At 34.6% G+C, this 116,585-nt stretch overlaps 1 protein-coding gene across 1 annotated transcript; it reads right to left on the reverse strand.

Moving 5' to 3' along the window:
- Positions 1-9,227: 9,227 nt before the first annotated feature.
- Positions 9,228-112,178, reverse strand: cpb (F-actin-capping protein subunit beta). Its single transcript, XM_090399478.1, has 7 exons — positions 111,918-112,178; positions 95,544-95,633; positions 80,356-80,477; positions 67,196-67,451; positions 52,426-52,539; positions 35,527-35,592; positions 9,228-13,896 (listed from the first exon to the last, which is right to left on the reverse strand). Exons 1-7 carry the CDS (start codon positions 111,918-111,920, stop codon positions 13,723-13,725), a joined length of 825 nt encoding a protein of 274 aa, XP_090255604.1. The 5' UTR covers positions 111,921-112,178; the 3' UTR covers positions 9,228-13,722.
- Positions 112,179-116,585: the final 4,407 nt, after the last annotated feature.

A 116,585-nucleotide genomic window follows, 5' to 3' on the forward strand; every position in this document is an offset into this window, starting at 1 on the left:
AACAACCAGTCAGACAATTTTGATTCAAACTTCAGATGCCAACTATACATCCTCCTCATTTATCCCTATCGAACACCCTCTCATGTGAAACACATTCGAAAGTGCATATGGTGTGGATACTCTGTAAAAGTCAAGTGTCTTTGAGTGTCAAAAGAAATCAGAATGCATCTGTTAAATTACCATCGTCATAGCACAGTCAGAATATTTGCCCATTAGTTAGAAAGATTTTTGTTTACATTCTGTCTAGATGTGAAGAACTCGGACTTTCCAGGAGAATTAGTTAGATGAGCGTTTCTCAACCTTTCTAAGCCCAAGAACCAGTAAAATGCCTAAAACAATTCTAAGGACCACTAAGTTATGTAACTGGAAGTAAACGATTAAAAGTGTCTTCTCATTGAACTCTCGGCACTTGCGGAGTTTCTGGGTACCTGGCTCAATATTGATCAACTTCAGTCGAAGATGGGCACACACTAAGACAATTTCTGTATTTGGTTTTTATTTGAAGGAGCGATGAAAATCCTTTCTCACAAAGATAGGTTGTAGAAAAACTGCAGAACAATTTTTCAATGCATTTTCAGATAATTCGGAGAATTCACTTCTCACTGAAGGCGAGATCCAGAATCGAGCCAAACTAAGATCACGAGATTGCATTTTAAACCCGCTGTCACTTGAAAACTCAATTAATTGTTCTTTTTCCGATAACGAAAGGTCGTTCTCGTGACTGTAAACCTGAAATGGATTGCGAACCCACAGAAATTTCTTATAAAAGTTATTCGGAAAATATGTTTCAAAATTCTGTTTCAGAGTTTTGAGATGGTCACAAACCTTTTCCAGAAACTCAGAATCAACAAAAATATCATTTTCCACTAAAAAGGATTCCAATGTGAATTGGTGCAAGTGTGCAAATTTTCTGTCTTTTACATAACTAATCCATAACACCCAGTTTTTTCTCGAATGCCTTTATTTTGTCGTAGGCATGAAGAAGAGTTAAAGAATTTCCCTGAAGGGAGAGATTTAGTTCATTTAATTTCGAAAAAAAATGTCTGAAAGATGGGACAGTGTTGATAACCATGCATCGTCAAAAAAGGAGCGATGCAAAATCAGAATTACGTTCATTTACTAACATAAAACTTCGTGCCTTAATTGAAATAAACTTGCTAGTACTTTGCCCCTGAAAAGCCAGCGAATTTCAGAATGAAGCAAAATTATTTAGCGGTCGAACCTTAATAAAATTAACTACCTTTACGCTGTTGTGTAGCACAGTTTTAAAGTCTGGTGGCATTCCTTGATCATAGAAACAACCCCACTATGTCTGCCTGTAAGGGCACGAGCTCCATCCGAATAAAAGCCCATACATTTCCCCCACTGGATCCTGTATTATTATTATTATTATTATTATTATTATTCGTGACACCTCCAAGGAGTCCGAACGACATCGCGGGACGACACTTACTACAACTCTCCGTCTCCACTACTACACAGAACCTCTCTACTGCCCACAACCACATCTAGTATTTTTTGTCTGTAAATTGCGTGTGTTCTGAGGGGCCGATTTGTCTGTATGCGGGATGAAAAACCCGAGTTTCCGGGAGAAAAACCCTGCTACCTCCGTATGAGATCGGTTAACCCACCTTCAATTGAAAAAGGTCCATATAAAGATTCCTCCCGTCATGACGAGAATCAGCTTAGGCCTTTTCTAATCGAAGGGCGCAACGTCCCGTCATTCTTCCAATTGCGCTACGGAGGCGCTTATGTAATTATTGAGAGTGTGAAAAAATTTCTGCTTCAGTTGTTCGGAATAACGAAGTTCTACAAAACAGAATATCGTCATGAATGTTGTTATCATGCGCATATCTTAAGTAGCATGTTAACTGCGCATCATTTGTAACATCAGTAGTCTCGTCTATGTGTAACGCATAATAAGGGCTCTTCTTAACTCTTTCGATTGACTGAGATTCTACATCACCTGCCATTTCATTAATTCTGCGACCAACAGTGTCATTTGAAAGAGGAATCAAATCAAATCAACATATTTTAGTAAGTTGTTGCCAAACAGTTTTTATCACACCTATTATAGCCGAAAGTAGTAAATTTTCCCCGATAGAATGAGGTTTCCTTGTTTTCGCTATGCGCAAACTTAAGAGATAGGATGCTTCCAGTGCCTTGCTATTAATCGAACCCATGGCCGAAACTACATCTTCCCAAGATTTAATGTCCCTAAGCGTCGCTGAAAAAATTCAATTGGCTTATTTTCCACATCACAATGTTTAGTTCCTAATGTCTTCGGAGTTTCGCAGGTTTCATGCACTCGTTCGACAATACTTCATAACATAAAAACACATTAAGGTTTCAGTTCACTTTCATCTCTACACCAAGAACCCGAATTCCAAATATGAACTGTTATATTTCCTACTGTATTTTTTCTTTGAACTGCTTGTTTCTTCTACTTTAAATATTTTCTCCCTGTTACAACACGTAACATATCACAATTAGGGTTAGCATCACCTGTTTCATTTTCTTTTCTTTTCAAAGTCCTAGTTCTACGTCACTTTTTTATTATTAAAAAATGTTTCCGAAAAATATATAAATACTAGGATAAACTCACGACTCACTTTGTCCAAGTATCACTTAGCACTTCTAAAGATATACTGAGTCTTGGTTGAAAGAGGAAAAGCTTCAATAATAAAAATCAACAAACAACAAGCAATTGGTTGAAATATGGATAACACATGTTCACTTGAAATCTGACAAAACCGCAAAGGAAGGCGGAAGTAATAGAACTATATTGTTGTTCACTCACCCCTCTTTTATTATTCGTCATTCTGCCGCTATATATTTTTTTAAGTATCCATTTTATATCAATAAGTTTTACTTACTTATTCAATTTTAATTTGTTTTGTTTAGATAATTAAAAAATATATATTTAGTAATTTAAGTCTGCCTGCGCACCACCTGTCCCATCGTCGCGGACCACAGTTTGAGAAACACTGGTCTAACCATTCCCAGATTTCACGTGCGCGTTCTGTGATATGGTACACATACTCTTGGTCAACATGGGTGTACTTGGTCGGGAACGACGTTAGAAAGGTCACACTGTTTGTTCCATTTGTAAAAGGTTCTAAAACGTATTAGGAAAACATTTTTCAAGTGGTTAATTTTCACTTACTTCCATCGTCGTGACGAAAAATGACAAGTCCATACCTACGTGTTCTTGTTTCCGTATCCTCGTGCTTATGTGTACCCGAATAACAAAAACCAGTATTTATCACTCTATGCAACCTTTCTTTAGTCGTTTGATGTTCAATACCGATGTTTCTTAGTCGACCTTTAGTGTTAACTACTATAGTTTATTGAACAAATAATCATCTGCTGTTATACTCTATTCTGAACAGTCCATTCTTAAAGTGTTTCTATTCATATAACGATGTTACTTGAGAGTTTGTTTTTAAGGTTACTCTTCAAATATCAGAGCAGTGTGGATGTGGAGGATGCCGAGAAAGTACCCAGTGCATCATCCTAAAGATGAAGTTGGGAGGGTACACTCTGGCATCAAATGGTAGAAATGTAATATTCTGGAACTATTTCTCCTGGTGTGGTTTCTCACCTTCGGTTGGCTTTAGCTACCCATCCGCTAAAGGCTATTAGCCTATTGTACATAAGTATGAGTACTGTGTGTGTTTGTGGCCAAATGGTTAGATAATTCAGAAATCCAAATTCACTTCTTCAAAACAGGATGATGATGATGATGATGATCTCCCATATAAATAAATGCACGAAATATCCATAGCCACGGTGGGATTCTAACCCACAGCTTTGACTAAAGAGCAGATACACCAACTACTCTGGCAACTTTGGTTATAAAACGGACTAATGATTTCCATTTGCTATTAATGATGAACTGAGTCCACGATGTTATGTATCATCTAGTGAAGGTAGGTTTTGTTATACTGCAGTTGTCAGCATGCCAGATGGAGATCATGTTGTCCATGAAAACTAATTTCCATCCTTTTCTTTTACAACCTTGGATTATCTAAACCAACCGCAAGGATCTTGAAAACATAACTTGGTACCTTTCTTTTGGGTCAGTAAACCCTCCAGCATGTTATCTTCCACTAAGGGTAAAGAGTCGCCTCTCTCTCTCTCTCTCCCTTCTCAGGATCCTTGTGATTGTCTTCTATTTTCTTTTCACTGTTAAAATTTATGGAAACAAAACACTCGTGTTGGAGTAATTACTTTACTTACAATTAAGAAAATAACACTCAACGTTTTGACCTCTATATTGAGGTCATCATCAGGAAAATATGCACAGGACACAAGTTACATGACACTAACATAAGCTAAATCCAAACGCTTTAATTGTTTACACTAGCCTGACCTCTGGTGAAAGAAATTAAATATATATATATATATATATATATATATATATAATAAAGAATTGATTAAAATGTTTTATATACATCATAAATACTTGGGTTCGATAAGTCCGTGCCAAAACGAAGAAAACATAATTTTTTGGGACAAACATTTTTTATTTTTCAACATAGTCTCCATTGAGGTCTATACACTTAGTCCAACGATGCTCGAGGTTTTTGATCCCATCCATATAGTATGATTTGTCCAACTCCTCAAAATAGGCAGTTATTTCGGCAATCACCTCATCTTTGATCAAAAACTCTTTCCTGTCAGCCATTTTTTCATGTTTGGAAACAGATAGTAGCCCGAGGGAGCCAAATCTGGAGAGTAAAGGGGGGGGGGGGATTGCGAAAGGACTTCGTAGCGTAAATCAAACAATTTTGCAGTCACAATTGCAGAAGAGTGAGCAGGTGCGAAAAAGAATCTTCTTTTTCGCCAAGTGTGATCGTTTTTCCTTTATTTTATTATTTAAAAGATCCAGCAAAGACGCATTATACATTCCGGTAATTGTTTTGCCCTTTTCCAAGAAGTCAATGAAAATTATGCCACGAGCATCCCAGAAGAAGGTGGCCATAACCTTTCCTGCTGAAGGAACGGTTTTCTCTTTCTTTGGTGCAGATTATCCGCTTGCAACCCATTGTTATGACTGTTCCTTGGTCTCAGGCTGGTAGTGATGAATCCATGTTTCATTTACTGTTATGAAACGGCGCAGAAATTCCTCTGGATTCCGTTGAAACAGCTTCAAGCTATTCTTGCAACAGTTCACACGTCGACGCTTTTGATCCAGTGTGAGCAAACGCGGCACTCATCTTGGGATAGTTTTTCTCACATGTAAAATATTATGTACGCTAATATTATGTACGGTCATTTTAGATGCCTTAGCAATTATTAGGCAATTAGAAATTGCCTTAGGAATTTCACGCACCTTCACTCTTCTATCATCCATCACCATATCATGGATTTTTTTCAATAATTCCTGGAGTAGTGACCTCAACAGGACATCCAGAACGTTCAGCGTCACTTGTACTCATATGCAGGGCCGGCGCTACCATTTAGGCAACCAAAGCACTGCCTTGGGCGAAAGCCATGAAGGGGCGTAAAACTTCACGCTACACTTAATTCATATTTTACTAAAATATAAAAATTAAATAATGATATGTGATTTAGGTATCGATTCTTTTTCCTTATCCCTCACATATCACACTATTTTACTATTTAACTCTTGGTTCTTTTTTGTTCCTTACTTAAATGATTTGAACTTACCGCTATTTAAAATTCAGTTAAGATAAATATTTTAAAAGGTTAACATTTTAGAAACATTTTAGTTTTTGAAATAAGGGGTGCACTTGTAAACTTTGCCTAGGGCGCAAAATAATGGCACCGACAGTGCTCATATGGCCACTTCAAAAGTTACTAAACCACTTAGAAACCGTTCTAATCGAAAGTGCATAATCATCATAATGTATATCAATCTTAGCTTTGGTTTCCTGAGCCGTTTTGCCTTCCAAAAAGTAATGTTTAATCAGTACACGAAATTCTTTCTCATCCTTTTTTCACAAATTACGGTATTTGATTTCAAATAAACGCAGAACCCAGAGTAATAGATCTATTTGACTGAAACTTAGTGTGTGATCCTCCAACAGTTGACAGCAACTAAAAATAACCTCGATACATAGTGGCGCCATCTCTTAGACTTTGTACAGACTTATCGAACAACGCTAGTATAATATATATATACTAGGGGTTCCTACCCCCCTGACGCCTACGAGGCCCCCCCCCCAACGAGTTCCAGACGGGTAGGCCGGTTCTCCTTGAATTCTGATGACTCGAATTTTGAAGACCCAAAAGGGGGTTCCCTCCTGGCGCCTACGGCACCCAACACCCCGAGTTCTGTACTGGTAGGCCGGTTCTCCTTGAATTCTGATGACTCGAATTTTGAAGACTCGAAAGGGGAGTTACGCCCCCCCCCCCCCATTGAGCATACGGCGCCCAACCCCCTGAGTTCCGGACTGGTAGGCCTGTTCTCCTTGAATTCTGATGACTCAAATTTTGAAACTCAGGGTAGCCCCTGAGTTTCAAAACGTTTCAAATAACTTGACAAAAAAAGCTTATCATTTTATATTATAGGGTAGATATTATATATATATATATATATATATACAGTAGATGCTTAAAAAATTAGTGGAACTGCATCAAACAGGTCTCTAATGTTATCTTAAGGTTTTCTCATGTTGGAGTTCTGCCATCATATTCTGATGCTATATCGGTTGTGGATGGATTCTTGGAATTACTAATCCATCATTCTTGTTGAGATTAGGAAGTACCTCACGAGCTTCCTTGAATGTTCTTTCAAACCAGGTTTTAGTGTGATGTAGGGACTTGGTGCCTTTTCAAACTGACTCTGTGGTATGTTTGAAGTGCATGGTCTGACAGGCCTGTTTTAACTAGTGAAGGAATTTAATGTGGCATTTGTGTTCGTCTTTTCTTATTGGAATGGTGTGTCTTGTTTCTTCTATGTATGGTAGGTTGCAGGTGTACTGAATTTTGTACACCCCTGGGTGGCAAAATAGGGAAGAGAATCTTTGGACGAGCTGATCATACTTTTTAATTTTGCAGGTGATTTGAAAGCTGCCTTAATGTTGTGTTCAATTTTTTTTTCTTCTGATATTCCACTAATGAATGGCACGGCATTCTTTAATCTTATTTGTTTTTGATGGTCTTGTGAACTGTTTTTTAGCCATTTTTTTATGAACGTTTGGCTAATAATTTCAAATTCCTTCTTCAGCACCTGCTCATTGGAGCAAACTGTTAGGGCTCTATGTTTGAGAGTGCTGATGACCTCTAATTTTTGTGATGTGTGGTAGTGTAAAATCTCTCATGATATGAATGTAATTTATGTTTGCTTTTACATGTTTTTCTACGGAAATTGTACTTAGAGAAATGTTAATTTTTTCTGTATTAATCTTTTATTTGTAATAACTTAACCATGAGTCTTTATTAAAATGTGGCGCATAACGTCATTATGTAACGCTGTCGACCCATATATATATATGGCAATTTCAAAAGACGCGAGAAGTATGACGCCATGTCCGAATGTCAACATATGGAAGTTTCAAGAGACGCGCGCATGAGTACTGTGACAACGAAAGACTGGGCCAACCCTTCGACACTTCTGCGCATGTCAGCCCTTTTAATAACATTCACTATCTCACCTGCAGGATTCTAATGTCCCAATAACTTGGTTACTGGATACACCAAATGCACAATAAGGTGTATGATTACATGTAAAAACTAAAAACAAAAACTGGGAAAAGCAATGTCACTGAGCCACATTAACTGCCTAAACAAGTTTTGAAACAAGCATATTTGAACGGTTGTTTTCTAACATTACGTACAACACATTACATATGAAATAAATTTAGCATTAGAAAATGGTAAGGAAATCTATTATAACTGAATACCTATTATAATCAAGGTAGCTTGTTGTAATAGGTAGTCATTATAAAGCTGTAATGGTACAGAAAAACAATCAGAGAATGAGTAACAAAAAAAAAAAAACAGTTTTTGCTGATTCCATTCTTTCATATGTGAGGTGTGACAATTCCTGGAAAGCACCTGTAAAAAAACCTATGTTCGGAACTATACATAAGTGACTACTGTTGCCTTCGAAGTAGTCCCCTTGTGCATTTAGATGGTGCTCCCATTTTTGGAAACAGGCCTGGAACATTTTTTCCGGAATACTCTTGAGTTCCTTTATCACATTATGCTGGATATCAGCGATGTCAGAAAATCTTCGTCCATTTAGCATAATCTAATTTTGGAAACAGGAAGAAATCACAGGGAGCTAAGTCAGTAATCAATTTTATGGCCAGAAACTCTCACGATCAGCACACTGTGGCTTAGCACATTGTAGTGATGGATGATCCACTTGTCAGGCCACAATTGTCTTTTTCTCTGAACAGAATTTCAATCGTTTCAGTACCTTTAAATAGCATTGTTGGTTGATCGTTTGTCCCTGTTCAATGAATTCATAGTGGAATATCCCCTTGTGATCAAAAAAACACATCAACATGGTCTTAAATTGAAAACGTGACATGCGTGCTTTTTTTTTCGGATGTGGCGAACCCTGGTTTTCCACTGCATGCGGTGTTTTGTTTCAGGATTGTACATCAGGTTTTGTCACCCATAATTACTCTCGGAAATGATGTGCTTATTTGCAGAAAGATCAGTCACAACTTGAAGCCACCACTGCTTCTGTTCATCTGTCAAGATCTGAGGCACAAACTTTGCAGAAATTTTTGCATACCCAATTCTTCAGTTAAAATTACCCTGACTGTTTCGATTCATTTGCAATTCATCAGCCATTAATAGCACACTTAATTGTCTGTCAGATGGTACCAAATCTCTTACTCTGTTCGCATCTGTCATTTTTGTTTTTGGCTGCCCACTTCTGGGGTTGTCACTCACATCTTCTTGCCCAGCATCCATACCATATGCCACTTTCAACAGCCCCAAGAAACCACACCTTTTTACACCAAAGTTTACACTCTATTGGCTTGAGGTTTACGCACACACTTTAGTTAAAACATGTACAAACATGATTGCTCAAGTGACTCCAACCAAATCACCACATGGGTGACACTATAAGGCTGTTTTGGGAATTAAATTGTCACACCTCATACTGTCCCCCAAAGAGATATGTGTGTGTGTGTGTGTGTGTGCACTTTTTTTTTTTTTGCTATACCTTGTATTTTATTATAATTAACCTGCCTTTGATAATTTGTATTTCACTTTTTTTCTTCATATATATTGCATCATATATAAAACAGTAACTTTATTCTGGATATTTCATGCACAAACATGTAACATACAATGGTTGCTATATTTACAAATTTTTCAAAATTAGTCATTTTGATAATTAAGATTAAATTGGGAAACTTAGTGCAACAATAATAATGATTATTTTTTTCCAACTGTATTCAGTTCAGTGATGTTTTCATCCCTTATTTTTAGAAAGAAATCATGAAGTGAACCTACGAACATTTCAGAAACATTACTTTTCTTTCTAAGTCACTAACCTTCATATTGTCAAATGTTAATTAGCAATAAAAGGTGAAACATATGTATATAACTGTTTACATATGTTAAAATATGTACAAACTAAATTTAGTGTACAAAAAGTATCTAATTAATAAAATTTTCAGCTCTGCAATACTAAAATACCAGAAATCTCTTGAACAAGAACTCAGATTTAATAAGCATACAAAAGAAGTCTGATGTTAAAACAGATTTGAGTTGCAAAAGCAATATAAAAAATGTATCAATATTTTTAGTAAATAAAAAGTTTAAGTTAACTTTTAACAGATAGGAATATTAACTAACAACTCTTCTAATTACTGATTGCTCTTCAACATGATCATTCCTATATTTTTGTAATAAGGTATTAAGGTGAATGCTTTATCATTTTCTATAAATTCAATTTATAAACTTTAGTGTCATTAAAAAGCTATTTAAAAAAAAAAGCATGCAGAAGGTCCCAAGTATGAACATTTGTACATAATAAATTTCGAATAGGTATTAACATGTTACTAATTTGAACATATGTTCAATCTATACGTTATGGTTATTTAGAATTAATTCTGTGACAACTTTTAAAGCCATGATGAAGAATGTATTTTGTTTGTCAATTATATAATATTCATGAACTGGCATGTTCGTTTCAAAATAGGAAAATCCCAGATCTATGAGGGGGGGGGGGGAGAGAAGAAACACTATTTCCATTCAGTATTAATTTGGCAATACTTTCGGGAAAACTAATGTATTTGTTCACAATATGAAAAAAAGAGGTTAGCATTGAGAGGAATTGATATTATACATACCCTCAGTCGTGTATTTTTTTTTTTTTTTTTTTTTTTTTGTTAAATGAAAGAAAATTTATTTCTTGGTTTAAATCACCTACTGATTTAATCCAAGAAATAAAATGATTGTGCATTAATGAAGAAAAAAAAAAAATTTTTTTTTTTCTGTTTTGTTTCAACACTGGTATTGGGGATATATGATTTTTCAAGTATGTATTTACAATGGGTTCAGTTCAATTATAATTGAACTGAACCCATAATTAAAATATCAGCCTTTGGGAGGTGGCTTGGCTCTTGATGCTAACCAGCGCTGTGCCTAAGGTAAATTAAATTTATGGTTCTAAGCTGCATTATTGAATGTCATGGGAATGCAAGTTCATAACTTGGGAACTTATATTATTTTCTAGTAGTCTACAAAAACATTAACAATACAGGTAACATAACATATGAATGTTTTTATCCAAAAAAAAAAACTTTCAAAATACATAATTCAATATATAACACTTTTTTTATTTTTTATATTCATTTGGATCGATACTATTATTGCAGAACTGGAATGCTTCAATATTTTAGCACCTCTGTGGGTGGACATTTTTAATTCAACACAAAATATTATCTTACAGTCAAGATTGTTTTTCTACTAGTAATCTTTACAATGTTGATAATCATTTAATCTCTTGCATAAAATATTCAATGAGCATAGAAAACATTTTACATTTTTTCAGGATAAACTGATTTCTGTGTATAATTAAGCAAACTCACAAAACAAGGAGAAAAAACTATTTTACTTTACATATCGAAATTATGTAAAAGTATATATCGATCATCAACTTCAGTTTTAATATATGCAAAATTCTGATACCATTCTTCAACTATTTATAGGTGATATTCAATATATGAAATATATTAATAAAAATTCATTATATCACAATGAATGCTAAATTTAATAATTATATCTACCAGAATAGCACCTTGCAAATAAATTTAGCAGATGTAAGATAATTAAAAAAAGTGCCTCATTATGACATTTGTTCCTTCTTTCATTAATGATTGAAAATGAGATCAAATCTGCACTTTTAGGAAATAAAAAAATTATCATAGATTCAGAAATCAGATAACTTATCACTATATTTACTATGACATAGTAAATATAAGAAAATATAGAATATAAGAAAAGTGATATAGCAGTCATAACTAATGTATTTCAGTACTGATATTACTAGAACACATAATTTGTTGCATATCTCTCTCTCAATGCCAAGTTTTTTCTTTTTTTTGCTCAAAGTTAGACAGTTGTAATGATTTAAATCATATGGATTATATGATTGCATAATGATAAAAGAATCTTTATTTCCAATAAAACTCATGATGTAGACCACATTTTAGGGAATTATACCAAAGAATACCAATGTACATGTCTATTTCTTATGTTTCATCAAAATGTGCCATGCTTACAAAATTAGCTTGACCCTATCATCACTAAAACTTGTCAGCCAACAATAACAGCTGTAATATACACAATATTTTTTCTCAAATAAAAGTATTGATAAACTTGAATACAAATTATTTTAATCCTAAATAACATTGAATCATTGTGTGGATTAATTAATTTCTTAAGATCTCAATAGCTTCTTTGAAAAATCTCTTGGATTTATATTTAGAGATCACAGCAACCTTCTTCCATGTGTTCTGTGATTAATCCAATGTTCAACCGGAATTCTCAGTGTTCTCTTGTAAATGCCAGATTTATATTCGTCTGATATAATAGAAATAGTCCTCCAAGTTTGTTCAGAATATTACATCTACAAGAATGAAGTCTATATAGAAATAACAGAACTACTGATAAACTTATACGGTACTGTTGTGATATCAAATGTTCACAATATAGTCAACGCAGCTTTCAGACCATCAAAAATTGTTTATTTAATTCATTCATCCTATAAAAGATCAAAATGACTATCTTGCAAATAGCTACTGTTTTTTTGCAATACCAATTCCATATTTTGGATTAACTATATATATATATATATATATATTTTTTTTTTTTCCCCCTCCCATAAAAGGAGAAGACAGGATTGGCTTAGCATACCACAGAACTGAGTGGAAAAGAAGGCTGTAATCCATGATGTAAGTCTGAGCATTCAGAGAAGCTGCTGAGTCCTTAATGAATTAACATAATCTGCAAGCAAATAATTCTATTTGAGCATTTACATTTAGCCAACACTTATGTAATTAATATTAGTGACAACCATTCGATTTGTGCTGTACATACATTTCTGTTTTACACTTATACATTTGTTAATGTCCTTTTGGGGCAATAGTACAATTTCCTGAAAATGACCTTAGTTATACCGCAGGAGTAATACTGGAAAATAAGGTTCCTTCATTTTTCCATTAAGTATGCTTCAATCAGTATGTTTTAAATCCTTAAAAATAAAAAGAATACCAATTCTTCTGGTATAGGTACATTGCAATGAGCAATATGCTCCACTTTCTTTTATAATAACAACACTGCAATTTTACCCTAAAGTTTTATTAACTTTTCAATATCCTTAATTGCACACTGCCATTCAAAATTTTTCTTAATTTAATTTCAAGCATTCATCTTTAAAATCTAAGTTAATCTATATGAAGGATTTCTTTTGCAGTTTTTCTCCATCTCCTCATAGAATACAAAACAAGTAATAAAGAAAGTGTCTTAAAACAGGAGAAAGGATTGAAACTATTATATTAGAAATGAAATTAGAAACTATTATATCAGAAATATGGAGGGAAAATGTAATAACTATTTGGAATGTATGTGTTCAAAAGAGTAATCTAGCAGCTAGTTTGTGCCTGCTAGATACTATTTATCATTAAGCAATTTTAGGATAATAATTAATCAAACAATGCACAAATAACTGGGTATTAGCATTAAAACTTCCATGATTTAACAGAACTCATAGTTTAAGTACAAAAGAATTAAACTTTAATAGACATACTTCAAGCAAAAAATTAGAAACAGCAAAAATTGAACTTTGAATAATAAAAGGACAGTTAATATAAAATTACTCAAAATAGAGGTTTACAACACAAGTGATACCTAATAAATTATATATATATTTGATTTTTAGAAATTACAGATTATAGAGCAAAAAAGATAATTAAGATGATATAACTTGGGCATTCTGCTTTTTGAAAATGTATTCAATTAAAAAATACCAATCTGTATTATCAAGTATTAACAAAAACTCAGTAGCAAAACATGAAACAAACTGCTTAAATCTTGTCAGCAACGCAATGCAGTGCAAGTCAGCTCTGTTGAACTCCATAAATTTAAAGGAATACAATATAAAATATATAGAACAGAATATGTAGCAAACATCTTAACTACTTTACATAATTTTCTTATCTAAATTAAAAGTTCAGAAAGATAAAAGTATAAGAATATAGAAAGTGAAAGTTGACAGTATCAGTTTTCACTTTTTACTTGTCGTTTCTGTAATGCTTGAGCTAAATCATTCCTTAAAGCTCTTTGCTGTTTCTCATCTGAAAGAGACTGCACTGTCCTTAGACCATTAACAATGTCCTTAGTTTTTCCAAAATAGATTTCATTCAAAGTGTTGCGGATTTTATTTTCCATATCCTGTTAAAAACATGTTTTCACATAATTACATTTCATAATTCAGAATCCACTATAAAAACATATAGTAACTTAGAATCCACCAAAAAACATATAGTACAAAACTTACTGCAAAATCTGGAAATGTTTAATACTACTAGCACAAAATTTTTATATCACTACCAAGAGAAAAACAATAAGTAATTTTTATAATTTAATCTGACATGCATTATTTAACTAAGGTACTACTAAAATCAAACTGGCAATCACAAGAATGTCAGTTATTAATATGAAAGATGTTTTTAATACATAATCATTATACCATATACTTTAACAGTAAAATGCTGATAAATATGGCTGAACTGTTCCCAATGAAGCCAGTGTATGTTAAGAGAAAATAGATAACTGAAAATTAACATGATTACACTAACCTTAGTTGACACTGCTGCAAAAGTTACACCCACATCTGTTCTTCTGAAATTCTACTATATATTTATTGTATTTGTCTACATATTTTATTATTAAAAAACATAAAATGTAACAATTATATGAAGGTAGTATATGACATATTTTTTTTTTTAAATTATGGAACCAACTACTGAATTATAGTAAAACTTCAGTTTAATATAAACCAAAATAATCAGCCAATGTTTCAACCTTTATATCAAGGTCATCATCTGGGGTATACACATATATACAAATAAATTATGCACACTTCCACAGAATTTACGGTGTTCTCAAAGTTCACAAGTACAGCCATACCCCGAAGTTACGCAGTAGGTGGGACCTACAAAAAGAGCGCAAGTCGAATTTGCGTAACTCGGGGTTTATTTTTGCATGTAATTTATATATACAAACATACAAAATATTAGTTAATTGGGACTAAAGGTTTACAAACACACCTATTTTTTTTTAAGAAATATAATTCATAATTGTCATTAAAAGAAACACACATATAAACCACAGTGAAAATTATTTAATTGTAAATATTTCAATTAAAAAAAAAATTCATAATTGTAGTTTTTCATATATAAAAAAAGAAAGTTATTTCTATGTCGATCGTTTCATGAAATCTAAGACGGCACAATGTCTTTTTCTTGTCGTGCAAAATTTCTTCATAGCAAGCCAATGATTTTTTTATTCCTTGCCTTGTGGCTACAATTTGTTTCCTTTTAGAATCTATGTCCTCCAAAATCTGTAAACCTTTCTTTTATGATTGTTCTTAATGTGCTATTCATGTAGACCGAACTTTTTTTTTTGCTAGCTCACAAATTTTCATTCCGCCTTCAAAATCCTTAATAATTGAGTTTTGTTTCCAAAGTCTATGTTTTTCTTGCTAGCTATATCAGAATCGGACTTGCTTCTTTTGGACAACATTATTATTTTTTTATGTGATAAAATTTGTATCAAGAACATAACATTAAACAATTGCAAGGTTTGTAGACTATAAAAATCATGTATGAATGGAGAACGCTCAAAACACGTCAGTGCTTGTTCACAGCATGTGCGACACTGGCGAATGCGGCCGGCACCGGAAACATATGACTTGTGGTGAAGTGGAACGGGAATACGTACATATAGGAAACCGCGTAACTCCGGATTCGCGTAAGTCGGGATGGCGTAAGTTAAGTCGGGGTATATCTGCATAATGTTCTACTTTGGCCAATACTGGAAAGTAGAGATAGCCCTAATTATTACCTAGCCAAGAAATTAGAGCCAGCATCCAAGAAGTTGGCAGGTCATATCCCCTCCTACATAAAGAACACAAAACACTTCAAAATTAAAATTAAAAACATAACACTCAGCAAAGATGATTTATTAGTCAGTTTTGACGTTTCTGCCCTTTTACACAAATGTCCCAATCAGTGACAATTCTTCTCTTACAGAACAAATATTACAGCTCTCTTTGCACATGTACTATTTTCTGGTTACTTCATAAAATAATTTTTAACTACGAAAAGAAGGTACAGCCATGGGCTCACCACTATCTTCCCAATTGCTAACTTTTACATGGAAGTTTTGAAGCAATGTGCTCCAGATTCATTTATCTTAAAACCTACGGTTTGTCTTAGATATGTTGACAATGTTTTCATAATCTGGCTATACAGCTGCCAAACTTTAAAACAGCTTCAACCACCTGAACAAACAACATGAATGAATACAAATTACCAATGAAATTGAAAATCGAAACTCGGTTCCTTAACTGGATATATTGGTCACGTGTATTCCCTCAGGCAGTCTATCCTTCACTGTCCACTGCAAGCCTATACATACTGGCCAATATATAAATGTTAACTCTTATCACCATCTTTCACAAAAACTGAGTCATACCCTCAAAAACAGCTATAACAATTTATTTTTATAAGCAATGGCTATAGCAAAAATACCATCAATAAAATTCTTCATAAAACTACACCTAAAAATGCAAATAATATAGATTACAGTAAAAACATAGCTATCCCATACATTAAAGGTTATCAGACAAAATAAATAGAATTCCATGCCATTACAACCTTAATGCTACTTTTAAAACCACCTGATTTAAAAAAAAAAAAAAAAAAAAAAAAAATCCTCAACTCCTCCAATGATCCCTCCCCTCCTTGGCTCAAAGTGGGCCAAGGAGGGGAGGGATCACTGGAGGAGTAAGCACCTGTAACTTACCTTATATTGATGAAACTGGACACACACACATACTTCCAATCTATAAAAAATAAATGATACATTAAATTTAACAATTTTAGTAAAGCGGGCCTCTAGGATCATGCTCTTAACACCCTACACCAAACTGATTGGAAATATACTTGTTTCTTACATCATACAAAAAGATGGTATGAATGCAAATTTAAGGAAGCCTGCAAAATTTTGATCAACCATCCTAACTAAACAACAATGGTGGCATAAAAATCCCAGGAATGTGGATGGCACATATTCTGCCTACATAACTTCTTTCAAGGTCTCCAGCAAATCCTCACTTTAGGAGTAAGCAATGATTTCAACTCTTATTTCATGTATTGGCTGCCATTAATACTATTTTTGTTCTAATTTATCTGTGAATAATCTTTAGCTTAATTTATCTCTTAGCAATTTCTAACCAAACAGATAACAGGACTCTAGTTTTGACATAGTCAAGTTTTTTCCCACCAGAGGTCAGGCCAGTAGTGTTAACAGTTGACTAAATTAGTGAGAATTTAGCATAGGGTGACCAGATTTTCAAAACAAAAAAAGGGACAAAAACGGGACACTTCTGGTACCTCTACATAAAAATGGAATAACATATAATTATACAGTACACAGGACTGAAGTGTGCATTATAATTATGGAGTATCAGCATTATTACTATTATATTTATATGAAGACATTTTCTTCTAAAAGTGTTGGTTTTCTTTCAAGATGCTCATAAAAGTCAATAAACAAAATGTCAAAGTGTGTGTCTTGATCACAATTATTACTTTCACAGTCTTGGTGTTGAAGTGGTTCTTTTCATCAGATCTCAAAGAACTCATGAGAGAAAAAAATTCTCTCATCACCTGCATTTGTTCCTGGAAATGCCATAACAAACACAACAACTGGCAGTATGTTTTTGTAGTGGATGTTTTTTTTCTTGGAGCACTTTAAACACGTCACACCACTTTTTGTCTACTCCAGCGTTTGTGTCCTTCCATTCTTCCATCTTGGACTTCACAACATTATTTATATGACTGACTTCATTAATAATTCACCTTCATCAACAATATTGAATATTTTACTGTCAACATCACTCACTGCTTTTAGGCTGCTTGCAACTTCAGCCTAAGTTAGTGGAGTTTGCAACTTAATCCAGTGAAATGCCTTTCAATGGCTGAAACGATAAGTCCATTTGCTTAAATATTCAAGGAAAGTATCATAAAATAAATTTGTAATTTCTAAAAATTATTTTTCATCAAAAACGCCCTCATCTTTGAACTCTGAAATAATTGATATTTTAAATGTTTGAAAGTTCTCAGCTTTACTATTTGTAACTTTCTGTCTGAGCAATTCCAATTCTTCTACCACTTCAGTTGCCAAAATATTTTCCCTTTCTATTTTCGTTATTGTTGCTGAGAATATTTTTAGTTGGCTTTGCATGAAATGGAACCAAACTATTGATTGTTGGTTACTGAAAAATGATTTCAACAATGTAGGGCATTTATCTTGTGATAAAAAGTAAGATACATGTCAATAATCCTATTCACAGCTGGTAGTAATGATAACCATCTTGTTACTTCCTTGTGTAGAGGCTTAAGTGCTGTGAGGACATTATGTTGGAGGTTTAATGGATTTTTTACAACACTCAAAAAGAATTAAAATAGAATTTAATACTTCCTATATTTCGTCCTAGTCACTAGGACATCTACGGGGATTACAAAGATAATTAATGTAACATGCACACAAAAACTTACAATACTAAGCCCAACCACGTGGGTGACAATAAAGTCCTATCTAGGTGGAGCGCCCTCTAAGGGCAGTAGTAGGTGGCCTGGAATGTAAGGTGGGACCTCTGGTGATGACTGTTTCCCAAATCTTCGGAAGCTTAATGCAACCGTATTTGTTAAGATTTGGTTGGTTTCTGAGAGCTGCTGCTGCTTCTAAGAAAAGTCTCTCTTTCTTGAATTTGCTGTGGTGGAGCATGGTGGTTTTCTTCCATGATACTCTGTGGGTGGTGTCCAAAACAAGCCTGAATGGCCATAGTTGTGTTTAACGATGTACGACTTGTGTTCCTCCAGGCGGATGGATGCTGATCTGCCTGTCTGTCCAAAGTACGCAAGCTTACAGGAACAGGGTACTTTGTAAACTCCAGGCAGAGAGAGAGGAGGGAGCTGATCTTTTGTAGAACGGATAAGGGTAGCCAGTTTGCAGTAGGGCTTATATGCTGTGTGTAGGTTATACTTTTTTAGTATATTGGCTATTTTTTCCGAAGTGCCACGGATGTAGGGTATGGTGATGGCATTTTTAAATTCTTGTTGACGAGAGGGACAGGGAGGAATTGATTATTTTTTTAATGCTGTGTTCGCTGTAGCCATTGGAGAGGAAAGTTCTGTGTATATGGTTAAGCTCAGTAGTGAGGGCGGTTCCACTGGAACAAAGATTGTGGGCTCTCTTGGTAAGGGTTTTAATGATGCCATATTGTTGTGAGGGGTGGTGGTGGGAGAGTTTGTGAATGTATCTGCCTGTGTGTGTGGGTTTTCTGTATACAGTGAGGGCAAGTGTATCATTAGGCAGGCACGTGACTAAGGTGTCTAGGAAGGGTAAACAATTGTTCTTTTCCTTTTCCATAGTAAACTGGATTCTTGGATGTAGGCTATTGAGATGACCGAGGAAGGAGTCTAACGTGTCTGGGCCATGAGGCCAAATAGAGAACACATCATCTACATATCTTAGCCAGATAGAAGGTTTGAGTGGGGCTGAGTCTATGGCTCGTTTTTCGAAATCTTCCATATAGAAATTGGCAAGGTGGGGTGAGAGGGGGAAGCCCATGGCGGTTCCCTCTATCTGCTTGTAGATTTTGTTATTCCAAGTGAAATACCCAGAGTTGATGGCGAAGGAAAAGAGATCTAAGATGTCAGAGGGAAAAACGTTTTCTAAGAGAGATAAAGTGTCAGTTAAGGGAATAATGGTAAACAAAGAGGAGATATCAAAGCTTACTAATATGTCTGTATTATTCAAGGTTAAATTTTCTGTGTTTACCCTTCCTAGACACCTTAGTCACACGCCTGCCTAATGATACACTTGCCTTCACTGTATACAGAAAACCCACACACACAGGCAGATACATTCACAAACTCTCCCACCACCACCCCTCACAACAATATGGCATCATTAAAACCCTTACCAAGAGAGCCCACAATCTTTGTTCCAGTGGAACCGCCCTCACTACTGAGCTTAACCACATACACAGAACTTTCCTCTCCAATGGCTACAGCGAACACAGCATTAAAAAAATAATCAATTCCTCCCCGTCCCTCTCGTCAACAAGAATTTAAAAATGCCATCACCATACCCTACATCCGTGGCACTTCGGAAAAAATAGCCAATATACTAAAAAAAGTATAACCTACACACAGCATATAAGCCCTACCGCAAACTGGCTACCCTTATCCGTTCTACGAAAGATCAGCTCCCTCCTCTCTCTCTCTGCCTGGAGTTTACAAAGTACCCTGTTCCTGTAAGCTTGCGTACTTTGGACAGACAGGCAGATCAGCATCCATCCGCCTGGAGGAACACAAGTCGTACATCGTTAAACACAACTATGGCCATTCAGGCTTGTTTTGGACACCACCCACAGAGTATCATGGAAGAAAACCACCATGCTCCACCACAGCAAATTCAAGAAAGAGAGACTTTTCTTAGAAGCAGCAGCAGCTCTCAGAAACCAACCAAATCTTAACAAATACGGTTGCATTAAGCTTCCGAAGATTTGGGAAACAGTCATCACCAGAGGTCCCACCTTACATTCCAGGCCACCTACTACTGCCCTTAGAGGGCGCTCCACCTAGATAGGACTTTATTGTCACCCACGTGGTTGGGCTTAGTATTGTAAGTTTTTGTGTGCATGTTACATTAATTGTCTTTGTAATCCCCGTAGATGTCCTAGTGACTAGGACGAAATATAGGAAGTATTAAATTCTATTTTAATTCTTTTTGAGTGTTGTAAAAAATCCATTAAACCTCCAACATAATAAACCATCTTGTTAGTACACTACCTAGAACATGCTTGTATTCAATTTCTGTAAATGAGCAGAAATTCTTCAATCCCTCTACTTTCATGGTGTAAATACTGAAATATTTTTACAATTGTTTCAATATCAATAGGCAAAAGCACTTGTCTGTACACCATTATGAACAATATGAGCAGCACAGCAAATAGCATGAATGCTCATTTTTAACCCTTTCTTGAGTCTTGAAAATACATTGTTGGAACCACCTCATTTGTATCTACCGAAATTGGTGTTGCAGTGATCTGCAGAAAATGCAATAATTTTCTGTTAGCTGCTGTTTCTACAAAATATCCAATATATGATTTGCAAGCAATTCTGCTGTTTCTCCTGTTATGTTCTGAAAATCTACCACTTTAACCTGAATACCTTTCACCTTTATTCAGGATGAAGTACCTAACAAGGACAGACACCAACTTCAAATCTCTGTGGTTTGATATCTACCATAACTGACATACTTGGCTTGTTTCAATTCAATTGCTAATTCTCACATTGCATAAGGTGCCAGGACATTCACTAAAACTGATTGGTACTTTGTTCGCCCACATGTAAATTTCTTTTGAAATAAATTTTTCATTATTGCAGAGGTGCAGTCCATTGACCTCAAAGAAAGGTTATGTTTCGCTGCATGAAATGCAAACAAACCTTCTTGAGCTGCAAGACATTTACTTTCATCAGTTATTTCTCTTTTGAATTTTTCGTGAAAAATGATGTAATATCTTGGCTTGAAATGTGAGCAGCGGCTGCCAAATTATGTTTTTGCTTTGTCAAATGCTGTTTTATATCAGAACGGCCTCCATATTCAATTGAAAAAACAATGACACATAGTACATTGCAACTTGTTTGTTGTTTTGTCTTTCAAGAAGGATATTCTTCTTTTAAATCCCAAGGAACACTACACTTCCTTTTTGTCATGATAAAATATCACCACTCACAATATATACTCACTTTAACTTTCACAATTACTAACAGATCGGCATAAGAAGCACAAAACAATGGTATGGTAGACAAAATAACCGCCCAGATGTAGCAGTACTGTCACTGGTTGCAGCATTTTCATTCTATTGCAGAGAGAGAGAGAGAGAACATTCATAAAGGTTGATAATCATCATAGCAAGCATGTTTTCGATCTCAAGCTATCGCATGTCACCAGCAGAGACATTATCCTTTCCATATTTGAACATACATGAAGTCATGCCACAAATTCAAAAAAAAAAAAGAAAAAAAAAGGACAATTAGTATCCCCATTAAGGTTTTGTCAAGGCAAGGGGAACAGAGTCTAAAAAAAGGGCCATCTGATTACCCTACTTTAGCATACTATGTGAATTGTAATGTAGCTTGTTTCTTTGGATACAAGTGTATACTCCAGATGATCATAATATGAAGATCAAAATGTTGAGTGATTTTGGTTTATATTAAACTGAAGTTTTACTATAACATGGTAGTGGTCTCCATAATTTTTAAAAATGAATGCTAATCAACATGTAACTATGAAAGAAGATACATTACATCTGTTTATGTGTTTTCTCCAGTTTGTTTGTCAGTATTATAGGAATAAAAACACTATTTTAAGAGCTTACATGATTTTACAACCTTAACAGCACAAGAATTCTTTGTCTTAGTGGTGAAATACCAACTCATGCCAAAGGGTAATGAAATGTCATAAGATAGTGACTACTTTCATAACCTTTAAAGTGCATGCACTACTGCCTATTTGGTATAAAATTAGAATGGATGATATTTACTGAAGAAAATAAGGTTTCAATGTCAAGTTGAAACCTTTTGATGAAGGCTTCTTTTTTTTTTCTTCTTCATTAATTATGATTTATGACAATCAGCATAAAAACACTTTCAGACATGAGCTGCTCTACTGATCAAGTTAAAAACCCAGATCCTAGATGAAAAACTAAGTTCTGGGTTTTTCAAAACAGCTATTAGGTCAGTGAGACCATTATTAAAAGAAAATATACAGGGTATTATTTCCTATTTGACATAAAATAATAATGGCTGTTTATTATTCCTCCTTAAAATAGGATTATTCCAAGGATGAATGCTGTTCATTAATTGTTTTATCTGATTAGATAATTTAATTGCAAATTATTCAAATATTCAGTTAAATGTCCGCAAGGTTAACCTAGTGGCTGTGCGCTTCGCAACCATATGACTGGGGAAGGAGTGTCCTAGGTTCGATTTCTGTCGAAGACGTGAGGAATTTGAGGATTTTCCTCAGCCATAGCCAAGTTAGTCGGTCTTGGGCGCAGGCAGTAGGTTTTTTTCCACCAGTTTATCTGTGTTTTTCATCCCGCAAGCAGGCAAACCGACCCCATGAACACACACGGAACTACAGCCATAAATACTTAACCCCCCCATGAGGGGGCTCAACTCGCCCCAATAGGGATGGGGGAGAAAAAGGGAGGAAACTCCATACGAATAAATAAATTCAATTAAATGACTTAGTCACAAAACACGAAACACTAAATTAAAAAAAATATGAAAGGTATTCATATCTAAGATTACACAAATTCATTGGATTTTATATTTTATAAACAAGAGTTTATAAAATATAAAATAGGCAACAGCCAACAAATTGAACTGTCTCACAATGCAGGTGGCAACTGAGCATGTTCCATGCAATAAGAAAATACATATGCATCTAATCCTTTTCCTTAATCAAATGCTCTTAAGGTTCATCATAAATTACCTTTTGTTGAATTTGTATTCTGTGTAACATTTCAAAACAAAACAGTAAATTTCCTTTGTTGAGGAAGTATATTATGATTGTTTTTCTTGGTATAAATAGTATATTCCAAATTCTTAAAGGCAAAATGTTTGAAAAATTATAGGACAATAAGAACAGCTTATAGCAAGTCCTTAAATAAATGCTGACATGCAATAATAATAATTACTGCTGCAATGCAGGCTATGTCAGGAAAGCAGTAAGTGAATACATCACGTCCCAGAATGAGAAGAGAAGGAGGAGGGGGTATAAAATGGCGAGACAGAGAGAATAATATAAGACAGAAAAAAAAAAAAAAAAAATCCTTAACAAACCCATGGTACTATGTACTATAGGTTTAAAACCTTTTGTGAATGGAGTCACATAAAATTTAATTTAACAAAAATTAAGAACTTATAAAGTGCTACTTATTATAAACAACAAAGTTATATATGTTGCAGCATATATATTCATTACATTTTGTATTCTATGGAAGAGTAAAATTTCCAAATGGCAGTAAAATATACAGATTACTATAATAAACTCACAAGGATCAAAGAAACAGTTCATTATGTGGAGGGTTTACTATAGCCAATTTCTTTCAGCACAGCAACAAAGCAATGAGACTTCCTGATAGTTTTTGTTGGTAGTGAATAATTTCACTATAATGGCACGTGTGTGTGTGTGTGTGAAAGAATTGATTGCGTAATCAAACCATTCTAAACACTGAATTCACAATGTTTTTTTTATCTATAAATGCTAACATAAAAATGAAGTATAACATAATATTAATGTTTTTCAAACATATATGGAAAAGCAAAAGAAATTTGAAAAAAGTGCTCCTATGAATGTTTATGAATTAGCTTCTAAGACAAGAGACAAAAAACCATCCTCCCCCCAATAGGTGTGGTATGCATAATACAATATAGCTACTTCACAAATTTGTGAAAGTGCCAATTTCATTCCTAAGTCTTGCTGACACTTTTATCTTTGCATTATACAGGATGTTTGAAATAGGAAGTGCTAACCATTAAGTTTTGGGCAGCATAAAGATGATTCAAAAAAAGAAAATATATACAAAGTTTTAAAAAGAATGAAAGTTGAGCAGCTAACAGAAATGAACTGCCTACTAAAACATACAAGTATTTTTTAAGAAAAAACATTTAAGACTTTGAAAACAAGAACCAGATGTTGGAGACTTGGTGACAAATATTAATTCGGCTGCAGCAGTATATGATGAAGTTCTCTGTGTGGATAGAAAAATCCAGACTTCAAGGTGGATGAAAGAAATTAAAGAGGCAGGAAAAGAAAGCATATTCTAGCAAATAAATTAGCAGGTGTCGTAAGAAAATACACAGAAGTATGTAAGATAACCAAGCCATGTGTAAAGGTAGCTAAATGGAAATTATCAGAAAGACAGAAGATAAATATCACCAAGGTAGCAAAAATGTTCTGTAGGATAGAGAAAAAAAAAAAAAGCTTAGGAATGCAGGAAGAAGTACTACAAAAGGAATAACAGATGATAAATATTGACAAAAACTACTAACAAAAGTATTCTGGAGTAATTAATAAATTACTTTGTAAATGTGGAAATGCAGTTGGAGCAGATATTTGAAAAAAAATTCTCAAATATGGAGGTGTAAAAATTTTACAGTGGCTACATTGCACAATTCAGGTCTGTCTCAGAATGTTGAATTTCAAATGACTGGAGTGGAACAACCATAGTGTCCATTTACAACAATGAAAAGAAAACAATGTGAGAAATACAGAGGAATTTCCCTAGTGAATATTTCAGATAAGATTTATGTAAACATAAAACAAGAAGAAAAACATGGGGAAAAACAAACTTGGGTTCAAGCTTGTTCTTCCCAGTAGTTGTCAGTATCAGATTTTTAATTTAAGATATCATGCACATAACAAAAGCATATGATAAGCTTCCAAGATAACTGTTCCAACTCTACAATTATTTGAAGTAAACAGGATACTATACAGAGTAATATACAGTATACTTAAGTTGCATGTGAGCTGCCAGAATTAAAGATATACATGAAGATTGTTTGATGTTAAATCAGGTTTAAGACAAGGATGAATACTATCTCCACTGCTATGCATCATCTATATGGATCATTATGAAAGAAAGTGGCACTAAGCCATATATACTTGCTTCCACTAGAGCAAACTCATACACATTGCAAGAATAATTTGTTATAATGAATTTCCTATATTACTGAAAAGTCCCAACCAAATTCCTGTGGGAATATGGTTGACACTTTTCAGTAGTTTGATACAGTGCATTAGTTTGTTTTAATGGTTTTGAATATTTTGAATCAAAACTGGAAATATTCAACTCAACTCCTTACTCTATACCTATAATGTACTTAAATCTGGTCTTCAGGATTCTTGAACTAAATGGGATAACTGTTGTAACTAGTTTATGAAAATCAGCAATAAAAAGGTGAAATTTATGAAAGTAGCCAGGAACCAAAAAAAAAACAACAACAACAATCTCATTCTCAATGTAGAACAAGAAAATACTATTTAGATACATTTTTTTTAGTAAAGATAGAAAATTAAATTTGAGGAAAAAAAGACAAAGATAGCCAGTATGGTGGGGAGGCAGTGAAATGAAATGAAATATAAAATGAGAGAGAAATTAGAAAAAACACTAAACTAGTATACACCAAAACAACTTAATGAAACACTAGATACCACAGATAGTGAAATCACTATAAAACACTTGTAAGGACCACAGAAAGTTATTTATTGTAGTTTGATATAGTGAATTTATTTTATCACAACATCAATACCTATTTGGTTGAGACTTTTCAGTAGTTGTTAGAGTGGTGTTTGCTATAGCAAGAGACAACAGTATTTCAGAGTTCTGAGAAAAACTGAGAATGAAATAAAGGCATTAGTGGGCAGAATCATGAAAAGTGAAGATATTCAGAAGGAATTTGACATTAACATTCAGGAATGCGTGAGAACTATTCTAAGATGGTATGGTTACTTAAACAGATTTTTTTTTTTTTTTTTTTTTTTTTTTTTTTTTTTTTTTTACAGTGTTATAAATATTGAGTATAAATTTCATTTAAATTATTGGCAATTATTTGCAGGTTCTAAAATTAAGTAATTACATGATAAGGGCTGCTTAAGAGTCAAAGCTGGGTAACTGGGAGGAAACTTCCACATAGCCTTTCAAGGAATACAGAGAACCAACCAGGGTTTCTGACCTAATGTCCAATCCTCATCTTTTTTGTCGTATACCCTGTTAGTAGGTATCTACCTGGATACTGAATGAATGAGAATGGGCTGGAAGTGTGGGATTTAGCTGACCAAATTGTATTGTTACTGGTTTAAACCAAAATAAAATGCTGATACAATATGACAAAATTTCATATCAGCTGGGGTTTCCGTGTATAAGATGCCCCCATGTATAAAACGAACCCTACTTTTTCGAACCCAAAATTAAGAAATCAATATTTTAAGCATAAAACAGAACATATTTGGCATTTTTTTAAATATTCAAAGTATATTTAGTAATTAGGTAATATTTTTAAGATGCATTTTTAGATATGCATTTTCTGGGCTAACTTGGTTCGTGTTCTCTGTCAACTTATTAAATTAAACAATGTCCCTGTTGCTTTCATCAAGGAACCAAGGTGAAGAGCAAAAAGTCAGCTACTCATTCAAATCCCAACTCAATATTAGTAGAGCTCAAGATTGGCATGATCAACATAAGAAGCATGAATGGAAACAAAATGAAACAGCAGAAGAATTGTACAAGTATAGAATCAACATAATAGGTCTTACAGAAACAAATAAGACAAAAAATATGTGATAATTTTCTAAGTAACAAATACAAGATGTTATATTCAGGCAATATTGATCAGAGAAAAGGTGTAGCTATAGTAGTCAAAACTAAATATGAGGATAATCCTCTTGAATGATATCAAGCAGAGTGATGTGGGTAAATACAGGAATGGAGAATGGGACAATGAGACTTATTTGTGCCTATAATCTCACAGAATGTTCTAATAAGGAAGTGGAGAAATTTTGAAGCATTACAGATTTGTAGTAGATTTGTATTTGACCAGAAATGCTCAAATATGGAGGTGCAAAAGTTTTACAGTGACTATACTCAATTATTCAGAAGATCTGGTAGGAGGGTCGAATTCCAGATGATGAGTAGAGCTCTCATAGTACCCATCTATAAAAAGAAAAATAAAACTGAATGTGAGAATTACAGAGGAATTTCCCTATTGAGTGTTCCTGGTAAGATTTGCAAGTATACTTGAGAAAAAATCACAAAAAATTGTTGACGGTAGCTTGGAGAAGAACAAGCTGGGTTCCAGCCAAATAGAGGGTGCGAGGATCAGATTTTTACTATGACCAACAGGTGAGAAATCGGTGAAACAATGATTTATACAGGGTGGCCCATAAGTTGCAAAGAGGTTTAAACATTTAATAACTAACTTTTTTTAGTTATTAATTTATTTTTATTATAATGAAATAAAGAACCTGGAGATTTTTTTTAAATAGTTATGAGTTATTTAAATTTTAAATCCCTTAATAACTTATGGGCTACTGTGTATTTAATTTTTTTATTGTGTTTCTTTTATTGTGATCTAAGGAAAGAATAAAATAATATAGATTGAATAAATGAAAAAGTAGAAATTACAAAAAACGAGAATGGTGATTAAGATAAGTGCTAAGGAAAATAATTTTCTCATATAGTTAAATGAAAATGCAAAACTTTTATACTACTAGTATAGTAATTAATATCAACTCTCAGAAACAAATTTAATTGTGAGAAGATATTAATATAAGAGTGAAAAACAAATGTTTATTTATTTATTATTATTTTTATTTTTTGAGCCCATTTGTTAAATTCTTTGGATGATCATACAGTTATCTTCTTATTCAATAAGAATCTATATATATATATATATATATATATATATACCTGACAACCTGAGACTTATGGGCCAGATGGCCCATAAGTCTCAGGTTGTCCCCAAGCACTTTCTGAGCAGCTCATAAAAAGACATTCTGTTATTTTAATTTTTTTTTAGCCATAACAATTCGAATATAACAAATTTGTTATAACTGAAAGATAGCTTGATTGCTCCGTCTATGTTATTGCCTACCTATATAAATTAAAGTTAGTAGTTAAGACAACAACATAATTCTATATATTATATAAGTAAAGTGGATATTAAATCCAGCATTATTTCAAAGCCGAATGTAGAAACTATGAAAGTTTTGTAAAGTAAGTTGACCAGAGAGATTATGAGAATATGCTCCCCGGCATTCATGAGTTGCCTTAGCGCGGACTAATAGAAGACATAGGTGCCGCCCAGGTGTCTGTATATTCACTTTTCATTAGTCCATTTTGATAAGGTTCCACTGTCCTGACAGCTGTTTCAAACCAGTTGGTTCTTTTCAGAGACCAGGCAGAAAATTTAAAAGAACTCCCATTCAGTACTAAGGAAATTGAAATGTCTTGGAAATGAGAAATGCATTTTTTGTAAGTGAACTCTTGGTTAGTGCATAAAAGTTTTTACTAAAATAAAGAACCAAAAGGCTGCAATTCAGCGATGAAAAATTATATAAGTAGTGGATATTAAATCCAGCATTATTTCAAAGCTTAATGTAGAAACTATGAAAGTTTTGTCAAGTAAACAATCACTCAAACAATAATGCTGGATTTAATATCCACTTTACTTATATAATTTTGCACTGCTGAAGCCTTTTGGATCTTTATTTTAGTAAAGAATTCTATATATTTTTATTTTAGTAGGTTAGAACATTTCAGATTTGTATCCCTGATGGTACACTGACTTTAAAGATAAACATGTGTATTCTAATGAATGAAGCCCAATTATAAAAAAATAAAATATTTACTGTAAAAACAAATATATACAACAGATACAATTCTCTATGATAAGTAATTCTTTCTAAGGAGAGAAAAACTTAGAGAATTAATTTCTACTATATATATAACTTTAATGGCCATGCTAGAATTACTCTATATGAGCTAAAAGAAAATTCTTTCACTTTCTGACTCTCAGAGTTAAATACAATTCTAAAAGATAACATCAAATATGTTACTAAAACAAATTGAACACAGCATTTAGCTAAAAGTTCTGTAGTTTCACTTGGCAATATGATAACCTCCTTTGCAGTACTCATTTTATTGTTTTTGCTCATTCATTCTGCCTTATCACAAAGTCCTTAGAATACATTCAAAGTTAAAAGGCTTCATTTAACTAATGTACTCGCATAGGGGTGCTTAAGGGTCAAAGCTGTATAACTGAGAGGAGACCTCCACATAGCCTTTAAAGGAATGCAGAGAACCGACCAGGGCTTCTGACCTAATGTCCAATCCTCATCTTCTCGTGGTGCAACCTGTTGGGTATCTGCTTGGATACTGAACGAACGAGGATGGGCTGGCAATTTGGGATTTAGCCGACCAAATTGTATTCTTAATGGTTAAATCAAAATAAAAAATGATGGTACGACATGACAAAATTTCATGCCAGCTGGGACGTCGCCCGGTTAAACAAGGCCCCCGTTGTTTTCGCCAGGGAACCAAGGCGAACAGTGAAAAGTCAGCTACTGGAACAAATCTGAAAACAAACCCCAACTCAACATCACCAGAGTTAAAGATCGATACTATCAACGTAAGAAGCCTGAATGGCAAAGAAATGGAGCTAGCTGAGGAATTAGATAAGTACCAGATCGACATAATAGGGGTGACTGAAACAAAAAAGACAAAAACTGGTGAGATCTTTCTGAGCAATAAATACAAAATGTTATATTCAGGCAATGACAATCAAGGAAAAGAAGGAGTAGCCATAGTATTCAACACAAAATACGAGGCTAATCTTCTTGAATGGCAGTCAGTCTCAAGTAGAGTAATGTGGGCAAGTATGAGAATGGGGAACTGGACAATGAGACTTATTTGTGCCTATGGTCCCACAGAAGGTTCTACTAAGGTAGTAGTGGAGGAATTTTTTGAGGCTTTAGAAAAAGCAACTGACAAATGAAAAAGGAAAAGTTGGTCCTTGTTGGGGATCTAAATAGCAGGGTAGGAAATGATTGTGAGGCATACAAAAGTATTTTGGGAAAATTTGGAGAAAAGAGCAAAGCTAATAATAATGGCAAATATCTGTTGGATTTCTGCTCAGGACATGGACTGGTTATTACTAACACCATGTTCCAACATAAAAATGTGCACAAATTCACATGGAGAGAAGAGGCAAGGAATAAGAAAAGTCTCATTGACTATGTTATTGTTGACAGTGATGTTTTCTCCCTGGTGCAGGACACCAGAGTGTACAGAGGATTTGAAATTGTAAGTGATCACTATTTAGTCTTGAGCAGGATAAAATTGAATTTCATATTGAAAAGAATAACACGCAAGAAAGTTTCAAAGCAAATAAAAGTTGAGCAGCTCTCAGATGTGAACTGTAGACTAAAATACAGAAAGATTATTGAAAAGAAAATGAAAGAGTTTGAGAACAGGAATCAAACCTTGGAGATTCAGTGGCAAACTCTGAAGAAAACATTGATTCTGCCAGAGAAGCATGTGGTGAAGTTATCTGCAAGGATGAAAAAAAATCAGAACTCTTTGGTGGACACAGGAAGTTAAAGAGGCAGTGAAGGAAAAGAAGAAAGCATATCAAAAGTTCCTGGCAAATAAGTCAGCTTGTGCTCTTAGAGAATACAGAGATAAATGCAAGAATGCTAAATACTGTGTAAAACTAGCTAAACAAAACTCATGGGTGGACTTTGGCAAGAATATAGAAAATAAATATCAAGAAGGTGGCAAAATATTCTGGAGGTTGTTGAAGAAGCTTAGGAATGGAGGAAAGAGTGCTGTAAAAGGAGTTAGAGATGATAAAGGTGACATGAAAACGGGAGAAAAAGATATCCTTAAAGTATGGAGTAATTTCTTTGAAAAACTGCTAAATGAAACAAGCAGTGACGACAGCACAGTGGTAAAAAACACTGACCAGGCATACAGGCAGGAATACATATCCATACTTGAAGTAGAAAAAGCCATCAAAGGTTTGAAATGTGGAAAGGCAGCTGGAGTAGATGATATTCGACCAGAAATGTTGAAGTATGGTGGTATAAGAGTCTTACAGTGGCTGCACTGCATAGTTCAGAAAGCCTGGACAGAGGGACGAATTCCCGATGATTGGAGTAGAGCTCTCATAGTACCCATATATAAAAAGGGAAATAAAACTGAATGTGAGAATTACAGAGGTATTTCCCTACTGAGTGTTCCTGGCAAGATCTATGCAAGTATACTTGAGAAACGGTTGAGAAGAATTGTGGAAGAAAAGCTTGGTGAAAAACAAGCTGGATTCAGGCCAAACAGAGGCTGTCAGGATCAGATCTTTACTTTACGACAAATAGTCGAGAAAGCATGGGAATATAACAAAGATCTGTATTTAAGTTTTGTCGATTTGGAAAAGGCATATGATAAGGTGCCAAGAAAGAAGCTATTCAATACGCTGCAGTTATATGGTGTCAATGGGGCATTATATCAAGCAATACTTAGTCTTTATTTGAGTTGTAAGTCAGCAGTTAGAATTGAAGGAAGTATAAGAAGATGGTTTAATGTTAAATCTGGTGTGAGACAAGGATGTACATTATCCCCTCTGTTATTCATTATCTATATGGATCACATTATGAAGGAAAGTGGTATTAAACATGATATCAAAATGGGAGATGTTAATGTCAGCTCTTTGCTTTATGCAGATGATGTTATACTTCTAAATAAATCCACTACAAGTCTGCAAGATTCTCTGACTAAATTGAATAATTGTTGTAATAGATATGGTATGAAGGTCAGCAATAAAAAGACAAAGACAATGAAAATAGGCAGAATCATTGAAAATGTCAACTGTGTTATGAATGGAGAACCTATGGAACAAGTTAAACATTTCAGCTACTTAGGCACGATTTTTAGTGAAGATGGTAAATTAAATATAGAAATAGACAACAGAATCAGCAAAGCTGGTATGGTGGGAAGTCAACTGAATAAATTCATATGGAATAAGAGAGAAATTAGTCGGAACACTAAATTAGCTGTATACATGACAGTGTTCAAACCAGTTTTAACTTATGGATCCGAGAGCTGGGTCAGAAGTAAAACACTTGACCAAAGACTAGAGACCGCAGATATGAGAGTCCTGAGAAAGATTAGAGGCGTGAACAGATGGCATCAATGGCAATATCATATTAAAAACGGGGATATTAGGAAAAAACTTGACATTGTGAGCATCCAGGAATGTGTTAGCAGAGCTAATCTCAGGTGGTATGGTCACTTAAACAGAATGGGCGAGGAAAGATTAGCAAAACAAGTTTTCTCTGCCAGGTTGGCAGCAAAACGACCCAGAGGAAGACCAAGATATAGGTGGATTGATACGGTACAAAGTGCCTTAGACGATAGAAATTTAAGATTTGATAATATTGGAATCTTGACAAGTAACAGAGTGATTTGGAGGAAAATTGTAGATAGGCAGTTAGTAATGATGTAATTTTTTTCATGTAGTACTATCAAATCCTGTACACCCCCTTGAGGGTACATGGCAGGAATTTGATGATGATGTTTTCTTTCAGTAAGCAAGTTTCCTTAAACACATCTTTCTTTCATTTTTCTGAAGTAGGCATGAGGAAATCACTCAAACACAAATACATTAATTGAGCAGTTCCATATGCATTTCCAATAAAAGGAACTTTACTGCAGATCCCATATAGCTCCTTGGAACATATATCACTTGCTTCTCATATATGAAGGCTTGATACATTATACTGTTTTTTTTTTAATTATTAATTTCACAGTTCCATATTATTGGAGAGTAGTTAAAGATGCATATAAAAACTTTTCCAAGATTACAGAACTTAACTTGATAGTTTATTAAACCTTTTCATCTCCCCTTCCTTGCTAGCATTCCTGTTACCCAGTAAAAGTTAACGTGCATGTCTGTTATCGAGATTCAAAGTGAAACTCAAGTGACAACATGGCTACCGTCAATGCAGCAACTGCACCACGGTGTTTGACATAGAAACACTATGCTAAACAAGAAATTAATTTATAATATACAAACAACATTTATGTGTTATTCCCTAAGGATTACAACATGTAAGCAATTTTACTACTTATCACATTTAAGTTTTCTTTAATATCGCCACTGCTTAACCACATGGCAGCTCTGGTAATACTAAGCATATAACACATTACATATATATATATTTTTAGATTATCTTATCATATAACAAATGTATTCCTCATTAATAAATTTTTTACTCAATACATATAACACTGTAAAGAATGAACATAACAAGTAAGACAATTATGTGAGATTTTTACAAAGTGATAGAGTACATTGTACATGTCAGATAAATGGGCAACATGTAAAGGTAGGTCAGATATGGTGTTCAGTAAGGATGCACCACACTATCCTTACTCTACTCACACTAAAACATGCCTCAGACCATCTCTCCAAAAGTGTGATGCATTTTTCACTTGTGACCAAGCATGATGAGTCAGTATCTTTTATCAATACCCTTGTCTTTTCATCTGCATGGAATGATAGGAAGGAGGGGAGGGGGGGGTCATCACTCATCCAAGTGTCCTTTTCTTGTAACTGTTATGTCAAATGCTGATTAACGTTTTGCACCCTCTTTATTTTTTTGTTTCTACTAAACAAGAATGACATCCTTAATGGTCATCTGGTATTATTTTTCCATCTGGATTCCTCACCACAGTTTGTTATCACACAATTCTTGAAATATCCAAATTTTCTTAGCACATGGCTATCCTGTCAGAGCAATGATTTCCCAAGGAGATGCCCATACAATATTTTAATATTGTATGGGCATCTCCTTGGAGTCCAAAGACTCATTACAGAAGACCAAAACTATCCACACAATCTAACATACCTCTCATTGTACCCAATAACAAAGCACTTACAACTGACTCTGGCAACCCAATTCACTCATTCACAACTCTCCAAGCAAAAAATCTAGCCCCCCCCCCCTACTAACCACATCTTTATTCAATTTCCAGGGAAGACCTCTTGTTCTAGCCCCCTCTAACCAAGTGCTGAAACATTTCTCCTGCATCAATCCTATAAAATTCTTTAAGCAACTTAAATGTTTCTATCATATCCCCTCTTTTTCTCCTATCAATATCTCCTAGTAATCCAGATTGAAAGTATCAAGGCCTTATTCAAGGAATGAGATGCCAATATCATTCCTTATGCAAAATTCCTTTTCATTTATTATCACATAATTGAATGAAAATACTGACTCTAGGAGGCAATCTACCACTTATTTATAGACGACATACTATGTGATTAATGATAGTATTACTAGTGGATTTCATTTATAGTGGGAGATGTCTCTAATATTCTTGTCACAGAGTTCATAAAACAATTGCTTGTAACAAATGGCATAAGTGCAATGATTACAGGCAGCCATTATGTTTAGAGAATTAAGGTATATTTAGTCATATATATGATTATTCAGAAATCAGTGTTGGAAAATGGTTTGAATCTCAATACTAACTTGAATTTGAAATTTTGTGAATGCTTAATCATACAAAATTTTGAAAATAATTAAAAATATAATTAAAAATAACATAAGTTAAATAATCTTTAACAAAAAACTGGCACAATTATTTATTTTGTCTGCTAGAATACGGAGTTTACCTTAACCTTCAATTAGTCACATGGAGTCTATTTGACCCCAGCAATCATTCAAGTTTGATTTCCGACAAAATCAATGAAGGATTTTTGTTGCGATTTCAAGTAGCTGAGTTTCTTACTGCATGCCGAATTAGTGGTGTGCTGGCCATCGGTGCAATCAGTTGTGGAGTAAGTAAGGAGTGATTTCTGACCCACGAGACTAATTATGTAATGAAAAAGGTGTGACTAATTAAGAGTTAATATGCTAACTGGTTAACTTTTTCATTCTTTCAAGCCACAAACATGAGGAGGGATTTCCACAAAAATAAAAAAAAGTGGATATATGCAATTATCAATTTTTTGAATAACAAAAAAAAACTATACCTTCAACATCATTTTGTACTTCAATAATAAAGTTTACAACTAAAAATAGACTGGATTGTATTTCAGATCATTTTATCATGGATATAAGAATACTTTTTTTAATATGCATCATACTTACCTCAACCATCCTTCCAATGTTTGCAATATGTGGACTTCCTTCATTAGCTGTTGCATCAGTTTCCACCTAGAGATTAAAAACGTTACTCAAAACAGTCCAAATGTTAAAAAAACTTAATTATTCCTACAAATGCAATATTTAAATGAACTTAGCAGGATACAATTATAATCAATTGAATATCAAAATTATTCTTCAATAAAAATATAATTTTTTATTAATTCTAATACACCTGAAATACTATACTAACATTCCAGACCAAACTTTAGAAAAAGGAAAGCAGGTTGCTGCATTCCCCAGTGCAGCACAAATGAATTTCAAAATGCATAAAATGGTTTTACATTCAAATAAAGCTGTTTCCTTTTTCAGATCAGTTAGCAAAGGTGTTGGGGCAACATGAATTGAATCAACTATCAAGTTAATTTTGAACATCTGCTGAGTACATGCTATTCTCTGACTCTCAATGGACAGTTCTACTGAAATTCAATATTTGGAATTCTTACAAAAATTGTTAAGCTATCTCAATTTTTGTTTCAACTGGATAATCTGCAGGTGAAAAATTTGGCAATATGTTTCAAAATTACATAAAGAAATAACCCTGCTAAACTAGATGAAAATTAATGAAATATCTATGCTGTACCTACCCTAAAATTTGTCCACTCAACTCAATTTCGATTACAAGTGAACAAAATCATATATTCTTTCTTTCTTCCAGTCAAAGACATTCTTTGACTTTAAAAGGAAGTGAAAGAAATTTGGAATTTCAGATCTTGACTAAAATTTATTGACAAATTTTTTAACATAAATTTTGATTATACACTTGTTTGGACAACACATTATACAACATCAGTTAACCTTCCTAAAACTAGATCTTTTCCAGGAGCAGACACTGGCAGTGACCAAAGTATGGTTATTCCTACCTCGAATTTAAATTTAAGGTAAGAATGACCTTAAAGGATAACATTTGGAAAGATTTGGAAATTTTGGAAAATTGTCAATTTGGAAAGATAACCAAATTGACAATTTGGTTATCTTTCCAAACAATTTGAAAAATAATCAAAACCAAAGGAAAAGATATAGTGCAGAGAGGTTGAAACACCTAATATCAGAGAACAATATAAATCCCACATGCTAATTGCAGGAATATTTTCCTAGTAGAATTCCTGAAAATCAGTAAAAATTCTTTTCAAAGCAACTTTAGAAGCAGCGGACACTGTAATAGGAAAATCTCACAAGATAATCGAATCCTGATTACAAAAGACATGTAGGAATCCATATTAAATTCAAATATCCCACAAATTAAAAACAAAAATGAATTGAAATTAAGAAGAGAACCTTAAAATCCAGTATAAACAAAGATAACAATAGAAGGAAAAAATAAAGAACTAAACAAAATAATAGGAAATAAAATTAAAACAGCTAAAACCCAACTGGATTCTGAAGGAATGTGAGAAGATTGAAGAGGAATTACAAATAAACAACTCTTAAAAGTGCTTTCCAAATGAAGCAAATTAACAAAAACTTTCATTGACATTAACTGATCAACAGAGAATAAAAATTACACACTTTTGACTGCAAAGGATGAATTCTTAGCAAAGGCACAATTACATGGCTAACCTTTTCTCCAAAGAGAGTATCTTAATAATCAAAAGCTTAATACACGGGTGGCCAACCTATGGCGCATGTGCCAAAAGTGGCACATTGCATGATTAGAAGTGGTGCACTGAACCCAAAGAAAAATTAAAAAAAAAAAAAAAAATTGTATACGATTTATATATATAAACACAATTAACCTACCACTGAATTCTAGAGTGCGCACGTATTATACTTGTTTGATCTTGAAGCAACAGGAACCGGCAAATGCTGACATGCATCACCAGTTACTCAATCAGTTTACAGCTGACTCGCATGTCATAACGTTCAATGAACTTCTGATTCGATGTGAGTGAACAACTGTGTTTTCGAACTTATATGTTTTTATTAACAGTTCTTTAAATTTAAGATAAGATTTCTATTTTCATAAAGGCTTAATATAGTTCTGTAAATTTAAAAATAAATTTTTTCAATTTGAACACGTATGTCAAGTTCTTGCCCGCTCCCCTAATTTGCTGATTACTGAAATCTGCAATTATTCTTTGTATTTTTATGTGTGTGTTTTTATGTTTTTTTAATACAATATCTTTCTTTTTTATTTAGGTATAGTAGGTTTATTCCTAAAATTTAACTGATCATCAGCAAAGCTTTCGTAATGAGGATGTTTGGGTTGTGTGTGGGATTGCCAGCTGATCGACTTTATGGCAGGAAGCGATCTCGTATTTCATTGGACATAATATATTACGAGAGAGAGACAAAACTCTCCATGAAAAAAAAAAAATATGATTTTTAAACTTATAGAACTGTATTAGGCCTTCATGAAAACAGGAATCTTATCTTAAACTTGTAGAACTGTTTTTGAATGTTCATATGTTTAAAACGATAAAATAATTTAAATAAATCATTTAATAATAAGCTTTACTTTTTGAAATAATTTTTTTTTACAGTCCGTTACCCATTACTTTGCAAAAGAAAATGAGCAGAAGAAAAGCAGAAGGTGATAGCAAGCACCAGTTTAATGAACTGTGGGAAAATGAGTTCTTATTTATTGAGGGTCCTTCAGGAAAACCTTGTGCATTGTTTGTGAAAGCACTCTCTCAGATTATTAATAGAAGACGTGATCTTAACAGACACTATAGAAAACATCAAGCTGAATTAGAATAAAAACTGAAGAGACAAAATATATTTGTCTCTTCAGTTTGATTTAAAATAGAAAGTGTGGCAATGCTGGAGGCATCCTATGAAATTGCCTTTGTGTTGGCTAAAAAACACAGGCCTTTCTCTGATGGAGAGGAAGCCCTGTCTCGAAAAATTTGCAAAATGTCTTGGTGATAAGAATGTTGAAAGAAAAGTAAACCAAATTGTTCTGTCCATGCAAACAATTACAAGACGCATCGAAGAACTTTCCCCATGTGTTACTGAGCAATTGAAAGACCATGTTAATGCTTGTTCTTTCTTTTCTTTAGCCTTGGACAAATCCGCTGACATATGTGATGTAGCCCAATTAAGCATTTTTATAAGAGGAATTGATGGTAATTTTAACATCTTTGAAAAACCTATCAGTCTTGAGTCACTTCATGGAAAATCCAGAGGATCAGACATATTTGACAAAGTAAAGTCATGTCTAGAAAATCAACAACTAGATTCTAGTAAGCTCATCGGTGTTTGCACTGATGGAGCACCGTCAATGGTAGGTAGAGTTTCTGGGACTGTAACTTTACTTCAAAGGTTTTTAGGTCGTTCTCTACTAAAGTATCACTGTATTATACATGAAGAATCTCTGTGTGGAAAAACTCTAAATTTGAAGCATGGTATGATACCAGTTGTAAAGTGTGTGAATAAAATTAGAGAAAGAGGGTTAAACAGAAGAGAATTTAGAGACTATTGTGAACTGCTGGATATGGAATATGGCGATCTCATCCTTCATTGTGAGGTGTGCTGGTTTTCTAAAGGACAAGTTCTCAGTAGATTTTGGAAGCTGAAAGAAAGTGTTCATAATTTTCTGGAAGAGAAGGATGAGCTGCATGAGGAAAAAGCCCTGTGTGTGTGATGAGAAATGGCTATTTGATGTAGCATTTTTAGTTGATGTTACCAGCCACCTCAATGATCTAAATTTGAAAAAACTGTAGAGCAAGAACAAATTGTTTCCTAGATTAGTAAATGACATCAGTGCATTCAAAATAAAATTAAAACTGTTCCTCCCCCAGTTAGAAAATGGGGGTTTAAGTCAATTTCCACATTTAAAAGAACATAGTGAATCTGTTGAAGATAATGGCAGCTTTACAGAATATACTGAGAAACTCAGATTATTGCAAGAGTCCTTTAACAGTAGTTTTAGCAATTTTGCCGAAAAATACTGCATATTTCCATTTATAAATCCCTTTTAGCTTACTGAACAAAAAATCTTGACGATGCCTAGTAACATACAAATGGAATTTATTGATCTCAAAACCAATTCATTATTGAAAATGAAATATAATGAACTTCCATCACTCCCAGATGCTTCTGATATAATTAATTTCTGGCGATCGTTGCCCTGTGAACATTTTCCAGAACTGAGAAAATTTGCTCAGAGTTATATTTGTCGTTTTGGAACTACATACAGATGCGAACAAGCATTTTCATAAATGAAAATGATGAAGAACAAACTACGGTCGCGACTGACTGATTGAAATTTGAAAAACTGTTTGATGCTTTCTGTAACTGATTTAACTCCAAACATTACAAGCTTAGCAAAAGCAAAGCAATTTCAAAAGTCAGTAAAATAATTAATGTTTACCTTGTCTTTATATGAAATCCTTTTATTTAAAACTGCTAAAAGTCTATATTACCATATATATAATAAATCATTTTATGCATAACTGTTAAATATATCCATATACCATATTTTAAAAGGCCTGAAAAGTAATACAAGTTTGTATGGCGCATCTTAACTAAAAAATGAAAAAATTGACGCATGACCTATAAAAGGTTGGCCACCCCTGGCTTAATACATAATAAAAATGATATAAGTATAATAAAAACATAATAATTAAAAAAAAAAGACAATAAAAATGACACCGGATGAAGAATTTCCCATTTTAAGAAAATAATAGTAGCAGTTAATCTTCTATATGTGAAAAAATAAGTGAAAAAATTGCCAGGCATCGATGCAATAACTTCAGAACTACTGAAATCAGAGAAAGAGAGAGCCTATGATAGATACTCTTTTCAAAATTTTTCAAGATGTAAGGAACAATCATGGCCTAATGATTGGTGCATCTCTGATTCCTATTCCTAAAAAAAGAGAACAGTACAAAATGTAGCAATTATAGAACTATTGGTCTAATTAGTCACCCAAGCAAAATTTTCCTAAAAATTTTACTTCATATGATTGAAGGGGAAATAGAAAGTATACTTTCAGAGCACCAAGCAGGACTCCATAAAAACAAGAGTACAACAAATCATTTATTTACAATAAATTTCATTGGAGAAAAATATACTAAACATAATAAAACACTATGCCATAATTCTAAATAGAACAGCCCAATGAATACTCGTTACTGTTCCTCAGAAATGCCAACAGAAATAAGTGGCAACTATAGAAAGCCTTTCAAAATGGAAAGAGGTGTATGAAAAGGCTGCATACTTTTGCCAATGCCTTTTACCTATATGTAAAAACCTTGCCTCGAATATTTAAAAAACTTCGCCTTGGAAAACAGTTGTACTGGAATTACAGTTAGTGGCAAAAAAATTAATAACCTTACATTTTCCAATGACACTGACCTAGTAGCAGAGAATGAACATCAATTACAAGAATTAACAGACAATTTCTAAGGCATTCAGTGATTATGGATTAAAGATCAGCATTCACAAATTAAAAACTATGTCTTGGGCAAAAGAGCCTATGAAAATTTCAATTAATGATGAAAAACTGGAAGAAGTAGAACGATTCACTCACCTGGGAAGTGTAAAATAGAGATGGCTTGCCCAAAGGCTATAGCCACTTTGGAAGGAAAATACAGTTAACTACAAGACTACCTCATCGACAGCCTGTTAGCTTTGTCTTACTATATGGATGTGAAAGTTGGACACTGCTAAAAGATGAGAAAAGGATATTGGCCTTCAAGATGAAATGCTACAGAAAAAGAAGATACCATACACTGCACATGTGACAAATGAGATGAGGAAATTCTGCTACATTGCCACAATAAAATATGCCAAAAACAGCTCTGGTAGCTGGGTCACATGGCTAAATTTGATATTTTATCTAAAACAGCACTAGAGGGTTTAACTTCTGATTAAAAAAAAAACAGGATGATGTAGAATCACTCAGATAATATCAGAAAATGAACTAATTCTTCATTCTCCAATTTGTTAAGGAGATCCGAAACAAATGAAGAATCTATATCAAGGCTGTCACCTTTATAGTGCTCCAACATAGACTATGAAAAAAAAAAAAAAAAAAAAAAAATTATACCTTTAGAGTAGACTTAAAAAAAAAAAAGCAGCTGGTTCTTGTTGGAGACCTAAACAAAGCAGGAAAGAAATATGAACCATACAGAGATATTTTAGAAAAGTTTTGGAGAGGAGAAAAGAAAAAAAATTAATAATAATGGTAAGTATCTGCTGGATTTCTGTCCAAGATATGAACTGATCATTATGAAGACTATATTCCAACATAATGTGCATAAATTCTCATAGAAAGAACACACATACACAAAAATAAAATAAAGTCTTACTGACTATGTTACTGTTGATAATGACATATTCAGACTGTTCAAAATGCAAGTGTATTTAGATGTGAAATAGAAACCGACCATCATAAGTTTTGAGCAGGATAAAAATGAATATCATATTGGAAAATTTTAAAAAGAATCAATCAAATAGCTTATAAAAGTGAATGTAGACTCAAATATACAAATATTATTCAAGAAATAATGAAAGAGTTTGAAAATAAGAACCAAACCTTAGAGAGAGAGAGAGACTGTCAAAATCAGAAGAAAACATCAATTAATTCAGCATATGTTGAAGTTCTCTGTAAGGACAGAAAAAAGTAGAGCTTCATGGTGGAATCAAGAAGTTAGAGGCAGTTCATGAAGAAATCATACTGAAAGTTTCTGCCAAATCAGCAAGTTCCCTGAGAGAACAGAGAAAAAAATGTAAAAATAATCTTAGCAAAAGTCATAGGAAGACTTTGGTAAGAATACAGAAAATAAATATCATAAAGGTGGTAAAATGTTCTGAAAGTTACTGAAAAGCTTACAAATGAAGGCAAGAAAAGAGTACAAATAAATAAAGATAATCAAGTCAACATAAAAGCTGAATATAAAGATATAGTGGGTATCTTGAGTATTACTTTGAAAAAAAACTGTCATCAGATAAGCAGTAAAAGGAGTGATAAAAATATTCAAGGGAGGAATGCAAATCAGGAGTACACCTTAATATTTGAAGTAGAAAAATCAAAAATCTAATGTGGAAAGGCAGCTAGGATTAGATGATATTTTAAATAAATGTCCAAATAAAAGATACGAGTTCCATGCCTCTTTGAGAAATAAAACTAAATGGAGAAAACAGAAGAGTTTTCCTACTCAGTGTTCCAGTAAGGTTCATACAAGCATACTTGTGAAGAAAAAAAAAATTGCTTAAGAGAAACTCGGGAAAGAGCAAGTGAGATTCAGGCCAAATAAAGATTTGTCAGATCAGATTTTTACTTTAACACAAATAGTTGAGAAATCATGGGAATAAAACAAGGATTCATATTTAACTTTTGTTGTGCCAAGAGAAAAAACTATTCAAATCACCAATCACAATGTGTAAATGGGGAATTATCAGAGTAATATATGTATATATATATATATATTTTTTTTTTTTTTTTTTTTCGGAGGAGGGAAAAAAAAAAAAGGTGCCAATACTCATTCTTTGCTAGTAGGAAAAATTGAAGATTTAAAGGATATGAAAAAAAAAAAAAGCAAAAGAAAGTATATTCCTATACTGTTACTTCATAGTGTGATACGTTTCCTTACTTAAAAGACAGCAGCTGCTGCTGCTGTTTACTTTCGTCAAGGCAGGCAACTTCGTTCTTAGAAATTTTCATGCCCATCTTCTTTTCCATTTCATTCGTTTACATAATGTACATCCAAGTAGGACCATCGTAACCCACTAAGTAACTAAGGCAATACCTAGATGTGGGCTTGGAGGGTGGAAAAATCCAACAAAACTGAATTTCAAACTATTAAAAAAAAAAATTTTTTTAAAATACATATTCTTGAATTTAGGGCAGCATATACCTTAGCAACAGTCCTGCAACCAAGTCTCTTATTTTGATAATTTAGCCAGTTCTACTTTACCCAGAAGGTTTTTATTTATTTATTATTATTATTTTTTAAATCAACAGCCCAGCAACTTGACCAGACATTAATGTTAGTCATGGCGTGGAGACCATAATGAACAGTCTTTGACACATCATTTGTAGCTTTTCACTCATTTTCTCATTCGTTTTTAATTTCTTAACTGTGGAAGGGGAAAAAAACTAGTAATTTTCACTTTTTACTATACACTTCAAGACAACTTTTGTATTACTTTTTAGATAAACAGAACATCTGTGAAAGTCAAATAAAACTTAATTAAATGATTTACTTAACACATTCGAGAGGTGAAGAGACAAATCGACTTGTGCTGTACTTGGCTTTCAGGCAGGACAAGAATTCGCTGTGTGCTTTCAGTTTGCATATCCAGAGTATAAACTTGTTGTAGGATAAAACTAGGATAAAAATGATCCTACATAGTGAAACACACCTCCCCCTACAAATACAATATTGCATAGATGCAATCCAAACAAAGTAAATTTTGCACACAGACAATGTATAATGTGTTTAGTGAAAATAGAGTATTTAGTGTAATTAGAAATGGAATAGAATTATTATTGGAGAAAATATGAGATTCCATCAGACTGGTTAAAAGTTAAGGTTATATCTATATTTAATGTGGGCTTGGAGGGTGGAAAAATCCAACAAAACTGAATTTCAACTATTAAAAAAAAACTTTTTTAAAAACATTTTACATATTTTCTTGAATTTAGGGGCAAGATATACTCTAGTAATGGTCCTGCATCCAAGTCTCTTATTTTTAGCCAGTTACACTTTACCCAGAAGGTTTTTATTTATTTATTTATTTTATTTTTTAATCAACAATCCAGCAAAAACAGAAAGCAAATGGAGATAATTGTGGAAATTACAGAGGAATAAGTTTATTAAATACAGGTTACAAAATTTACAGTAAAATCTTGAATAAAAGACTTAAAAATATTGCAAACAATCTACTCTCAGAAGAATAAAATGGTTTCAGACATGGAAGATTATGTATAAACAATATTCATGTGCCAAAACAAATTATTGAAAAAGACAAGAATTTAATTTAGAGACTTATAAATCCTTTATAGATTCTGAGAAAACTTTTGATAAAATACACAGAGAAAAATTATGGACTATAATGTAAAAACAAGGATATCCATTACATTTGGGACAAGCTATACAAAGTTTATATAAAGATATAAAAATACAGTTAGGTAATAAATTAACAGAAGAGATTGAAATAAATCAGGGTGTCATACAGGGATGTAGCTTATCTCCAACTCTATTCAATGTGTATATTAATCAGATTATTAAAATATTGAAAACAACAATAAAACAAGGTATCCAGTTAACCAGAAGAACTGTTATCAATACAATGCTGTATGCAGATGATCAGATTATATTACAAGACAAGAAAGATGACCTTCAAAAATCAGTTTATAAATTAAACAAAATAAGCCAACAATACAATTTCAAAAATTCACAAAAGAAAACAAAAGTCATGGCATTTAAAGGTCAGGATCAAGTTAGTTCAAAATAGTTATATAAAATAAAATAATAGAAAACAGATGACATAGTTTAATTATTCAGACTGCATAATAACATATCTACAAGATAAAGATATAGATGAAAAAATAAAGAAATTTCAGAAAATATGTGGAACAATTAAAAGGACACTGAATAAAAAAACAAGATGAGAAACTCAGCTAAAATTTTATAAAGTAATGGCAACTCCCACTCTGTTATATGGTTCAGAAACATGGACAGTTAAAAAGAAAGATGAAAGTAAAATACAAGCTGCAGAGATGAGATTTTTAGGAACAATTAAAGGATGCACAAAATCAGACCATATAAGAAAAGAACATCAGAAAAGACCAAGGAATATAGAGAGAAATGGATAGATGCTCTATCCATTTCTCTACACAATATGCATAAGGCTCGTGTTGTTTATATTTTATTGTATTTACATTGTAGTTCCCTTTTTATTGACATATTAACATTTTATATATTTATTCTATGTCTTTATATTTCATATACTTATTAATGTTTGATTTAAGTGTTACGTGTTTAAGTATTGTCATCTGTGTTTAAGTGTTGTTGTTATTAGAATTCTATTTATTTCACGTATGTATAACATTTATGTTATCTACATTAATAAATCAAATTCAAATAAATATTTAATTTTTTTATTTTAAAATACATAATGTTAACGAATAAAATTTATTTCTCTTAACCCTTAATTCTACAAAATTTATCGTGTCCTGGTTTTTTGTTTTCAAAAAATGGAATCCCTACCATCATCACTCATTAAGTCATCCTTCCTTCCACATAATGAAAGAACTCTTTGGGATTTTCTTTGGCCTGCTTGGTTAGATTCTTCTCATAATCTGATTTTGCCTTGCTTGCCATGCTGGTCACCTTTCTCTTTATATATTCTCCATGGCATTTTCTTCTTCTGCAGCTTGTGCTTGATGATATCACTCATCTATCTAACTCCATCTAATACTGCTTCCTGTAGATGACTCTTAACTATATCCCATGCACTACATGTGCTGCAGTGTTTTATGCTATGGCACAGATTATAAAGCTTCTTCCTAAGCTTGTCACAATCACCTGGCAGAATAGTCCTGTTTTACAAGTCAAGACCACATGGTCACTTTCACCAACTGGAGATAATGTGGTCACTGTAGTTATGGATAGCCCTTCTGATCCTATGACCAGGTCCAATACTCTCCAATCCCTAGTCCCCTCCATCACATGCTGTCTTAAGTAATTATTTCTTAGTAGGTGTATAAATTCTATTTCCTTCCTGCCGTGTGATCTTTTTCTTTCTGGTCTATATCTCCATAGTTGAAGCCCCCCCCCATAACAATCACTCGACCTGTACTCACTGTACTAATTTGGTGATGCATGTCTTCCAGGTCATCTGTAGAACTCCCTGGCCTACAGCAACAACCAACTGAACTGTATATTCTGTCTTACTGCCCTTAATCTCACACAAGACTGCTTCAAATGAACAACCACCCCTCCCGCCTATCTCCTATTCTTTTTGGCTACAATTCATCTGCTATCATCAGCAGTACTTCTCCATCCTACCTTCCCTGAAAATACTAAATCCTTCACATTCAATCCCTGTAAATACATCATCTGCTGTTAGCCAAGTCTCACTAATGCTTATAAACTTTTGGCAAGGTTGCACTAACCAATGTCAAAAACTCCTCTCTTGTTCCTGATACTTCTGACATTAGTAAATAGAAACTGCAGCATCCTTTTAGGACCCCCACCCACCTTTACTTTCTGAATTGACGATTCAAAATTTTTGTTGAGAGACTAATTCCTCACTTGGTCATTCTCACACTCACTCACTTCATGGGTGCCTTCACACAAACTCACTTGCTTCCACTAATTTCTGAAGTTTCCCTGAATGTTCAGTTTCAACATGCTTGGTGAACAAAGCTCTCTAGACACCTAACACCAAAACCATTTGGTCAACGTGTGGTAGGAGACTTAAAATCTTCACCTTCTTGCTCTTCAGTTTTGCCTCTTCTAGCTTACAGAATACATCTTGCATCTCAAATCATTTGTACCAACTAAGACAATCATTTCTTTCAACTTACTTTTTTGCATCTGGATGGCATGGCTAATATCATGAATTTCTGCACCAGGAAAACACGATTTAGTCACTCTTTCATTAAGTACTCCCCTACTCCGTACTCTGTACATAATTTTTTCCTTAAGTTGTTTTTCTTATTTGTTCAATAAGTCTTTGTTATTCCTTTGGACAGCCTGCTTCTTTCTCTTTTCAGCCCCCACTAATCTTTTGCCACTTCTACAATTTTTCAATTCCATGCTTTGTCCTATGAAGAATAACATTCAAGAACAAAATTTCTTCATTAAGGTCCATTTTGTTCTCCCGTTTCTGCAGCTGCATGTTCAGCACTAATAGCATCATTTTCCATCTTCAGCCAGTACTGTCCACTTTACTAATATTTGCTGTGTTCTCATCACCTAACAGACACTCACTTTTGAATCACTTAATACACACACATTCTCTCCAGTTTCAATTTCCTTTAACATATCCTTTAATTTTCTAAATATTTATTAGGTTTAATAAATATTTATTAGTTAACACTTGATCTATTGTCCAAATAATTTCATCTAACTAGAGTAATTATTATATGTTATGATCAAGAAAATAAACATTCATTAAGTTAACCTAATATTCTTAAATAAAATATGAAAAAGTTATTTCCATGTGCATGTAGCAATAATTCCACACCACACACAATATGCTACCTGACGTCCAAGTCAATAAATGTAAAAAAACAAAAAACAAAAAAAACTATTGAATATTACAAATTTCTAAGCGTACTGCATCCGTATGTCACACATCACTGGTTAATAGAGGTGCCAGTATTATTATTATATTACATGGGCACCTCCATGGAGTCCAAAGACTCATTGCAGGAGGACCCAATATATCCACACAATCTATCATACCTCTCTCCTTGAACTCATTAACAGACAAAGCACTCACAACTGACTCTGGCAACTCATTCCACTCATTCACAACTTTCTCAGCAAAAAATCTAATCCTCACCCCCCCCCTACTAACCATACCTTTATTCAACCTCCAGCAGTATGCCCCCCCCCCCCAAAAAAGCATTGCCTATACTCATGTTAGCTAGAATGGAAGGAGTTACGAGAAGATGGGTTGGTGTAAAATCAGCTGTAAGATAAGGATACATGCTATCTCCACTGTTATTAATAATCAATGTGGATCATGTAATGATAGAAAGTTGCATTAAACCTGAAATAAAAATTGGAAACATTCAATTAAGCTCTTTACTCTATGCAGTTAATATTACGAGTACTAAACAAATCCAGTATACTAGTACTGTAATAAATACAGTAAGAAAATCAGCAATTAATAAAAAATTAAAATAGGCAGCACATAATAAATGATCAACTGCATTCTCGATAGAGACCCTATAAAATAAGCAAAATATTTCAGCTATTTTGGCATAGTTTTTAGTGAAGATGGCATATTAAATAAGGAAAGACTAAATAAAGCTGGTATGTTGTGTTGTAAACTAATATGGAATAAGTGAAAATTATCAAAAACAGTAAATATGTAGTTTATCAGACTAATCACACTAGAGACCAAAAAATAAGAGTTCTGAGAAAAATGAACAGATAACATCAATGGTTAAATATTTAAAATAAAGATATTGCAAAGGAACCTGATATTATAATATCAGGATTATTAGCATTCTTGAATGCTAATAATTATTAGCATTCAAGAATGCTGTAGAAATTCATTTTTTCACATGGCTATAAAGTAAATTATACTTGACAAGAAATTATCTTCATGTTTAATCCTTTATTCAAGTGTAAACAACAAGAATTCTATTATGGAACATACTCTTTGTAATTGTTTCTTTCCATGCTTATTCAGTAATTCTTCCCATAATGCTTAGCAATATACACCTGCAAAGAAGTGTGCTTTGCATTACAGGATACTAAAGCAATTTGAAGTAAAAGGCGCCTCTATATACAAGTAGTCAAGTTGTGAAAATATTTCCCAAGCAAACTGCTTGCTTATGCTTGGATAAAGAATTAAACAAGAATGCAATTTCTTGTCAAGTATAATTAATTTAAAAATATTAGGAGTGAATCAATGGCAGCATGATGACTTTAACAGAATGAGCTAGGAAAAATTAACAAAATGGGTATCTGTTGCTAGGATGGCAGGAAAAAGAACCAGAGGAAGACTATAATACAGGTGTGGTCAGTTAGCTGTGCTTTAGAAATGCAAGGTCTGATGGTCAGCAACTCAGGTTTTTCATTCTGCAACCAAGCAAACTGACCAGGTGTTGGAAGTTTTTCCCACTTGGTTAGACTATAATAAATTTAGTTTAAATCCTTTATCCAAGTGTAAGCAAACAAAGTTTGCGCCTGAAGTATCTTCAGGACTGAGGCAACTCGTGGTAAAGGTGGACTAAGCTCTCATCACTCCTTTGTAATTGTTTTTCAGGTTTTGTAGTTTCGACCTATATTGAGGTCTCATCAGTGGGAGCCAGACAAGAAGACTTCTCCACTGCTTCCACCTTGGTATCACCATCTCTAGATCTGGCTCCCACTGATGAGATCTCAATAAAGGTCGAAACCGGTCTCATAAGTGGGAGCCAGACAAGAAGACTTCTCCATTGCTTCCACCTTGGTATCACCATCTCTGGGTCTGGATAACACCGATAAGACTTCAATAAAGGTCGAAACCGATCTGGGTAGTGGCCCTTCCCTTAATACATGCATTATACATGTCTGCAAGGAAATGTGTTTTTGCATTATGGGAGATACTAAGACAAGGAGTGATGAGAGCTTGGTCCATCTTTACGAGTTGCCTCAGTCCTGAAGATACTTCAGGTGCAAACTTTGTTTGTTTACACTTGGATAAAGGATTAAACTAAATTTATTATAAAAATTGACGAGGTAAAAACATGCACTTTACATACAATATATATGTGTGTGTGGAAAATTTTTTTACCTTGGGTGTATTATACGTTAAAGATACCAAGACATTTCATACTTGGTTTTAATACTTATCCTTTAATCCAATGTTTTGTGTGTGAAATATATTCACTTCTAAGCTACTTGTATACAGAGGCTAATGACTTCGTATCACTTGCCTTATTATGTATCCCATAATGCAAAGCACCCCCCCCCCTTTGGACATGTATAATGCAATGCATAATGGGAAGGGCCACCACCCAGACCGGTTTTGACCTTTATTGAGGTCTCATCAGTGGGAGCCAGACCCGGTAGAGATACCAAGGTTGAAGTAATGCAGAAGTCATATATATCTTATATACAAGTAGACAAAAGGTGCTTGACCTTATTAATAAAAATCTCTGGATGAGAGAAAGATGTGGAAAGTTTTTTTACCTTGGGTGTATTATACGTTAAAGATACCAAGACATTTCATACTCAGTTTTAATCCTTATCCCAAGTAAGCAAAACAATGTTTTGTGCGTGAAATATATTCATGTCTAAGCTACTTGTATATACAGGCATGTGACTAACCACCTTATCCTAAAATTATGGTTTCATGTACACTAGTGACCAAAATTGTGGAAAGCTTTTGGAAGAAGTGTATTTTTGAGGTTTGATGGCTCATAACGCCACTTTTGTTTTTGGTGTAATATAAAATTATATATCAATGGAAAGATAATTTAATCAAGAATGTAATGCAACAAAGTTTGTTCAATTATCTGTATTCTATGAAAAGTTATAGTCAAATAACCAGAAAAAAGAAGCACAACTTGCTTAGGTTGATATGAAGTAGCTTTCCTTCATTTGAATGTAGCCAAAAAGGTCGCAGTAGGATTCAGCTATTGATGTCACGTATTGGAGCTGAGAGGAGGACATTTGTCAGTGTGTTATGTGATTGCTATCAAGTTGGTTGTTTTTTTTGTGTTCTTTCATTTAGTGAGCTTGTAAAACATAATAAAATTAAAGAAATGGTGCAAAGAGTTGACTGGTAACCCAGAAAGTGATGTAAAATAGTACTATTAAGTGAACAAGGCTACAGTTATGAAGAAATTAGAAGGAAAATTGGTGGAAACTTAACCAAAGGTGGCATTTCCAAATTTTTGAAGAGGTATAAGGAGACTCAGTCACTACAAAACCAGACTGGTAAAGGCAGGAAAAGGTGCACAACAGCAAGTGATGATAGAAGAATTGAGAGACTGTGCCTACGTGACAGAAGAAAATCATCTGGGTGTATACAATATGAAATGGCACAATACAATGTGAAGTTGAGTGCAGACTGCAGGAATTTGGTCTAAATGCTAGAATTTCATAAAAAAAGCCATTTTTATCTCTCAAACAAAGGTTGAAAAGATTAAACTGGGCTAAAACCCATGTTAACTAGACAGTGGAACAATGGGACAGTGTTATTTGGAGTGATGAGACCAAAAATCTCCCTGTTTGGTAGTGATAGCATAAAATACGTAAGGAGAAGAATCGGAGAAGATTTGCATCCTGATTGCATTACACCTACTGTGAAACACCCACTTAGTGTTATGATCTGGGGTTGTATGACATCAAAAGGTGTGGGCAGAATTTGTGTGATTAATGGGATTATAAATGCCCAAAAATACATAAATGAAATACTTGAGCCCAAACTGAAGCCTTCCGCACGTGATGTTTTCCAAGATAATGAAGCATTTATATTTCAACAGGATTCAGCTCCATGTGTGCAAAACGTGGCTTCAAGATAATCACATTCCACTGCTGGAATGGCCTGGGAATAGCCCCGACCTTACCCAATTGAAAATCTATGGAGCCGACTAAAGAAACTTGTTAGTCAGAAGCAACCCATCAATAAAACCCAATTAATAGAAGTGATAATTCAATCTTGGTTTCACATTATAACAGCTGCAGAACTAAAAAACTTGGTTCACTCCATGGGAAGGCGTTGTAAGGCCGTAATTAACGCTAAAGGTTACCACAACTAAGTATTAACTCACATTGTGAGAATTTTTGTATATTTCATTTTTTCTATGCATTTCACTTTTCTTCTTTATAACTGCTGTTCTAATAAAAAATCCTTCATAAAAGTTATTGCATTACATTCTTGATTATCTTTCCATTGATATATAATTTTATGGTATTACTCAAAACAAAAAGTGGTGTTATGAGCCATCAAACCTTAGAAATACACTTTTTCCAAAAAGTTTCCACAATTTTAGCCACTAGTATATTATAAAAAAAAAGCCATTTGGGCCTTAAGGGCATGTAAGTACCATGGATTATTATTATTTATAAAGTGTATGCTGTATTTGTCTTTTATTTGAATAAAAAGGTATGACTTACAAGTAAAAAATTAGATTACCTCTCCCATCACAAACACCAAGAAAATGAAATTTTATCTTACTTTGCTTTATACAAAAATCACACCATATTTACAACTTACCTGTCTGGTTAAACTACCACCTAGATTCATGGTTCCTGAACCTGGCTTATTAGTCTGTAGCCAAAGCATTACAGTTGATGTCAGTTTATAATGAGCACGACCACTTGTCTTTTCCTATAAAGAAAAATGGTGAAATTAAAATAGAACTTAGAAAACAAAAATTTATTCCTTGTAACTTTCTAATGCCATGACAACAAACTCAAAATTATGTAAAATATAATACATGAATAATAATGCAGACAGGTAAAGAACGTGATATAAATTCAAAATTTTGAAATAAAATGGCTTTTAGAAATAATTTCTTCACAAAACGTATAGACATATATCCGTATAGACGTACGTACAACTTGTTGATAAAACATACTGATAAATATAATGAATGGGTGACATAATGTCAAGCTATGCTAGATAAGTGCATATTGAAATAAGAAATATATGGTGATATTTACATAGATATTGAAATCATAAAAACATAGTGATAATTACTTAGTGTTAGATTTTTATTCAAAATTCTGACCCAAAGATGACTTAACTCCTGGGTCATGTTCTTTATGAATGCTCCTCTGCAGACTCATAAATTTCATTCTTTCTTTCTTTTAACCCTTTTTATAGCCACTTCTGGCTATAGTGTCTCCCAATTCTCTCCATCTGTTTCTATCATGAGCTTCTTGAAATATATGACGATATTTACATAGATATTGAAATCATAAAAACATAATGATAATTACTTAGTGTTAAAGTTTTATTCAAAATTCTGACCCAAAGATGACTTAACTCCTGGGTCACGTTCTTTATGAATGCTCCTCTGCAGACTCATGAATTTCATTCTTTCTTTCTTTTAACTCTTTTTATTGGGAGACACCATAGCCACTTCTGGCTATGGTGTCTCCCAATTCTCTCCATCTGTTTCTATCATGAGCTTCTTGGATGCTAAAGTTCCAATTGTTTTTCTTATATCATCTGACCACCTTCTTTCAGGTCTTTCAGTTGATTTTATACCTTCATATGGCTGCCATCCAGTAAAACTTTTGTCCACCTTCTGTCCTTGATTCTTGTGACATGTCCCACCTATTTCTTTCGAAGTATGTTTACTCCAATATCTAAATATTTTGTTTTTAGCTCTTATTTCTTCATTTCTGATTTTATCTCTGAGTCTTATGTTTAGCAGACATCTTTCCATTCTTCTTTCTGTTTTTTGCATTTTATCTATTATTTCCTTTTTGATTTGACCAAGTTTCTGCTCCGTATGTCATAACAGGCAATACACATTGGTTGAACAGTCTTGGTCTGTTCTCAGGGTTTTTTTTTGCTGTTTATGTCATTTACTTAGCTGTGTAATACTGATGTTAATTCTTCCTTTTCATTAATTTGCCATTTTATAATAAAGCACAGACTTTGCATTAGTTGACTAAGAAATATTGTTTTTATTGTGCCTTTCTAAAGTGCATCATTTTGTTAATTTGTGTGAATACAGAAATTGCAAATTCATGTTTATGTCTTTTTTTTATATATATTGACTTCACACATGAGAGGTCACAAGACCTATAACACAACAGTGCTGTATGTGGACAAGTAGTTAAGGAGAGAAGAAATAAGCAAATTTCTTGGAAAACTGGGAGTTGTATTCATTGGAAAAAACAGCATGGAGAAGGATATTTTCTGCTAATGGTATCTTACATGATTAGAGAAAAATGGTTGGGGCAGTTCAGTGAAACAATGCCCATGAAAGTACTTTTGAAAAAAAAAAAAAAAAAAAAAAAATGCAGAAACAGAGCACCTATGAGAAAGAGACTGAAGTCTCTTTCTCTGATCAGGCAAACCATGCCTGCATCTGTATACAATCAAGGGCTCACAGGGAGGTTTTTGGTGCACCACACCATATTATTATTACATTATTATTACATGACACCTCCAGGGAGTCCAATGACTCATCGAGGGAGGGAGGGCACTTACTCTACAACTCTCTGCCTCTCAATTCACCAACCAACTACAATGAACAACTACAATCATCATCTACACCAACGGCATCTACCGCCCACCACCACCACTAGTATTTTCACAGACAATCACAAACATCCATGCCCACGGCAGGATTCAAACCTGCAACCTTTTGACTGGAAAGCAGATACACAAACCACTCAGCCAACCAGGCCAGATAGAGAACAATATTCTAAAATATGTGAAAACAACATTCTAAAGTTAGTTAAATTTGGAATTTATAATGTTAAGAGTTGAGCAAAAGTTTTGAATGAAAAACTGTACAATTTTTAGAGACTGAGGAAGCTAGGGATGTAATATGTTTATGCCAGGAGAAGCTTGATGTGAAAGTCAGCCCAGAAAGGGAAAATTAATCTTCCCACTTGAGAAGATTAGTGAAAAAAAATCAATGTTTAAGGCATTGATTACGGAAGTTCCAGAAGCTTGAATTATTCAAGTACTACAAGATTTTTCAAAAGAAGAAGAAGAAGAATGGTTAGTGTTATTAGCATTACTATAATAAGATTAGAAGAGAGAGAAAAAGGTCATTGATATATATGTAGGAGGTATGTAGATATAGAATCCTGGGGTACTTCAGCAATGATAAAGAAATCTGATTAGAAAAAGCCATCCATCTAAAAAACAATTCAATCACAAAGAGCAAGAAAGGATGACCATAACATGGTAGCTTGGTGAGAAGGACTTGATACAGACACAACAAATGCCTTGGAAATATCAAGAACAATCACACAAGTTTCTCCAAATCTTTTCATAACCGTTGTGTACAAAGGTGAGTAAAGTTAGCAAGGTCTTCTGTAGAACACAAATAGAATCTATATTGGTCATAGAACACAAAGAGCAAAATCTATATTGATGATCACTAACTGATGGGTTTTCAGGTGGTGAAGAAGTTGGTTGTTGATGGCTATTTATAGCACTTGTCATTCAATACTTTTAAGAGTATTGAGGTGATGGATGAGAGTTTGAAGGCTGACTTATCTCACTTTTTAGGAACAGGCTGAATAAAGACTTGCTTCCCTGCTGTTGAGTAGATGCCAAACAAGTATGGCAGCTACATGAGGATATGGGATTGGTGTAATAAGTGCAAGTGGAGAGAGAGAAAAAGATACTACCATCTTGACCAGGAGACACCAAGACTAATGAGAATTTTTCAGATGTCCATCTGACAAAAAAATTAGTGGAGACATACTGTGAGCAAGTATTGTAGGAAGTGATTTGTCTTGGTTGTCTATTAAAAAACTTGAAGGAAAAGACTGATGCCAAGAGATCTATATTACTGCTGTGATGTTACTATGGCACTGTACCAGGATGTGAAGAAGGTGCAAACAAGGAAGGACAGAAGTCAAACCTAACAGCTTTAGTGAAGAACCAGGAGGCTCAACTGCAAGTTGAACAAGTGGCAAAGTCTTGGCCATTATGAAGTCTGCTTTGGATTTCTTGATTTTTTTACACTTGTTTCAGGATGAGTGAGAAACTGGAGATTTTAACTTCAACTATTGAATATATGCTATATCATGGCCTGCAAAGACACATTTTTAGAGAATCAGTGCTTGGATAGAGGTTAAGGGTTTGGAGTGGAGTGGGAAATTAAAACCCTCATTCTGGTAAGGGTTATTTCAGTTATTTCATCAGAACAGGTGTTTGAATTAGACGAGTGATAACAACAACCAGAACAAGGAAAGGAAGCATAGAAATCCTTTAGTTCACCCCCCAGTAGGTACCATAGTGTTGGAGGTGAAAGATTCACTGGAAGGAGACTGATCTGTAGAAAAGAAGATGGATAGGGTTATAATAAACATAGCCAGAAGGCAACCATGTACAATATATTTAGAGAGCTGGTTTAAAAAATCTACATCATTGGAAGAATGATCAGGATCTAGGATTCTGGTTGGCAGATTAAGTATTTGAGTTTGATTATAAATGATAACAATAGCAAATGCTTTGGCTTCTCTTCCGGTTTATCTGTGAAGTTAGAGGAAAGGAAGCCGATTTGGGTTATGAATGTTAAAGTCTGCTGGGAAAATAATCTGTATATGTCACTGGAAAAAAAAAAAAAAAAAAACTGTAAATTTATTTTTAACAAGTGAAATTTAATTGTCAAAAATACCACTATTTACTCTGGCCTTTTAGAGATTTCATTAATTTCAGTAACTGCACACGGCAATACAATACCACCACTTTTTTTTTTTTTTTTTTTTTTTTAACAGTCATGCACTACTACAGAAGTAAAAGAAATATCTAATTTCTTAGTAAAAACTAATTTTTTTGCAAATTACTTATTAGACATTATAGTTAATGAAAATTTACATTTAAATTTGGAATATTGAGCACATTTATTTATTATGCAATTAACAATTATCATTTCTCTAAATCCTGTATTTATCAAGCCTCAATTTCTCATGATTAAATTCCTAATATGTAACCTCAGGGGTGTAGAGGATATTATGATAGGACTATATGAAAAAGTTACACCAATTAACAACTTCAAATCAACAATTTTCCTCCAAATTAATCAATTATCTGTCAAGACTGCAATTATCAGATCTTATATTTCCATCTTTTAAGGAACTTTTGACTATTAATCCGTCTACATCTTGGTCTTCCTCAGGTCATTTTACTGTCAACCTGGCAACGAACACCATCATCAAATTCCTGCCATGTACCCTCAAGGGGTGTACAGGATATGACAGTACTATATGAAAAAATTCCATCATTACTAACTTCCTATCTACAATTTTCCTCCAAATCAGTCTGTTACTTGTCAAGACTCCAACATTATCAGATCTTATATTTCTATCGTCTAAGGCACTTTGTACCATATCAATCCACCTATATCTTGGTCTTCCTCTGGGTCGTTTTGCTGCAAACCTGGCAGAGAAAACTTGTTTTGCTAATCTTTCCTCGCCCATTCTGTTTAAGTGACCATACCACCTGAGATTAGCTCTGCTAACACATTCCTGGATGCTCACAATGTCAAGTTCTTTCCTAAATCCCCGTTTTTAATATGATATTGCCATTGATGCCATCTGTTCACGCCTCTAATCTTTCTCAGGACTCTCATATCTGCGGTCTCTAGTCTTTGGTCAAGTGTTTTACTTCTGACCCAGCTCTCAGATCCATAAGTTAAAACTGGTTTGAACAATGTCTTGTAGACAGCTAATTTAGTGTTCTGACTAATTTCTCTCTTATTCCATATGAATTTATTCAATTGACTTCCCACCATACCAGCTTTGCTGATTCTGTTGTCTATTTCTATATTTAATTTACCATCTTCACTAAAAATCGTGCCTAAGTAGCTGAAATGTTTAACTTGTTCCATAGGTTCTCCATTCACAACACAGTTGACATTTTCAATGATTCTGCCTATTTTCATTGACTTTGTCTTTTTATTGCTGACCTTCATACCATATCTATTACAACAGCTATTCAATTTAGTCAGAGAATCTTGCAGACTTGTAGCGGATTTATTTAGAAGTATAACATCATCCGCATAAAGCAAAGAGCTGACATTAACATCTCCCATTTTGATATCATGTTTAATACCACTTTCCTTCATAATGTGATCCATATAGATAATGAATAACAGAGGGGATAATGTACATCCTTGTCTCACACCAGATTTAACATTAAACCATCTTCCTGTACTTCCTTCAATTCTAACTGCTGACTTACAACTCAAATAAAGACTAAGTATTGCTTGATATAATGCCCCCCATTGACACCATATAACTGCAGCGTATTGAATAGCTTCTTTCTTGCACCTTATCATATGCCTTTTCCAAATCGACAAAACTTAAATACAGATCTTTGTTATATTCCCATGCTTTCTCGACTATTTGTCGTAAAGTAAAGATCTGATCAATTCTAACTACTGACTTACATCTTAAACAGTGACTATTGATTTGCTCAATATAATGTCCCACTTACATCACATAACTATAGTGTTCTGAAGATCTTTACTCTTGGCACCTTGTCATAAGCCTTTTCCAGATCTATGAAAGTAATATAGAAATCCTTGTTGCATTCTCACAAATTTCTCAACTGTTTGTCTTAAAGTGAAAATCTGATTCTGATAACCTCTATTTGGCCTGAATCCAGCTTATTCTCCACCAAATTTCCCTTCCACAATTTTTCTTAACCGTTTCTCAAGTATACTTGCATATATCTTACTAGGAACACTTAGTAGGAAAATACCTCTATAAATTGCACATTCAGTTTTATTTCTCTTTTTATAGATGGATATTATGAGAGCTCTACTCCAATTCAACCATCTGACTAGGTGTTCTGAGTTATACAGTGCAGCCACTGTAAAACTTTTACAGCTCCATATTTGAGCATTTCTGGTTGAATTTCATCTACTCCAGCTGCCTTTCCACGTTTCAGGTTTTTGATGGCTTTTTCTACTTGAAGTATGGATATATATTCCTGACATTCCTGCTGAGTGGTTTCTACTTCTTTCTTGTTTCATTTAGCAATCTTTCAAAGTAATTACTCCGGACATCTAGCATATTTTTATCTTCACTTTTCATATAAAGGTTATATGAAAAGTGAATTCCTTTTACAGTACTCTACTCCATTTCTAAGTTTTTTTAGTAGCCTCCAGAATATTTTGCCACCTTCCTGATATTTATTTTCTGTCTTTTGTTTTTCTATTTTTATTTTTTGATGACTTTTCTTTAGCTAGTTTTACAGTGTTTTGCTTTGTTACATTTTTCCTCTAAGAGCATGTATTCTCTAAGAGCACAAGCTGACTTACTTGCTAGTAACTTTCGATGTCTTCTTGTTTACCTCCACTGCCTCTTTAATTCAATGAGTCCACCATGAAGTTCTGAATTTTCTATCCTTAGAGACAACCTCACCACATGTTTCTCTGGTTGAATCAATCAATGTTTTCTTCAGGGTTTGCCAATGAATCTCCAAGGTTTGGTTCTTGTTTTCAAACTCTTTAATTTTTTCTTGAATGATGTTCGTGTATTTGAGTCTAGAGTTCACCTCTGAGAGCGTTTTTACACACTCTTCTTTATAATATGAAATTCTATTTTATTCTGCTCAAAACTAAATAGTGATCACTTCCTATTTCAAATCCTCTATATAATCTTGTGTTCTGAAATTAGTGGGAAAATATTGCTATCAACTATAACATACTCTATGACACTTTTCTTATTTCTTGCATCTCTCCATGTGAATTTGTGCATATTTTTATGTTGAAACATGCTGTGAGTAATAACTAGTCCATGTACTGTACAGAAATCTAGCAGGTACATACCATTATTATTAGCTCTGCTCTTTTCTCCAAATACATTCCCCAAACATTTCTATGTCTGTTAATCATCTCCTACATCTATAACAAGAACCAAATTTTCCTTTTTCATTTTGTCTGCTGCCTTCTCTAATGCCTCAGAAAATTCCTCCATTTCATTTCTTCCTTTGCAGAATCTTCTGTGGAACCATAGGCACAAATAAATCTCATTGTCCAATTCCCTAGCCTGATATTTGCTCACATCACTCTACTTGATATTGTCTGTCATTCAAGAAGATTATCCTCATATTTAGTGTTGAATACTATAGCTACTCCTTCTTTTCCCTGATTGTAAGTGCCTGAAAATAGCATTTTATATTTGTTGCTTAGAAAGAACTTGCCTGTTTTTGTCTTCATTGTTTCAGTCAGGCCTATTATATCGATCTGGTGCTTATCCAATTCTTCTGCTAGTTCCAATTCTTTTCCAGTGATGTTTCTTACATCGATAGTACCAATCTTGAACTCTGATAATGTTGAGTTGTGATGCGGTTCAGGATTTTTTCTGGTAGCTGACTTTGTAATGTTCTCCCTGATTCCTTGACAAAAACAATGAGGGCCTTGTTTAACTGTGCGATCGTCCATCTGGCATGAAGTTCTGTCATATTGTACCATCATTTTACGTTGTGTTAAACATTTACAATTAGCAATTAAGAATATAATTTTTTCATCTTAGTGTTAAATTTCCAGCCCATCCTTGTTCTTTCAGCATCCAAACAGATACCTAATAGGGTGCTCAATGAGAAGGTAGGAATTGACTAAGTCAGAAGTCCCAGTCGTTTTTCTGCATTCCTTAAAACATGGAGGGTCTCCTCCCAGTTATATAGCTTTGACCCTCAATTTCTTTTAGCAGAGATTATGCTACAAGATATTGATGAAGCTAGGGATCTTGGAGTTGGAAGTTTATTTTGCACTTGGTTAGACTATAATAAATTTAGTTTAATCCTTTATCCAAGTGTGAGCAAACAAAGTTTGTGCCTGAAAATATCTTCAGGACTGTAGCAAGGTGGTGCAACTGTTGGCAACTAGGTGCAAAGGTGGACCAAGCACTCATCACTCCTTGCGGACATGTATATACTGCTATGCATTGAGGGAAGGGCCACTACCCAGACCGGTTTTGAACTTTATTGAGGTCTCGTCAGTGGGAGGCAGACCCAGAGGTGGTGACACTAAGGCAGAAGCAATAGAGAGGTCATATTTACTTATATGAGTTGCCAGCCGGTGTACCACCTTATTATTAAATTACTCTGGATTTAGAGAAAGATGTTGGAAGTTTATTTTGCACTTGGTTAGACTATAATAAATTTAGTTTAATCCTTTATCCAAGTGTGAGCAAACAAAGTTTGCACCTGAAAATATCTTCAGGACTGTAGCAAGGTGGTGCAACTGGAGATACTGAGACAAGGAGTGATGACAGCTTGGTCCACCTTTGCACCGAGTTGCACCACCTTGCTACAGTTCTGAAGCAAGGTGGTGCCTGAAAATATATCAAAGAAGAAAATATATCAAAAAAAAAAATATATCAAAGAATGAAAAACTATATCAAAGAAGACTTACAAATCATACAAAGAAAATAAATGAAGATACAGATAATGAAAATGCAAAACATTAAACAAATAGTAAAACAAGCAGTATATGAAGCCATAGGAACAAAACTGTGAAGAAAAAGGAAAGGACTCAGAACCTGGAACCCAGAAATGGAATCTTTAATAAGAAAGAAAAAAGAAATGCATCTTAAATGGTTAAATGACAGAACCATAGGAAATGAAATAGAATATAAAAGAATCAGAGCAATAACAAGAAGGGAAACCAGGAAAATCAGAAGACAAGACTGGGAAAAATTTGTATCAAGATTAGAGCATGACATAAATGGACCCCAACTAAAGAGCTATAAAATCATTTAAAAAAATGACTCAAGAAACAAAGGATAATCTACAATTAGAAGGCCCCATCCACAAAAGAATGGACCAATTACTACATCCAGCTTCTAAACAATAATAATCAAATTGAAATAAAACAAGTAATAAGTCAAGAAAGAAATGAAGAACCAATACAGTTAAATGATCTAAAGAAAATATTGGAAAAACTAAAAAATAGAAAAGCTACAGGAAAAGATGGAATAAATTCAGAAAACTAAAAACTATACAAATACAGCTCTAAACCATTTCAATTACAAACAATTAATTAAATTCCTAAACCAAATATGGGAAGAAGAAGGAAACATCCCACAAAATGGAAGACAGCATAAACATATTCAAAGAAAGGAAACAGAAAGGATTGCGGAAACTACAGAAGAATATCCTTATTAAATATATCTAGATATAATTAAAAGTAAATTAACACTGTGGGGCGAGGAAATTATTGCATAAGAACAATGTGACTTTAGGAAAGAAAGATCCTGCACAGGTTCCACATTTACACTCAAACAAATTGTAGAAAAAAAGAATAGAATTTAACCTGCCAACATATATGGCCTTCCTGGATTATGAGAAAGCATATGATCAAATCAACAGAACAAAATTAATATACTGTGTGAATTGAAAGCTCCATCTCAAACCACAAAAGCAATAGCAAATATAATGGAAGAAAGCTATACTAAATCAATAATGAAACAACCAAAAATATTAAAACCAATAGGTCTCATTCAAGGAAGTGAATTATCACTAATACTCTTCAATATATATATATATATTCCTCTATAGTTTCCACAGTCCTTTGTTTCCTTTCTTTGAATATGTTTATGCTGTCTTCCATTTTGTGGGATGTTTCCTTCTTCCCATATTTGGAAAAAATTTCAAGAGAGTGAAGGAAACACAAAATCATAGGAATTAAAATAGGAAATAAAAAATTAACCAGCCTTTTGTATGCTGATGATCAAGTTATTTTTGCTGAAAATGAAGACCAATTACAGAAAAATCTACATGTATTGAACAAAACAATAGAACAGTATGACATGAAAATCTCAATAAATACAACGAAATCAATAGCATTTCAAGGTAAAAAAATTAAAAGATGCAAACTAGTCATCCACAACAAAGTAATAGAACAAGTGAACAAATTTAAATATCTAGGAAATTACATAAGCCCCAATGGAGAAATCGACACTGCATATAAAAAGCAAAAATTCCTAGCAGTCATTGGAACTTTGAACAGACACTGCAATAAACAGATGTCTAGAACAACCCAAATAAAACTATATAAAATAATAGCCAAACCAATTCTGAAATATGGCAGCGAAACATCGTCTTGGGGAGAACAAGATAAAAGACAAGTGGAAGTTGCAGAAATGAAGTTCCTAAGACTGCTTGTAGGTTATAAAAGAATGAACAAGATAAGAAATAAGAAAACAATTATCCATAATTAACATAACAGAAGACATCACAAACTATAAAAAGAACTGGAAAAACTATGCAGAAAGAATGAACAAGGACAGATGGACAAATCTTGCCTGGAAATATAAACCAAAGGGACACCAATGATGAGGAAGACCCCAGGAGATTAGGGGGTGGGGGACTTTTTAAACCCTTGAAAACATTACAGGCAAACAATTGCCTAATATGCGAAGCCAAGAAGTTTGATCATAGTTAAGCAAGGGGTAATAGTCAGCTTCTTTTCCTCTCAGTGCAGTGAGTGAGTGGAACAATTTGATTTGAAATGGTGAATGCGTCTAGTGTGAAAAAGTTTAACAGAAGATATGACAGCTAGTGTAGGTGATATATGGACTCCTTCAATGAGTTCTTGACTCTTTAGATGTCTTAGATGATAATGATAATAATAATACAATTTTAAAAGCATGCTTTTATTCTACTTTTCACATTTGCTTTCTTTAACTCTTCTTTCTCATGTCTTCCATTACTGTTTGCATTTGTGCTTTCATGTTGTTTAGTGCTTTATGTATGATTCTGGCAATTGGGTTCTCTCATTATATGATTTTCCAAATTTCCTTAGTATTCTATTTCCTGCTATTTCTTTTATTCTGTTTACTGCTATTTCCTTTGTTCACTGACCTCAACTATAGTCTTTTTTCTAAATTTATTTTCAGTAAAAGAGCATGTTGTCTTGGCTATAAAATACTGTATTTATTATAAATTTAGTTTAATCCTTTATCCAAGTGTGAGCAAACAAAGTTTGCACCTGAAAGTATCTTCAGGACTGGGGTAAGGTGGTACAACACTGGGCAACTCGTTGCAAAGGTGGAGCAAGCTAACATCATTCCTATTTCAGTATCTCCCATAATGCAAAACACATCTCCTTGCTGATATGTATAATGTTATGCATTAAGGGAAGGGGCCACTACACAGACTAGTTTTGACCTTTATTGAGGTCTCTTCAGTGGGAGCCAGGCCCAAGTGGAGATGCCAGGCAGAAGCATTAGCAAGGTCATCTCTACCTATAGGAGTTGTCAAATGGTGTGCCACCTTTTTATTAAATTACTCTGGATTTAGAGAAAGATGTTGAAAGTTTAATTTTAATTTGGTTAGACTATAATAAATTTAGTTTAATCCTTTATCCAAGTGTGAGCAAACAAAGTTTGCACCTGAAAGTATCTTCAGGTCTGGTTTAAGGTGGTACAACACTGGGCAACTCGTTGCAAAGGTGGAGCAAGCTAACATCATTCCTATTTCAGTATCTCCCATAATGCAAAACACATCTCCTTGCTGATATGTATAATGTTATGCATTAAGGGAAGGGGCCACTACACAGACTAGTTTTGACCTTTATTGAGGTCTCTTCAGTGGGAGCCAGGCCCAAGTGGAGATGCCGGGCAGAAGCATTAGCAAGGTCATCTCTACCTATAGGAGTTGTCAAATGGTGTGCCACCTTTTTATTAAATTACTCTGGATTTAGAGAAAGATGTTGAAAGTTTAATTTTAATTTGGTTAGACTATAATAAATTTAGTTTAATCCTTTATCCAAGTGTGAGCAAACAAAGTTTGCACCTGAAAGTATCTTCATTTAAGTTTAAGGTGGTACAACACTGGGCAACTCGTTGCAAAGGTGGAGCAAGCTAACATCATTCCTATTTCAGTATCTCCCATAATGCAAAACACATCTCCTTGCTGATATGTATAATGTTATGCATTAAGGGAAGGGGCCACTACACAGACTAGTTTTGACCTTTATTGAGGTCTCTTCAGTGGGAGCCAGGCCCAAGTGGAGATGCCAGGCAGAAGCATTAGCAAGGTCATCTCTACCTATAGGAGTTGTCAAATGGTGTGCCACCTTTTTATTAAATTACTCTGGATTTAGAGAAAGATGTTGAAAGTTTAATTTTAATTTGGTTAGACTATAATAAATATTCAATTTGGTTAGACTATAATAAATCTTCAGTGGGAGCCAGGCAGAAGCCTGGCTCCCACTGAAGAGACCTCAATAAAGGTCGAAACTAGTCTGGGTAGTGGCCCTTCCCTTAATGCATAACATTATACATATCAGCAAGGAGATGTGTTTTGCATTATGGGAGATACTGAGATAGGAATGATGTTAGCTTGCTCCACCTTTGCAACGAGTTTCCCGGTGTTGTACCACCTTACCCCAGTCCTGAAGATACTTTCAGGTGCAAACTTTGTTTGCTCACACTTGGATAAAGGATTAAACTAAATTTATTATAGTCTAACCAAGTGAAAAATAAACTTTCAGCTGTATTTATTAGTTTTTCTTTTTTCAAGTAACTTTAATTTTCTATGCCTTTCTGACTTGTTTCTTATCATCATATTCATTTAAGGTGAAGCAAGCCCATGTGTATAAATATAGATCATATAATCAAAATCGACCTCATAACTTTTAAACTTCTAATTAAAAAGAAAGCCTCTATAGCTCAGTTAGTATCGATAAAGCTCTCCGGTTAGATAGACCTAGGTTCGACTCCCGTCTATGATGCAAAGGACCTTTATTTCAATTAAAGGTGAGTTAGCCTGTCTCATATGGCAGTGGAAGGGGTTTTTTCCCTCCCAGAAAGTGTTTTCAGCCAGCCTGGTTGGCCGAGTGGTGAGCGTATCCACTCTCCAGCCAAAAGGCTGCAGGTTCGAATCCCGCCGTAGGAATGGATTTTTTGCGATTGTCTGTGAAAATACTAGTGATGGCAGTGGGCGGTAGATGGCATTGGTGTAGATGATGATGGTAGTTGCAGTTCATTGTAGTGTGGATTGAGTGGTGGAGACAGAGTTGTAGAGTAGGTGTCCTCGATGAGTCTTTGGCCTCTCTGGAGGTGTCACGTAATAATAATAATACTGTATATTATACCATATTTCTTTAATTTACAGTTTTAAGAGAACAGTAGCAACTTATGCTAGTTGTCCATCACTAAGTCTTTGTCCAATTAGGAAGAATTGTTTGCACCAGCTTTCCCATTACTTTAGGCCAACTAATACATGCCAGCTGTTCATCACCCAAGTACCCTCCAGCTTTTTAACTGGAGACAGACAATTATAAAGTAGATTTCCAAAGTTTTCAGATCATTTTTGGTTATATTAATACAGACCACATATAGTTAGTTCATTATGAAGATTTCAGGTAAGTGTCATTAATTTATGCTATTATAACACTTTAAAATTTAATGGTTAATTCTGGATTTTAATTTTTATAATTTTATGCTCTTCTCCCATTTTACATTTGTGCTTTGTATGATTCTGGCATTTGTGTTCTCTAATCATATGATTTCTCAAATTTTCTTAGTATTCTATTTCCTGCTATTTCTTTTATTCTGTTTACTGCCATTTCCTTTGTTTACTGACCTCACTACAGTTTTCTTGCCAAATTTATTTTAATAGAAGATATGTTGTCTTGGCTATAAAATATTGTGTATTTATTAGTCTTTCTTTTTTCAAGTATCACTGTGCATTGCAAAACTGTGGCAGTCCAAATTCCACAAGATACTTGCATGCTGCTCGACTTTCATTTTCATTTCTAAAATCTAGTTTAATCCTCTTAGCTAAATTTCAAAATTTAAAATATTTCATAATTACCAACTTCTAAGCCTTCAAATATTTGCAATGCATGGAGGGGGGAAGAGGGATGATTTTAAAAGACCTTAATTTAAGAGGATAAATTCAACAAGTCATAGTCATCCAACTGATTGACTATGCTACAACACAGTTCTTTTCACAATTCAGTTTGTGTTTTTTTTTTTTTTTTTCATTTATTGTTCAAGTTGAAGGATGAATTTATATAAATTAACCATGAACAATAATTTAACAGGGAAGACATAATATAAATTCACGAAAACGTGAAAGTAAGTAGCACACTTGTGGAGCCAGACTACTTTTCACAGTACACTCAGTGACGTGATCTGGTCTTTGACTTGTCTTTCAAGATAATTGTATTTTTTGAATAACAGTATTAAAAGCAAGTGGGCGGGTGGATTTCTGGAGCCCTGTATAATTATTATTAGGGATTTTGCATAATAATTATTATATTTAATGCAGTGGAATAAATTTGTTTCAACATACAAATTAATTTTTATTATAATATTCTTACCTGTACTTCCACAACATGAATTGAGTCCCAACAACCTTTGATTTTTTTTGACCCATCACCTGCTTTCTTAATCAGTATAACTCCTGCAAAACCATGGTCCAAATCCCAAAGATAAACTGATGACACTCCACCTTCGAAATACATTTCTCGATACTGATCAAAAGCCTCATTGGCATCCATCTCAAGTTTACGTAATCGTTCAGATGGCATAGCTCCATCTTCCAAAGGTGGATCATAAGTATTGCTCCAAGGTGACCTATTCAGAAAAGTTATTCCATTTGTAAACTACAATTGTCTAATGAATGGCTTTGATACCATCTAATTTAATTCCATTTCATACTTCAATACTTATACTTGCATAGCTATCATGAAGAATATCAAACTGGTATATTGTATTCAACCATATAAAACTTCTCCAATCTTATTTTTCATTATATAACAACAAGAAATATAATCTGTTAACTATTATATTGAAATCTCTCATGTTGTTGTTTAGAAGAGAAAACAAACATCTAGGAATAATGGGAGGAAGAAATGCTCTCATCTGTAGCAATCCTTAAGCTGCATATATCCCTCCTGGGTGATGTTATATGGGCAACAGTGATATTGGGTACAAAACTCTACTTCAGGGACTCCTGGTAATTGAGACCAGGACATGTGTTGAAAGTGCAAAACTGGCAGCACCTTCAATTCCATGATCACTGCCATGAGAGATTGGGTTTAACACCTATAACAGTTCACAAAAACCCAAGAGTCCAAGTGCTGCAGCTGAACATGGAAGGTTTAAGCTATAGCAAGTGCAAAGTTTTCAGAAAAGCACTTCTGAAAGAGAGCATTGATGCAGTCATTGTACAAGAAACACATACTGAACACTTGTCGAATGCCAGTGGAAGATGTACTATTCCCCAGATACACAATGATTGGTGCCACAGCAACAAAATGTATGGACGTACCCCCATATGCAATAAGCAATATCGTAGGGATATCACTTCTCTCACAGGAACTAGAACAAACCCATAGTATATCAACAATAACTATCCTTCTCCTGTGGTCTAAAAATAGTAAATGCATACAAACCTTCTGATATGTATTGGCCACAGTCAGTTTAAACCTATATGAACAGCCTGAAATATATGCAGCTGATTTTGAGAGTCATCATACACAGTGGAAATATAAGAATAGTGATGAAAATGGTGAAAAAAAAAAAAGCCTAGGTATGTTGGGCAGATATTAATAATTTGCAACTTTTCTTTGACACCAAACAACTAAGTAACTTTCACTCTGAACAGTGGAATACTGACACGGAATTATGCTTTGTTACTACTGACAGCGAACTGATGCCAGTCCCTATAATCCAACAAGTACTCCCTAGCTTTGTCAAACCACAACACTGCCCAGTCATCCTCCAGGTAGGCCCCCTCTGATTGATGCCCTTCCTGAGATGGAACTTCTGCAAGGCAAATTGGAGTATCTTTAAGAGGAAACTCGATGACATAGCATGGTTCATTAAGCCTGAGATGAGCAACTATGAAATATTTGTGAGAGTGGTCCCCTCTGCAGACTGACATTGTATCCAAGAGGATACTAAAAAGGATATATTCCTTGTTGGAACACAGACCATTACAAGAAGAGAAAGATGGCAGTCAACTGTATATGACATGGGCTTCAGACACTAGCTGAAAAGCCTGGACACTCCCTGAAATATCCCTCCTTGAAAACACAGAACAGCTGATCAACAAGGGATTTAATATTTCCAATGCATGGAAAGAGGAGTGGAACAATATGTTGATCCTGTTTGACAAAAAGGCTATAAAGGATCCAACTACTTGACCATCTGGCCTTGATCTCCATTGTTGCTCCTGGTGAATACCTAACCATCTTCAAACCAGACAAGGCAGGAGTGTGGCATGCTTGCACTCCTGGGTCATCAATCCAACTCTGGCTTGTGACTGTGGAGCATCAGTTCAGACAATGACTCACGTTATGTATGAATGCAACTTACAAGCTTTCCCTGACAACCCATCAAACCTAGTGAGCATATTATTATTATTATGTGACACCTTCAAGGAGTCCAAGGACTCCTTGATGGAGGTTACCCACTCTACAACTTTCCATCTCCACCACTCAATCCACCAACTACAGCAAACCTACACCAATGCCATCTACTGCCCATTACCACCAGTAGTATTTTCGCAGACAATCACAAACATCCATGCCCACAGCTGGATTAGAACAGGCAGCTTTTTGGCTGGAGAGCAGATAAGTAAACTACTCGGCCAACCAGACCGGCAAAGGCAGCTAAGTGTCTGGTGAATTTGGACATAAATTTATGATACAAATGATGACTTACTTTGTGTAATGGTTTACTCTTAAATTTATATATTCTGTTCTTTAAGATTGCTTTTAATTTTAATTAAACCTGCTGTATACTATCCATATGATAAATAAATAAATAGGGATAATAATTAACATGCTAACTTTATTTACTTATAAAATTACTACCATATCAGCCCATCTGCTGAAACGAATCTCACACACACACACACACACACACACAGAACACATTTTTGGACATTTTTACCAATTTCTGCATTAATATCCCACTGATGAGACCTCAATAAAGGTCAAAACCAGTCTAACTAGCATAAAGAGGCAATTGAAATCAACAGCCTCTATATACAAGCAGACCAGTTGTGATGATACTTCATGCATAAACTCTGTTTACTTACACTTGGGTAAGGATTAAAAACAAAAATATAATTTTTTGTCAAGTATAATGGCATTCATTCCCCTTTCCAAAATCAACAAAACTCATTTTCAGTGGCGGCCTGTGAAGTTTTAAGTGGGGGGTGCTGCTTATACAAAATAATTTTTTAAAAAATTATTTTTTTCCTAATCAAGAACCAATTTATTAATAAATAAATCTACAGATTTATTTATTAATAAATTGGTTACTAATTAGGAAAAAAATAATTTTGTTTTAAAAATTATTTTGTATAGGCAACACCCCCACTTAAAACTTCACGGGCCACCACTGCTCATTTTTCTCCTCTCCCTCACCAAAAAATAAACAGATCAAATTGTCACCAATTACATATAGGATATTTTAGAAAAATTTTATACATTCTTAAGATAGAACAAGAAGACTTCTGAACTATATCAAAAACTAGCTACCCTCATCTGCTCCCCAAAAAATCCTCTTTATCAATTAGATCTACAGTGTTCCCTATACCTGCAAACTACCATATTTTGGACAAACAGATAAAAACCTAAGATCCAAATAAATTGATGCAAGAACTATATTCATCTATATTCTAGCCTTTCCAAAGTTGATATACCATATTACAGATATGAATTATCAAATAAATATGACTGCCCTCAGTTTACCATCTCAAGACCTCCAAGAGCAACAAGCAAGATCCAATCATGGCACCCACAGATTGCACCAGCTAGTATTCCACTTTTTACAGTCAGTCTTTGTTCACTTTCCCATATTGTGCCTTGGTGACCAAGGCAAATACTGGTCTAATAATTAATAACTAACTAAACTTAGTTAATTATTATCCCTAGATGTTTTCTTTTCTAAACAAGATGAGTAGGGATGCTTAAGGGTCAAAATTATATAACTGACAGCAGACCTCCACATAGCCTTTAAACTATATTCTTATTGGCTTAAACCAAAATATAAAATGATAGTAGAACATGACAGAATTTCATGGTAGCTGGGGCATCGCCTGGTTAAACCCTGTTGTTTTTGACAGGTAACCAGGGCAAACAGTGAAAAATCAGCTGCTGGAGCAAATCCTGAAACACACCCCCAACTCAACATCACCAGAGTTCAAGATCGGTACTATCAACATAAGATGCCTGAATGGCAAATAAAAGGAGCTAGCTGAGGAATTGGATAAGTACTATATCAATATAATAGGGGTGACTGAAACAAAAAAAGATACAATTTGGTGAGATTTTTCTGAGCAATAAATACAAAATGTTATATTCGGGCAATGACAATCAGGAGAAAAGGAGTAGCTATAGTATAGAACACAGAATATGAGACTAATCTTCTTGAATGGCAAACAATATCAAGTAGAGTGATGTGGGCAAATATCAAAATGAGGAACTGGACAGTGAGACTTATTTGTGCTTATGGTTCCACAGAAGGTTCTACTAAAGTAGAAATGGAGGAATTTTTTCAGGTTTAGAGAAAGCAACTGACAAAATAAAAAAGGAAAAGTTGGTACTTGTTGAGGATCTAAATAGCAGAATAGGAAATGATTGTAAGACATGCAAAAATATTTTGGGAAAATTTTGGAGAAAAGAACAAAGCTAAGAATAATGGCAAATACCTGTTAGATTTCTGCTCAGGACATGGACTAGTTATTACAAACACAATGTTCCAGCATAAAAGTGTGCACAAATTCACATGGAGAGAAGAGGCAAGAAATAAGAAAAGTAAAAAATTTAGTTTAATCCTTTATCCAAGTGTGAGCAAACAAAGTCTGTGCCTGAAAATATCTTCAGGACTGAGGAAAGGTAGTGCAACACCAGACCTCAATAAAGGTCGAAACCATTCTAGCCCTTCCCTTAATGCATAACATTATACATATCCGCAAGGAGATGTGTTTTGCATTATGGAAGATACTGAGATAGGAGTGATGATAGCATGGTCCACCTTTTCTCCGAGTTGCCTGGTGTTGCACTACCTTTCCTCAGTCCTGAGGATATTTTCAGGCGCAAACTTTGTTTGCTTACACTTGGATAAAGGATTAAACTAAATTTATTATAGTCTAACCAAGTGAAAAAAACTTCCAACATCTTTCTCTAAATCCAGAGTAATTTAATAATAAGGTGGCACACCTTTTGGCAACTCCTATAGGTAAAGATGACCTCTCCATTGCTTCTGGGCCTGGCTCCCATTGATAAGACCTCAATAAAGGTCGAAACCGGTCTGGGTAGTGGACCCTCCCTTAATGCATAACATTATACATATCTGCAAGGAGATGTGTTTTGCATTATGGGAGATACTGAGATAGGAGTGATGATAGCTTGGCCCACCTTTGCTCCGAGTTGCCTGGTGTTGCACTACCTTTCCTCAGTCCTGAAGATATTTTCAGACGCAAACTTTGTTTGCTCACACTTGGATAAAGGATTAAACTAAATTTATTATAGTCTAACCAAGTGCAAAATAAACTTTCAACAAATAAGAAAAGTCTTATTGACTATGTTTATTGTTGATGTCTTCTCACTAGTGCAGGACACTAGAATGTACAGAGTATAGAGTATTTGAAATTGGAAGTGATCACCATTTAGTCTTGAAGAGGATAAAATTGAATTTCATATTGAAAAGATGAACATGTAAGAATGTTTTAAAGCAAATAAAAGTTGAGCAGCTCTCAGGTGTGAACTGTGGGACTAAAATACACAAGCATTATTCAAGAAAAAATGAAACAGTTTGAGAATAGGAACAAAACCTTAGAGATTCAGTGGCATATCCTGAAGAAAACATTGATTCAAAAATGTCAGCCAGAGAGGCATTTGGTGAAGTTGTCTGCAAGGACAGAAAAATCAGAACTCCATGGTGGATACAGGAAGTGATCTTGTATCCACCATGGATACAAGATCACTTCCTATTTCAAAAGTTCCTATCAAATAAGTCAGCTTGTGCTCTTAGAGAATACAGAGAGAAATGTAAGAAAGCTAAATACTATATAAAACTAGCTAAACAAAAGTCATGGGAAGACTTTGGTAAGAACATAGAAAATAAATATCAAGAGGGAGGCAAAATATTCTGGAGGCTGTTGAAAAACCTCAGAAATGGAGGAAAGAGTAAAAGGAATCAGAGATGATAAAGGTCATAAAAACTTGAGAAAAAGATATCCTTGATGTATAGAATAATTACTTCGAAAATTTGCTAAACAAAACAATCTGTGATAGCCCAGTGGGAAATAACACTCAACATGCATGCAATCAGGGATATATATCCATACTTGAAGTAGAAAAAGCCATCAAAAGCCTGAAATGTGGAAAGGCGGTGGGAGTAGATGATATTTGAACAGAAATGCTGAAGTATGGTGGTATAAAAGTCTTATAGTGGCTGCACTGCATAGTTCAGAATGCCTGGACAGAGGGATGAATTCTAGATGATTGGAGTAGAGCTCTCATAGTACCCATATGTAAAAAGGGAAATAAAATTGAATGTGAGAATTACAGAGGTATTTCCCTACTGAGTGTTCCTGATAAGATTTATGCAAGTATACTTGAGAAACAGTTGAGAAGGATTATGGAAGGGAAGCCTGGTGAAGAACAAGCTGGATTCAGGCCAAATAGAGGCTGTCAGGATCAGATTTTCATTACGACAAATAGTTGAGAAATCATTAGAATAAAGCAAAAGATCTGTATTTAAGTTTTGTATACCTGCAAAAGGCATATATCAAAGTGCCAAGAGAAAAGCTATTTAAAATGCTACAGTTGTATGGTGTCAATGGAGCATTATATCAAGAAATACTTAGTCCTTATTTGAGTTGTAAGTCAGCAGTTAGAATTGAAGTACAGGAAGATGGTTTTATATTAAATCTGGTGTCAGAAAAGGATGTATCCCCCTCTGTTATTCATATCTATATGGATCACATTATGAAGGAAAATGGTATTAAACCTGATATCACAATTCGAGATGTTAATCTCAGCTCTTTGCTTTATGCTGATGATGTTATACTTCTAAATAAATCCAGTAAGTCTGCAAGATTCCCTGATTAAATTGAATAACTGTTGTAATAGATTTGGTATGAAGGTGTCAGCAATAAGATGACAAAGACAATGAAAATAGACAGAAGCATTGAAAATATCAACTGCACTGTGAATGGAGAACCTATAGAACAAGTAAAACATTTCAGCTACTTAGGCACAATTTTTAATGAAAATAGACAACAGAATCAATAAAGCTGGTATGGTAGGAAGTCAACTGAATAAATCTCTATGGAAGAAGAGAGAAATTAGTCAAAACACTAAATTAGTTGTATACAAACAGTGTTCAAACCAATTTGAATTTATGGATCTGAGAGCTGGGTTAGAAATAAAACATTTGCCCAAAAACTAGAGACTGAGATATGAGAGTCCTGAGTAGGATGACCAGATTAAAAATTTGGTTTTGGGGTATCATACGCAGATTTTGGGGTATTCATTATTGGTCTTGGGGATAATCGCACTATCAAACATAAAGAACGAACAATTATAATAAGATTATTTTATTTCTATATTTGTAGATTTTCACAATATACAAATGCATGAAACACAGAGTTGGTCAAATTTTGGTACAATTAGTCAAATTCATAGCAAGTCTTTAAACAAAATTTAAATATTTTATTTTGGCAGTTATGAACACTAATGTAAACTTTTAGAAATATTCTCAAGATATGCTTTGCATAATCATTTACAATATAAATTCAGTAAACCTGATTTACTTTATCAAAAGAGAAGTATTTAACTAACAATATTTTTTATTCGAGCGAATTTCTTTTAGCAATTTTTCATTTTTTAATACAACTGCATAAAATTCTTTGCATGACATATTGTAATTGGTTTTCACCAGTAATTCTCCCTCAACAGTTTTTAGGTCTAATCTGATCCTATCCTTTTTCCAACATTAAGTTGGAAACTTAATGTTGGAAATTAACATTAAGCAGCTGAACATTAAGCTAAATACTCACTCACTCATTGCATTTGAGTGAGGCAAAGCAAAAACAAAATTAATAATTTTTTTCGATATTAGGAACACCGTATGCATTTAAAAATTTTATCCAAATATCTGTGATATTTTTGAGTTCTTTTGTGTCAATATTTTTATAGAACGATTTAAACAAGACATACTCTTCATACAGCAAATCAATATTAATACTCATCATCAAATTCCTGCCATGTACCCTCAAGGGGTGTACAGGATATGACAGTACTACATGAAAAAATTACATCATTACTAACTTCCTATCTACAATTTTCCTCCAAATCAGTCTGTTACTTGTCAAGACTCCAACATTATCAGAGCTTATATTTCTATCGTCTAAGGCACTTTGTACCGTATCAATCCTCCTATATCTTGGTCTTCCTCTGGGTTGTTTTCCTGCCAACCTGGCAGAGAACACTTTTTTTGCTAATCTTTCCTCTCCCATTCTATTTAAGTGACCATACCACCTGAGATTAGCTCTGCTAACGCATTCCTGGATGCTGACAATGTCAAGTTCTTTCCTAATATCCTCATTGGAAATTTTAAATAAATCTATAACTTTTAAGAAAAGATCAAAATGTGCCGCTTCATGTAATTTGAATATATTAAGATACTCATACTTATTATTTTCAAAACTAAATCTTTTTTCAATATACTGAATTAAAGTTTTCAGAAAATCGTCTGTCCTTTTCTTAAACAAATTTATCTCTACTGGTTTGCGACAAGATTTCAATTTTTGTATAGCAACGAATCCATAAAAATGTCATTTAATTTAGAAAGTAGAGAGTTTCTTAGATTGGCCATTAGGTTAAATAGTTCTATTATAATTGGCCCATCCTGCTCTAGATTACTCTAGATTAATTACGTTTTGGATACAGGTTGCTGCATTTGAAAAGAAAGAAAGGTAGACTTCAGCTAATTCATTCGAAAACAAATATTGTAAAATAGGTGGACATCTTTCCAAAGATAGAAAATAGTTTTTCACTGGCTCAAAATTTTTGTTTATCCTATCTACTGCTGGAAGGAGTGACAACCATTTTGCAGGAACATGACACATTAGATCTGAATATTCTAGGTCGCAAAATTCATGTTCTTTTAAATTTTCTAACCTTTTACTATGTGAACTAAATTCATTATATGTTTTTAAAATTACACATTCTATATCAACTTCTAAACAGCTTGTAGCTTTTCTTGTTGCATTGTGTAAGACATGGCAAAGACACCCCATATCTATTAAATCCTTATTAAATTTCTTTAATTCTGTAAATACACTCTGATTAATACCAAAATTTATATTAGCATTATCACCGCAAAAACTAACAATGTTCTCAGGATTTAAATTCAGCTCCTTCAACTTTTGAAGTAAGCAAAGTGAAATATCCTTTGAAGATTCTGACTGGCTGTTAAAGAAACTCAAAAGTTTTGTTTGAACTCCTCCACTAGATTTAGAAAAATATCTGCACATTAAAGGAAACATTTTAATGTTTCCTTTCTTTCAATGTTTCTCAATCTGTGGTCCGCAGACCCCCAGGGATCCGCGAGTAATTCAAAGGGGGTCCATGGGATAGTTTGTTTTCATTAAACTTTATCTTATCATGTTGCTCACAACACCTGTTGTTCACACCTGGCCTAATTGATATGTTCATATTCTTCCAAATATCTCCATTTATAACAGTATTGCATTGTCATAAATGACACATTCAGTGTTGTATAACTGTAATTTATTACTTCATCTTTATGATATGTAAAATATAAAAAATTTCCATTTTGGATTTTATGGGGCCACGGTGATTTAACATTCACTACAGGGGATCTGCGACTTCAAAAAGGTTGGGAAACACTGCTTTATTTGATAAATCTGTTGCAATTGAAAATGGCCGATTTTCTCCTAAATTCTCGACAACTGTAGATACACAGTCTTTTGCTAAAACATTTATTATTTTAGATATTTTTGTTGGCACGCATGTCAATTGAGAAGTGATTTTTGAATCATGAAAATAATGTTTTGAATAATGAACTCATGCAATCCTATGATCGATAGCTATGAACATGTTTCATTGTGTGATAGGCAAACATAGCTTTGGAGGCAACAGTCTTTTGTTCTTCAGTTGAAACTAATGACGACGTCGAGGAAATAAAAAATTAATTTAAAGTTTGATTACTAGCTAATACTTTCCCTTTTTTATGCTTATTACTTAACATATGCTTTTTAAGGTCATAAACACCTCCATTTATTATGGAAAATTCAAAATTGCACCATAAACATTTGCCCTTACCAACAGTTCTTCCTTTAATCACCCAGGCATAAGTTTTCTGCCACTCCTTGTTGAAATAATTCTGATGTTTTATCTTCTTTTTTTTTCTCTTGATTTAACCTCTGTATTTTTTCTTCTTCCATATTTGATGATGATGAAGAGGACATTCTGCGAAAAAGGTTAAAGTCGTATTTCTAGAATTTATTGCCTTACATTAATACAATGAAATACAAAAGATCTCAGGTAGTGGCCATGGGAGTCCGTACTTCCTCTCTTGTCTGGCCTGTGACAGGTGCAGAGTATTACAAAGTAAGCATAATATAAAATCCTATAACGATCTATATAAGTAGGATACAAAGTTGTTTTTCGAGTCTTTGAGAATGCATTTCAACAAAATATTTACCTGCGGCTAATTTTCTTCTTTTATAATCACCTAAACTTGGTATTATATGATTTGTAGCATTTACATTTTGCTTACTTGGTGGCTTTCACAGTAAAGGCAATAGTCAATATTTTTTTATTTAGTACAGAAAACTGAAAAATGGATATTATGTCCGAAACACCGTAAAGGGGTGTTTTTCGTACCCCATTTAAGATTTTACAAAAGGGGTATTTTATAAATTTAATTCAGTAAATGGAGTATTATACCCTGAAATGGGGTACGTCTGGCCACCCTAGTCCTGAGAAAGATTAGGAGCATGAATAGATAGCATCAATAGCAAAATCATATTAAAAATGAGGATATTAGGAAAGAACTTGACATTGTTAACATCCAGGAATGTGTTAGCAGAGCTAATCTCAGATGGTATGGTCACTTAAACAGAATGGGTGAGGGAAGATTAGCAAAACAAGTGTTCTCTGCCAGGTTGGCAGGAAAAAGACCCAGAGGAAGACCAAGATATAGGTGGATTGACACGGTAAAAAGTGCCTTACACGATAGAAATATAAAATCTGATAATTTTGGAGTCTTGACAAGTAACGGACTGATTTGGAGGAAGATTGTAGATAGGAAGTTAGTAATGATGTAAGCTTTTCATGTAGTACTATCATATCCTGCACACCCTTTGAGGGTACATATCAGGAATTTGATGATGATGAACAAGATAGGTGAAAATCAATATCTAAGTTATCCATACAAGAATATTATATCCGAATGTTTATGACAGTGTTAATATGATATAAGAAAGCTGTATTTATATAAATATATTGTTTGAGCCAAAAACTAATTACAAGACTTTAGTAATAATGGTGCTACTTCAGAAACTTATGATAACTCCAATATTTGGACATAATTTCAAATCACTATCAATTAGGTGCAAGCGTGCACACACACACACACTAAGCATTTTAATGAGAGTTGTACTATACCATTACTCTTCCAACCTTACGGGGATATATGAAGTTGTTCTTTATCTCATAGCAAAACTAACAATGAGATAAATGAATTTAGAAGTAGGAAAACTATCACTTCTCTATGATATTGTTATTTATGATTATGGCCAAAGCAACTTAAAGCTGTTATGTATTTTATGTGTATAAGCTGCATATGTTCTGACTTGTTTGTTTGGAGGATGAAAATCCCAAGTTATCAGGAGGAAAGCATTGTCACCTCTGTATAAGACTGGCTAAATCATCTTCAGATTTTAAAAATAAATAAGTTTTTATATGAAATTCCATATGAAATTCAAACCCAGGTCTTTCTTTCCACCCAAAGGAAAATGTCAAAATCACTTTTTATCATACATTACTTTCAAAACATTCTTTCTGAGATAGCTAAGAGATTGCATGGAGTCCAGGGTTATAAACCTCAGAAGTCCAAAATGCTCATATAACTGATGTTCAGGATCTTCAGAAACCAAATATTTTGTCTGCATCTTCAGATAGATGAGCCTTCACACTAATTGCCTTCTTAATATAATCCCTAGCAAAGAAGTATTAAAAAATATGACTGTGGAATACTATCTAAAAGTGAAGTAATGTGGGGAATGGTAAGGAGTGATGTCCCTACTACTCAGGAGGTAAGTCCTAAATTCTGTAGCACTAGGCACCACTGCATGAAAAATGAGTTCTGTGGTGGCTGTTATAATACCATTGCTTTACTTATTGGAAGCATGTAGTGGCCTGAAGCCATGTTTAGATTCTAGAATAAAAATGTGGGTTACTTTTTTCTTATTTCTTCCACAACGTGAGTGAAGCTTTCAGAGTTCAAACATCATAGAGAGAGAGAGAGGAGGGGGAGGGGGGGGAGATCCAATATTTCTTCTTACTGAGAGAAATGGATAGCATACTGGAATGAAACCAATGGTAACACACTATAAGAGACTTCCAGTTCAGCTGGTGAATAAATCTTGCATGTATTATTCTGCCAATGCATGGAGGAAGGATGGGTAGTGGTTTGAGTTTGTGTAAGAGATGGGGCAGTGACAAACAGATCATGATTTTTTAAAGGAGTTGGATGACATTCTCCATGTACATGGCTTAGTATAGAATCCATTTGTGCATATTCCATATTGACTAATTTCAAATTACTCTGAACTGTATAAAGCAAGTAAAGAGAAATAGATTTCATCAGAATAAGCCTAACATCTATTTCTTCTAGATTCACTTCACAAATATATGTGGACATATTGAAACCTCAACACTGATAATTTCCAGTCTGCAAAAGTACAGTTATTTCTCATAAGAGAAACTAAAATTTCAGGTTCTAGTTTTTCAGTCACACACCGATTTTTTTGTTCGTGTCTCAAAGTGATATTTGTGCATCTATTTATTCGGATACAGAGTTTCTAATTAGAACACCTCTCTTTGCTGTATTATCAAAACTTTTCTCTAGGCACCTATGCCTTTTTAGAAACTTAGTGCAGTCTTCATTTTTCAAAGGTGTTATTAATGATAATGAAACTTGGGTCCATCAGCAAGATTTAAAAAACCTTTGAGTCAGGTTCAAAATCTAACACAGAAGCCAGTTCCCAAAATTTTTGAACTGTACTTACTTTGAATTGTACATTACTCATCACAAAAGCTATCCCTATGGTTTAGTTGATAATGATGGACTTCTATTGATGTCCGAATTTATTTCTGAGTTGGATAAACATGCGAGATTATTCAGATAGCATTCTATACTCTCCTTCATTCCTGAATATTTATTTCATTTTTAAATATTCTAAATAAATTAACTGTTATATTACCTGTAAGAGTCTCCATCTCTATTGTAGTCACACAGCAAATAATCTTTTCCAACCATTTTATCACGGGCAATCTTTAAAGGTTGATCAACAGATGACAGCAAGTCTTCGCACAGATTAGGAACCTTAAATGGAAGAACATTCTGTTACACTTCTCTTCTTATTATTAAAATTAACGATTAAAAAAATCTCTGAGATAATGGAATGAATAATATTCATACATAACGCATATTACATTAAACAAAACAATATAGTTCGACCACAGATACGAGATTCCCTGTTATTTTTTTATTTTGAGGATGTTAAATTATGTAGTTCAATTATTTCTAATTATTTATCTTATTCTCTTTCTGGTAACTGCGCTGCCCTGAATTAATGTTATGGCACAGGAAGAATAGTTATAACACTTATAGAATAGTAGAAATAATATCTTAAATAGTCAGTCGTGACAATTTCTCTAATTTAAGCACACAGGTTCGGCTATTTTTGTGAGTTGGTCAAAAATCAGGCGATAGTTTTTTTAAACAAACAAAACATGTTTACTTTACTTTAAGCACAATGCAATATTAAACAAATTCTCTCTAATTCCTGCTTTAAACTTAAAGTCGTAACCTTACAATACAGACCTGCAATTAACAATACTAAGAAAAACTTGTTACCACCTCTAGACAATTTCTGGCTGTTACAATCAATATCACTGGCTAACATTCCTCTCAATAAATATATTAGCTACCGTTTGGCCTCAATTACTTCCTATAGCGACTTAAACAACTAATTTTAACAAAGCTACATTCAGCGGCCATACAATTCTTGTTCACAATCTCAGCGTTAACATATTAAAATCTACTCACAAATTCGTAAAAAAACAAATACAGTCCTGTCAGTCTGGATGACTTTTGGCGGTTCTACTGACTGCTTTCTTCAGTCCTATATCCTAGCCTTTGCTGAATGGCTTTTGGCAGTCATCCTGGTGCAGTCCTCGTCTGGGATCTGTAGCATAGCTCACCGTCGGTTATTGGATCTACTGTTCACGGCGCATATCTGGTTGCATGTTCCGCTACTGGAAATACATCTCCGTAGAATGACCTTCTTCTCCTGGGCTTTCTACTTCTGCAAGATGAACAAACTCCTCGAGCAGCCTCTTTTATATGATTCAGAAGCTCCTTGTTTTTAGTGTCGGAGACCCCCGAATCTTCTGTAAATAAATGACTCCACTGATGTTTTGACATTCAGAGTTGGCGGCAACAATTTCTACATCTGAACGACTTTCAATATTTTGTTTACTTTAAAGTCGCCAACATAATCCGTTGTAATTCCCTTAACTTAAAGACTTACTTCTAACATTCTGTTACACCAAACCAACATTATGCACAATTTTAACCTTTAAAATATTTTTTATAATTTGTGAACAATTTTTTCCATATCATTCCTTTTGATAGTTAGCTTTACAAGTTTACAATCAGCACTTCTTTAAAATTTAGTAAATTACACTTTTTCTCTTTCCTCATGGTTTGTGACCTCAGTAAAATCGATGCCAAAAAATTGTTATATAAAATTTCACTGCATCAAATTTTACACCCCTCAACACTTCTGTGCATTGCAGAAGAAGAATCCATTCCAATAATAGGGTAATCAATCTGCCTTATGGGATGAGTTTGTTTATTAGTACAAGTCAAAATGTTAGATTTTCTTTTATGAACATTCTAGTTTTTAAAGTGGTAACTATTTTGCTTGTATAACAGTTGGAAAATTTTACATATAAAGCACATGATTTTGCGTGTACGTATATCGCCTTATTCCCTTCTCCCCTTCGACATGAATTGACTTCTTGGCACTATATCAGCTACAGATTATACCTAGAGACTTTAAAATGACCACTTATGTCAGTCATTATATGAACGAATTTTCATTTATACAATTTTCAACTGTTAATATTTTATATTACCAGTTGAAAATGTACATGCTTACTTTGAAATATACTGCTCAAAACAATTAGGGGATATTCTTGTTGTTATTCTTGTTCAAGTTATTTCACGCTAAAATGTCCAATTTGTTAAAATTTGTAATAAATATCGATTATTTAAACAATATCTCATCAATTACGCCCTATCCATAAGAAATATTTATTCATGTATAAAGTACCCAAAAGTTATAATTATTTGCAAAAAATTTATAACTATCCGATAGAAACTAAAATATCCCCTAATTATTTTGAGTAGTGTACTTAAATGAAACAAGTAGTGACAGAACCATAGTAGAAAATTTTCGAGAAAAATTCAAACAGGAGTATATATCAATACTTGAGATAGAAAAATCTGTCAAAAATTTGAAATGTGGAAAGGCAGCCAGAGTAGACGATATTCAACTAAAAATGCTCAAATATGGAGATATAAACATTTTGCAGTAGGCACCCTGCATAATTCAGAAGACCTGGGCAGAAGGTTGAATTCCAGATGATTAAAGTAGAGCTCTCATAGCACCCATCTACAAAAAAGAGAATAAAGCTGATTGTGAGAATTACAGAGGAATTTCTCTACTAAGTGTTCCTGGTAAGATTTATGCAAGCATACTTGAAAAAGGATTCAGGCCAAATAGAGGTTGTCAGGATCAGATTTTTGCTTTATAACAAATAGATGAGAAATCATGGGATATGACAAGGATCTGTACTCAAATTTTATAGATCTGGAAAAAAGCATAGGTGCCCAGAGGAAAAGCTTTACAAAACACTACAATTACATGGGGTAAATGGATCATTATACAGAGCAATGCATAGTCTATATTTAAGTTGTAAGTCAGCAGTTAGAAATGATCAATACTGGTTTGATGTAACCAATTATATATTTGGTTTAATCCTTTATCCAAATGTAAGCAAACAAAATTTGGGCCTGAAGTATTTTCAGGACTGGGGAAACTCGTGGCAAAGATGGTATAACTTCTCATCACTTCCCTTAGTATCCCATAATGCAAAGCACATCTTGCAGAAATGTATAATGCTATGCATTAAGAGAAGGGTCACTACCCAGACTGGTTTCGACCTTTATTGAGGTCTCATCAGTGGGAGCCAGACCCAGAGGTGGTGATACTAAGGTGAAAGTAATGGAGAAGTCATATTTCCATATAGGAGTTGCCCAAAGGTTGTCACACCTTATTAAAATTCTCTGGATTAGAGATATATGATGGAAGTTTTTTTCACTTGGCTATGCTACCAATTATATATTTGGTTTAATCCTTTACAGAAGTATTTTCAGGACTGGGGCAACTCGTGGCAAAGGTGGTATAACTTCTCATCACTTGCCTTAGTATCCCATAATGCAAAAACACTTGATCAAAGATTAGAGACCAAGATGTGAAAGTCATTAGAAAAATTAGGAGCCTGAACAGATGACATCAATGGCAGAATCATTAAAAATGATGACATTATCTGCATTCAAAATATGTAAGCAGGGCTAATCTAAGGTGGTACAATCATACAATCACTTAAACAGAATGGAAGAAGAAAGGTTAGCAAAATATGTGTTTGATACCAAGATGGCATGAAAAAGATCCAGAGGAAGACCAAGATCTAGGTGACTGATTCAGTCGGAAGTGTCTTAAAAAAATGAAAGGTGAGTGCTGACCAGTAATAGACTAATTTAAGAAAAATTATTGATAAGAGATTAGTAATAATGTAAACTTAATCATGTAGTGCTGTCATAGTCATGAAGTTGATGATGATTTGTACAAGCTCATGATGACATTCACAACACTAGATCAACAAAAGAAAGACATTATACATTTGATTCTAGTCAGTAGATAGAGAAACTTTTCCCCTCTAAGCTCTTTTTCATCTAGTTCTGAATTCAGTCAATCTATGACACAACTAAGCAGTGTATTTTTCTCACAAACGAAACTCCAGTTTTTAAATCCAAAACCCAAGAAAATTTATCATAAGGCATACTATTTCACATAATAATACTGATTTCATGATTACAATCACAAAATAACAGAACTTATCTGTCATATCCTCATGCCTACATCTGTAAACACTCGCTGAAGAATGCACCAATATCCAGCAAATGTTGAAAGCCGATACTGACTACAAACTAATTTCCAGAAAAGTTAGGACTATAGAGTGCAACCTACCTCATTTTGGGAATAAAAAGGCATAGACATTTTTACTAATGATACTTTGTTTACTTGAAGTATAACATAGTTCATTCTTAACTTGACCCAACTTTCTATTTCATTTATTTATTTATTTTTTTTTAAACTATAAAGACCAATATTAAAGCAAATTAGGAACTTCTTCCAAAGAGTAACAACATTTTGGAATGATTTTCCATTTCTAGATATCATTTCCTGGTACATGCTGGAAAATGATAATGGGAAATGATCAAAGCGGTGTGGAGAAATAAAAATATGCACAGGATATGTGCAATACTTACCAGATATCGTTCTGTAAACTACCTAAATCTTTCTTTGCCTTATAAACAAGCAAAATTAGAATGTTGCCATGGAAAATGGAAGCATAACATCAAATTTGTCTTAACGAAAACTACAAAAAACTTTAGAGACAGAGAGAGAGAGAGAGAGATTACTTCAATATTTTGGAAGTTTATTTTGCACTTGGTTAGACTATAATAAATTTAGTTTAATCCTTTATCCAAGTGTAAGCAAACAAAGTTTGTGCAAACTTTGTTTGCTTACACTTGGATAAAGGATTAAACTAAATTTATTATTTCAATATAATTTAAAATCTAATTTATAATTTAATATATCTTAATACAAATGTTTTGTTATAGGAAAAAAAATAAAAGTAACAGTGTACACACAAGAAGGGAAATTAATAAACAATGCTGCTCAAATATTTCACTATACACCTAAACCTCTTTTTACAAGATAGATACGTTCCTAAAAATTACGAGTAAATAGAATTCGCGTAAAAAGAACCACTGACTCCATAGAAAAAGTGAAGACTGGTTCCAAACCTGAAATATAAGTAAAATAATGAAAAAAAAACAAACATTAAATTCGTTAGGATCATAACATTTTTATTTACATTTCATGGAGAACACACATACATATAATGAATTTTAATAACGTTAAAAAAAACATTCATTTCGGTTGTTTGCTAAGAATTCTATAAAAAAATTGTTATTCACTATCAGTTTCTGACAATAAATGTGAAAGCTTTCGTTTTCGTGAGACTGTAATATCACTAAAACTACTAGATATGCTATTATCATCATCATTGACTTCTGCCACAACTTGTGGAATTCTTCTTGTCATGTCTTGAACAAAAGTACCACTGGTTGTTTCAGTAGTTTCAGGCATGAACTCAGTTATTAATCGCTGTGTTGATGCTTTAGATAAGTCGCGATATAATTCTCTGTAATGAAGACATTAACAACTTAAGCTCACGTGAAAACTTCCTAGCATGTTCTTCATTTGGATCATGTCAGGCAAAATAATTGCCTAAATTACTGGCCAGTTTAATACCTTCTTTAATTATGTCAGCAGTAAAAGTAGGATTATCTTGATCATTATCATTAAATTCTTCACTTTCAGGAGTCTCAGAAACAATCTCCACTATTTCGTCTTCGCTAAGAGGTTTATCAATTAACAATTCTTTGATATCTGCCGACGTGAGATCATCGAATCCTTCTCCGCTAATTTCACATGTCAAACTTATTATATTGGGGAATTCTGCAGTATGATTGAAGGGAACAGGAGCATTCTCTTTAACGCATGCGGGCCAAATAGCTTTCCAGCATGCATTCATAGTTTCTGGTCTCAATTCAGATAACGATAATCGAACCTGATCAATACAATCCATAATTGAAAATTTTTTCCACACATCCATAACTGACAGTGTTTCATCATCATTTAGCTTGTTCAAAACGTACTGAAATATTCATCTGACATAATATGTTTTAAAAGTCGCAATTATACTCTGATCTAGAGGTTGTAGCAATGATGTGGTATTGGGCGGCAGAAAAAAAAATTGCACATTTGGGTGTTCTATGGCAGGATGACCGAGTGCATTATCAAGAATCAAAAGCACTTTAATTTCGAGACCCTTATCATTCAAATAGTGTCTAACTTCTGGCACAAAATGTTTGTGGAACCACTCAGTGAAAATATCAATGGTCACCCAAGCTTTTTTGTTGGCCATCCAACGAACTGGCAATTTTTGAAAATCTACGCCTCTCATTGGCCGTGGTCTTAATGATCGATTTATGAGCAGTGGTTTTAACATCCAATCTCCTAAAGCGTTCGAACAAAATAGAAGTGTTATGTGATCCTCTGCTGCTTTGAACCCACCAACATTTTTTTTTTGCATTTTTGATACAAGTTCTGTTTGGCATTTTTTTCCAGAAAAGGCCAGTTTCATCCATATTCCAAACTTGTTCACGAGTGTAACCTCCATCTTCAGTTATTTTAGCAAGTTTTTGTGGAAATGCTTTAGCAGCTGTTTCATCAGCAGAAGCCGTTTCACCTTTAATTTTTATATTATGAAGAGCATGTCTTTTAATAAACTTAGCCAGCCAACCATTGCTAGCATGAAATTCATATTTTTTCCTCGATTGAGATGAAGTATCTGGCTGTAGTTTTTTAATCTGTTCATAAAATCTCAATGCTGATTGCTTGATGGAATTTCCTTCAACTGGCATTCTTTTTTGTACATTATCTTCCATCCACATCACTAAAGCTTTTTCGGCCTTTTCTAGAACAACATCTCTTGTGTATGATGATAATTTCGCACTCGATTTTGTACCAGAACATACCACTTTTCTAATAGCCTCTTTATTTTTCTTTATAGATCTAACAGTTGATTCACGTACACCAAAATGCTTACCCACAGCCGTCGCACCTTCCCCAGTTTGAAGACTATCTAAAATTTGAATTTTTATATCCAAGGAAATGGCTTGCCTTTTTTTTTTTTTTTTGTTTATTGGCAACATCATGTGAGGGCTGGATTAAAATCTTCGGTTAATGAAACGAAAGTTTTAAAATTACATATTATAGTTTACCATTTATTATTTCTTGGCAAAATTATTAATTTTATAATGTGATTTTTATTTTGATTTCACTTAAAAAATGCAAATGCAAAAAATGCGGTAACTGTGTTGTCTACTCAAACACCAAATTCAAACTGCTAAGAACTGCTTTTCTATGCACAGTCAGTAATGTACTGTAATTCGAGGAATTCCGATAAATGAAATTCTACAAAATTTAGAATTTTCTTAATTGAAACGAGAATGCAATTCTACAAAATTCTCAGAATTTTCTTGAATTATGGATTTTTTCCTAACTTAGACTTTAGGTCGGTCGCATAAAAGTGAATAAAAATCACATAAAAAAATATTTTTTTTTGATATCCCATTTCGTGTAACTCCAAATTCGCATAAAAAAAATTCATAAAAAGAGGTTTAGGTGTATACATGTTTCATTTAACATCACAACTGTAAATGAACAAGAAATTTACTTCCTTATTATACATTATAATAAAACAAATGCAGGCAGAGAATATTTCAGGAAGCTGTGTCAACTTGTAATGAAAATTTGGATTAATGAAACAATCTAAGACAAGTGGAATCTGAATATAATGTGCCCTATACATAAGAAAGGCAATGTAATGTTCTGCAATAACTACAGAGGAATCAATTTATTATGCACCACCTATAAAATTTTCCCCAACATTCTATTCAAGAAACTACTCCTATAGAGAGAATGCTACTGATGATTATCAATGAGGATTTCTCAAGGAAGATCTACCAATGACCAGATTTTTACTATATACCAAATACTTGAAAAATGCAATGAATTTGGAAATGAAACATGCCATCTCTTCATAGATTTTAGAGCTGCATATGATAGCATAGACAGATCTAATTTATTTAATACAATGAAGGAATTATCGATACCCCAAACTTTTTGTCATATAAAAATGGTGTTTGACAAAGAGATGCCTTGTAAAATTATAATATTGGTTTATAATTTAATTGTTAATTGACAATGACTGAGCCATTCTAATAGTCTATGTCTATTATCAACTTTGTATTTAGCACTTTGTTATTCTTTTACACGTGCACCTTAGGCCTAACTTACTTCTACTTTACTCAGTCATAACTATAATCTGATTAAGATAGACCTCTCTATTAATCCCTTATAATCTTTTTTATGTTCCCACTGGTAATGAATGACCTTTGCTATTAGTCTATCCACGATAAACAGGTTACCAACTCACACTATGCAATTAGAAAAATTTATTTGTTTAATGACTATGCCATTCCAATTTGTGTATATAGCTAGAGAATTCAAGTATGAAACATAGGCAAGATTAAATTGAACATACACAATCTCTTATAGCTAGTCGTTGCATTTTTTTTTTTTTTTTTTTTTAATCAAACAAGCTCGCAGGTTCGTTCATTTTTTTGGGAGACAGTGCATTGGCAACAGATCAGGTAAGACAGTTATACAAACAAAACATTTTATTTTGATCTTAGTATGAAACTGCAAACCACAATTGCTTTCTCAACCTAGTCATATACACATTAAGTGAAACATACAATTAACTTTCTCTTACATACTACTTGCTTAACCCTTTATATTGTTAACTCATCTCAATTTAGAATACAGTTATTCCTTATGTGCTAACCTAGCTAATCTCTGTTCATTCTATACACAAAGTTTACATTCGTTTCCTTTCATGACTATAACTGTTTACTTAACTAGTTATTAACAATTTCCTATAAGCACTTTCATTACATACATAAATTCCAACAGTAAGCTTTTTAAACATTAACAAAATTTATGCTTACTTAGAGTAGCCTTTACAGATACAGTCCAGTTAAAATGAACAATTCTTCAGCTAGGTTTGCTTAACCTTGCGATGTCTTTCTGGAATACGACTGTTGACCAGACAATATGGCAGTTCTTCACTCTTGCAGTTGCCGGGAAATTTAGGTAGATTTCTCTGTCGGAACCAGAAAATGAACTGCCAATGTCTTCAGCTATGCCCACAGACAGCTGTATGCACTGAACATGTCGTTGCAATCTGGCTGGAGTTCCATCGAAATATGGAGTCGCCTTCAACACCAGAACTCCGTCCACCGAAAGGGACCGGTACCAGAAGCCTCCAAAACTCAGGAAGGAGAGCGATAAAGTGACCAGTGAGTGTCTTCTAAATCCTCTGTTCTCTATATTTTTGGAATTGTAGGTTTTTAAACTTGGTTTTTAATTCTTTTCGCAAGGAAGCAAAACAATGTTTTGCACGTTGCAAATATATTCACATCTGAGCTACTTGTGTATAGAAGCTAATGGCTTCATATCACTTGCCTCAGTATGCATCCCATAATGCAAAGCATCCTCCCCCTTTCAGATATGTATAATGCTATGCATAATGGGAAGGGCCACTACCCAGACCACCACCCTCCATGCAAAGAAACCACTCCTCATCCTCTTGCTCACAGTTTCCTTTCATAACTTCCAGAAACATCTTGCTGTGAAAGAAAGATTGCTAGTTTTCCATGGCATCATGCACAACCATTCATTTAGATCAGTGAATTACACATCTACCATCATACAAAATGTATTCTCAAAAAAAAGATTCACTTGTGCAATAACAAGACATGAAAAGTATAGTTGTGAATGTTCTGGCTCCTTATGCATTCCATGACGTGATAATGACTTACATGAAGCAAACACATTTTAAAGACATTTCATGTATGGACTTTTACAGATTCATAAAGGAACAGCCAAAACTGATATATAAGCAAAATCTAATGCATTGTATAAAACAACTGAAAATTTGGTCTTAAATTAATATGACTAAACAAAAGTTCTTAAACTGAATAGCAATGCCATAAAGAAATTAAAATCAATTAACATAGAAGAAGTTAAAAATTTCATACTTGGGAGCAAAAGTAGATCCTGAAGGTGACACTGACAGGGATATAATGTAAAGACTGACAAAAGTAAATACTGCTTTCAGAAAATTAAATAATATATGGAAATCATCCCAATATCATAATAAAACCAAAAAAGATTTTCAATAGCAATGCTAAGGCAGTGTTATTATATGGATCAGAGACATGGAAAATGACCTCAAAACAGGAAGTTACATTAAACATTTTTCATACAAAATGCCTGCATAGAATATCAAAAATATATATAACCTGAATGTATACCAAACAACGACTTATATAAGCTGCATGAGCAAATAAAACCAGCGGAAAAAAATAAAAAATCAGATGGAAATGGATTGGATATGTACTGAGAATTGACAACAGAGAGCTTGACTAGAGTGACTTTGACATGAATTCCAGAAGGAAAAAGACCTAAATTAACTTGGCAGAGAATGATAGAAAAGGAAGGAAGACTGGCTGGTTGGGAAAGCTAAATTAGCAGCACAAAACAAAGGTATCTGGAAGAAATGGATCTCTGTCTTATGTGCCATGAGGTATGAAAAAATAAGTAAATAATTGCAAATATGCTATCTGGTAAATGCAGTTTAAAACACTATTTTTTAAACAAATATCAATCTCTAATTAATTACATGAAACATATACTACCATATACAGGGTGTTCGGGATAAATTTGACATATTTATAATTAATTATATTTTTCCGTAAGTTACATGTATTAACACACACTTCTCTTCATTTAAAAGTTTGGACCCTTCTTCATTCATATACAAGATGTCAGAAAGGATGGATAGCTGGAACCCACCTGAATCATGGAAGAGAATAACTTGTATCATGATGATTCGTGCCCGCCATCAAAATAAGGATATTACGACTGCTGCCCAATGCTCCCTGAATACAGTAAAAACAATCAGGCATGAACTAGAGACTTGCAATGGTGACTACGAGGATGTAGCAAGAAGAAAGATCCCTAGCAGACGATCTGATTGCGTTCGTACAGCAGAATTCCTCGCAAATCTGCAGGAACAGGTGTTGAAGAACCCTGGCATTGGAATTCGGGCTTTGTTCGTGGAGTTGCTAACTGTAGTCAAGCCCTGGATAACAAGGGTAGCCAATGGTAGGCCGTATGTATGGCAGCAGGATTCGGCCCCTTGCCACACCTCTGGGAAAAGTCAAAAATGGTTGTCTGAAAATTTCTACGACTTCACCAGTCCAAATGTTTGGCCTCCAAACTCCCCAGACCTTAACCCCATGGATTATTTTGTATGGGGCGCAGTTGAAAAAGACACCAATCGCACTTCCAGTAATACAAAAGCCCAGTTAATGGATAAAATTAAAACAGTTTTTGCGGCCCTTCCCAGGGAGACTGTAGCATCAGCTTGTTCGAGGTTCCGAAGCAGAATTGAAGCTGTGATCGATGCTAATGGTGGTTATTTTGAGTAAATCTTGTTGATAGTATTGTAATTAACTCTGCCTGTAATGTTTTTTTGTCAATTCATTAAATTTAATAGATACAAAGAAGATTTTCTTTTTCCTTACGAAACTGTCAAATTTATCCCGAACACCCTGTATATCGGCATATAAGATGATATTTGAAGTTAATAAAAAAATTTGCTGAAACATGGTATAGCCTTATACTCCAGATATAAAATCTGCATCTTTGAATTTGACGATAGAAAACAAGTAATTTAATAGTGCCTCGGTAACATATACTGTGTAGTGGTGTTATGTCAAATGCATGTGCTATGTTAATAAGCTTTGACTTTTATATTATTATCACTTTGCATATTAATATAGTGATATATTAGTATATTTATCAATGTAATTTAATAAATGTATTCATTAGGGTTAGCATGTAGCTTTTTCATTTAAATACTAGTGAAACCTTACTGGCATGATGATTATATGAATTATACAAAATTGAAATTTTAACAATTAAACAATTTTACTCAGTGCTCATACTTCCAGTATGAGCACTGAGTAAAACCTACATTATATTAAAGTAAAATGTAATGCGTAAGAAGCTGTCAGCAGTAAGTATAAAATTCATCTTATGGCATGTATAACAAACTGAACATGTTGAAAAGAAATATTGGGGTTGGAAGGTCATTACCCAAACGTTTTTATTTTTATTGAGGTCTCATCAGTGGAGGTTAGATGCAAAAACATGCTTGCTAAAGCAGGGATCTTCAATGCATGGCCTGTGGGCCACAGGTGGCCCGCAGAGCTCTTTGTTGTGGCCTGCCAGCCATTTTGAAAAAATAAGTACTTAACATTAAAATGCAATTAAATAAAAAATAATTTCAATGACGTCCACGGGCTACTAAGCTATACTGCGGTATTTAGAATTGTAAGATGCTTTCCAGATTCACAAGGAATGCTGTGCATTTTTGATACTTTACATAAAATCCTATTAAAATAAATATTAAATAGACATGCTTCTTCAGCCATCTACCAGCGCCAAGCGGTACTTAAGTACTAGTACTAACATCGCAGGCAGATGGCTGAAGCAGTAGCTTGTTTGAGTGCGCTGTCTAGTGCCTTCCAGATACATCTCGAAGGTTCTCGATACTTCATTATATATAAACAGGGTGATATTCGTGTATAAGTGCACACAGGTTCGTGGTGTCAGCCATAGCCTATGGTTTTATATTGCCAGACTTTTTTCAGAGACATATTCAGTGCATAATAACTGTTATACGGCCATTTTGGATTATTTTTTGGGTTCACCTTCCATCACTATGGCATCTACAAGTAAATCAAGTGATTCTTGTCAGGATTTAAATGAAAAGTAGACCAATTTGTACTTTTTTGTGCCGACCAATGATAAGCCAGTGTGTTTAATTTGTCGTGAGTCAGTATCAAAAGAATACAATATAAATCGACACTATGAGACAAAGTATGCGTCCAATTTTGATCACCTTCAAGGGCAGCTTCGTGTGGACAAAGTGAACCGTCTCCAAATTGATTTAAAATGCCAGCAGGGTACGTTTAAAAGGCAGAGAGAAGAGAGCGAAACGTGCTTCAAAGTAAGTTATGTAATAGCTGAAAAAATTGCTAAAAAATCAAAGCCTTTTTTGGACAGAGAGTTTGTGAAAGAATGTCTCATCGCTGCTGGAGAAATTCTGTGCCCAAATAATAAGGAAGTATTCAAAAAACCAAGTTTGTCTGGGAACTATAGCACAACGTGTCGAAAAACTTGCCAATGACATTGAAGGAACTTTAAAAAAACGGTCGTCCGAATTTATATCATATTCACTTGCTTCAGATGAGAGCACAGATGTGAAGGATGCAGCACAACTGGCTATCTTTGTCTGTGGCATTGATCAACAATTCACTGTAACAGAAGAACTACTAGCACTCGTACCTATGAAGGGAATGATGAAAGGCAGTGATATTCTTGAAAACACTCCAGCATTTCGACCACAGCTTAATCAAGCTCGAGGGTGTGGTAACTGATGGTGCCCCTGCTATGGTGGGAAAGAACGAAGGGTTTGTTGCGCTGCTATGAAAAGAACCAGAAGTAGAAGGAAAAGATTTCATCCATTACCACTGTTTAACTCACCAGGAGAATTTGTGTGTGAAAACTATTGGATTTGAGAATGTCATGAAAGTCGTGACTGTTGTCAACATTATTAGGGCAAGAGGATTGAATCATCGTCAACTCCAAGAGTTTTTGACCCAAGAGTGCGAAGCAGATTACGCCGATGTGGTTTATTATAGTGATGTGCGTTGGTTGAGCAGAGGGAAGAGTCTTAAAAGGATCCTTGACTTAAGGAGCAACATACAGCAATTCATGCAAACCACGGGGAAGCCGATTGCAGAATTCAACGATCCGAAGTGGATGACAGACTTTGCCTTTGTGACCAACATCTCGTTGCATATGAATGATCTAAATATGTGGGTACAATTCGAAGATCAACTGGCACACACTCTGTTTGATCACATCAAAGCTTTTGTGCCAAGCTCAAAATTTGGGAGGCACAACTTGCAAAAAAAGCCAATTAACTCATTTTCAAATTCTCATTGAGTCCAACTGTTCGTCTCTTGAACATGCTAAAAAATTAGCCGTCTTGCGAAGAGAGTTTTAGTGATTTTTGTAACCAACAGTCTTCTTCAGATTTATTTTCAATGCCATTCAGTGTCAATGCTGCCGAAATGCCAGGCTCAGTACAAATGGAGCTGCTTGAACTCCAAAACAACTCTTATTTGAGAGAAAAATTATTCAATGTACCCTTGCTTACATTTTATAAAGACTACATTTCTGAGGACGCATTCCCTAATCTTTGCTGGCATGCTCTGAAGATGTGTGCTTTGTTAGGAAGCACATACTTATGTGAGCAGTTCTTCTCCAGAATGAAGCATGTGAAGTCCAAGACAAGAACTCAGATTACGGACCATCATCTCAAGAATACTCTGCGCATAGCAACTTCCAACATTGATGCCAACATCGACAAGCTGGTCAAGGAAAAACATTGCCAAGTTGCCCATTGACATTGTAAAAAATTAATGTTTTCTTCATTAAATTATTTTTTTTTTTCAAGTACTGATTGTATTTATTTATCATGAATGAACTAGACTCCTACCTACACTCTTAAAGCGGAGTTTGTTTATTTTTTATAGGATTTTGTGTAAAGTATCAAATGCACAGCATTCCTTGTGAATCTGGAAAGCATCTTACAATTCTAAATACCACAATATAGCTTAGTGGCTGCCCACGGTTTCATTGAAATTTTTAATGCGGCCCACACTGTCTGAAAGGTCGAAGACCTTTCAGGCCTATAAAGCTTTCTCTGATCTGGAGTATTTAATAATATGGTGAATACACCAATTTTCTATTGTATATAGGAAATATATGACTTCTGCATTGATTAAACCTGAGTCTGGTTCCCCACTGATAAGATCTAAATAAAGATTGAAACTAGTCTGTTTTTGATGGCCAACAGCCTCTATACATCTGTAGACTATTTGTGAAGATACTTAGCATTTAAATTCGGTTTGTATATGCTTGAATAACGTATTGAAACAAAAATATAATTTCTTATCATTCACAAAATGAAAAATTGTTATACAAACTTAACAATGAACTACTGGAAAATTCAAGAAAATATAAAACATTAATTTTTAATGTTTTATATTTTCAATTATGAAAATTTAAATTTTTTAGCAGAGAGTTGACTGCCTTTTGGGGCACTTATGGAATAAAGATAAGAATCAATTTAATTAATAGTTTCTATTCTATGTATGGTTTTAAAATAAATTACTATAAATCTTAATACTTACTATATCAATAAGATCACTAAGATTCTTTTCAATTTGTTGTGGAGGAAGCCTTCTCATCAAATCTAGCGCACAGTCTAGTTGTTGCTCAGTCTAAAATTAAAATTTAATTAAAAAAAAAAGAAGTATTACTTTCAATTATCAGATTAAAAAATTTACTTGTTCACGCACGCACACACACACGCACTTATTTATGTTGCTCCTATCCACAAAATTTATTTGCAAACCTACAGTACATTTTGTATCGTGGGTGGGCTAAGGAATTTTTTCCCCCTATTTTTATCACTTTATATATATATAAATACGTAAAAGTTGTAAAAATAGGAGGAAAATAAAAATCCTTAGCCAGCCCACGGTGTAAGACCACTGCCCTCCTAACTGAAGTGGCTTGAGAAAGTTTTGTGTTTGGCCTCTATAGAAGTAGCAAGGTTTCCTTGTTTATTGTTTGCCATCCACTTTACTCCAAACTGTGTCCTCTTCTTCACTCGTGGCATACAACTTACCATTGCTGCTAACAAATATTCTTTCACAATTTTCCACACACTAATGATATCCCGGCCTTCCAATTCCTCCCTCCATGAAACTTCCCCAAGTTGACGTCTTAGACGATTATAATCACCTGCTTTATAATTCCATATACATTCCCGTCTCTTTGATACTCCTGCATGTCTATTCAATTTCCAAGTCAAAACCATATGGTCACTCTCTCCAACTGGTGGGAGAGATGTCATCTCAGTTATTATCAACTCTTCTGATGCTATAACCAAATCCAAAACTCTTGAACCTCTTGTTCCCTCTATTACATGTTGCTTAAGACATTTGTCCCTTAAGAATTCTAGAAATTCCATTCCCTTATTGCTATATTCATCTTCCTCTCCCCAATTTATACTACTGTAGTTAAAATCTCCCATAACAATCATTCTTCTTGCACTTGCCAAACTCAACCGTCTAAACATCTCCTGGTCCCCACCCTCTGTGCTTCTAGGTCTGTAGCAACACCCCACTAAATATCCTGTCTTGCCCACCTCTACCTCACACCATATGTTTTCAAAATCATTAGTGTCACTGCCTTCCAAAGCCTCCACTCTTAGAGGACATAGGTCATCACTTATCATAAGCAGTACTCCACCACCACGCTTTCCCTTCCTATCTTGCCAAAAAATGCTGTACCCCCAGCGACTTCTATTCCTGTTATTATATCCTCTTCTGTCAACCACGTCTCAGTGATCCCAATAATTTTTGGCCAGGCTGATGCTATCTGCGCCACCAATTCCTCTCCCTTATTCCGGATACTCCTGGCATTAGTATAACACATATAAATGCCGTTGTTTCTATACCCAGGATTATCCCCTCTAGACTCCACTGGGCTCAGTGTTACCTGATGTTGTCCCCCTTCTCCCAAGTACCCATTCCCACAAGAGGCCACCCCTGCTACCATCCTCCCTGGGACACACTGACTCATTCAGAACAGCAATCTCTCCAGATGCCTACGTCTTTCCTCATTCAAATGTAAGCAGTCTCTTGCATACAATTCCTCTCTGTCCTCAAATGCACTCCAAGCATCCACATATTCCAGTCCTCTCTTGTCACACATTCTAGCTATTATGTCATTCAATATTACCGCTTTTCTGCTCAGCTCGTCATTATCATACCTAGGCAACACACACAATCTTTCCTCTCTCTGTCTTCAAGCAAAAATCTCATCTCTCTCGCTGCCCGACTTACATTACCACTCAAGTCATTTGTTCCTACCATCACAATCATAGTTACCAATAGAAATTCTGAAAGCAGGTGGTGTACCAATTATTATTAAGTAAAATTTATACATCATTCCTAAGACAGAAGAGAATACCAAAAAGTTGGAACAATGCTATCCTTATTATAGTTTTTAAAAAGAGAGACAGAGAAGATATTAAAAATTACCACTCTATCTCTCCTTTCAACAATATACAAAATTTTTACAAAAATCATTAGCAACAGAATACAAAACGTCTAGATTTTTGATAACCTCCAGAACAAGCAGGATTAAGAAAAAATAACAGCACCATTGATCACATATATGTAATAAGACAAATAATTGAAAAGACAAATGAATATCAAAAACCCTCAGGTCTAGCATTTATTGATTTTGAAAAGGCATTTGATTCAATCTCAACATTAGCTGTTTTAGAAGCTATTAAAAATCAAAGAATTGCAAAAACTTTCACTGATATACTTAGTTATATAAAAATTCAATTGCATCTTTACAATCAGGAACAGATATGAAATTTCCTATAAAAAAAAGGGTGTTAAATAGGGAGATGCCATTTTGCCTAAATTATTTACAATAGCCTTTGAAGAAATTTTTAAAAACCTGGAATGTAAAAATAGAGGAATTATAGTAAATGAGAAAGAACTAACTCACCTAAGATTTGTTGATGACATTATTCTTTTAGTTAGGAAACTCTGCAGAACTTCAACAAATGATCACTGAATTGAATGCAGAAAGTAAAAAGAAAGGATTAAATATAAACAAGGACAAAACAAAACTGATGTTTAATGCTGGCCTGGTTGGCCGAGTGGTTAGCATATCCACTCTCCAGCCAAAAGGTGGTGGATTCTAATCCTGCCGTGTGCATGGATGTTTGTGATTGTCTGCAAAAATACTAGTGATGGTGGTGGGCAGCAGATGGCATTGGTGTAGATGATGTGTTGGAGATGGAGAGTTGTAGTGTATGCCCTCCCTTAACGAGTCTTTGGACTCCCTGGAGGTGTCACATAATATAATAATAATAAATACATTACCAAAAAGCCAGTAAAAATGGAACAACAGGAACTAGGACAAAAGTAACAGTAGAGGATAACTGTAAAGAAATTATATGTAGAATTCAACTTGGTTGGATAGCCTTTGGAAAATGCCATGAAGCGGTCAAAGGAAACATCCCAATCTGCCTTAAAAGAAAAACATTTGACAGTTGTATACTTCTGATCGTGATATATGGAAGTGAAACATGAACTTTGACTAAAAAATTGACCAACAAGTTGAGGATTACCCAGAGGAAAATGGAAAGATCATTACTTGGTATTACTGTTCTAGATGGAAAGCACAATATTTGGGTGAGATAAATTATAACAGCCGTTAAAAGATCTGAATGGCAATGGGGAGGTCATATTGCAAGACGTAACACTCAAAAATGGACAAAGTTGATATCAGAATAGTATCCTAGAGATGAAAAGAGCTACAGGAAAACCAAAGAGATGGTGAGAGGATGAGATTAAAAAGATGGCTGGAAGTCAGTGGCATAGAAAGGCTAAAGATAGGAATGAATAGAGGACTTTGGGGGAGGTCTTCATCCAAAAGTGGACAGAAAATGGCTGCTGATGATGTGGAAAAAGAGTGCTCGTGGAAGACCTTATAAAGAGAAAGCAAGATGCACATATTAAGATCAGCATGGAAATGTCTCTGGAAATACCAGAGGGGAAAATGATCTCCTGGTAGATCAAGAACTTCTTGGGTTGATGATTTAAAGAAAGGGATGAGTAACACAAGCTAGAGCTGGCAGTGTCTAAGTCCGTTTCTGTTTAATATTGTGATGGAGGTGGTGACGGAGGAGGTGAGAGAAGATGCGCCTTGGACAACGTTGTATGCAGATGACATCTTGCTGTGTGCAGATTCAAGAGAAAAAGCGGGAACTAAACTGGAAAGATGGAGAAAAGTACTGGAAGAGAGAGAGAGAGAGATGAGACTCAGCAGAAGTAAGATATATAAGAGTATATGTGTTGCACAGTGGGCGGTGGCCAGGAGACAGATCTGGAGCTAGAAGGAAATGTCATCAGGAAGGTGAGGAAATAACAGCTCCCTTTAGATACTTAAAGTCCCTCACCTTCCTGATGAGGGACTTTAAGTAACTAAAGTCCCTCAAATCTTTAAGACTTCCTTATCTTCTTCCACTGTTGTACTTAGGTTCAACAGTGGAAGAAGATGGAGCAGCTGAGAAGGAAGTATGATGCAGGATACAAGCAGGTTGGAGGAACTGGAGGGAGATGGCTGGAGTGTTATGTGATAAGAGGGTACCGATCAATCTGAAAGGCAAAATCTATAGGACAGTAGTGAGGCCAGCTATGACGTATGCTATGGAAACTGTGGCCCTGAGGAAAAATAACATCAGCAGGATGGAAGTAGCAGAGATGAGAATGCTTAGGTGGATGTGAGGTGTGACCAGAAAGGATCGTCTGAGAAATGACTATGTGAGGGGAACAGTGAAAGTTACGAACTTAGGAGCGAAGATACAGGAGGCAAGGTTGAGATGGTTTGGTCATGTGATGAGGAGGGAGGACAAATGTGTGAGAAGAAGGGTCATGCAGATAGATGTGCAAGGAAGGAAGAAACGTGGGTGGCCAAAGAAGAGATGGAGGGAGCTGGTAGAAGAGGACTTGAGGATGAAGAACTTGGATGTGGTGACAGCCCAAGACAGGAGGATGTGGAGGAGACTCATCATCAACAGTGACCCCACTTAAGTGGGAGATGCTGCAGAAGAAGAAGATGAGTAACACAAGGTATTGCAAGATTAAAAGGATGGCAGAGGAATGGACACTCTGGCATACCATGATTGCTAACTTTCAGTTTGGAAAAGCTACTTAAGAAGAATGTGGCAATCCATGTATGCATCTTCATTTCTTAACTAATGCATTAGACACCTTGTTATAATAAGTAAACTGTTAAAACATGATCATTCTTTAGCCCATGGTGTCTATTAAAACAAATGCCATTGTTGTTGTCAACCCAATTCTGAATCATGGGCCTCACTAATCTCTCTCTAATACTTTAACTCCAGACACAGATTGGTTTATAATTCAAAGCCTTAGTTTTTATCACCTCCCTTTATGGAGAGAAACAATTTTGTCCCAACATAAGACTTGTTAAAAAAACAACAAAAAAAGTATGTTAAAACTCTGTTAACTCCCTGGAACATTCCATCAAAACACAGTGATATATCATCAAGTCCTACAGTCTTATTAACACTAAATTTACTCTCAATTCCCCGTATACCTCCTCTACTCTTTACACTGTACTCAGGTTCTGCATAAATGTCACATTCACAAAGATGAAATGCCTTTATGAACAGCTCATTTAATATCTGAACTGTATCCTCTTCACTAGTTATTCTACTATTTTCACTAACCAATATCATATTTCATCTTTTTTCTTTTAAACTGTGAAAGGCATTCATTCACCTCACGTCCTCGCTGCAGCACTGTGATTTCATGTGCACGCATAGCCATTTCCGCTCCCTTGCTCTTCCTCATATAACTGATTATTTTCATCTTGTGTTGCTTCTATAATGCCTTCTTTCAGACTGCATGACTCACTTCTTCTTTCACCCATTGCACTTATTTAACCTCCTGACTCTTGAAATACATTCAGACATACTCAGCCAGTTAGTTATTGAGTAGGGCCCAAGCAGCAATAATCTCTTTTCCATCTAATTCCTGACTGAATGACATACCTACAAGCTAAGGCTAGTGATTATAAAAGTTTTTCATAATCATGTATATCCTGTTCTCAAAGCAGTCCTCATATGGCTGGCCACAACCCAGGTTACTCTCACACAACAGAAGGAACCCTCTTAAAATTTTGGGCAAATGAACTCACTCAATCTATGCAACAATATCATTATCCTTATTTCAGATACTTCTAGCATATAAACAAACATAATAGCTCATTTCTGGTTCTATAACAAATTCCACGGAGACCACTTCTCAGATGTGGGCTCCTCCATAGTCCCAGCCATTCTCTCACATCCTCCTTACACAGCTTCCAGAGATTGTTGTTCTATCCCTGTTTCCCTCCATTCCATGAAAAATTCTTGAATATTAATCTGATAATATCACCCCTCCAACTACTATTCCCCAGATTGTAAATAGCAGTCCCCCAATTTGTCATCAAACCCGACTAGTCTTCTTAGGCTTTTCCCAGCACATAATCTCATACCCTTAAAATGGTGGCCAGAATTGTTCAAAGCAATTAACATGTGACCTGAACAAGACATTATACAATGGAACTATGACATTATTACTCTTTACTTCTAATGTCTACGTTGTCCTCACAATAAATGCCATAACCTATTGTGTAAGTTCACAATGCTAAACTTGAGAAATTCAATAAATTTTAGGTCCCCTTTTCCATCACCACTTTCTGGATGTCATCACCATGGCTCCCTCCACTCAAAATTTCTCCACCAATCATATACTCTACATCTCATCCTTGCCTACCAAATATTCGAAACCTGTCTGGGTGGTGACTCTTTCCATCAGTGCATTAAGGAAAGAGTCACTACCCAGACAGGTTTCGACCTTTATTGAGGTCTCATCGTTACTGAGGTCTGGCAAGACCTCAATAAAGGTCGAAACTGGTCTGGGTAGTGGCTCTTCCCTTAATGCATAGCATTATACATGTCCACAAGGAGATGTGCTCTGCATTATGGGAGATACTAAGACAAGGAGTGATGAGAGCTTGGTCCACCTTTACCACGAGTTGCCTCAGTCCTGAAGATACTTCAGGTGCAAACTTTGTTTGCTTACACTTGAATAAAGGATTAAACTAAATTTATTATAACAGTAACACAACCTGTCCTATCCAACAGAATAATGGATAATCCTCACGATCCTTATACCCTTGATTTTTTAGGCAATTCTTCTTCAAAATATATTGCACATCAGTTTTTCTCCTGACAACTGAGAAAGTAACCTTGACCAAGTTTCATTTACTACAGAATGTCCTTTCCCAGGCCACTATCCATGATGATCATGATTTTTTACTTTCTTCCTCAGGGTGATTACTGTTGCTGCTCTACTGATACAAAGAGCTGCTATGACCAAATAACTGAAATAAGGGTCACTACCTAAACCGGTTTCGAACTTTATTGAGGTCCCATCAGTGGGAGCAAGACCTCAATAAAGGTCGAAACCGATTTGGGTAGTGACCCTTCCCATAATGCATAGCATTATACATGTCTGTAAGGATATGTGCTTTGCATTATGCGATACTAAGGTAAGTGATGTGAAGTCAATAGCCTCTGTACATGAGGTGCCCAGTTGTGAACTTACTTCACACACAAACTTTGTTTGCTTACACTTGGATAAAGGATTAAACCAAGAATATAATTTCTTTTCATCTTTAACTTCCTTTATGAAGTTTATTATCTTCTGTGTCTGCACGGTTAGCCTAGTGGCTTTGCACTTTGCAACCATATGTCTGGGGAAGGAGTGTCCTAGGTTCGATTCCTGTTGCTGACGTGAGGAGCTTAAGGATCTTCCTCAGCCATAGCCAAGTTAGCTGGTCTTGGGCGTGACAGCAGGGTTTCCCCCCCAGTTTATCTGGGGTTTTTCATCCCACACAGCAGGCAAACCAGCCGTGAACACACACACAGATCTACAGTCATAAATACTTAACCCCCCATGAGGGGGGGGGCTCAACTCGCCCAAATGGGGACGGGGGAGAAAAGGGAGGAAACTCCATATGAATAAATAAATAAATTATCTTCTATGGCATTCCTTTGTTTTGAAGTGCACTCCACACACAATCTCTAGCAATGGAATCAAAGGTTTTTTCATAATCCACAAACAGCAAATATAAAGGAGAGTTAAATTCACCTGACTGTTTTATTATTATTCTTAAGGTACTGTGGCCAATGATCTGTTTGGCCTACAACAAGATTGTTCTCTCCTCATGCCGCCCTCTAAAATAACAAAGATTCTTGAAAGAATAATGTTGCAGAAAATTTTGTTAATAATACATAGCAGCTTATTCTCATGAGCTGACATTGATGAGTACGGGCATGGCAAACCCAAGATACCCAAGCTAGACCTGATCTTACTTCATACAATATACACTTGGTATATCCTATCTGGAGACTGGTCTTCTACTCGTCTTTCCCTCTACTTTCTCTCTCTCTCTCTCTCTCTCTTACTTCTTATTCCCCCCCCCCCAGTGCTATTAGAGCAACTCGAGGGCGAGGGGGTGACTCTTTCCTCTCAAACTGTAGTTTCCACTATCTACTAAAAAAAAAGCAGCTGAATTCAGGTCAAGGAGTGGTGGTTGACACTTGACGAAAACTTAACTATTGAAACAGAATGAATTCTAACCAACCTAAAGATACATGCCGGCTCGACCGTCGCCCGGTCAAACAAGGGTCGCACCCACTATTAGGGAACCAAGATAGTGAAGGCGAAAAATATGTTACTGGAACAAAACATCACCTAATAGACAGGAAAAATATAACAAGCATAGGAACATGGAATGTAAGAACTCTTCACCAGTGTTAAATTGTGAATGAAGCTATGTTATGTAATTTATTATTTTTCATTCACATTTAACATTGCTTATTAAATATTAATCATGGTTTATATAAAATTGTTTATTATTCCTTGATTAAGAATTACTAATTAAATATTTATTTAAAACCTGACCTATTATTAGTTTATAAAATAATAATATGTTTAGAATCTTGCATAACTAAAAATATATGGTGTAACGTAAAGTGTTATTTTATATTTAACTGTATACGTAATCAAAAAGTTGAAGAAATAGTTTAAATATTATATTGTTCTTATTTGTGAAATATTTAATGTTATGTAATCACTCATGTAGCAGTAATATAGCATACATTACATTGGCGAAATGTTTACGCTTAGTCTATTGTCATGGAAACGCACGCGTAAACAACCACGAGTGGAGTAGAGCGTGGCGTTCGAACGTAAGGTGGGAGTGAAGGTCATATAGAGAGATAGAGAAAGCAGGAAGAGAAGGAAAGTCAGAGATAAGACAAGGAAGGAAGAGAAGAATTATTATTAAGCGAGGGAGGAGAGAGTTTTGCGGAACCAAAGGGAGGCAGCATACAAGTAAAGAAGTAGAAGAAGATTATAGAATCCATAGGGGAGAAATTCATGAAAATAGTGTTCGGAAGTGAACCAATAAGTAGTGAATCATAAAGTTTAATATTATAAGCGAAGTCAGCTGTTGTTATGTAGAAAAGTTAATGTCGTAATCAGATAAAAAGGAAACTGGACAGTCAATGCGAAAATTCTGATTAGTTCCAGTTAATCTGGATTACGATTTAATTCTATGTTGCCCTAGGAAGGAGTTTTGATTACTTGGAGAAAAGTGAACAAGAGAAGATATCAGTACTTAATCACTGTTGTTTGGAATAGTGAAGTGCGACTAACAGTAGTACAGTTTAAACTTGGAGAATTTTTATTATGTGTGTTCCGCTAATGTTAATTAAGTTAATTCAAAAGTGCTCTCTCAATAATTTGATGTATTGAAGAATTTGTCTGGTAAGAGTAGTTGTATAAGTTTGTCTATTTTAGCATTAACTGTAATATATCTCCGATGCTCAAGGTCCGGAATATATTTGCTTGGAATATTGCTTACGTAGTTTATTGCCTGCTGTGAATATAAACATTGAGCTGATAGATTTGTGAAGACTGAATAAATGTGAAGTTATGTTAACTTGAGATAAGAAGATTTGTGTTTTTGAGACTGTGAATTGTATATGAAAGTTAGAACAATGAATTAGCATGAGCGACCTAAGAAGATGTGTTAAGTTAATTGTATAGTTCCATTTTAAAATAGAGTTTTTGTATTTGTTAACCATATCATATATTAAATGTTTTATTTTGTTGATCTAAATATTGTGTTTGCCTGAATTCCTTATTATTGCACCGTTCATAAATATTCGAATCTTGCGGGAACCCCAAGTAAAAATGATAGTAAATGATTCGGCCTAATGAGATGACTGCTAACCTAATTAAGAATTGATCCTACTATTTATATAGACTAATCTAAGAATAGGGTGGCGCAGTATAAATATAAATTTCCCTACTTTTGGATCGGTGATCTCTTCTCAATTAGTTATTTTATTCATAAAAGTGACTTAAGACTAGATGGATTTAGAACACGACATGAAGAAAGTCGTCACGACACCAGGAAGGAGCATTGGAAATACTACTGTATTTCCAATGCTCCTTAATGAATTAGACAACTACCGATGGGAAGTGATTGGACTCTGCGAAACCAGATGGACTGGAAAAGGAGAATTCCACCATGGACAGTACAAAATCTTAACTTCAGGCAGGGAGAACAATAAACACCAAGAAAGAGTAGCACTTATATTAAAACCAAAGGCTCAAAACTCTCTATTGTCCTACAATCCTATCTCACCTAGGATAATTAAAGCAAGATTTAAAACATCAATCGGATCACTAACTATTATTCAAGTATACTCACCAACTTCGACATCAGAAGACATTGAGGAGTTCTATATAGATATGCAAAAAAGCAGTACAGCAGACATCAAGTCAAGATCTCCTAATTGTAATGGGGGACTTAAACGCAAAAGTAGGCAAAGACTGGGATTCCTGGCCAAGAGTAATCGAAAAGTTTTGGTATCGAGAAAGCAATGAACGTGGCAAAATACTGCTAAACTTCTAGTCAAATAGTATACTAACAATAACCAACACTCTCTTTAAACATCCAAAACCCCAAAGAAAATGGACATAGATATCAGACAGACAAACTAAGAATATGATAGACTATATTATTGTAAACCAAAGATGGAAATCAAGTATCCTAAACTGCAGATCCTTCTCTGCAGATTGTGGATCAGACCATAAGCTAGTATTAGCAAACCTAAGAAGTTAAAATCTGGAAGCACTTTCAGAGTCAAAAGGAGACTGAATGTAAAAAAATTACAAGACAACAATATTCAAAGAAAATATCAACTAGAACTAAATAAAAACTGAAGGAACTACCAAAACAGAATATAAACATCGAAGAACATTGGTGCAAATTAAAGGAAATATTATTAAATTCGGCAGAAAAAACAATAGGTTACACAGAAAGAGGAAGTAAAAAGGATTAGATCTCGAATGAAGTAAAAAGGATTAGATCTCGAATGAAGTAAAAAGGTTAAATGATCAAAGGAAAAGCATAAAACTAAAACAGAACTATAACAGAAATGAATATAATAGATTAACCAGAGAAATTAGAAAACTAGTTAAAAGAGACAAGAATAACTGTTAGAAGAAAAATGCAAAATGGCAGAAAAGCTATCAAAAGAAAATAACCTGTATGGATTATATAAACAAATAGACCAAATTAGTAAGACACGGACAACAAAAATTATAATGATCAAAAACAAAGAGGGACAACTAATTGAAAGTAAAACAAAAAGAATGGCCAGATGAGAAGAATACTTCAAAGATTTATATAATAAAAACAGCTCCCAGGATATTACGATTCCAACCACTGAAATGGAAGAGGAAAGAAATATCTTTACCAAAGAAATAATAGCACACAGCATAGAAAAACTCAAAACTAGGAAAGTACCTGGCATTGATCAAATACATGCAGTATTCTTAAAAGCAGGAAAGGAACAACTTTTGAAACTATTAAAAACATTATTTGAAAGGATCTACAAAAAAGAAGCAGTGCCTACTGATTGGACCAAATCAGTCATAACTCCTATATACAAAAAAGGAGATAAAACAGAATGCAATAATAACAGAGGCATTAGCCTCCTCAGTATTCCAAGTAAGGTTTTTACAAAAGTACTCCAAAAACAAATTAAGCCATATATAGAACTGGCACTAGGAGAAGAACAAGCCAGTTTCAGACCAGGGCGAAGCACAATTGATCAACTATTCACCTTAATAGGGATCCCAGACATCCCATAAAATACGGGATCGTCCCGTTTTTGGCTAATGTGTCCCGTTGTCCAGAGAAAACTCTTCAGGACAGCTTGTTGTCCCATATTTTAGAGTTCAAGACTGAATAACAAAATCAATGAGTTACAATTTCTATTCTATTACAAACATCGCTCTCCGTCATTACAGGAAACTGTAGACGAATTGTTATTTTCTCAAGGCGAGTGATGGCAACACTGCAACAATGATAAGTTTTGTATCTATAATAGTACGTAAAAAATTATTTGAAAGTAACTTAAAGTGGCTTAATGAAAATATGCAGCCTAACAATTTGATTTACTATTTGTTTACTTATACTTAGTAAAGTGTGTGCATAGTAAACCTTACTATGCACACAGTTGAAAAGTTAGAATCATTTTGTAAGACTGGCATATGTGATGGATGCGCATACTAAACTTTCAACCTCAGTCATAAGTGTCCCGTATTTTTTTCCAATGTATCTGGGAACCCTACTTAAGACAGCTAAAAGAAAAGACACTAGAGTACAACCAAAGTTGCTACATAAATTTCATAGACTTTCAGCATTTGATTCAATCCATAGAAGAGAACTATGGAAAACTATGGAAGAATTTAGAATTCCCAACAAAACCATAAGAATAATAAAGAATCTGTATGAGAAATCTGAAAGTGCAATACGAATGGAAGACGCCTTAACCAACTGGTTCCACGCAGAGTAAGACAGGGATGCAATCTGTCACCAAACCTGTTCAATCTTACACTTGAAGCAACCAATAAGGCCTTAAACAATGAAGACTCTGGAATCAAAATATATGGGAAAAATGTGACAAATTAAAAATTTGCAGAACGACATTGCATTACTTGCAAGCACAGAAGAAAATCTATAGTGAATTTCTGATAAAATAAAGGAGTGTATAAAATCTGGATTAAACATAAATATAGACAAAACAAAAATTATGCAAATAGGAAAAAGAAGCACCAATCTTAAAATGGAAATTGATAGTAAGAATATAGAGCAGGGATCCCAGATGTCCCATAAAATACAGGATCGTCCCATTTTTGGTAGGTAGAAAACTTCACCTATCTTGAAGGAGTTATTGAGTAGAATGGTGAAATTATAAAAGATATAAACAGATGAATCAGTCAAGCATCCCAAACTTTTGGATGACTTAATAAAATGTGAAAGTCAAGAGACATCAAACAAGTAACAAAAGTAAGAATCTATGAAACAATGGTCCTCCCAATACTCCTCTATGGAAGTGAATGCTGGAATCTCAAAAAGGCTGAAGAGAAAAAATTATTAGTTACTGAAATGGGTTGGCTAAGAAGATTACTTGGAGTATCTCAGCTGGATCGACTAAGAAACAAAGACATAAGGAAACGTTTAAACAAAAAATAACAATAATAGAGAAAATCCAAGAAAGAAGACCACGATGGTTTGGCCATGGGAACAGAAAGACTACCATCTAAAGCCCTGAATACAATGATGGAAGGTAAAAGATCCAAAGGACAGCTCAGAATTAGATGGATAGACAAAATAAACTAGGACCTGAAAACCAAATCACAACAAGTGACACCAAACTGGACAGAATTGTTCGGACTCTCCCAGGACAGACAGAAGTGGAAAGAGTTCATTCGGCCTCATCATCATCCACATAGATGATGGAAGAGAGAAGAAGAAGAAGAAGACATAGCAGGTTTATGTCTCCAATTATTATGGTTTCCTAAATCACCTTTCTTTGGTACTTTTACTATTATTCCTAAATTCTAATCACTAGGGAATGTCTCTTTTCCACAAATATCTTGGAATGGTGGTTAGAGCTTATCTGTGATAGTTATGAGGTCAGTTTTTAGAAGTTCTGCAGTGATACCATCATGTCTGCAAGTTTCCCATTTCTTTGATAACTTTTTTTTTTTTTTTTTTTTAAATCTCCAATATAGATGGTGGGCTGGTATATATTTTAATTCATCTACTCCTTTTTTATTAATTTTTTTTTTTTTTTTTTGCATTCTAATCACTTCTATTATTTAAGATTCGACAGAAATGCTGTCTCAACCTTTACAGTTGTTTTTCTGCCAATATTAGAATTTTTCCACTGAGATCCTTCACTAAGACATTCTTTTGCATGGCTTCTCCAAATGGACTTCTTATAATACTATATCATTCTCTATTATTATACTTGTCTGCAGCTTGTTGTGCTCTTGATGCCAGTTCTTCAAACCATTGCCATTTAACCCTTCTAGCATGCCTTTTTATTTAAAATATTATATATATCTTTAATTTCATTTTCCTTTTGGAGAGTATTTCTCATATTCTCTTCTCCATCAAAATAACTATCTATATTTTCCCTTAACTTTATTTTAAATTCATTACAATATTGCCAAATTACTTTTGTAATTTGGCAATATTATATTCTCATCTATTAATTCTTTTCTCCTGATGAATATTTAGAACACATAACTGCACAGATCAATTATCAGGTGATGATCTGAGCTAACATCAGCACTTTTTATTATAGACATCTAATAACATTTTCCTCAACGTTTGGCCTGTGTAGCTCAGTAGAAGTGGCGTTTGCTTTCTACAGCGCTTGACCGCACGAAGAAAGGGTTTGGTGGTTCAAATCTAGTCGCCGACTAGAGGAAATTTTTCTAAGCCTTTTTTCGACCGGTTCCCGAGTTAGTCGATCTCTGGCACGGGCAAGCGGGTTTTTCCTCCCGGAAACTCGGGTTTTTCGTCCCGTAAACTCAAGAAAATCGACCGCAGAACCCACATTATTTTCAGACATTAAATATATTGTGTTAAGGTTAGGGACCACGAGATGGCGGCACATTTGAGCCGTCTCTCTTCACTGTGTACCGCTTAATTAGTGATAGCCTTGGGCCATCTATCTCCGATTGGTACCAGTGGAGATTGAACTGCCCACTCAGTCTCCAAAAGTTAGATAGGGCTAAATGGCCTCGCCTACTCCCGTATACGGGAATAAAAAGGCGTTAGCTGATTTTTTTTTTTTTTTTTTTCAACGTTTGGCTGATGCCAATATGATCTATTTGATTGTGTTTTGTCATCTGGTGACACCTAGGTTACTTTTATGTATTCTCTTATGCTGGAGGATTATGGCACCCATTACTAAGTCATATTTGCCATGAAGTTCCACCAATAATTTATCGACTACATTTCTCTCACCCAAACCATGCTTACCCATTACCTTCTCCAGCCTCTCATTATTTGTACTAACTTTAGTGTTAAAGTCATCCATGAAAAGTGCACTCATAATCATGTGTCATTATCAAGGTCTGTAAAACTTTTCTTTTTCTTCATAGGGTGCATTTTTAGTTAGGACATAGCACTACAACTCTTAGCCTTCCAAATTTAGTTTTAAGATTTACTGTAATTTGTACTAAACTGGTTCCCATCCAATCACTGCTTAACTAAATATTTTGCTCATGAGAATTCCAACTTCATGTTGATGTGCATCGGTTATATTAGGCATCCCTGAATAAAGAAATACATTCCCATTAAGGCAATTTATTCTACCAGTACTATTCCATCTTTCTTCACTAATCCCCAATAATTCAATCATAGATTTTCCCATCTTGTTTCTTACTTGCTAGCTTTCCTGTTTGATACTGTTTTAACATTCCAGTGGCTGATTCATGTCCTAATTTTCCAAGCTTCAGTCTGCTGGTGATACCTGGTCATCAGAGCCTCATTTGTGATAACGGGTTCTACCAAAAGAAGATGATGAGGGTAGTATTCGAGTAGGAGAGACTATACGTTATATACCATGAAGTAGGGTGCATTTTTTGACCTCGCCTTTATTCCAGATGCAGTTGATATTTATCCACTGCACTATATATTTATCATAGTGCGGTGGACAAATATCATATATTTATCATGAGCAGCGGCAGCATATAAGATGAGTCTACCACAAACTGTTACAGATCAGGGATTAAATAATCCCTAGACCACCCACAACTAGTGAACACAGTATTTCTCCTATGACTGCTTAACGCCTTCAACAGTTTCACACATACATTCATGTTGGTTGCAAAGACTACCCATGCCAATAAATGTTGTAGTTTCTCTAATCTCCTTGCAACACAGAAACTTCACCAAAGGGGCCAAAACCCAGATGCTCTGTAATGATGGTGTATTCTGCAAAATAATTTATAACAGTGATTTCACATTATGCTTCTGATCCAGTCAGTGACTTCAAGAGAATGAATTTGCGTTTCACTAACATTAGTATTTGATTAAAAAGTCGACGATATTCTCAAATATATAATTTCACTTCAAAAGGGGAGGTAAAAGATACAGAAGCAAATGGAATTCAGAACTCGGGTTTAATTCCATTAAAATATAGAAATAAATTTACTAACGTACAATAAATATCAATAAAAGTATTACTATATATCGTACTGATAATTCCTGTTGTTAACTTCTTGTTGAGATACCCCAAAATCGTTTAGTGAAGTCAAGAAGTTCAAGCTGTGTGTGTGTGTGTGTGTGTATATATATATATATGTATGTATGTGTGTATGTATATATATATATATATATATATAAACAACACATACTTCACTTGCTGGAAAGAGGGGGTGAGATTATGTTTGTGTGTGTACTCAATAAACAGGTCAATAGCATAAACATCATTTGCTGTTTTCACTTACCATTCTGCTAAACTGAGAGTGCTGCTATTGAAGTAAAAAAAACCAAAATGCAAATATTATTTAATATACGATTCTGTAATTCGTAAAACTGAAATGATTAATAAAACACAAAGGATAAAGCATTAAATAACTCGGAATTAACCAGCCGGTTAAAAACGTCATAATCTCCACCCTCAGGAAGCGTAACTATATAAATGATTTCTTTTCAGAAAATGCGATACGAACTGTTGTCAATAATGAAATGTTGTCAAATATTGGGATTTAAATTTTTACTACTTCAGATCCTAGCATTAAATTGAAAAATAAAATATATAGTATATAAGGAAACAAATAATGAAATCTTCGGCGTGTTAAAACCATTATTTATGGGAGAGAAAAAAAAACTGAAAAAAAAAATAAAAAAATAAAAAAATGAATAAATATATATATATATATATATGTATATATATATATTATTATTATTATTATTATTATTATTATTATTACGGAAAACTCCAGGGAGTCATTAGACTCATCGAGGGAGGCCCTAAATCATATTCATCACAACTATTTGACATTCATACAGTATCTATCATACCTCGCCTTAAACTCATTCACTGTCACAGCATCCACCACAGACTCAGGGAGCGCATTCCACTCATTCACTACTCTAAAAGTAAAGAACCCAGCTCTAACACCTTTACTAACCACACTTTTGCCCAGTTTCCATGGATGTCCCCTAGTCCTCCCACAACCAGCCCTGTTCTCAAAAATATCTTCTGAATTAATTTTATAGAAACCCTTCAGTAATTTGAATGTCTCAATCATATCTCCCCTTCTCCGCCTATCAACCAATTTTTGCAACCCACAAATCCTCAACCTGTTCTCATACGGTTCATTCCACAGACCTGCTATCATCTTGGTCACTCGCCTCTGGATCTTCTCCACCTCCTCCCCATCAAGAAGAAACCTAGGTGACCAAATCTGAGCACAGTAGTCTAGGTGGGGTCTTATCAAGGCTCGATACAGAGGAACAATAACCTGCTTGTCTCTGCTTGTCAACGTATTCTTCAGCAACCAAGTGATTTGATGAGCTGTTTTGGTCACTTTTGCAATGTGTACCCTAAATTTCAATTCCTTATCTACCAACACTCCTAAATCTCGTGCCTCATCAATTTCCTGGAGCACGGTTCCACCAATGCAGTAAGCTGCCGCCAATCTTTTCACCCCAAAATGCATAACCTTACATTTTGCCACATTAAACTGACATCCATTCTCCTTAGCCCAGACCTCCAATCTATCCAAATCATCCTGCAAAATTTTGACGTCATCTGCATTCACTATTGCCCTACCCAACTTCGCATCATCCGCAAACAAATGAACTGTTCCTCTCAGATCATTTCCTATATCATTTATGAACAAATTAAACAGCAGTGGTCCAAGAACAGATCCTTGTGGCACACCACTAGTCACAGGCCGTCTTGTGGACTCTACTCCCGAGTAAACCACTCTCTGATATCTCTCCGTCAACCACCCTCCTATCCATCTCACCAACCCTATGTCCATTCCCATATGCTGCAATTTACTGATTAGAATTCCATGTGGAATCCTGTCAAAGGCCTTGGCAAGGTCCAGTAGAATCACCGTAAACCCATTACCCTTATCCAGTTCAGCCGTCACTGTGTTATAATACGTGAGCAAGTTACTGAGGCATGACCTACCCTTCACAAAACCATGCTGTCCCCGATACAGTATCCCATTTTCTTCTATCCAATCTGGTATTTTCCTCTTGACTATTTTCTCTAAGACCTTGACAATGATTCCTGATATGCTAATCGGTCGGTAATTTACTACAGCAGTCTTGGAACCACCTTTATGCAGTGGAACTATTCTCCCCTCTTTCCACCCGCTCGGGACTAACCCAGACCCGAGACTCAAATTAAACAAAATGGTCAAGGGTACTGACAATTCTTTAGCTGCTTCTCGTACAACACGAGCTGGTATACCATCCAATCCCACAGATGTATTGACATTGAGGTTATGCAATAAACTACTCACCTCCACTTCATTAACCACAATTCCCGTATAATCTACTGGTTTATTCGTTTCTGCAATGTCACCACCTGGATGATATACTTTTGCAAAGTGCTCACTCAGTAACTCAACTATCTCAACTGATTCAGTTACCTCCCTACCATCGGCATTCTTTAAAATCAATCTGCCATGTACATTTTTCCTTTTACTTGCTACATATCTAAAAAACTGTTTAGGATTCTCTTTAGCCTGCATGGCCAATGTTCTGTCGTAATCCTTTTTTGCTTTTCTTACCACACTCGTCACCCTTCTGGCCTGCGCTTTATACCGTTCATGTGCCTGCCGGTCATTATTCTCCTTAAATTCCCTCCATAGTTGTTTCTTTTTTTGCAACTCAAGCTTAATGGTGTTATTCATCCATTTAACCCCTACTTGATTTATTATTCGGACTCTAGGTATACAGTCAGCCATTGCTTCATGCAAGCACTTCTTAACTACCTCCCATGCACTATCAACTTCTAGTCCTTGCAGTTGTACATGCCATGGCACTGAACCAATCAAACTCCTAAGCTATATATATAAATGCGTGTGTGTGTGTGTGTGTGTGTTAAAATACCAAGCTATTTTAAATATAAACCTGTTTTTTTTTTTTTACTCCATTTCCCAAGTAAGCAAACAGACAAGTCAGTCAAGTTTGCGCCTGCAAGTGTTGCAAGTCTAGCTGGCCCTGCACGTAGTGCAAGTCAAGGCAACTCGTGATAAAGGTAGTATAAGCTCTGATCACTATTCTTAATATTTACTCTTAATGCAAAGCACATCTCCTGGAGGAAATGTATGATGCTATGTATTAAAGGCAAGGGGCCACTACCTAGACCGGTTTCGACCTTTATTGAGGTCTCGTCAGTGGGAGCCAGGCTAAGAAATACTCTAAGATTTGAGCAATACAGAGCTTATAAATATTTTATCAAAACAAGTTACTATAAGGTGCTTTGTATATATATATATATATTAAGGATACCAAGTAATTTTATAAACTTGGTTTTTTTACTCCTTCTCCCAAGTAAGCAAAACAGTTAAGTTTGCGCCTGGACGTAGTTCAAGTCTAAAGGTAGTGCAACACAAGGGCAACTCGTTGAAAAGGTGGATAAAGATTTTGATCACTATTTTTAGTATTTCCCACAATGTAAAACACATCTCACTGAGAAATGTATACTGTTATACATTATGGGTGTGGGGGGTCACTACCCAGACCAGTTTCAACGTTTTATCAGGTCTCCTCAGTGAGTAGCTAAACCCTGAAATACCAAGGTTTTTAGTAATACAGAGCCTTATCAACTTTACCTATACAAGTTGCTACAAGGTGCTTTTACTTTGAATAAGAAACTCTGGATGAGATGTGTCTTACATTTTGGGAAATACTAAGAATAGAGATCAGAGCTTTATCCGCCTTTACAACGAGTTGCCCTGGTGTCGCACTACCTTTAGACTTGAACTACGTTCAGGCACAAACTTAACTGTTTTGCTTACTTGGGAGAAGGAGTAAAAAAACCTGCTAAAAAAAATCAGCTAACGCCTTTTTATTCCCGTATACGGGAGTAGGAGAGGCCATTTAGCCCTATCTAACTTTTAGAGACTGAGTGGGCAGTTCAATCTCCACTGGTACCAATCAGAGATAGATGGCCCAAGGCTATCACTAATTAAGCGGTATGCAGTGAAGAGAGACGGCTCATATGTGCCGCCATCTCGTGGTCCCTAACCCTAACACAATATATTTAATGTCTGATATAATGTGCGGTCGATTTTCTTGAGTTTACGGGACGAAAAACCCGCATGCCCGTGCCAGAGATCGACTAACTCGGGAACCGGTCGAAAAAAGGCTTAGAAAAATTTCTTCTAGTCGCCGACTAGACTCGAAACCAGGTCTTCCTTCGTGCGGCCAAGCGCCGTGGTGTACAAACGCCACATCCACTGAGCTACACAGGCTCTCTTTTTTAAAAATCAGCTAACGCCTTTTTTATTCTCGTATACGGGAGTAGGCGAGGCCATTTAGCCCTATCTAACTTTTGGATCCTGAGTGGGCAGTTCAATCTTCACTGTAAAAAAACCAATTTTATAAAATTGCTTAGTATCCTTAATATATATTATCCCCAAGGTAAAAAACTTTTCATATATATATATATATAAAAAAAAATCAGCTAACGCCTTTTTATTCCCGTATATACGGGAGTAGGCGAGGCCATTTAGCCCTATCTAACTTTTGGAGACTGAGTGGGCAGTTCAATCTCCACTGGTACCCAATCAGAGACAGATGGCCCAAGGCTATCACTAATTAAGCGGTACGCAGTGAAGAGAGACGGCTCAAATGTGCCGCCATCTCGTGGTCTCTAACCCTAACACAATATATTTAATGTCTGAAAATAATGTGGGTTCTGCGGTCGATTTTCTTGAGTTTACGGGACGAAAAACCCGAGTTTCCGGGAGGAAAAACCTGCTTGCCCGTGCCAGAGATCGACTAACTCGAGAACCGGTCGAAAAAAGGCTTAGAAAAATTTCCTCTAGTCGCCGACTAGACTCGAAACCAAGACTTCCTTCGTGCGGCCTAGTGCGGTGGTGTGCAAATGCCACATCCACTGAGCTACACAGGCTCTCCAATAA

Source organism: Typopeltis vanoorti, chromosome 1 (assembly GCF_054136105.1).
Source record: "Typopeltis vanoorti isolate ZY-2024b chromosome 1, IOZ_Tvanoo_1.0, whole genome shotgun sequence".
NCBI lineage: Eukaryota > Metazoa > Arthropoda > Arachnida > Uropygi > Thelyphonidae > Typopeltis > Typopeltis vanoorti.

What these genes read in the sequence shown, in the direction of transcription:
- cpb (XM_090399478.1), bottom strand. An exon ending in AGAGATGGAGACTCTTACAG is followed by an intron (nt 67,452 to 80,355) that starts GTAATATAACAG and finishes TTTTCTGAATAG; the next exon opens with GTCACCTTGGAGCAATACTT. An exon ending in ACATTGGAAGGATGGTTGAG is followed by an intron (nt 13,897 to 35,526) that starts GTAAGTATGATG and finishes TGTTTTTAACAG; the next exon opens with GATATGGAAAATAAAATCCG.